General features: G+C 50.5%; 24 protein-coding genes across 24 annotated transcripts; 7 read left to right on the forward strand and 17 right to left on the reverse strand.

The window, feature by feature from the left end:
* Window positions 1-11,232: 11,232 nt before the first annotated feature.
* Window positions 11,233-15,748, reverse strand: CGGC5_v006745 (Bloom syndrome protein-like protein; the record flags this gene model as incomplete). Its single annotated transcript, XM_066151738.1, has 2 exons — window positions 11,233-11,550; window positions 11,900-15,748. 2 exons carry the CDS (start codon window positions 15,746-15,748, stop codon window positions 11,233-11,235), a joined length of 4,167 nt encoding a protein of 1,388 aa, XP_066008778.1.
* A 2,626-nt stretch (window positions 15,749-18,374) lies between these two features.
* Window positions 18,375-22,093, reverse strand: CGGC5_v006746 (uncharacterized protein; the record flags this gene model as incomplete). The annotated part of the gene is made up of 3 exons (XM_066151739.1): window positions 18,375-18,610; window positions 18,664-21,825; window positions 21,895-22,093. The coding sequence occupies 3 exons, from the start codon at window positions 22,091-22,093 to the stop codon at window positions 18,375-18,377; spliced, it is 3,597 nt and encodes a 1,198-aa protein (XP_066008776.1).
* A 516-nt stretch (window positions 22,094-22,609) lies between these two features.
* Window positions 22,610-24,879, reverse strand: CGGC5_v006747 (uncharacterized protein; the record flags this gene model as incomplete). Its single annotated transcript, XM_066151740.1, has 2 exons — window positions 22,610-24,168; window positions 24,291-24,879. The coding sequence occupies 2 exons, from the start codon at window positions 24,877-24,879 to the stop codon at window positions 22,610-22,612; spliced, it is 2,148 nt and encodes a 715-aa protein (XP_066008777.1).
* A 14,550-nt stretch (window positions 24,880-39,429) lies between these two features.
* CGGC5_v006748 (uncharacterized protein) lies at window positions 39,430-42,010 on the reverse strand (the record flags this gene model as incomplete). Its single annotated transcript, XM_066151741.1, has 4 exons — window positions 39,430-39,601; window positions 39,727-41,751; window positions 41,806-41,830; window positions 41,989-42,010. 4 exons carry the CDS (start codon window positions 42,008-42,010, stop codon window positions 39,430-39,432), a joined length of 2,244 nt encoding a protein of 747 aa, XP_066008849.1.
* Window positions 42,011-45,037: 3,027 nt separating this feature from the next.
* On the reverse strand, window positions 45,038-48,417 carry CGGC5_v006749 (uncharacterized protein; the record flags this gene model as incomplete). Its single annotated transcript, XM_066151742.1, has 2 exons — window positions 45,038-45,273; window positions 45,327-48,417. 2 exons carry the CDS (start codon window positions 48,415-48,417, stop codon window positions 45,038-45,040), a joined length of 3,327 nt encoding a protein of 1,108 aa, XP_066008850.1.
* A 1,027-nt stretch (window positions 48,418-49,444) lies between these two features.
* On the reverse strand, window positions 49,445-51,677 carry CGGC5_v006750 (uncharacterized protein; the record flags this gene model as incomplete). The annotated part of the gene is made up of 2 exons (XM_066151743.1): window positions 49,445-51,015; window positions 51,086-51,677. The coding sequence occupies 2 exons, from the start codon at window positions 51,675-51,677 to the stop codon at window positions 49,445-49,447; spliced, it is 2,163 nt and encodes a 720-aa protein (XP_066008643.1).
* A 3,347-nt stretch (window positions 51,678-55,024) lies between these two features.
* Window positions 55,025-59,876, reverse strand: Cht10 (putative chitinase 10; the record flags this gene model as incomplete). The annotated part of the gene is made up of 18 exons (XM_066151744.1): window positions 55,025-55,066; window positions 55,116-55,167; window positions 55,226-55,350; window positions 55,404-55,464; window positions 55,543-55,740; window positions 55,790-55,892; window positions 55,996-56,478; window positions 56,546-57,847; window positions 57,911-58,080; window positions 58,141-58,218; window positions 58,276-58,376; window positions 58,456-58,684; window positions 58,754-58,981; window positions 59,031-59,044; window positions 59,104-59,526; window positions 59,647-59,754; window positions 59,820-59,826; window positions 59,872-59,876. 18 exons carry the CDS (start codon window positions 59,874-59,876, stop codon window positions 55,025-55,027), a joined length of 3,729 nt encoding a protein of 1,242 aa, XP_066008641.1.
* Window positions 59,877-61,864: 1,988 nt separating this feature from the next.
* CGGC5_v006752 (LysM domain-containing protein) lies at window positions 61,865-63,086 on the forward strand (the record flags this gene model as incomplete). The annotated part of the gene is made up of 6 exons (XM_032019620.1): window positions 61,865-62,088; window positions 62,147-62,607; window positions 62,667-62,708; window positions 62,764-62,811; window positions 62,876-62,965; window positions 63,022-63,086. 6 exons carry the CDS (start codon window positions 61,865-61,867, stop codon window positions 63,084-63,086), a joined length of 930 nt encoding a protein of 309 aa, XP_031883144.1.
* A 765-nt stretch (window positions 63,087-63,851) lies between these two features.
* CGGC5_v006753 (uncharacterized protein) lies at window positions 63,852-65,204 on the reverse strand (the record flags this gene model as incomplete). The annotated part of the gene is made up of 2 exons (XM_032019621.1): window positions 63,852-64,822; window positions 64,883-65,204. The coding sequence occupies 2 exons, from the start codon at window positions 65,202-65,204 to the stop codon at window positions 63,852-63,854; spliced, it is 1,293 nt and encodes a 430-aa protein (XP_031883143.1).
* Window positions 65,205-66,013: 809 nt separating this feature from the next.
* Window positions 66,014-67,249, reverse strand: CGGC5_v006754 (uncharacterized protein; the record flags this gene model as incomplete). The annotated part of the gene is made up of 1 exon (XM_032019622.1): window positions 66,014-67,249. One exon carries the CDS (start codon window positions 67,247-67,249, stop codon window positions 66,014-66,016), a length of 1,236 nt encoding a protein of 411 aa, XP_031883147.1.
* Window positions 67,250-68,552: 1,303 nt separating this feature from the next.
* Window positions 68,553-70,171, forward strand: CGGC5_v006755 (LysM domain-containing protein; the record flags this gene model as incomplete). The annotated part of the gene is made up of 2 exons (XM_032019623.1): window positions 68,553-68,753; window positions 68,804-70,171. The coding sequence occupies 2 exons, from the start codon at window positions 68,553-68,555 to the stop codon at window positions 70,169-70,171; spliced, it is 1,569 nt and encodes a 522-aa protein (XP_031883146.1).
* A 6,166-nt stretch (window positions 70,172-76,337) lies between these two features.
* CGGC5_v006756 (Efflux pump FUS6) lies at window positions 76,338-78,063 on the reverse strand (the record flags this gene model as incomplete). The annotated part of the gene is made up of 5 exons (XM_066151745.1): window positions 76,338-76,387; window positions 76,603-77,293; window positions 77,360-77,770; window positions 77,851-77,879; window positions 77,940-78,063. The coding sequence occupies 5 exons, from the start codon at window positions 78,061-78,063 to the stop codon at window positions 76,338-76,340; spliced, it is 1,305 nt and encodes a 434-aa protein (XP_066008640.1).
* Window positions 78,064-79,556: 1,493 nt separating this feature from the next.
* tmem53-b-1 (Transmembrane protein 53-B) lies at window positions 79,557-80,465 on the forward strand (the record flags this gene model as incomplete). The annotated part of the gene is made up of 1 exon (XM_032019626.1): window positions 79,557-80,465. The coding sequence occupies one exon, from the start codon at window positions 79,557-79,559 to the stop codon at window positions 80,463-80,465; it is 909 nt and encodes a 302-aa protein (XP_031882989.1).
* Window positions 80,466-82,495: 2,030 nt separating this feature from the next.
* CGGC5_v006758 (uncharacterized protein) lies at window positions 82,496-83,689 on the reverse strand (the record flags this gene model as incomplete). Its single annotated transcript, XM_066151746.1, has 3 exons — window positions 82,496-83,323; window positions 83,515-83,596; window positions 83,685-83,689. 3 exons carry the CDS (start codon window positions 83,687-83,689, stop codon window positions 82,496-82,498), a joined length of 915 nt encoding a protein of 304 aa, XP_066008648.1.
* Window positions 83,690-84,852: 1,163 nt separating this feature from the next.
* On the reverse strand, window positions 84,853-86,178 carry yteT-0 (putative oxidoreductase YteT; the record flags this gene model as incomplete). Its single annotated transcript, XM_032019627.1, has 1 exon — window positions 84,853-86,178. One exon carries the CDS (start codon window positions 86,176-86,178, stop codon window positions 84,853-84,855), a length of 1,326 nt encoding a protein of 441 aa, XP_031882986.1.
* Window positions 86,179-86,651: 473 nt separating this feature from the next.
* CGGC5_v006760 (Transposon Tf2-9 polyprotein) lies at window positions 86,652-91,546 on the reverse strand (the record flags this gene model as incomplete). Its single annotated transcript, XM_066151747.1, has 2 exons — window positions 86,652-90,363; window positions 90,405-91,546. The coding sequence occupies 2 exons, from the start codon at window positions 91,544-91,546 to the stop codon at window positions 86,652-86,654; spliced, it is 4,854 nt and encodes a 1,617-aa protein (XP_066008861.1).
* Window positions 91,547-92,301: 755 nt separating this feature from the next.
* On the forward strand, window positions 92,302-93,255 carry CGGC5_v006761 (Ester hydrolase C11orf54-like protein; the record flags this gene model as incomplete). Its single annotated transcript, XM_032019628.1, has 1 exon — window positions 92,302-93,255. The coding sequence occupies one exon, from the start codon at window positions 92,302-92,304 to the stop codon at window positions 93,253-93,255; it is 954 nt and encodes a 317-aa protein (XP_031882987.1).
* A 1,069-nt stretch (window positions 93,256-94,324) lies between these two features.
* CGGC5_v006762 (Core trichothecene cluster (CTC) protein 14) lies at window positions 94,325-95,529 on the forward strand (the record flags this gene model as incomplete). Its single annotated transcript, XM_032019629.1, has 2 exons — window positions 94,325-94,512; window positions 94,587-95,529. The coding sequence occupies 2 exons, from the start codon at window positions 94,325-94,327 to the stop codon at window positions 95,527-95,529; spliced, it is 1,131 nt and encodes a 376-aa protein (XP_031882992.1).
* Window positions 95,530-97,069: 1,540 nt separating this feature from the next.
* On the forward strand, window positions 97,070-98,093 carry CGGC5_v006763 (uncharacterized protein; the record flags this gene model as incomplete). Its single annotated transcript, XM_032019630.1, has 2 exons — window positions 97,070-97,313; window positions 97,360-98,093. The coding sequence occupies 2 exons, from the start codon at window positions 97,070-97,072 to the stop codon at window positions 98,091-98,093; spliced, it is 978 nt and encodes a 325-aa protein (XP_031882993.1).
* A 516-nt stretch (window positions 98,094-98,609) lies between these two features.
* On the reverse strand, window positions 98,610-100,121 carry nirA-6 (Nitrogen assimilation transcription factor nirA; the record flags this gene model as incomplete). The annotated part of the gene is made up of 7 exons (XM_032019631.2): window positions 98,610-98,641; window positions 98,721-98,896; window positions 98,960-99,121; window positions 99,174-99,383; window positions 99,436-99,568; window positions 99,624-99,832; window positions 99,892-100,121. 7 exons carry the CDS (start codon window positions 100,119-100,121, stop codon window positions 98,610-98,612), a joined length of 1,152 nt encoding a protein of 383 aa, XP_031882990.2.
* A 1,623-nt stretch (window positions 100,122-101,744) lies between these two features.
* On the reverse strand, window positions 101,745-103,521 carry gabD-2 (Succinate-semialdehyde dehydrogenase [NADP(+)] GabD; the record flags this gene model as incomplete). The annotated part of the gene is made up of 5 exons (XM_032019632.1): window positions 101,745-102,339; window positions 102,419-103,022; window positions 103,088-103,264; window positions 103,314-103,395; window positions 103,459-103,521. The coding sequence occupies 5 exons, from the start codon at window positions 103,519-103,521 to the stop codon at window positions 101,745-101,747; spliced, it is 1,521 nt and encodes a 506-aa protein (XP_031882991.1).
* Window positions 103,522-104,295: 774 nt separating this feature from the next.
* Window positions 104,296-106,098, reverse strand: ktnD (FAD-binding monooxygenase ktnD; the record flags this gene model as incomplete). The annotated part of the gene is made up of 3 exons (XM_032019633.2): window positions 104,296-105,728; window positions 105,780-105,874; window positions 105,932-106,098. The coding sequence occupies 3 exons, from the start codon at window positions 106,096-106,098 to the stop codon at window positions 104,296-104,298; spliced, it is 1,695 nt and encodes a 564-aa protein (XP_031882984.2).
* An 884-nt stretch (window positions 106,099-106,982) lies between these two features.
* On the reverse strand, window positions 106,983-109,317 carry DAS (Dihydroxyacetone synthase; the record flags this gene model as incomplete). Its single annotated transcript, XM_032019634.1, has 3 exons — window positions 106,983-107,684; window positions 107,750-108,900; window positions 108,960-109,317. The coding sequence occupies 3 exons, from the start codon at window positions 109,315-109,317 to the stop codon at window positions 106,983-106,985; spliced, it is 2,211 nt and encodes a 736-aa protein (XP_031882985.1).
* Window positions 109,318-109,993: 676 nt separating this feature from the next.
* On the forward strand, window positions 109,994-111,030 carry lxr1-2 (NADP-dependent mannitol dehydrogenase; the record flags this gene model as incomplete). The annotated part of the gene is made up of 4 exons (XM_032019636.1): window positions 109,994-110,250; window positions 110,314-110,391; window positions 110,445-110,768; window positions 110,823-111,030. The coding sequence occupies 4 exons, from the start codon at window positions 109,994-109,996 to the stop codon at window positions 111,028-111,030; spliced, it is 867 nt and encodes a 288-aa protein (XP_031883136.1).
* Window positions 111,031-115,582: the final 4,552 nt, after the last annotated feature.

A 115,582-nucleotide genomic window follows, 5' to 3' on the forward strand; every position in this document is an offset into this window, starting at 1 on the left:
TACGGGGGTGGGGCCGCGTCCGTGCCGTCCCGCCGTCCCCCGTTCCACACCGCCTTTCACCCACCCGGTGGGGCCCGCCTCCGTGCCGCCCCGCCGTCCCGCCTCCGCCTTCGACCTTCGCCCCGTCCATCACACCCATGCGTCTAACGCGTTCCACACCGCCGTCGCCGGCACACGCCTACCCGCCCGTTCCACCCGTCACCCGCCCTCCGCCCTTTACACACCCACATACACCTTTGGTTCCACCACGTCCACCATATTCACCACCTTCACCATATTCACCACCTCCACCATCTTCACCACCTCCACCACCTTCACCACACCACGTCCACCACCTTCACCACACCACCTTCACCACACCACCTTCACCACACCACCTTCACCACACCACCTTCACCACCTTCACCACCTTCACCACCTTCACCACCTTCACCACCTTCACCACCTTCACCACCTTCACCACCTTCACCACCTTCACCACCTCCACTACATGGAACATGGCCGGCCATATACTACCCTCTACCCTGTTGACACTGCCCTCTTTCTCGCCCGTCTACACACCTCATCTACACATCCTCCGTCCCATACCCCATCTACCTATCACCCCTACACACCTGTCTACTGGCCTCTATCTGTCCCTAACCTTGTTCTTTTATTCTATTCCTAACCCTTTCCTTTCATCTATCCCTACCCTTTTTCTTAAATCTATCCCTACCCCTATCCTTTCATCTATCCCTACCCTTTTTCTTAAATCTATCCCTAACCTCTTGCTTGTCTTCCTTGAATATTCCCCTTAACCTTACCCCCGACTATCCCCTTCTGCTCTATATCTAATCTCTTTTCTTAAATCTATCCCTACCCCTCTACTCTTGCTGTAACCCTAACCAACCTTTACTTTCTCTCCATCTCTTCTGTCTATATCTGATCTGCACTTATCATTCGACACCTTTGCCTCGCTCTTTATTCATTTTCCTTACTTCCATCCTCCTCTTAACTCCTCTATCTCTTAACCTGTTTTTGCTTTTGTTTTTTCTTTTGTTTTTTCTTTCTTTTCCTTTCTTTTCCTTTTCTTCTTCTTTCTCTTTGACTGCTATTTCCATTTTCTATTGCTCTACTTGTTTTCAACTTTTGCCCTCCCCTTCATCCTCCTCTAACTAAACCTCCTCCTCACTCTTTCCCTTATATCTATTCTCAATCATCTTTCTCTAAATTCATGCTAAATCCTTCTGTTCTATCTATCACATTTTCTTCATTTTCAATCATCACTATTCCCTCTGCTCTATCTCTGACCCCTTTCTCCTATCTAACCCTGACCTTTTCTTTATTAAATCTATCCCTAACCCCTCTCCTCTTTCTTTTGAATTATAACTATTTCCTTCGGCTCTCTCCCTCTGCCCTATTCCTAACCTTTTTCTTCTCTCTGTCCCTTCCCTCTCACCCTACTTCTTTAATCTTTCTTATCTATCCCTAACCCTTTCCTCTTTTCTGTTCCTGACTACCTCCTCCTGCTCTAACCTTAACCCTTTTATTTTATTTATTTCTGCCTACTCCTCCTCTAGCAATTCTAACCTTCCCTTTGTCCCTTCTGTTTAACTCTTCTGTCCGTATTCAACGTGAACTTACTAATAAACAACTTAACCTGCTATATCACTTGTTTGTCTCCCTCACCTCCCCATCTTAACTTCTCTGTTTTTTCATCTTTTTACCACCTTCACCACACCACCTCCACCATATTCATCACCTTCACCACCTTCACCACATCTACCACATCTACCACCTCCACCACCTTCACCACCTCCACCACCTCTACCACGTCACCTTCACCACACCACATCCACCACCTTCACCACCTCCACCACATGTAACATGGCCGGGCATATACTACCCTCTCACCTATTTCCCACACGCCCTCTGTAAACTTCGCCCTCTGTAAACCCTCTCGACACTGCCCTCTCTCTCTCTCGCCGCTAACCCTACTCTTCACCTCGCCTCTGCATACCTATTTCCCACACTCCCTCTATAACCCCTGTTACCTATCCTTCTCTTCTCACTCTTCCCTCAACCTGTACCCCTAATACCCCTTATTCCCTCTTCTTGTTCCCTTTTCATCAACCCTAAAATCCTCTTCCTCACCCTTCTTATCCCCTTCTTATCACTCTCATTTTACCCTTTTCTTTCTCTATTCATTATAACTTTCACTCTCTCTCTGTTACTATCTTCATGCCCTTATTCTTTTTAAATCTAAATCACTTCAACTGTCTCTCTATCCTATCCCCCTTCCACTTCTTCTTCTTTTACCTTCCTTCGCCTGTTTTTATCTATACTTCATCTTAACCCTAACTCTGCTTTTCCTCTCTTCTTTTCTTCTCTATACCTACACTCTCGCCTCTATCTACTCCCATCTCTCTCTTTCTCTCTAACCCTCACCCTTTCCTTTACTCTGTCCCTCACCCATTCCTTTTCTCTATCCCTAACCTTTTCCTTTACTCTGTCCCTAACCCTTTCCTCTGCTCTGTCCCTAACCTTTTGCTTTCCCCTATCCCTCACCCTTTCCTTTTGCTTTTCCTTATCCCTCACCTTTTGCTTTCCCCTATCCCTCACCCTTTCCTTTTGCTTTTCCTTATCCCTCACCCTTTCCTATTCCCTGACCCTAAAAACCTAACCCTCTTCTCTATCCCTAACCCTTCCCCTTCCTTCTACTTCTATTCACCCTCTTAAATCTTATTGATTTCCTCCTTTCCTATTTCTTACCACTTCCTATCATTCTCTATATTCTTGTCCTCTCTTATCCTCTCTTATCCTCTCTTATACTTTCTCCCAATTACCTTTTCAACCTAACCCTAACTCTATCACCTGTTCAATGCTTCATTCCCCTCACTCCTAACTCCTGCACTTTTATCTAAAACTTCTCTCATCTCTTTCCTATCTTCTCTTTCATTTTCTATTCTTCCTCTCTCCATCCAACTTCAATCCTCTCATCACTCTCTTACCCTAACCCTAAATACTGTTCCTTCTATCTCTACCCTTCCTAACTCCTTCTATACCAACCCTCATTACATATCTTATGAAACCCCCCTACTATATCTATATGCCCCTTACCTTTTGGAATAATCATCTTTCTATTCTTTATTGTCTTTCTTATCATCTCTTTGTCTCTATTTCACTTCTACTGACTATCTGCTTCTTTTACCCTCTACTCTCCCCTTCTTACTTTTCTTCTTCTTTACCCTTTGTTCTTTTCTTTTCCCTACTTATTAACCCTAAAACTCTCTTCTGCCTGTTCTTAACCCTAATATTCTGACATCTGCTATTATTATCCATCTCTTTTCTATTCTATATCTATCCTCCTCCATTCATCCTCATCTATCCCGCCTATTCATCCTATTTCCATCTCTTGTTTTGCCGCCTTCTGCTCTATATATACTCAAATATTCTTCTTATTATATACTCTTTACTCTATACTCTCCTTTATCTGCTGATCGTAAATATCTGCTTGATCCTCTATGCTTCTTCAATCGAACCTCTCCTTCGCTTTACATAACCCTAAAATTCTAACCACTCTCAACGTCAATCTTTCTTTACTTTGGTCTTCTATAATGAAATCTTTGTCTTGATTTCTTTCCATCCATCTCCCTCTGTTTAAACCTTACCCTCTTCACTCTTGCTATCTCTGACCTCTGTTCTCTATCCATTTCTCGCTTTTTCTCTCTATTTATTTTTAACTAATAACCTCTTATTCACCTCCAATATTTCCCTTTTGTTTCATTCATCTCTTTCTCTCTTATCTCCTCTTTCTCTTCTTAACTATTCTTCTGTTTTCTTATCTAACTCTAACCCCCTCTTCTGTTATGATCTTCCTTTTCTTTATCTCTCTTGTCCGCCTGTAACCTGAACCTAACCCTAAAACCTTTGCCTCGCTCTCTCTTTATTTATTGTTCTATCTATCAATTGTTTTTTGCTTTCGTTTCGCGTCCTTCATTGAATGCGCCTTTCAATTTCCTAAATAATAAAAACGACTTTATGCTAAAAACGCGTTCTATGTATGCATTTCTATACTTGCTGTGTATCTTGATACCTCTCTCTCTCTCTTGCTTGTATACTATTCTCTTACTGCTGTATATATTATGGTCCCTGATCTTTAAATATGTCTTTAACCCTTTTCACTTCTTAATTTATATTCACTCTTAACTATCTTTGTCTGAAATAACCTTCAATCTTCCTCTTTTATCCTCAATATCTTCTTTATATCTACTTATGACGAATACCCTTCTGCCCTAACACTGACCTGTTTTCTTTAAATCTAACCCTCACCCTTGTCTTTTATCTATCCCTGACCCTTCTCTTTTATCTATCCCTGACCCTTCTCTTTCATCTATCCCTAACCTTTTTCTTCCATCTATCCCTAACCTTTTTCTTTCATCTGTCCCTAACCCTTTCCTTTGCTCTAACCCTGACCCTTTCCTTTTCTCTAACCCTCACCCTTTCCCTTCTTCTACTTCTATTTATTTTCTATCTTACTACCTGCTACTACTTTCCTCCATCTTCCATACTCCTCCACTCTCTTATACCTTCTCTCATTCACCCCTTTAACTATTTCCCCTTCTATTACCTGTTAAACCCTTCATTGCCTTCACTCTATACTCCCTCTTTTTCACCATCTTCCTCTCTACTTTCTCCTCCTTATTTCTCTATCTAACCTTAACTCTATACTCTTTCTATCTTTTTCTATCTCTTTATCACTTATCTTATACTTTCTCTCCTTCTATACCCTATTACACTGCTGACGTTATCTACATCTTCTTTACCTTTTGGAATAACTATTCTTCTATTCCCTATTATATCTAAAATTTCCTTTTATCTTGATTTTACTCTTACTTGCTATGTAACCCTGAATCCTATACTCTCTTTCCTTTTACTTTTACTTTCTCTACCTATTATCTCTGGCCTCTTCTATTTGGTCTTAACCCCAATATCCTGACCCTAACTAATTTCTCATTCTTCCTTTATTATGCCAACTACCCCCTACTATACTTCATATGCTTTTTATTATTATCTTCTCTATTCTATATCCCTCTTTTTCTCTGCTATTCGGCTTACGCTTACCTTTTGTATTTACTGTCTCATGATCCGCCCCTTTTATATCTTATATTTATACGTTTCTTTCAATACTTTTATATCTGACGTGGTAATCAACCCTGTTTATATTCTTTGTTTTGCGGTGTTTTTATCTATATGTACCTCAATCCTCCCTTAACTGTAATCTATTACTTTCATCTATGTGTACTAAAACATCCCCTTTACTATAAACTATCTACTTTACACTCTCTTTGATCTACTTATTTTGTACTTCTGTCTTATCCTCTTCCTCCTCTATGATGTGTACGAACTGAATGCTGTTTCACCTTGTGGAAATGCTTCTAACCTGACTGTTTACTGTATTACCCTGTTATGTATGTATACCTTGTTTTCCTGCTCTTTTGACTTGACCTCCCCGCCCTTTCCCTGCCCTTTTTCTTTTAACTGTTACTAATCTTTTCCCTCCATCTATCCCGAACCTGTTTGTTTGATTTTATCTCTAACCCTAACTCTGTCCGCCCCTGCCTATTTCATTCTATGTGTCCCTAACCTTTTATTTCTCATCTATCCCTTACCTGTATTTCTATCTTCTTTCTCTATCCCTAACCCTTTTCCTTTCTCTATCCCTAACCTTTTCCCTTCATCTGTCCCTAACCTTTTCCTTTCATCTGTCCCCAACCCTTTGCTTTTATCTACCCCTAACTATCTCCTTCTGCTCTATATCTTACCTTTTTCTTACATCTATCTCCACCCCTGTCCCCCCTGCCACCAACCTGACCTTTTATCTCTACTTTCTCCTCATCCCTCCTGCCTATATCGAACCTGAACTTGTCATTTAATCCCTTTTCCTCCTTCTTTGTTCCTTTTTTTGCTTATCCTTATCCCTTTCCCCCTCTCAACTCCTCCACCTATTAACCTGTTTTTCTTTCTTCTTTTCTTTTTGATTTTATTTTTCCCTTTTCCTTTTTTTTTGCTTTCCTTAACTCCTATCCCTATCTTCTAAACCATAAAACCGCCCCTCTCTCTGAAATATACTCCCTAACCCTAACACCTGCCTCTCTTGCTTCCATCCTATTCTCCTACTCTTATATGTCTTATGCGTTTTGCTGTGTAATTATGTCTGCGTATACTATACTATTTACTTTGTCATTTTAACCACTTTATTTCTTCTCAACCTTTGCCCTCTTCCTTACTCTTTCCCTTATGTTCATTCTAAACCATCTTTATCCCTCTGGATTGACGCTAAATACGTCTGTTCTATCCTTAACGTTTTCTTCATATCTAACCCTAACTATCCCCTCTGCTCTATCCCTAACCTTTTCCCTTCATCTGTCCCTAACCTTGTTCTTTTCTCCGTCCTTAACCCTGTCCCTCTATTATAACCCTGACCTTCTATCTCTTTCTTCTGCATCTATCCCTAACCCTTTGCTTTTATCTTTCTTGAACCTTTGTCTTATCTCTACTTTTTCTCTAACTCTTCTGTCCATATTTGACGTGAACTTATCATGTAATCACTTTGCTTCCTTCTTTGTTTATTATTTTGCTTCCTTCCTTCCTCCTCTTAACTCTTCTACCTGTTAACCTGTTTTCGTTCTGCTTTTGTTTCTTTCTTTTCCTCTTCCTTTTTGACTGCTATTTCTATTTTCTATTGCTTTGTTTGTTTTGAACTTTTGCCCTTCTCCTTATGCTCCTTTGACTGAACCTCTTCCTTACTCTTTCCCTTATATTTATTATGAATCACCTTTCTCTGAATGAACGCTAAATACTTCTGTTCTATCTTTACCATTTCCTTTGTACTTGATCACTACTATTTCCTCTGCTCTATTTTAACCTTTTCCTCTTTCTTTTTTCTATCTAACCCTAAACCTTTTCCCTCTACCTATCCCTAATCCCTCTTCTCTTTATATTTAATTATAACTCTTTCCTTCTGCTCTCTCCCTCTACGCTTATAACCCTAACCTTTTGTTTCCAATCTTTCTCGTCTATCCCTGACCTCTCCTCTTATCTGTTCCTGACGACCTCTATCTGGATTAACGCTAAATACTTCTCTTCCATCTGTAACGTTTTCTTTCCATTTCATTCTCACCGCTCCCTCCGCTCCATCTCTACCCTTTTCCTCCTATCTATCCCTAACCTTTCCCCCCTATTTATCTCCTCTCCTGTCCTCTTTATATTGAATTGTGACTGTTTCCTTCTGCTCTCACCCTTAACCCCAAAAAAACCCTAACCTTTTGTCTCTCATCTTTCTTATGAATCCCTATCCTTTCTCTCTGCCCTATCCCTAACCTTTCTTCCCCATCTGTCCCTTCCCTATACCCCTCTCCTCTTCATATTCAATTATAACCCTAACCCTTCTGCTCCCCCCCTCTATTTTTATAACCCCAACCTTTTTCTTTTCTCTATCCCCTCCCCAATCCCTCTACTTTTTTAACCCTAACCATTTGTTTCTAATTTTCCTTGTCTATCTCTAACCTTTTCCTCTTACCTATTCCGACTTGCTTCCTCCTGCCCCAACCTTAACCCTTTTCTTTTACCTATTTCTACCTACTCCTTCTATAACAACTCTAACCTTCCCTTTCTCCCTTTTGCTTAACTCTTCTGTCTGTATTCAAACGTGAACTTACGAATAAATAACCTAACCTGCTATATCACTTGCCTCTCTCACTCACCTCATCATCTTAACTTCTTTGTGAATTGATCTTTTTTGCTCCCTACCTCTCTCTACCTTATTTCCTCTCTTCTAAAATTCCTTCTGACCCGTATCTCTGAAACCTTCCCTTATCATCCCTTATTCTCTTCCCCCTCATCGCTATCTCTACTACTCCTGTATCATTATCGTCTTACCCCTAAACTCCGTTATCTTCCGACGCATTCTACATAACCTCTGTTGTCTTCATCCCTCTGTTCACCGTTGAATTTCCTTTCCTCTCTTAATATCTGCCTTCACCCTAAACTCTATTATTCCCCTCACTCCACTTGTCCTAAACTCTTTTGACTGGAACTCTTTGCCTACCCTTTCCCTTGTACTAACCCAAACCGACTCTCATCTGAATGAACCCTCCAAATTCGCCTCTTATCCTCGACCTTTTCTTCCCATCTATTCCCTACTATTCCCCTCTGCCCTGTCCACACCCTTTTTCCTTCATCTATCCCTTCCCTTTTTCTTTTATCTGACCCTGACCCTTTTCTCTCACCTATCCCTAACCTTTTCAACCCTCTGTCCCGACCCCTCTCCCTCGTCTGTTCCTGACCATCTCCTCTAACCCTAAACCCCCACCTTTGTCTCTCCTCCATCCCCGACTCGCTCCTCCTGCGATAACCCCTACCTCCCCTCCCCTCTTTCTCTAACCCCCCCTGTTTATGTTGGACTTGGACTTGTGAATAAATTACCTTACCCGCTGAATGAATCATTCCTCTCACTTACTTCCCCGTCTTACCTACCCTGGCAACTGAACCCTTTTGGTTTTTGTTTTTTCTGTTTCTTTGTTTTGGCTTTTTTTTCTTTTCCCCTACTAACCCTCTCCATCTCCACATCCTTTCCTCCATCCCAAAACTCCTTCTGCCTGGCGACCCTGACCCGAAAAATATCCTTCATTCTCTCCCTCCTCCTCCCCTTCTTCTCCTCCCACTCTATCCTTAACCCTCTGCCCTGTTTTTCCATCTCGTCCCTCAACCTCTACTCCTAATATCCTTGTTGGGCTGTTCAATGCCCTAACTTGCCCTTTCATCTGTCCCTAACTACCTTCTTTCGCCTGTCCCTAACCTTTTCTCTCATCTGTCCCTAACCTTTTCCCTCCATCTATCCCTAACCTTCTTTTTTATCTACCTCTAATTATCCCCTTCTGCCCTGCTCCTAACCTTTTTCTTTCATCTGCCCCTTCTCTCTCCCTCTACCGTCATAACCCTGACCTTCTGTTTCCTAATAACCTTAAAATCTATCCCTAACCCTTTCCTCTTATCTATCCCTGACTACCTCCTCCTGCTCTGACCTTGACCTGTTTCTTTTGTCCGTCTCTACCTGCCCCTCTTGCGATAATCCTACCCTTCTCTCTCTCTCCTCTTTCTTTAACTCTTCCGTCCATGTTGAACGTAAACTTACCAATATATAACGTGACCTGCTATATGTAACTTCTTTGTCTTGCTCATCTCCTCGTCTTAACTGCTCTGTGTTTATTCATGACCCTAAAAACCTCCCTCTCTCCACTTGATTTCCTCCGTTCTAAAATCACTTCTGACTGGCTACTCTGAAACCTTCCTTCGTAACCCAAATTCTCTTCCCCCTCCTCGCTATCCCTGCTACTCCTATGTCATTATGGTCTTCATCTGTGGACTCCCTTATCTGCGTCGTCTTTATCCCTTCATTCACTGTTGAAATTCCTTTCTTCTGATGCTACCTCCATCATCTCACTCCTTCTTTCTTAACTTTGTACCTGCTTCACCCTATTACTCTACCTTTTATTTAACCCTGGCTTATTATCCAACTGTGGAAATTGTGAACTGTACTTCCACCCTAACCCTAAAATCTTATACCGCTATTCTGGCTGTCCTGTATTATGTAACCTTGATATGTATCTCCTAACCCTTTTTACCTGCTTGGTCTCTCTTGCTCTGTTGGACCTCTTGCTCTCCCTCCTACTCTCTCCTTCTGCCTGCCTCTGGACTTTTCAACTCTCCCGTCAATCTTCTTTCTTCACCTCCTGTGTAACATTAAACCTTGTGATGTGGAAATGCCTTATACTTTGTTCTGCTTATCTTTCTACTGTTATTATATGCTGTGTGTCGTGGTATCATGAACCCTTCATCATATGTGGACTATATATTCTCTTTGCTGCCTGTGTTTTCTGATATAACCCTAACCTGCCTATCATTCTCTTAATAACTATCATAACCTTGAAATGCGCATCAAAAATCGACCTTTGAACTATACTATTATTATTCTATTTTGACGTCCTCTCTGGCTTGGTATTGCTTCTTCTGAACCTTATGTTAAATTATATATAAACTGATGTTGCTCTTTTCCTTTTGAATATCGCCTTACTGATGATTTTGTATACAACTGTGCATATTTTGATAATATCCTAACCTAAATTTCCTCTTATTACTCTGTTATATTCAATCTTCTTTTGGCATTATACTGATGTCCCTGTTGTATTTCCCGGATGATTATGATTATCTTGGCTTTTGTGCTTATACGCTTATCGTTATGTGATTGTATATATAACTATACAATCTGACGATCTTCAATGTATAACCCTGACTTGGATGGTTGTCTCCATCTATCCTACCTTAACTTACTTATACTACGTTCTATATATGTGTGGATGTTCTGTCTCTTTGCTCCTTCTTATTGGTATGCCTCTGCCCTCATTCTGTTTGATATATCGTCTGCATCTGCTCTCAACCTCCTATCCTCTACCTTTATGTCTTTCTCCTCTTTCCTTTCTCTTCTCCTTTTCATTTTGTTGTTTTTTCATATACTCTATATATCTGGTATATATATACTGTGTCATCTTCCTTCTTTGTGATGTGTACGAACTGAATGCTATTTAACCTTTGGAAAATGCTTTGAACCCGGCTGTGCACTTTATTGCCCTATTACGTACGTACACTACATTTTTCCGCTCTTTTGACTGACATCTCTGCGCTGTCCTTGACCCTTTTCTTCCATCTATCCCTAACCTTTTCCTTCGTCTATGACTCTGACCTTTTTCCCTTCTTTTAACCCTGCTCTATCTACTTACGCCTCATATATCTACTTATTGATAAATAAATCTCCCTCCTTCTTTACTAACTTGTTGTGTTTATTTCCGTTTCCTTAGTGATTTCCCCGTCTCTTTACTAACTCTGAATTTCCTTATCCACACTCTCTCCTCTCTGTGAATCCCCGTTCTGCCTTATTGACTGAAATCTTCCTTCATCGCCCTCCATCGACCTCCATCGACCTTCATCGATCCCTATCGTCCTCTGTTGTCCTCTATCTTCTTTTCAACTTACTATCTATTTCTGCCCTCACTTGTTATGCGAACTTATCCTGTGTGAAAACGTTTGATATTCCGTTTGCTATTCTGCTTCCCTGCTCTACTTCTCTACCCCTTACTGTCTAACTACAATACTCTTATATACTACCCTTACTCGCCGGCTTTACCCTGCCCCCTCTCATCCGTCTGCTACGCCCTCCACTGCCCTCTGCCACAACTGACTCGTCAAACGGCACAACTTGCTTGACTGCACCCCTCCCCATTGGATCATCTGCCCTAACCACTCGTACACCTCCTTCTCGCTTGACGCCCACTCCTCTAAACCGTCCGCCCTACGCATCGCCCTCACCGTCTCCTCGTACACCCTCGACCCTACACCGATTGTTGCGACGGCGAACATCGCAACCATCAACCCTTGGTACTGGCATGAACCGCCCTCGACCTCCCTGAACCGCCCGCCGTCCTCGCCCAACGGCTCCCATCGCTGACACCAACCCTGCGGCAACCCGCAATGGAAACAACTGCTGAAATTCTCCATCCTCCGTCCGTCGAACATGGCCTCCTCCATCTGCCTCCTGTACTGCGCCGTCCACCCCCACGCCTGTTCCCCGCGGCCTGGGCAATCGTCCAACGTGTGCCCGTCGCTCTCTCTCCGGCGTATCCCGCAATACGTGCACCGTCCCGCCCATCGCGCCAACTGCTGCTTGAACGTCTCCCCCGTCATCTGCCCACATCACCTCCGACGCCCTCTGCTGGCACATGTCGCATGCCTCTTCACCCTCCTCGCATCCTGAACGGTCCGTCCGCCCGTCCATGACCTCGTCCAACACGATCCGCCGGCATACCTCTCCCCTGATGTATATCCTCGTCGACACCTCCCATCCCCCTCCGGCTGCCCTCCCATCTTTCGCTGCCTCCCCTGCCTCCTTCTCTTTCTCCTCCTCCTCCACGGCTGCCCTACTGCATATAACAACCGACCGGCTTGGCTGGCCGTCTCGCCCGGCACGCCCGCTCTCCTGGACGAAATCCCGTAACCGCCGCGGCATGCCCGCGTGGACCACCAACCGCACGTCCGGCACGTCGATGCCTAACCCCAACGCGTTCGTCGCCACGATGACGCCCCCATCGGCGCCGTCGCCCCTCCTCCACGCCTCCAACCTCGACGCCTTGTCCTCCGTGCTGCCGATGCTGCTGTGGAACGCCGCGCACCCCAACGCCTCGGCCATCCGCTCGACGCCCTCGATCGTGCTGCTGTACACCACCGCCTTGCCGCGTGGCTGCTGCCGCAACCAATCCCTGACCTCCTGGCAACCGCGCTCCTCTACGGCGCTCAACTCGCCGTCCTCACCCTCCCGACCTGACCATAACCCTAACCCTGACTTTGCCCGGCGGCTGCGGCTTGCCGCCCCACGACCACGACCACGACCACGACCCCCTGACCCTGACGCAACGACGACAACCCCATACCCGATATTCCTCCGCGTCGTCGCCTCGCGGAACACCCGCACCCGCTCCGGCCGGATCCCCGTCACGGCGAAAAACTCCCGCTCCTCCGCCGGCGGCAACGTCGCCGTCAAACACACCAACTGCGCCCCGAACTCCTGCACCGTCCGCCCCAACGCCCGCAACGCCGGCCGGAACCCCCTCGACCCGTCCAACACGACGTGGCACTCGTCCAACACCACCCGGTCCAACTGCTGCCGCCGCTGCAACCGCCCGACGAAATCCCGGAATCCCTGCGTGACGGCCGACTCGGGCGTCACGAACACCACCGTTGCTGCCGCCGTGTTGGCCCGCCCGCCGCCGCGCCACGTCGTCGACGCCAACCCCGACCTCGAACACCGCGCGTCCATGTCGGTGCGCAACGCCACCAACGGCGTCACGACTATCGTCACCCCATCTGGCGCGCAATACGCCGGCAACATGAACGACAAACTCTTGCCGCCGCCCGTGCCCGTCACCTGCACGATCGGGTCGTCGCCGCGCATGATCGACCGGATCACCCGCTCCTGCTGGCCGCGGAACGCCGCCTGCGGGTCCCCCATCATCTGCCGCAACTGCCCGGCGGCGTTGGCCAACTGCAACCGCGTGAACCGCCGCCGCCGCTGCCCCTCGAACTCCTCGTCCGCCGCCGTCCGCCGCCGCTTGCTGGGTGCCCCGCCGCCCCGGTCCTCCGCCCCGAACCCCAACAAACGGTGCCACTGCCGGCTGACGGCCCGGAACCTGTCCCGCAATGCCGCCGTGCCGAACGGTGCCTCCTGGTACAACCGCCCGTATATCATCCCCGCCACGTGCGTGCCGTGCCCGGCCTGCAAATCCAATGCGCTGTCCTCAACCCCCACGTCGTCGTCGTCGTTGTCGTTGGTTTTGTCGTCTGCCCGCCCGAACGCCTCGTTCAAATACCGGTTGGCGATGGCGACGGCCATGTGCCGCCACCCGCTGATGTTGATCTTGCTGCCGACCAACCGCTCGCTGTGCTGCTGCATGATCCGCCTTGCCTTGTCTGACGTCCACAACCGTTCGTCCGTCCACGGCGCCCGGCCGGGGGTGGCGTTGGCGCTCTCGTCTGTGATGGTGTTGTCACGGGCGTCGTCTGTGATGGTGTTGTCACGGGCGTCGTCTGTGATGGTGTTGTCACGGGCGTCGTCTGTGATGGTGTTGTCACGGGCGTCGTCGTCCTCGGTGTTGTCACGGGCGTCGTCGTCCTCGGTGTTGTCACGGGCGTCGTTGTCCTTGGTGTTATTGCGGCGCTCGTCGCCCCTGGTGTTATCACGGCTCGCCTCGCCCGCCGCCCTGCCCCTTACAACCACGTCGTCCGCCCATAAAAATGCGCTCTTCCGGTCCGTCTGATGGATGATGCCTCCTACCTGCTGCCAAAACGGCAACACCAACCATAAATACCACACCAACAACTCGCCGACCTCGCGCGGCAAATACCGGTGTATCACCTTGGCCGTCCCCGTCTGGCGGTAATTCTTATGATACGACGTGACGAAACAAATCATGCTGTCGTGTGCAAACACGTTCCTGACCCCGCCGTTGGCCGTGTTGCTGTGTCTGATGCCTGCTAACTCGGGCGCCCGCGCCGGCTGCCCTGCCACCATGTGCATCAACATCCACAACCGCTCCCGGAACGATTCCAACGCCTGTCTGTATGCCTGCACCGTCCTCTCGCGATATGGGTGGTGACTATTGCTGCGGTTGGACGTGGCCTCCTCCGTCCTCTCGCGGTACGGGTGGTGACTATTGCTGTGGTTGGACGTGGCCTCCTCCGCCTCTCCTGCTGCTGCTGCTGCTGCTGCTGCTGCCGTCCCTCGCGTCGGGTCTAACCACGCCCGCCGCCGTGCCTCCGACTCTGCGATGCGCCGTGCGATCCACCCCTTCCCCTTGCCCACCCACGCCTCGTTGCGGTCGTCGTGTAAAAACGAATACCCCGGCCGGTCCTGGCTGTGGTCGTCGTGCATGCTGTCCCACCTGATGGCGGGCAACGCTGCTGCCAACGCTGATCGGCCTCCATACCCATCGCCATGCTCATCGCCGTGCTCATTATCCCTGTCCCCATGCCCATCCACCACCGCCAACTGCGCCAACAACGACCGCGCCTCCTGCGCTAACCCGTGGAACATCTCGGCCAACTCGCATACCCGCACCTGCACCCGTCGGAACGATATCCGGTCGCCGCTCCAATCCACCATCCCCGGCGCCACCGTGTTGAACCGGATGTGCATCCCGTACGTCCGCGCATCGTAAATCCAATTCATCACCCGGGGCTCGTCGTCCGGCCGCCCGGGCATCCGCGTCATGAACCGCCGCACCTTGTCGCGCACCAAATGGAACACGCTGCTGGCCTCCTCGTACGCCGCCTCGGCCCCTTTGGTCGCCGTCAACTCCGCCACCTCGTCCTGCCGCTCCAACCACGCCTGGTATACGACGAACATCTTGGCCACCTTGATCACGGCCGAATAATTCGTCGTGTACTCCGTCGCCTGGTGCCAACCGCCGTCCTCGCGGATGCCCAACACCGCCAACGCGCCGATCATCGCGCTCTCCTTCTGGCTCTGCTTGTACGGGTCCTCGATGATGGCGATAATGGCGTCTAAACACATCCTCTCGACCTCCTCCGCCTGCGCGGCCTCCCTGCTGCCGACGTCCGCCTCGACACGGCTGGTGAACGCATCCCACAATGACCCCTGCCGCATGGTGAACCGGTACGGCGGCCGCTCGCGCTCCGGCCACTCGTCCATGCGGAACAATATGCTCACCATCTTACGCCAAACCTCCTTGTACCGCTGCCACGTGTCGTCCTCCATGCGGTTGTCGAACGGCCGCACTGGCTTCTGGCTGATCTCCTTCCGCTCCGCCTCAAACAACACATCATGCCCGACCTTGTGCGGTGCTGCTGTTGCGCGTGCCTTGTCCGCGACGCTGTTGAACACGGCCCATATGGCCTCTAACGTCTCCTCGCCATCCTCAATTGGTCGCGTGGCCTCCTGTAACTGCGTCCTGTTCAACCCTTCCAAATCCCTCGTCCACCCGACGCGGTATAACCACCCGTTCGGCTCCAACTTTTCGTCTACTATACTAACCTCCTCGCGCGCGTCGGCCTCGAACCGCTTCTCTTGGTTCTCGTGCAACGCGACGAACCACGCCGTGTTATCCGTCCCCGGCTCTGGTGGCTCGCTTTGAACGGCCATCCCTAACCCCCGCCCGACCTCAAACCACCGGCTCCCGGCGCGCGATGGGAAAAACCGCTGGCACGGCACCCCCGTCGTCCACGGTAAATCCCTTGCTACCGTGGCCCTCTTACGCACATTGCCCCCCTTCTGCCAATCATTGTGCCATCCGTGCTCGGCCCGGCAATGCCTTTGGATGACTTGTGCTGGGGGATGAATAATGATGAATCTATTCTGCTGTTAATGGCTTGTTAAATGGCTTCCTCCTATGCTAAATACTAACATTACCTGCCTCCTGAAACTATTTACTTCTAACCTGTCTCTGCATCCTGCCCCCTTGAATCATCTTCTCCTGCTGGGTGGTGTGTTATCTGATTCGCTGGATGGCGCGCTCTTCCCAACTCGATGGGTCCGTGCGCGCCCAATCACCAACAACATCCCAATTTCCTCCTCATACGAAACCGACCTGTTCCTCCTTTTACATGCATCGAGTACCTTTGAAAATATACCTCTGACTGGATCTACATTATGGCTTTTGATGCATCCTATTTTCGTTTATTTTGGGGCTGAAAATCACTATGAACTCTACTACCCTATTTTCAATGAACCCTACCCTATGCCTTTGCGGACCCACTTTAATCTGGCTGGCCGTCTTGATGAACCCGACATCAGTTCATCGTGGACGTGATGTCAGGCGCAAAAAAAAAAGAATCACCAAAGAAGGGCGAAACATACAACACCGGGCATTCGCCGGTCGTCACCGACCCGACTACTACTCCAGCCCTCACTGGCTTGTCTATGGGAGAGCGGACGGGATCCCGAATTCTCCAGTAGGTATGGTCGTATGTGGCAGAAGGGCGGCCGGGCTGGCTCTTAATCCTAACACTACCCCATCCCGTCAACTAACTCCTCGCCTTAGGTCAAGGACTTTGAGAAATAGTTATGCGCTAGAATTACTTCAGTATGCAGTTGTAGTCGCTATAAGCCTTAGCATCTTTTTGCTTTTCTACATGCTCAAGCTCTACGACCAGTCCATCCAGCTCCTGAGGGTTCTCTATATACACAGAGCCAAGCAGCGTGGTGGTTATTTAGTGTTCTGCATCCTCGCGAAAACAAACCCCACGGTAGCTGTCAGCGCCTCCACTAACAGCTCGTGTCGTGGAAATCCTACCACCAATAACTAACTATCTAGCCCCTTTCCTATGAGATTGGCAGACTCAAGACTAAACTCAAAGCGTTAGTTTATGTCTCTAAAGGAGCGTAGTGAGATTGCTTATAGTATAGTCCAAAACCCCAAGTCGTAAGGTTAGCCCGTCCAGGAACGAGGAGGAGCTGTGATGGCTCTGGCAACTGGTGCCCTTCATCTCGACTCATCTGAGATTGCAGTGAACAAGCCGAACCTTGACCTGTACCCTAAGAGGCACCAGGGAAGGCGTTTAGGGTTAGGGTTAGGCAGGGGGTGATAGGTGGGACAGGACGAGTTAGACCAACAGTTATACACCGACAGTCGTAGAAGATCCAGGTGGGGTCGTTAGCTTTCCTTTTGTTTCCTTTTTTTCCCCCTTCCCTCTTTTGCGCTGTGCGGTGAGTGTGGTTGACGTCGTCCGCGACCGGCTGCCCCGCCCCGACCGGTCGTACCACCCCGCTCGGTGCCGCCGCCGCGGCCGCGTAATCTCGGCCATACCCACTTCGGAAGCATGCGACAACGTCGTCCATAAGCATGCGCTACACAATTGAGACGCGGTGCGCCTCGCTTGCTCTGTGACCCGCCGGGTCCCCTCGCCGAGCTGGACGTACGTCGAAAAGGCCAAGTATAACAACGGTGAGAGATAGAATCCCCAGTCGAGGGCCTATCAGCTTAATCGGTCGAGCACTCCTCTAGCTAAGGAGAAGATCCGGGTTCGAGTCCCGGGTGGGCCTCTTTTTTGCCCTGATCTCAAATATCCAATCCGTTTTGTCATAGGCCTCTCCGTTGGCAAGAAATCCCTTGTTTTAGGGTTTATTTCGTTTATACTCTCAGTTCTAAGCCATCAGAGTGCGATACCTTACGTATACTTGGGAACATGTTCATGAAATTTCCTCTCCTGCAAGGAACCGCCTAGCCTCACATTATATACTATATCTTGGTCTCTCGTATCTCCAATCCCCGTTTATACTCTCCTTCCTCAGGACAATGGTCCTGTTGGCGAGATACATAACCTTTCGACACGACAGTCGACGTGTCCCCCACGTGATAGCTCAGCAAGAGAGGCTGGTGGAGAAAACGCATCACCTGGACGAAGGTGAGGTGGTCTTCGCTGTGGTCCTGGTTGTATTCATGTGCCTACCCAGCATTGGTAATCCGATCTGACCCCAACGCCTGAGATGAGACGAAAGCCGAGGCTAGAGGTATAGGTGATGGCTATGAAAACCACTGCGGACCCTCCTCCCCTCCTAGACCTTCTCTCTTTATAATTTGTCCCAGTGATTAACTTGGGGCTATGCATCCTTAAGGCTTTAGGGTGTAACGCGCTTAAGCGTTCACCTGGCTCCCATCGGATTCGCCCACCGAAATTGGAAGAAAACCCAATGCATCTGCATCTCCTACTCAATTCCCATCATCTCCCTTCCCTTCCTTTATGCGCCTATTTATTGTATTTGTATAACCCTATCGATCCTTGATGATGCTCGCGCAACGCTCCGTCCAGATGCTGTCCTGGCTGTTGAAGACCACGCCGATAAAGTCGTCTGGCCGTTTCATGGCCGACCGTAGCTCTCGGAATGTCTGGAGGAGGTCCTCTTGAGGCCGCAGCTGCAGGTCTGTGTTTCGGGGGCTGTCGCGGTTGCTTTTTGAGGTGACCCAACCCAGCTCACGCAACATCCGGTTGCTGCACCCCTTATGCTCTACAGCGCCATTAGCATCATAAGCCTCACACCATCCCTGCGTTATACTGTACCAATCTTCTTCGTCATCTCGGCTACATCATAGGCCGTCCCACTTGAACCCTTCTTCCAGGGGAAAGAGGCGGGGTAGAGGAACCACATCATCCTCGTGACCATGACGAGGGCCAGCTGGGCCGGGTCCTTCCTCTTGGCTGCGGTCCCGAATTCGCGCGACCCAGGCGCAACCTCTGGCGTTTCCGATGAGGAGCAAACGGTCAATGTGATCATCAGCATCAGGCAACAGAGGGGGTCGTCGATGTTGTTAGAGAGGCAGTTTATCGCCAGCTGATAGTGGTCTAGAACCCGTAGGTCGCCCTTGTTAGAGAAGATCGCCTTAGCCTTGAGAAAACCGTCCGTGATGAGGCTGGGGACGTCGGTGAAGGGGAAGCCGCAGCCGAAGCTGATGGTTCTGCGCGTCTGCCTGAGCGCCCGGTCGTGCGCAGCTTTCTCGTGCTTGATTTGAGCTTCCTGCGCCGCGCGCCTCAGGGAGCCTGGCGGACCGGTTACTACTACGTGCGCGACCTCTCGACCGCGCAGGCTGACGACGGTGGTTGACGTTAAGCGGCCCTTGACGGCGTCAGGCACCCACTCAACACCGGCCGCGAGGAGTCGGCCAGCTATCACGGAGACCCACTCATCAGGCTTGAGTCCGTTGCTAGCCTGGTTGCCGCTAGTTATGGCCGCCTGCAGATGGTCCGGCCATGTCGCGTTGACTGGCGCGGATGCTGCCCGCCCCTTCTCGGTAGATATAACGCGGAGAAGCTCAGTAGCAAAGTCATGCCTGGTGCGCGTCCTCGACAAGGTTATTTTTATGCGCGAGCCGCCCGAGGTGAGACCGTCAGTTAGCCGCTGTAGCACGATATGGGTGAAGGCGTCTGGCGCCGCTTCCCACGCCTCAACAGCCGACTTACACGCCTCTTTCTGCTCCAAGGTGATAGGTATGCTACTAGTGTCGCTACTACCTTCTTGCAGCCTGCGCCGTAGTTGGTTGGCTATGAAGAGCTTCGTCTGGGGGATCCACATCTCCCGCAGGAGTTCCGTCACATATTCTGTCACAGCTGCATGGCTCTTGAATGCGTCCCGGCCTAGCTGGCTGAACCAGATCTCGGTCTCCCGGTGGGAGGCAAGGCGGTCGCCGTAGTGGTGCTGTAGCTCGCTAATATGGAGCAGTATAAGCCTTCCCGTCTTCGCGGAGCGGGGCCACCGGCTGGTGTCCATGAAGCAGGTCGCTGCCCCGGCTGGACCGAGGTCTAGTACGGCTGGGTCGATATAGGGCCACGCCCCAGCTAGAAGGCTGTCGATGGTGCCTAGCGGCCGGAGCACCGTCTTCGGCAGGTGGCGCTCATGCCCGGTGAAGATATACCCACCAAGCCGGTCAAGTACTGCAACAGCCTCAGAGTGTGCGAGGTCTAGGCCGCGCTCGCCGCCAGCAACGTAACGCCGTTCCATCTCACAGATAGCAAGCTCAAACAGGCGGCAGTAGGCCGACATGATACGGGGGAAGATTCCGACTGGTATAGACCGAAAGATATGGACATACGACTCATGCTCTGTGAGGAAGAAGCGCATGAGTTGGAAAATGGGGCGAATGACGTTCTCGAATGTGCGCTCAACGCTGTCCATATGTCGTATGTTGAGTGATACGACCTGCTCCATCCGGTATGCTACCTCATCCTTCTCGATAGCGATGTCCAGCTGCCTGCGCTCTCGCGCAAACGGCTTAGACTCTTCGGGCTGCTCAGGCGTGAGGTCGCCACGGATACGACGTAGTAGCCTCTCCCGCCTGTCTCTTGTGTACGACATGGCGGATGTGTGTGACGTTGGGGCTGTTAGCGCTGCTGTCGCGTACCCCTTTGTCGCGAGGAGGGCGCTGGCGCTATGGCGCACGCTTCTCTTGATGTTGGAGTAGCCCTGGAAGTAGCCGAACGAAAGCACGTCTGCGCCCTCATTGCGGTCGCTCATATTCCCCTGTAGAGCGGTGTAGAGCGAGTTAAGGAAGGCGGGCGGCTGGCTGGAAGAGAAGTTTCCATACGTGGGGTGGAAGGCCTGCGGGTAGAAGGTGTAGTCGCGGTTCCCAGGGTACTCTCGCGCCACCATGTTCCGGTCGGCGAGGAGGCAGCGCGTCTGTGAGCCGCCCGACTCGCTATTGATACAGACTGCGAGGGCGTAAGATATAGCACTGATACTGCTGAGATCAAAGCGGGCGTTGAGCTCCACGATCATGCTCTGTAGGTCCCTGCTCTCTCTGAGCATCTGCTGGTACTCCCGGCCTTCCACTGTATCGCTATGTGTACTTTGTCCCTCGTTAAGAGAGAGCTCTTCGACCTCCTGCCGAGAATTTCCATCTCTGAGGCCCTCCTCCTCGGCATCCTGCTCGGCGTCCTCCACCCCCTCCTCCTCCTCCTCCTCCTCCTCCTCCTCCTCCTCCTCATAGGGTATATGTCTCTCGCGCGGCAGGTCGTAGATAGTATCGCTGACCTGGATCTCGATATTCGCGCCGTAGTCATACGCGTGAAAGGCCGGCTCGTGGCGTCGCCAGAATGAATTGGGATTGTGGGTGCTAGCCCAGGCGGCCCAACCGTCCATGAACTGCTGCTGGAAGACCTGCCACTTAGCCGAGCTTATGCGCTGGGTACTCTTTGTCCCCAACCGCCAGCAGGCCTCAACCCCCTCGCCAAGCAGTTGCGGCGACTGGAAGACGCCCACGATGTATGCGGCCAGCTCGCGGGCTAACCCGGCCGGCATCCCGCTCTTGTCCAAGGCTGTTGGTCTCTCGCGTGGGGCCCCGCCCCTGGAGGTCGGCTCGTGCGCCACGGGGTGCATGACGACGAACCAGACCTCTCGGGTACCAGCCTTAGCGACCCTGAACGTGCGCCCGGTGATATCGAACGGGATGCCGCCGATATGCTTTGCGCTGTAGGGCGCTGCGTATGACTCGAGAGAGAACTCGATGTTGTCGAAGACGGGCCCGTCGCTTTTCGTGATGGGGCTGCGTGGCTTGCCGACGATGCTGAAGAAGTCAAGGAAGAACTGCGGGAAGAAGGCGTCCGTGGCCTTCGCTGGCGCGCTGCCTCCAGCGCGGGACCCGAAGTCAATCGTGTGCTTCTCCTGCAGCATCTTGATAGCATCGGCTGGCTCGAAATCGCTTCGGAGGACCTTTTCGATAAAGCGTCTGGCTGTGGATAGGTGTGAGAGGCGTCAGCGTTTTCTTCTCGCTCCTAGTTGAATTCCTTCTACATATATACCTCGGAACCTGTGGTGCCCTGAGGAGTGGTCCACCGCCCACCTGTGGCTGGTCCGCCCGTCGTTGCCTTCGTCCTCTTGCTGGTCGTCGACGAAGAACTCGTCGCCGTCCGGGTCGGAGGCAGCACCAACGTCAGAGAAGGCTTCACCATCCACTAGCAGCATCTCAGTAGCAACATCTCCCTCGTTAGCTGTAGACATCTTAGTATGGTTATAGCGTGATAGTGGTGTAGGCCTTGCTATCCACGGTCTTAGTTGTGTGTAATCTACACGTTGGCTGAGGGATTTCCTACAAAACGCCCTCTATTTGCTATACGAAACCACCTGTGCATCCTCCGCTGGGAGGAGACCACCTACTGACCACTTATTCAGCAGGTGGTGGACAGGTTGCTGCTGATCATACCCTATTCCCTCTATAGACCTCGCCCACTATAGGCGTAGGAGGCAGATGCACAGCAGCATCTATGCATGTACGTATGCCCTCCTGGCGTGCCCGGGAGGGCATGGGATAGCAAGAAGAAAAAGCAAGCTGATGGTCGCTTAGGAATGGGTTATCAAACTATATTTGCGAGACCCACTTTGCTGTGGGAAATGAGAAACCTGATTTGTATTTGCCCGGCGGGCGCACGCATCTGCTGAGACATTTTCCATTGGCGGAATTAACTTTCTCGCATTCATTATCTGGTATGCAGGGGAACCCAGAACGTGCCAACGCCCCTACTGCCGCGCGGCGCTGGCCGGTTTCCTGGCTCTAGGCCCTAGCTTCCAGCGTGGCCCTGGTTTCTGGCTGGCGGTAGTTGCTGGCGCTGGGGGCGACGGCAGAGGGCGCCGCTGTTGATGCGGCGGCGGCGGCGAGGAGGAAGGGGGGATGCTGCTGCGGCGGCTGGGTCGTGCTACGTGCTGAGCGCCATCTTCGTCGTCGACGTCGCCGCCGCCGCCGCTGCGTTGGCGCTGGCGGGAGGACTGCCTGGCGATGACGGGCGCGTCCTGCGGCGGCTGGCTAGGGTCGTCGGGGCGGTCCGGCGCCGCCGCTGGGGAGCTGTTGGGGAACGCAAGGTACAGATAGGCGTTGACGAGCTCCTCCGCCTTCTGCTGGGCGAGCCGCATCGCCGCGGCGTCCTGCTGGCCGGCGAGCTTGAACAGGCCGGCGCAGAACCCCTGCACGAGGGTGGAGGCCTTGGCCTGGCGCTCGCACCTCCTGGTCGCGCGCTCCGTCTGCCACGATGGCCGCAGTGTATGGCCCTCCCTATCGGTCGTCTGCCGCACCAGCTTCAGCAGGCGTGCCCACGCGACGTAGTTGAAGCGCTGCCCGTATGAGCCGCCGCCCTCGTCGCTGTCCTCTCCCTCGGCGGGCGCGTCGTCGTCCAGGAGCGGGAGCAGCTCCGGCGCCCGGAACTCGGCCAGGTTGTCCCGCACGTAGTCCAGGACGCGTCTCTGCAGCTGGACAGCCGCGATCGCAGGGAAGGCCCCGGGCGCCCAGCCCCTGCTTGAGGCGAGCTCGTCTAGCGCCATCGACAGGTGCTCCCGGAGGAGGGGCTTGTTCCTCACCTTAGGCCTGATGTCGTCGACGGCCTTGGCCTGCTCTGGGCTGATCCAGCGGATCACGTGATGGAGCACGCGGACGGCCGTCTGGATCTCTAGCTTCCTGCAATGGAGGACGCGCCTCAGGTCGGGGAACGTGAGCACAAGCGATTCCGCGATGTGGTCGTGGACGAGGCGGTAGGTGCTGTCATCCAGCGTCGCGAGGAACCCGTCGACCCGCGCGGTGCGCGGCGCTTGCCCCGCCTGCTGCTCCCCAGGCGCGTAGAACACGCTTGTGACGTTGGGGGCGGCTTGGCAGGTTGAGAGCCTCTCCCAGTCGGCAGGCGTGATGTTATCCCGCTCGTCCGCGGGCAGGTCGGCCAGGACGCCGAGGACCTCGCCCAAGGCATCGATCCAGTACTCATCGATGCGGAGGCTGGCGATCCACTCAAAGTATGAGATGTTGAAGGTGTCCAGCCCTAACCTCGTGCGGCACCACTGCGTCGTGGTGGGCCGCCACCTCCGGTGGTTCCATAACGTGATGAGCCTCCGCGTTGGGAAGTGCTTGTCGCCGCCGAGGCGGAGTGCCTCAATGACGTGCGGGGCGGCGTCCTCCCCGCCCAAGCCCTCGTCCTCCCGCCCTCCTGTGAAGGCGATGGACGCGAGCTGCATCCAGATCTGCCCGTGGTTGTCGGGCAGGCTTGGGTCCCGCCGGTTAACACGCAGCTTGACGTTCAGGTCGCGCGGCAGGCGGTCTTTAGTGTTCCATGTCGTCCGTTAGCCTCTCGTGAACCATCATCCTTATGCTTTTTGTGTGGTGAACCGGATGGGAATGGCGAGGGGGGAGGGGGGGAGGGGGGAGGGTGCGCCTTCCTACCTTTATCGTAGAGCTCGCACACCCACCACAGATTGGAACCCGGCGCGCCCGTCTCCTTGACGTACTCGCGGAGCGCCTGGATGCGGTGCTGGCCGGCCATCACCTCAGCCTTGGTCCCATTGACTTCGGCCCAGCGCAGGAAGCATAGCTCGCGAGGGCCGTCCTCGTCATCCTCGTCGTCCTCATCGTCCTCGTCGTCCTCGTCGCGCTCGTCGCCGCCGTCCTGTAGCATACGCCTGACTTCCTCGGCGCTGCAGAGGACGACGATACGGTTCTCCGGCGCCCGCCTTTCCAGCCCGCCGCTCCTGAATGCGTGTACCAGCTCCTGGACGTGGGCCGCGTTGATCGGCCGATTCTTTCCGACGCTCCAGGCTGTGCTGAGCATGTCAACGGGCATCCTAGCAACAGCGAGGAGGAAAGGTTGTGCCCGTTCTCGCGCGGACGAGGTCTCTGTGAAGGGTGCGCTGGCCTCGTCTTCTCGTCTGGCCCGCACCCGCCTCCTGGACCCTGACGGCGCTGCCGTAGCCGCTTTCTTATCGTCGCTCTCGTCACGCTTCCTCTTCCGCTGGTTGGCGGGCACTCTGGTCATTGCGGTGATGTGCACTTTCTGATGGAGGAAACTATCGGGTTTTCCTGTTTTTTCCCCCTTTGTTTCCAGGGTGGTGGTTTAGGACTGGGTGGTTGAGTGGTTAAGAGGGTGCGGGAGTGCTGTTGGTGAGATGAGATATGTGGGTGTGCGTAAAAGGGAACATGGTACTCAAAAAAGGGGTACGTATTCAGCATGACTGGATGTGATTGGCTGAGACTGCTGCTTTAGGCTGCCAGGCGAGGGCGGGCCAGCCGTGGCGGCGCGGCGCGGCCAGCAGCCAGCGGCCAGCGGCCAGCGGCACGGCGACAAGCCAGCCACAACGGCTCAGGGAATTAATATGCACTTACAACTGTGAATGCCGTGGATGCTTGTACCCGCTGTTCATCGCCCTTGAACGGATAGCCGTGTTGTCTCGTACGCTCTATGCTGAGGATTAACGCCCTCTACAGGCTGCGTCTCAGGTCCTGCGAGCTTGTAGTAGGGTTTCAGCGTGCCTCTAGCATGAGACGAGCGTGGGATGGTGAGTTGGAGCCCTGTCTGGCTATACTGTATATACTCTATCCTAGGCGGACGACTGTTCTAGTAGGGAGATGTCCAGCGTGAGGTCTGTTATGAGGAGCAATACACGCTCTTCTAGCTTAACCTGGGCTGACTATCACTACACATAAGGGTATGTGTAGCCCAGCTGGTCATCTGTTTATGACGATATAAAGATTCATCATGATACTAATACAGCATATCTGTTGGATGTGTATACTTATTGGGACTGGATGGCGGTTTTGTGTGGCACACACTTTTAGTGCATATCCAAATACATCTTGTGATAAAATGCAGAAAAAAAAGCGTCTCAGTGCTGCAATGAGCGATTTTGCCCGTTTCAACTCTAAATCACCTCTATATTATCTATATAAGCTATTCGATCTACTTTTTTACTAGCTACAGCATGACGCGTGGAACTATTCGCTATTTGCATCTTTTAACCCTGGGTTTCGAGGGGCGACTCGCCCAGTTGATGCTCAACAGGCTCTGACATAATCAACTACTGTGGGGCGGCCTCCGGCACGGGGTCGCAGTTGTTCCAGACTCTAAGAGCTGTCCGCTCCCGTCCAAGGGCTGTCCCCAGACCTCCCTCAGGGTCTACACCCCCCCCTCCTTCTATTTTTACATCACCCGACTATGCTACTTCGTGGACGCGTCTCCCCGTCTTTCTCATGCCTTTCTGCTGGCTATTACTCCTCTCACTTCCCTAGGCTGACCGACCAGGCCTCTCCACGCACATATAGCCCGGCCATTGCTCTATACTTGTCTCACCTGTCTAGAATAATGGACTTGATCATAGGAGCGGCTTGTCTTTCCTCTCCATACAGGGCTTGACGTGTTTATCTTGCTTCCTTCCGACGCGACGTTATGCACTAGTCCGCTTCCGGTAAGGCGCTTGCTGACTCATAGCCAAACACCCTTTCATTAAACGCGTGGATAACTCTGCTTCCTCCCCGGGGGGACGCGCTCCTGGTTTTCTCTTTCCTTCTTCATCCCATCTTCATCTCGCCATCTCTAGATGAAATACAGAGGAAAGTAACGGCGCTACGGATACATGCGTGCTGCTCAATAGCCACCTGCGGACGCTTTACTACATTATCCATCTTTCTCCCTCAATCTGAATACTCCCCGCGAAGGGAGAGAGAGGCCTGCGGCTCTCGAACAATCGACGTGATGTGCATCACCACGAAGCTCGACGGAAACCCTTACGTGGACCAGCTAGCTAGGCTTGAACATAACGTTCCTAAGGTAAGACAAGGTAAGTAGATGCGCGAACGTTAATGCGGCTTCTAGATGAAAGCTGTACGGCGGGGTTTGGTTGAGGCCTGCGAAGCCCCCAAACGCGTAAGTTGTTCTTTGGCCGCGAGGGCGTGAGTTGGACAATGTCCCCAGGCATGAGGCATCGGGCTTTTGACACTTGAAGCCCCCATACCCCCGCGGGCATACGTTGCTTCATGCCCCCAGGGGCGTCGAGCTTTCTATGCCCTCACGGGCATGCGTTGCTTCATGCCCCCAGGGGCGTCGAGCTTTCCATGCCCTCACGGGCATGCGTTGCTTCATGCCCCCAGGGGCGTCCAGCTTTCTATGCCCCCACGGGCATGCGTTGCTTCATGCCCCCAAGGGCGTGTCACTACAGCCTGCCTTACCCTGCCTAGCTAGCTACAAATAAATCTATACATCCATCTACCTATCTATCTACCTACCTACCTAGCTTAGCAGTATGCCTGCCTGCCTGTGCCTGCCTGTGCCCGCCTGTGATCCTATCCCTCTCTCTCCTCGTGCTCGTGACCTTGGATCTTGGACCTTGGACCTTTGACCTGCCTGCCCTGCCCCTGCCTGCCTGCCTGTTTTTGCTGCTTCCTAACCCTACCCTGCCCCGACCCGTGCCGTCGGGCCACGCTACTGTTCCTGACTACCTCCTCCTGCTCTAACCTTAACCCTTTTATTTTATTTATTTCTGCCTACTCCTCCTCTAACTATTCTAACCTTGCCTTTGTCCCTTCTGTTTAACTCTTCTGTCCCTATTCAACGTGAACTTACCAATAAATAACTTAACCTGCTATATCACTTGTTTGTCTCCCTCACCTCCCCATCTTAACTTCTCTGTTTTTTCATCTTTTTACCACCTTCACCACACCACCTCCACCATATTCATCACCTTCACCACCTTCACCACATCTACCACATCTACCACCTCCACCACCTTCACCACCTCCACCACCTCTACCACGTCACCTTCACCACACCACATCCACCACCTTCACCACCTCCACCACATGTAACATGGGGGGGCATATACTACCCTCTCACCTATTTCCCACACGCCCTCTGTAAACTTCGCCCTCTGTAAACCCTCTCGACACTGCCCTCTCTCTCTCTCGCCGCTAACCCTACTCTTCACCTCGCCTCTGCATACCTATTTCCCACACTCCCTCTATAACCCCTGTTACCTATCCTTCTCTTCTCACTCTTCCCTCAACCTGTACCCCTAATACCCCTTATTCCCTCTTCTTGTTCCCTTTTCATCAACCCTAAAATCCTCTTCCTCACCCTTCTTATCCCCTTCTTATCACTCTCATTTTACCCTTTTCTTTCTCTATTCATTATAACTTTCACTCTCTCTCTGTTACTATCTTCATGCCCTTATTCTTTTTAAATCTAAATCACTTCAACTGTCTCTCTATCCTATCCCCCTTCCACTTCTTCTTCTTTTACCTTCCTTCGCCTGTTTTTATCTATACTTCATCTTAACCCTAACTCTGCTTTTCCTCTCTTCTTTTCTTCTCTATACCTACACTCTCGCCTCTATCTACTCCTATCTCTCTTTTTCTCTCTAACCCTCACCCTTTCCTTTACTCTGTCCCTCACCCATTCCTTTTCTCTATCCCTAACCTTTTCCTTTACTCTGTCCCTAACCCTTTCCTCTGCTCTGTCCCTAACCTTTTGCTTTCCCCTATCCCTCACCCTTTCCTTTTGCTTTTCCTTATCCCTCACCTTTTGCTTTCCCCTATCCCTCACCCTTTCCTTTTGCTTTTCCTTATCCCTCACCCTTTCCTATTCCCTGACCCTAAAAACCTAACCCTTTTCTCTATCCCTAACCCTTCCCCTTCCTTCTACTTCTATTCACCCTCTTAAATCTTATTGATTTCCTCCTTTCCTATTTCTTACCACTTCCTATCATTCTCTATATCTTTGTCCTCTCTTATCCTCTCTTATACTTTCTCCCAATTACCTTTTCAACCTAACCCTAACTCTATCACCTGTTCAATGCTTCATTCCCCTCACTCCTAACTCCTGCACTTTTATCTAAAACTTCTCTCATCTCTTTCCTATCTTCTCTTTCATTTTCTATTCTTCCTCTCTCTATCCAACTTCAATCCTCTCATCACTCTCTTACCCTAACCCTAAATACTGTTCCTTCTATCTCTACCCTTCCTAACTCCTTCTATACCAACCCTCATTACATATCTTATGAAACCCCCCTACTATATCTATATGCCCCTTACCTTTTGGAATAATCATCTTTCTATTCTTTATTCTCTTTCTTATCATCTCTTTGTCTCTATTTCACTTCTACTGACTATCTGCTTCTTTTACCCTCTACTCTCCCCTTCTTACTTTTCTTCTTCTTTACCCTTTGTTCTTTTCTTTTCCCTACTTATTAACCCTAAAACTCTCTTCTGCCTGTTCTTAACCCTAATATTCTGACATCTGCTATTATTATCCATCTCTTTTCTATTCTATATCTATCCTCCTCCATTCATCCTCATCTATCCCGCCTATTCATCCTATTTCCATCTCTTGTTTTGCCGCCTTCTGCTCTATATATACTCAAATATTCTTCTTATTATATACTCTTTACTCTATACTCTCCTTTATCTGCTGATCGTAAATATCTGCTTGATCCTCTATGCTTCTTCCATCGAACCTCTCCTTCGCTTTATATAACCCTAAAATTCTAACCACTCTCAACGTCAATCTTTCTTTACTTTGGTCTTCTATAATGAAATCTTTGTCTTGATTTCTTTCCATCCATCTCCCTCTGTTTTAACCTTACCCTCTTCACTCTTGCTATCTCTGACCTCTGTTCTCTATCCATTTCTCGCTTTTTCTCTCTATTTATTTTTAACTAATAACCTCTTATTCACCTCCAATATTTCCCTTTTGTTTCATTCATCTCTTTCTCTCTTATCTCCTCTTTCTCTTCTTAACTATTCTTCTGTTTTCTTATCTAACTCTAACCCCCTCTTCTGTTATGATCTTCCTTTTCTTTATCTCTCTTGTCCGCCTGTAACCTGAACCTAACCCTAAAACCTTTGCCTCGCTCTCTCTTTATTTATTGTTCTATCTATCAATTGTTTTTTGCTTTCGTTTCGCGTCCTTCATTGAATGCGCCTTTCAATTTCCTAAATAATAAAAACGACTTTATGCTAAAAACGCGTTCTATGTATGCATTTCTATACTTGCTGTGTATCTTGATACCTCTCTCTCTCTCTTGCTTGTATACTATTCTCTTACTGCTGTATATATTATGGTCCCTGATCTTTAAATATGTCTTTAACCCTTTTCACTTCTTAATTTATATTCACTCTTAACTATCTTTGTCTGAAATAACCTTCAATCTTCCTCTTTTATCCTCAATATCTTCTTTATATCTACTTATGACGAATACCCTTCTGCCCTAACACTGACCTGTTTTCTTTAAATCTAACCCTCACCCTTGTCTTTTATCTATCCCTGACCCTTCTCTTTTATCTATCCCTGACCCTTCTCTTTCATCTATCCCTAACCTTTTTCTTCCATCTATCCCTAACCTTTTTCTTTCATCTGTCCCTAACCCTTTCCTTTGCTCTAACCCTGACCCTTTCCTTTTCTCTAACCCTCACCCTTTCCCTTCTTCTACTTCTATTTATTTTCTATCTTACTACCTGCTACTACTTTCCTCTATCTTCTATACTCCTCCACTCTCTTATACCTTCTCTCATTCACCCCTTTAACTATTTCTCCTTCTATTACCTGTTAAACCCTTCATTGCCTTCACTCTATACTCCCTCTTTTTCACCATCTTCCTCTCTACTTTCTCCTCCTTATTTCTCTATCTAACCTTAACTCTATACTCTTTCTATCTTTTTCTATCTCTTTATCACTTATCTTATACTTTCTCTCCTTCTATACCCTATTACACTGCTGACGTTATCTACATCTTCTTTACCTTTTGGAATAACTATTCTTCTATTCCCTATTATATCTAAAATTTCCTTTTATCTTGATTTTACTCTTACTTGCTATGTAACCCTGAATCCTATACTCTCTTTCCTTTTACTTCTTCTTTCTCTACCTATTATCTCTGGCCTCTTCTATTTGGTCTTAACCCCAATATCCTGACCCTAACTAATTTCTCATTCTTCCTTTATTATGCTAACTACCCCCTACTATACTTCATATGCTTTTTATTATTATCTTCTCTATTCTATATCCCTCTTTTTCTCTGCTATTCGGCTTACGCTTACCTTTTGTATTTACTGTCTCATGATCCGCCCCTTTTATATCTTATATTTATACGTTTCTTTCAATACTTTTATATCTGACGTGGTAATCAACCCTGTTTATATTCTTTGTTTTGCGGTGTTTTTATCTACATGTACCTCAATCCTCCCTTAACTGTAATCTATTACTTTCATCTATGTGTACTAAAACATCCCCTTTACTATAAACTATCTACTTTACACTCTCTTTGATCTACTTATTTTGTACTTCTGTCTTATCCTCTTCCTCCTCTATGATGTGTACGAACTGAATGCTGTTTCACCTTGTGGAAATGCTTCTAACCTGACTGTTTACTGTATTACCCTGTTATGTATGTATACCTTGTTTTCCTGCTCTTTTGACTTGACCTCCCCGCCCTTTCCCTGCCCTTTTTCTTTTAACTGTTACTAATCTTTTCCCTCCATCTATCCCGAACCTGTTTGTTTGATTTTATCTCTGACCCTAACTCTGTCCGCCCCTGCCTATTTCATTCTATGTGTCCCTAACCTTTTATTTCTCATCTATCCCTTACCTGTATTTCTATCTTCTTTCTCTGTCCCTAACCCTTTTCCCTTCATCTATCCCTAACCTTTTCCTTTTCTCTGTCCCTAACCCTTTTCCTTTCGTCTGTCCCTAACCCTTTTCCTTTCGTCTGTCCCTAACCTTTTCCCTTCATCTGTCCCTAACCTTTTCCTTTCATCTGTCCCTAACCCTTTGCTTTTATCTTTCTTGAACCTTTGTCTTATCTCTACTTTTTCTCTAACTCTTCTGTCCATATTTGACGTGAACTTATCATGTAATCACTTTGCTTCCTTCTTTGTTTATTATTTTGCTTCCTTCCTTCCTCCTCTTAACTCTTCTACCTGTTAACCTGTTTTCGTTCTGCTTTTGTTTCTTTCTTTTCCTCTTCCTTTTTGACTGCTATTTCTATTTTCTATTGCTTTGTTTGTTTTGAACTTTTGCCCTTCTCCTTATGCTCCTTTGACTGAACCTCTTCCTTACTCTTTCCCTTATATTTATTATGAATCACCTTTCTCTGAATGAACGCTAAATACTTCTGTTCTATCTTTACCATTTCCCTCGTACTTGATCACTACTATTTCCTCTGCTCTATTCTAACCTTTTTCTTTTTTCTGTTTTCTATCTAACCCTAACTAATATTTTCTTTATATTTAATTATCACTATTTCATCTGCTCTATCTTAACCGTTTCCTTTTTCTTTTTTCTATCTAACCCTAAACCTTTTCCCTCTACCTATCCCGAATCCCTCTTCTCTTTATATTTAATTATAACTCTTTCCTCCTGCTCCCTCCCTCTACGCTTATAACCCTAACCTTTTGTTTCCAATCTTTCTCGTCTATCCCTGACCTCTCCTCTTATCTGTTCCTGACGACCTCTATCTGGATTAACGCTAAATACTTCTCTTCCATCTGTAACGTTTTCTTTCCATTTCATTCTCACCGTTCCCTCCGCTCCATCTCTACCCTTTTCCTCCTATCTATCCCTAACCGTTCCCCCCTATTTATCTCCTCTCCTGTCCTCTTTATATTGAATTGTGACTGTTTCCTTCTGCTCTCACCCTTAACCCCAAAAAAACCCTAACCTTTTGTCTCTCATCTTTCTTATGAATCCCTATCCTTTCTCTCTGCCCTATCCCTAACCTTTCTTCCCCATCTGTCCCTTCCCTATACCCCTCTCCTCTTCATATTGAATTATAACCCTAACCCTTCTGCTCCCTCACTCTATTCTTATAACCCGGACCTTTTGTTTCTAATCTTCCTTGTCTATCCCTAACCCTCCCCTCTTATCTGTTCCTAACTACCTCCTCCTGCTCTGACCTTAACCCTTTTCTTTTATCTATTTCTACCTACTCCTCCAATAATAACTCTAACCTTCCCTTTCTGTCCGTGTTAAATGTGAACTTACGAATAAATAACTTAACCTGCTATATGACTTGTTTCTCTCGCTTACCTCCTCGTCTTAACTTCTCTGTTTATTCGTCTTACTTGTTCCCTACCTCTCTCTACTTTATTTCCTCTGTTCTAAAATTCCTTCTAAATGGTGACTATGAAACCTTCCTTTATCATCCTTCATTCTCTTCCCCCTCCTCGCCATTTCTGCTAACCCTATCTTATTATCGTCTTGATCTGCGGACTCCCTTATCTTCTGACTTATTCTACATAACCTCTATTGTCTTTATCCCTTCATTTCCTGTTGAATTCCCTTTCCTCTATTACTACCTCCCTTCTCTTACACTTTCTCTTTGACCTTTTGACCTACTTTACCCCATCACTCTAACCTTTCCTTTAACCCTGATTTATTATCTAATTATGGAAATTGCAAACTACACTTCTACTCCAACCCTAAATTAATATCTTTGCTCTTCTTCCCTGCTTGATCTCTCCTTTAACCCTAAACCTCTTGCCCTCCCTCTTCTTCTCTTTTTTCTTGCTGCTCTTCTACTCCTTATTCCCTCTGTGACTTTTCTTTCTTTGACTCTCTTTTCACATTGAACTATGTGATCTCAAAATGCCTTATACTTTGACCCGTCTATCCTACTACTCTGATTATACACTATATGCTATGCGATTGTGGGCACGTTTTAATATTTAAACTATGTTGTCTTTATCACCTGTATCTCTAATATAACCTGCTGCTTGCTTATTCTTCTTGTAATAACTATAATAATCTTGAAATATGCATGGAAAATCATCTTATATACTGCTATTGTCCTATCTTAACGTCCTCTCTGGATTGATATTGCTTCTACTGAACCGTATGTTGAATGATGTATAAACTGATTCTGTTCTTTCTCTTCTGAATATGGCCTTACTAATGAATGAAACATCTATGTATGTCTTATATAACTGCGAACCCTTTAACTATATCCTTCTTACTATCTCCTCTCCTTTCTCTATTATGCTACTCTGCTTTTGGCCATATATCGACGTTCCTTTTGCATTTCCTGAATGATTACCATTATCTTGGCGTCTGTACCCTCATTATGTTACAATTTTACGTATAACCCTAAAATCTAACTATTTTTAATGTATAACCCTAACTTCGGATGCTTATCTCTATTTATCTTACCTTAATCCTACTTATACTACGTTTTATATATGTGTGAATGTTTCCTCTCTTTGCTCCCTCTTTTTTATATGCCTCTGGCCTCGTGCTGTTTGATATATTGTCTGTATCTACTTTAAACCTCCCGTTCTTACTTTTATGTCTTTTTTCCTTTCTCTTTTTCTTTTTGTTTTGTTGTTTTTTCATCTTTTTAATTTTTATTTTGATACCTTATATATCTCCCCGTCCTCTTCAAAACTATCTGGTATACATGCTTTGTTTTCTCCCTTCTCTGTGATGTGTACGAACTGAACGCTACTTCACCTTGGGCAAATCCTTCGAACCTGACTATGCACTGTGTTGCCCTGTGGTGTATGTATACCTTATTCTCCTGCTGTTTTGGTTGACCTCTCTGCGCTGTCCCTGACCCTTTACTACCACCTGCCCCTGACCCTTTCCTCCTATCGATCCCTAACCTTTTTATTTTGTTTGGTTCCTAACCCTTCCCCTCCGTCTTCCCCCCCACCCATCTCTGCTTATCTATCCCTAACCCTTCCATTCTTCTCTTCCTCCCCCTTGCTTACCCTGGGTCCCCTCTATCACTCTTTGCTATCTCCTTTATCCCCTCTCTTGTTATATAAACCTTTCCTGTGTAAAAACGTCTCATACTCTGTTTTCTATTCTGCTTCCCTACTACACTTCTCTACTCCTTCCTCTCTAACTATAATACTCTCTTCTATCCTTTAACCTGTTTTGATTTCTTCTCTCTTCTTTTTCCTTTTCTTTTTCTGTTCCTGTTTTCTTTTTTTGCTCTTGAACTGCTGTTCCAATTTCGTAAATTTTCGTAAATAACAAAACCACCCCTATCTCTGTCCCTAACCCTTTCCTTTTCTCTATCCCCAACACTCTTCCTTTCTCTATCCCAAACACTCTTCCTTTCTCTATCCCCAACACTCTTCCTTTCTCTATCCCAAACACTCTTCCTTTCTCTATCCCAAACACTCTTCTTTTCTCTATCCCCAACACTCTTCTTTTCTCTATCCCAAACACTCTTCTTTTCTCTATCCCCAACACTCTTCCTTTCTCTATCCCTAACCCTTTCCTTTTCTCTATCCCTAACCCTTTCCTTTTCTCTGTCCATTGCCTCGCAATATTTACTCTCCTCTTCTATCTCTCCCTATCTATCCCCTTTAATCGTACTACTTCTCTGCTCTATTCTCTCCTGCTACTTATCTCTATCTTCCTTATACTTATACTTTTGCCGAACTATCTTCCTAACTATTTCTTATTTTATTACCTGCTAAACTCCTACTTACCTGAACCTTAAATACCTACCTCCTTCTCCCTAACCTCTCTCTCATCTTTATTCTCCTCTACCCTTGTTACTTACTTGTTCTAACCTGTCCTGTTCCTCTACTTCTTCTTAACCCTTATCTTACCTCTCTAAATCTAAACTCTTCTATCTCCTCCTCGATTTTTACTGGCTTTTGCTGTACTACTCCTCTATTTATAAACTTTGTGGAACGGCTTATCTTTATGTATATGCTTTTGGCCCTATCTAAATGATTGTCTTTTTGTTTCCTATTGTTTTTGTTGCTATCTTATTCTCTCTTGTCTACCTCTATTTGATATCTACTTCTTATATCTCTTACCCCTTTTTCTTTTGCCTTTCCTTCTCTTTCTTTTCTCTTCCTATCTTATGTCTCTTTTATCCAATCTTGACCTTAAACTTTGGACGTCTGCTTTAATTCTCTATTTTGCTTTATAATATAAACTATATGCTCCTATACTTAACCCTACAATTTGCTGTTATATCCTCCCTTTTATATCTCCCTCTTTTCTCTACTTTTTAACTTATGCCTATATTTGATTTTCGCCATGTTACTATGTACCTCTTCTATACGATGTATTTATGCTATTCTATTAATGCTTAACCCTTATCCCTAACTTATTTATCTTATTTATATCCTGTATTTCCTGGCGTTTTCGTTTATATGTACTGAAATATTTCTGTTGCTACTACTTGTTTACTTTGAACTCTCCTTCCTCTACTTATTTTAAACTTCTACTTTATCCCTATGCTTTATTAACTAAATCTCTTCCCTACTATATATATCCTTATAATTCTAAATACCTTTTATCTGAATTACGTCCTTATGGTGCTCCCCTATATTTAAACGTTTCCTCTAATCTATTCCTAATTTGCTTCTTTTACCTGTCCCTAACTTATTCCTCTATCTATCCCTATCCTTTTTTTCTTTTTACCCCTACTCTTTTCTCTTATTTATCCCTATTTCTAACTATCTATTCTTTTCTTTTATCTATCCTTAACCTTAAAATATTGATCCTCTTTAACTTTATATCTTCTTAACTTTGTAATTCTTTCCTTTATGCCTCTATAACTTACAACTTATACTGTCTTTTGATTATCTTCTAACCCTTTTCTTACTAATCTAACCCTCTCTTACTCTCTTTTCCTGTTTCTCCTTCTTATATGTATGCCTTCTTCTATCTAACTGCCTGGCTTGTTTTCTCTTGCCTTCTCCTCTTATAACCCCTCTGTTATCCTTATTATTCTCTACTCCTCTCCCTTTATTATCTTATCCTTCCTACTTATATTACCCCTCTTGTTATATAAACCCTTATAACTCCTCTTATATAATTGCTGGCTTATGCTGTATTGCCCCTTTATTACCTCTCCTACTAATACCTCTTTTCTTCCCTACTCTCTCTATTAAATTAATTCTTTCCTTATTATTATAACTTTTAACGCTCTGCTTTATCGACTATCTACTGCTATATTGTAAATCCTCTTCTAAATAACTAACTAATATATAAACTGATTCCCCTGTACTCCTGCCTACTGGTAAAATGTGTCCTGCTACCCCTTCTTGCCATGCCCCTGACCTTATGATAAAATGGTTGTCTTTGGAACCTTATTCGGCTTGTTCTGTGTTAATTTATCTGGTGCTTACTATTCTTCTATATCTTGGTGTTATTTAATCTGTATATATTATGAACTTGGAATTCTGTATAATGCTGCCTATCTACTTGTATTTGTCGTCCTGTTTACCCCCTTATCTTCATCTATATCCTTATATGCCTTTACAATTCTATTCGAATTGGAACTTTTGACTCTGGCTTTGGACTGGAATCTCTCTCTCTCTTACTTATGCCTGCTTACGCTGACTACCTTACTTTATTAATATAAACACCCCTCTTGTTTTTCCTTTACTTTATCATTAACTTTTATTCCTACTCTATTTTTAACTTTTTCTCCACTCTAACTCTTACTTTTATTTCTGCTCTGTTTCCAACTTTCTATTTCTACCCTATCCTTAACCCTTTTTCCTCTCACCTTTATTTCTACTCTATCCCAAACCCTTTTCTTTTAACCTATCCCTAACCCTTTTCTTTATTCTAACCCTCACCTTTATTTCTGCTTTATCTCTGACCCTTTTCTTTTAACCTATCCTTTATCCTTTTCTCTACTCTAATCCTGCCCTTTATTTCTGCTCTATCCCTAACTCTTATTCCTGCTCTATCCCTCACCCCTTTTTTTTACTCTATCCTAACTTCTAATCCTGCTCTATCTCTAACCCTTTCCCTATAATATATCCCAAACTTTACTTTTGACCTATCTCTAATACTTGCCTTTATTCTAACTCTCACTTTAATTCCTGCTTTATCCCTAACCCTTTCCTTTTGACCTATCCCTAACCTTAACTCTGTACGATCTCTGACTTGCTTATGCTCTCCCTCTGTGGGCTGCTATATGAACCTTCCTCCTTCTTTCTTACCTAACTCTGTTTACTTATTATTCCTCCTTGTTATCCTGTCTGTATATGTTTCCTTTCTCCCTCTAACTCCTTTCTTCCCTTTCCTACTCTATTATATACATTAACCATCTACCTTATGAATCTGCTATCTTTGGTTTGTTACTTATTAACTTCTCCTCTCTTACTTACTCTTCTAACCTTTTGGTTTATAACCTTTCTCGTCGTACTTTCTTGTTGTTTTGTGAATAACTTATAACTCTTTTTTACTATCTTACTCCCTTATCTCTTTCTCTCTATTTACTCTTTAATCTTCTTTATTATGACTCCTATACTCTTATGAACTCGCCTCTACGGACGAACACCTTACTACTCGGCCCTTTTGTTATACTATGCTACTATGCTATCTAATCTAAAACTGGTCCTGTTATCTTCAACTCTGTATCTGTCCATATTATGCTTATATTCCTATGTTCCCTTTTCGCTCCTATCCTTGCCCTCTTTACTTTTGTCTCTTTCTCTGCTCTTTATATTCCTCCCTTCTTCCCTATCCCTTCTCTCCTCTCTATGCTTTACCCTTCTTGCCTCTACTTTCCTCTGCTCCTTGGATCCCCCCTTTCTTGTTGCTTGCTAATTGTATATCCCCTCTATTATCTGTTTCTCTACTCTATCTCCTACGTTTTCTCTACTCTATCCCTCCTAAACTTTACTTTATTGCTGACTTCTATTTCTGCCCTATTCTTAACCCTTCTCTTTGCTGTATTCCTGACTTTGATTCCTACTCTGACCTTAATCCTTCTCTTTAACCTATCTCTGACCCTTACTGTGTACTATCCCTGGCTCCCCTATACTCTACCTCTATGGGCTGCTAAATGAATCTCCCTCCTTCTCTTTTACTGAAATCTGTTTCTTTACTCTTCCCCCCTTGGTCTTCTATCTGTTTGTATTTCTATTTCTCTCTGTCTACCTTCTTTCTACCTCCCTTTATCTTTAACTACTGTCTGCTGTATAATTCTGCTATCTTTGGTATGTGATTCTTTAATTCCCCCTCTCTTGCTGACCTTGCTACCCCTTCTTGGCTGTAATTTTTCTCGGCGTACTTTGCTTTCTTTCTATAATAAATCTTTTACTCTTTCCTATTATCTTAATACTATTCTCTTTCCCTCTGCTTGCCCCCTAATCTGCTTTATTATAACTCCTATACTCTTACTAATTCGCCTTTGTTAACTGACCTCTTACTGTTCTGCCCTTTTGTTCTGCTACGCTATCTAACCTAAAACTGGTCCTGAAATCTTTAACACTACATCTGTATTATATTTACGCTCTTACATCCCCTTTTTACTTCTGTTTTTTCCCTTCTCTCCGGCCCCTTTCTCTGCTCTTTCCATCCTTCCACTGTTGCCTATACCTTTTGCTGCTCCTTGTATTCCCCCCTTCTTGCTCCTTGCTTATTATTCATCCCCTCTGTTACTCTTTGTCATCTTCCACCTCCTGCTCTCTTGTGCTATTAAATCTTTCTGTGTGAAAAAACATCTGATGCTCTGTTTTCTATTATCCTTTACTACTATACTTCCCTACTCCCTACCCTAAACTGTCGTACTCCTATGTACGGCCCCTACTCGCCCCGCCTTGCCCTGCCTGATCACCCCTCTGCTACGCCCTCTACTGCCCTCTGCCACAACTGACTCGTCAACCGGCACAACTTGCTTGACTGCACCCCTCCCCATTGGATCATCTGCCCTAACCACTCGTCGTCGTCCTCGGTGTTGTCACGGGCGTCGTTGTCCTTGGTGTTATTGCGGCGCTCGTCGCCCCTGGTGTTATCACGGCTCGCCTCGCCCGCCGCCCTGCCCCTTACAACCACGTCGTCCGCCCATAAAAATGCGCTCTTCCGGTCCGGATGATGCCTCCTACCTGCTGCCAAAACGGCAACACCAACCATAAATACCACACCAACAACTCGCCGACCTCGCGTGGCAAATACCGGTGTATCACCTTGGCTGTCCCCGTCTGGCGGTAATTCTTATGATACGACGTGACGAAACCAATCATGCTGTCGTGTGCAAACACGTTCCTGACCCCGCCGTTGGCCGTGTTGCTGTGTCTGATGCCTGCTAACTCGGGCGCCCGCGCCGGCTGCCCTGCCACCATGTGCATCAACATCCACAACCGCTCCCGGAACGATTCCAACGCTTGTCTGTATGCCTGCACCGTCCTCTCGCGGTATGGGTGGTGACTATTGCTGCGGTTGGACGTGGCCTCCTCCGTCCTCTCGCGGTACGGGTGGTGACTATTGCTGTGGTTGGACGTGCCCTCCTCCGCCTCTCCTGCTGCCGCCGCCGCCGCCGCCGCCGCCGCCGCCGTCCCTCGCGTCGGGTCTAACCACGCCCGCCGCCGTGCCTCCGACTCTGCGATGCGCCGTGCGATCCACCCCTTCCCCTTGCCCACCCACGCCTCGTTGCGGTCGTCGTGTAAAAACGAATACCCCGGCCGGTCCTGGCTGTGGTCGTCGTGCATGCTCTCCCACCTGATGGCGGGCAACGCTGCTGCCAACGCTGATCGGCCTCCATACCCATCGCCATGCTCATCGCCGTGCTCATTATCCCTATCCCCATCCCCGTCCACCACCGCCAACTGCGCCAACAACGACCGCGCCTCCTGCGCTACCCCGTGGAACATCTCGGCCAACTCGCACACCCGCACCTGCACCCGTCGGAACGATATCCGGTCGCCGCTCCAATCCACCATCCCCGGCGCCACCGTGTTGAACCGGATGTGCATCCCGTACGTGCGCGCGTCGTAAATCCAATTCATCGCCCTGGTCTCGTCGTCCGGCCGCCCGGGCATCCGCGTCATGAACCGCCGCACCTTGTCGCGCACCAAATGGAACACGCTGCTGGCCTCTTCGTACGCCGCCTCGGCCCCTTTGGTCGCCGTCAACGCCGCCACCTCGTCCTGCCGCTCCAACCACGCCTGGTATACGACGAACATCTTGGCCACCTTGATCACGGCCGAATAATTCGTCGTGTACTCCGTCGCCTGGTGCCAACCGCCGTCCTCGCGGATGCCCAACACCGCCAACGCGCCGATCATCGCGCTCTCCTTCTGGCTCTGCTTGTACGGGTCCTCGATGATGGCGATGATGGCGTCCAAACACATCCTCTCAACCTCCTCGACCTCCTCCGCCTGCGCGGCCTGCCTGCTGCCGACGTCCGCCTCGACACGGCTGGTGAACGCATCCCACAACGACCCCTGCCGCATGGTGAACCGGTACGGCGGCCGCTCGCGCTCCGGCCACTCGTCCATGCGGAACCATATGCTCACCATCTTGCGCCAAACCTCCTTGTACCGCTGCCACGTGTCGTCCTCCATGCGTTTATCGAACGGCCGCACCGGCTTCTGGCCGATCTCCTTCCGCTCCGCCTCGAACAACGCGTCGTGCCCGACCTTGTGTGGTGCTGCTGTTGCGCGTGCCTTGTCCGCGACGCTGTTGAACACGGCCCATATGGCCTCTAACGTCTCCTCGCCATCCTCAATTGGTCGCGTGGCCTCCTGTAACTGCGTCTTGTTCAACCCTTCCAAATCCCTCGTCCACCCGACGCGGTACAACCACCCGTTCGGCTCCAACTTTTCGTCTACTATACTAACCTCCTCGCGCGCGTCGGCCTCGAACCGCTTCTCTTGGTTCTCGTGCAACGCGACGAACCACGCCGTGTTATCCGTCCCCGGCTCTGGTGGCTCGCTTTGAACGGCCATCCCTAACCCCCGCCCGACCTCAAACCACCGGCTCCCGGCGCGCGATGGGAAAAACCGCTGGCACGGCACCCCCGTCGTCCACGGTAAATCCCTTGCTACCGTGGCCCTCTTACGCACATTGCCCCCCTTCTGCCAATCATTGTGCCATCCGTGCTCGGCCCGGCAATGCCTTTGGATGACTTGTGCTGGGGGATGAATAATGATGAATCTATTCTGCTGTTAATGGCTTGTTAAATGGCTTCCTCCTATGCTAAATACTAACATTACCTGCCTCCTGAAACTATTTACTTCTAACCTGTCTCTGCATCCTGCCCCCTTGAATCATCTTCTCCTGCTGGGTGGTGTGTTATCTGATTCGCTGGATGGCGCGCTCTTCCCAACTCGATGGGTCCGTGCGCGCCCAATCACCAACAACATCCCAATTTCCTCCTCATACGAAACCGACCTGTTCCTCCTTTTACATGCATCGAGTACCTTTGAAAATATACCTCTGACTGGATCTACATTATGGCTTTTGATGCATCCTACTTTCGTTTATTTTGGGGCTGAAAATCACTATGAACTCTACTACCCTATTTTCAATGAACCCTACCCTATGCCTTTGCGGGCCCACTTTAATCTGGCTGGCCGTCTTGATGAACCCGACATCAGTTCATCGTGGACGTGATGTTAGGGTTAGGGTCAGGGTTCTCTTTCGGAACGCGTCGAGATTTCAATTGAAGGTGGAGACACTGAAGTCAATGCCGGCCAATCAGAGGACCCAGGGAACGCGTCGAGATTTCCAAGTCGGGCAGGGGGTGGCAAGCGGGGCTCCGGACAAGTCGGGCCAATGGCTGTACACGGATGTTACGACCGCTACAGTTGGTCACTGTAGGCTCGTAACTATATAGTGCAGAACAGGGGACAATGACAACGGATTTGTCATTATCGAAGCTTTTGCTTTGTGCCACAGTTGGTTGCCCTGACCCGCTCGTAACAACGGATGGCCGTATCTCGACGCGTTCCGGCATGAAATTAACTGAGTAGTATGTCTAATCGGCTTATGATGGAAATAACACTTTATGTTGTTGTTCTTTTCCTCAGCTTTATAACTAACTTTATTGATTCGCCTCCTGATTCGAGTGCTAAGTACACAGCTTACTTACTGCTCCTTTGCTTAGCCTCCTGCCAAAAACCTATGATAAACCCGCTAGCTAAATGACCCTCGCATCTTTAGATACAGAGACACTGCCACCTGCTGCGGCTCGAAGGCGCAAAAAAAAAAGAATCACCAAAGAAGGGCGAAACATACAACACCGGGCATTCGCCGGTCGTCACCGACCCGACTACTACTCCAGCCCTCACTGGCTTGTCTATGGGAGAGCGGACGGGATCCCGAATTCTCCAGTAGGTATGGTCGTATGTGGCAGAAGGGCGGCCGGGCTGGCTCTTAATCCTAACACTACCCCATCCCGTCAACTAACTCCTCGCCTTAGGTCAAGGACTTTGAGAAATAGTTATGCGCTAGAATTACTTCAGTATGCAGTTGTAGTCGCTATAAGCCTTAGCATCTTTTTGCTTTTCTACATGCTCAAGCTCTACGACCAGTCCATCCAGCTCCTGAGGGTTCTCTATATACACAGAGCCAAGCAGCGTGGTGGTTATTTAGTGTTCTGCATCCTCGCGAAAACAAACCCCACGGTAGCTGTCAGCGCCTCCACTAACAGCTCGTGTCGTGGAAATCCTACCACCAATAACTAACTATCTAGCCCCTTTCCTATGAGATTGGCAGACTCAAGACTAAACTCAAAGCGTTAGTTTATGTCTCTAAAGGAGCGTAGTGAGATTGCTTATAGTATAGTCCAAAACCCCAAGTCGTAAGGTTAGCCCGTCCAGGAACGAGGAGGAGCTGTGATGGCTCTGGCAACTGGTGTTACGGTCAGCTATCCGACAGTAGGGTCTGCTAACAGAAGCTGGGGATTGACACGTTATAACAGTACACTGAGGTCGTGGTCTGGGTAGTAGGTCGTAGGCTGATAGTAGATCGGTCGTCAGAGGCTAAGGTGATCAGTCTTAGGCTCAACAAGTAATTCGCAGTGAAGGTAAGCTGAGAGTATCCGTGAGGATGAATACTAAGTTGATTGCTGAAGAGCTATGGAAGTCTGACCATGAGCCAGGCTCAGGGTCATACTATATATATAAGTCTTATATGAACAGTTCTGCTTGTTCATGAGCGCTGTGCCCCTTGTCACTATGAGCGCTCATTCTAGAGTGGGATGAGCGCTCATTCTAGTCTCCACTGAGCGCTCATTGTGGGTCCCTTATCTATGCTCATTCCTTATCATCACGTGACCTGTACCATAGTTCTTCCGTTCCTGAGTGAGTCCCTGTTGTTCCCGTGATCCTGCATAGTACAAATGTCCTGTCCTAGCCGCCCGACGCCCGAGTGGGTCGGTTAACTGTTATCCATGCATAACGGGTCGTAACAACTGGTGCCCTTCATCTCGACTCATCTGAGATTGCAGTGAACAAGCCGAACCTTGACCTGTACCCTAAGAGGCACCAGGGAAGGCGTTTAGGGTTAGGGTTAGGCAGGGGGTGATAGGTGGGACAGGACGAGTTAGACCAACAGTTATACACCGACAGTCGTAGAAGATCCAGGTGGGGTCGTTAGCTTTCCTTTTGTTTCCTTTTTTTCCCTCCTCTTTTTTTTTTCCCCCTTCCCTCTTTTGCGCTGTGCGGTGAGTGTGGTTGACGTCGTCCGCGACCGGCTGCCCCGCCCCGACCGGTCGTACCACCCCGCTCGGTGCCGCCGCCGCGGCCGCGTAATCTCGGCCATACCCACTTCGGAAGCATGCGACAACGTCGTCCATAAGCATGCGCTACACAACTGAGACGCGGTGCGCCTCGCTTGCTCTGTGACCCGTCGGGCCCCCTCGCCGAGCTGGACGTACGTCGAAAAGGCCAAGTATAACAACGGTGAGAGATAGAATCCCCAGTCGAGGGCCTATCAGCTTAATCGGTCGAGCACTCCTCTAGCTAAGGAGAAGATCCGGGTTCGAGTCCCGGGTGGGCCTCTTTTTTGCCCTGATCTCAAATATCCAATCCGTTTTGTCGTAGGCCTCTCCGTTGGCAAGAAATCCCTTGTTTTAGGGTTTATTTCGTTTATACTCTCAGTTCTAAGCCATCAGAGTGCGATACCTTACGTATACTTGGGAACATGTTCATGAAATTTCCTCTCCTGCAAGGAACCGCCTAGCCTCACATTATATACTATATCTTGGTCTCTCGTATCTCCAATCCCCGTTTATACTCTCCTTCCTCAGGACAATAGTCCTGTTGGCAAGATACACAACCTTTCGACACGACAGTCGACGTGTCCCCCGCGTGATAGCTCAGCAAGAGAGGCTGGTGGAGAAACGCATCACCTGGCTCCTATCGGATTCGCCCACCGAAATTGGGAAAAACCCAAAGCATCTACATCTCCTACTCCAGTTTATTGTATTTGCATAACCCTATCGATCCTTGATGATGCTCGCGCAACGCTCCGTCCAGATGCTGTCCTGGCTGTTGAAGACCACGCTGATAAAGTCGTCTGGCCGTTTCATGGCCGACCGTAGCTCTCGGAATGTCTGGAGGAGGTCCTCTTGAGGCCGCAGCTGCAGGTCTGTGTTTCGGGGGCTGTCGCGGTTGCTTTTTGAGGTGACCCAACCCAGCTCACGCAACATCCGGTTGCTGCACCCCTTATGCTCTACAGCGCCATTAGCATCATAAGCCTCACACCATCCCTGCGTTATACTGTACCAATCTTCTTCGTCATCTCGGCTACATCATAGGCCGTCCCACTTGAACCCTTCTTCCAGGGGAAAGAGGCGGGGTAGAGGAACCACATCATCCTCGTGACCATGACGAGGGCCAGCTGGGCCGGGTCCTTCCTCTTGGCTGCGGTCCCGAATTCGCGCGACCCAGGCGCAACCTCTAGCGTTTCCGATGAGGAGCAAACGGTCAATGTGATCATCAGCATCAGGCAACAGAGGGGGTCGTCGATGTTGTTAGAGAGGCAGTTTATCGCCAGCTGATAGTGGTCTAGAACCCGTAGGTCGCCCTTGTTAGAGAAGATCGCCTTAGCCTTGAGAAAACCGTCCGTGATAAGGCTGGGGACGTTGGTGAAGGGGAAGCTGCAGCCGAAGCTGATGGTTCTGCGCGTCTGCCTGAGCGCCCGGTCGTGCGCAGCTTTCTCGTGCTTGATTTGAGCTTCCTGCGCCGCGCGCCTCAGGGAGCCTGGCGGACCGGTTACTACTACGTGCGCGACCTCTCGACCGCGCAGGCTGACGACGGTGGTTGACGTTAAGCGGCCCTTGACGGCGTCAGGCACCCACTCAACACCGGCCGCGAGGAGTCGGCCAGCTATCACGGAGACCCACTCATCAGGCTTGAGTCCGTTGCTAGCCTGGTTGCCGCTAGTTATGGCCGCCTGCAGATGGTCCGGCCATGTCGCGTTGACTGGCGCGGATGCTGCCCGCCCCTTCTCGGTAGAGATAACGCGGAGAAGCTCAGTAGCAAAGTCATGCCTGGTGCGCGTCCTCGACAAGGTTATTTTTATGCGCGAGCCGCCCGAGGTGAGACCGTCAGTTAGCCGCTGTAGCGCGATATGGGTGAAGGCGTCTGGCGCCGCTTCCCACGCCTCAACAGCCGACTTACACGCCTCTTTCTGCTCCAAGGTGATAGGTATGCTACTAGTGTCGCTACTACCTTCTTGCAGCCTGCGCCGTAGTTGGTTAGCTATGAAGAGCTTCGTCTGGGGGATCCACATCTCCCGCAGGAGTTCCGTCACATATTCTGTCACAGCTGCATGGCTCTTGAATGCGTCCCGGCCTAGCTGGCTGAACCAGATCTCGGTCTCCCGGTGGGAGGCAAGGCGGTCGCCGTAGTGGTGCTGTAGCTCGCTAATATGGAGCAGTATAAGCCTTCCCGTCTTCGCGGAGCGGGGCCACCGGCTGGTGTCCATGAAGCAGGTCGCTGCCCCGGCTGGACCGAGGTCTAGTACGGCTGGGTCGATATAGGGCCACGCCCCAGCTAGAAGGCTGTCGATGGTGCCTAGCGGCCGGAGCACCGTCTTCGGCAGGTGGCGCTCATGCCCGGTGAAGATATACCCACCAAGCCGGTCAAGTACTGCAACAGCCTCAGAGTGTGCGAGGTCTAGGCCGCGCTCGCCGCCAGCAACGTAACGCCGTTCCATCTCACAGATAGCAAGCTCAAACAGGCGGCAGTAGGCCGACATGATACGGGGGAAGATTCCGACTGGTATAGACCGAAAGATATGGACATACGACTCATGCTCTGTGAGGAAGAAGCGCATGAGTTGGAAAATGGGGCGAATGACGTTCTCGAATGTGCGCTCAACGCTGTCCATATGTCGTATGTTGAGTGATACGACCTGCTCCATCCGGTATGCTACCTCATCCTTCTCGATAGCGATGTCCAGCTGCCTGCGCTCTCGCGCAAACGGCTTAGACTCCTCAGGCTGCTCGGGCGTGAGGTCGCCACGGATGCGACGTAGCAGCCTCTCCCGCCTGTCTCTTGTGTATGACATGGCGGATGTGTGTGACGTTGGGGCTGTTAGCGCTGCTGTTGCGTACCCCTTCGTCGCGAGGAGGGCGCTGGCGCTGTGGCGCACGCTTCTCTTGATGTTGGAGTAGCCCTGGAAGTAGCCGAACGAAAGCACGTCTGCGCCCTCATTGCGGTCGCTCATATTCCCCTGTAGAGCGGTGTAGAGCGAGTTAAGGAAGGCGGGCGGCTGGCTGGAAGAGAAGTTTCCATACGTGGGGTGGAAGGCCTGCGGGTAGAAGGTGTAGTCGCGGTTCCCAGGGTACTCTCGCGCCACCATGTTCCGGTCGGCGAGGAGGCAGCGCGTCTGTGAGCCGCCCGACTCGCTATTGATACAGACTGCGAGGGCGTAAGATATAGCACTGATACTGCTGAGATCAAAGCGGGCGTTGAGCTCCACGATCATGCTCTGTAGGTCCCTGCTCTCTCTGAGCATCTGCTGGTACTCCCGGCCTTCCACTGTATCGCTATGTGTACTTTGTCCCTCGTTAAGAGAGAGCTCTTCGACCTCCTGCCGAGAATTTCCATCTCTGAGGCCCTCCTCCTCGGCATCCTGCTCGGCGTCCTCCACCCCTTCCTCCTCCTCCTCCTCCTCCTCCTCATAGGGTATATGTCTCTCGCGCGGCAGGTCGTAGATAGTATCGCTGACCTGGATCTCGATATTCGCGCCGTAGTCATACGCGTGAAAGGCCGGCTCGTGGCGTCGCCAGAATGAATTGGGATTGTGGGTGCTAGCCCAGGCGGCCCAACCGTCCATGAACTGCTGCTGGAAGACCTGCCACTTAGCCGAGCTTATGCGCTGGGTACTCTTTGTCCCCAACCGCCAGCAGGCCTCAACCCCCTCGCCAAGCAGTTGCGGCGACTGGAAGACGCCCACGATGTATGCGGCCAGCTCGCGGGCTAACCCGGCCGGCATCCCGCTCTTGTCCAAGGCTGTTGGTCTCTCGCGTGGGGCCCCGCCCCTGGAGGTCGGCTCGTGCGCCACGGGGTGCATGACGACGAACCAGACCTCTCGGGTACCAGCCTTAGCGACCCTGAACGTGCGCCCGGTGATATCGAACGGGATGCCGCCGATATGCTTTGCGCTGTAGGGCGCTGCGTATGACTCGAGAGAGAACTCGATGTTGTCGAAGACGGGCCCGTCGCTTTTCGTGATGGGGCTGCGTGGCTTGCCGACGATGCTGAAGAAGTCAAGGAAGAACTGCGGGAAGAAGGCGTCCGTGGCCTTCGCTGGCGCGCTACCTCCATCGCGAGACCCAAAGTCAATCGTGTGCTTCTCCTGTAGCATCTTGATAGCATCGGCTGGCTCGAAATCACTTCGGAGGACCTTTTCGATAAAGCGTCTGGCTGAGGAGAGGGGTGAGAGGCGTCAGCATATTCTTCTCACTCCTAGTTTAATTCCTTCCGTATATACACCTCGGAACCGGTGGTGCCCTGAGGAGTGGTCCACAGCCCAACGGTGGCCGTTCCGCCCATTATCGCCTTCATCCTCATGTTGGCGGGTTGAGTCCTGGTTGCGGGCGAAGGGACCGTTACCGTCCAGGCTAGAGGTATCCTCTGTATCGGCTAGGCCATCACTATCTACTAGCGACTCGGTGATAACATCTCCCTTATAGGTTAAAGACATCTTAGTGTAGCTGCGGTGGGATGCTAGGTGTTACTGTTCACGGTCTTGGGTGTGCGTAATGTATGTGTGTGCTAGGTGAGGTCTCTTGTACTATACTCTCTGGGGATTCTATGTAGGACTACCTATATATCCTCTACTAGGAGATTACTTACTAACCACTTATCCAGTAGGGTATTGAATACTGCTTGTTGTCCTGCTCCCCATGTAACTCTCCCCCACTATAAGTCCAGGAGGGCAGATATGCAGCATGGGCCGCCTGTGTTTTATCGGGGAGAGTGGAGGAATCCTCTTGCCCTCTTACGAGACGAAAGCCCTATTAAGACGGCTTAATATCCTGTCAATAAAAACAAAACCTCGAATTGGCCTGACAGTGGTCTGCCTAAGAATGTACGGTCTGCACAAATGCCCTCCCGGGCGTGAAGCTGATGATGACGACCTCAGTAAGGGATAGACTGGGGCACACCTAGAATTTGGGGGCCCACTTAGTGTGAAACTAGACAACCTTCTTTGTATGTGCCCGCCGGGCGCAGGTATTTGCTGAGGCACAGGTATTTGCTGAGGCATCTTCTATTGGCTACGTTTCAAACGGGCTGGCTTGCAGCGTTCTTCAGATCAACTTTCCCAAACGAATTGTCTATGTAAGGTATGCAAGGGATCCCCAGGCCTGCAGACGCGACCACGACTGCTACTATACTGCTCTGGCTGGTTTCCTAGCTCTAGGCCCCAGCTTCCAGCGTGGAACTGGTTTCTGGCTGGCGGTGGTCGCTGGCCCCTTGGGCGAAGGCAGAGGGCGCCACTGTTGATGTGACGGCGGCGGCGGCGAGGAAGGGGGGGAGGGGGAGGAGGGAATACTGTTGCGGCGCCTGGGCTGTGAAACATCTCGAGCATCGTCGTCGTCATCATCATCATTGTTATTGTTGTTGCTGCTGCTCTGTTGGCGCTGGCGCGCAGACTGCTTAGTGGTGATGGCGGGCGCGTCCTGTGTCGGCTGGTCCTCGTCGCCAGGGCAGTCCAGCGCTGCTGCAGATCCGTTGGAGGGCGTGAGGTAGGCGTTTACGAGCTCCTCCACCTTCTGCTGGGTAGCTTGTCTAGCGGCGACGTCCTGCTGGCCGGCGAGCTTGAACAGATTGGCGCAGAACCCCTGCACGAGGGTAGAGGCCTTGGCCTGGCGCTCGCTTCTCCTTGTTGCGCACTCCGTCGTCCACAACGGGCGTAGCGTGTAGCCCTCCCTGTCGGTTGACTGACGCACCATCTTCAGCAGACGCGCCCACGCCACGTGCTTGAAGCGCTGCCCGTATAAGCCGTCTTCGCTGTCCTGCCCCTCATCGCCTATCGCGTCATCATCCAGGAGTGGGAGCAGCTCCAGCGCCCGGAACTCGGCTAGGTTGTCCCGTACGAAGTCCAGAATACGTCTCTGGAGCTGTACTGCTGCGATCGCGGGGAAGGCCCCGGGAGCCCAGCCCCTACGGGAGGCGAGCTCGTCCAGCGCTATCGACAGGTGCTCCCGGAGGAGGGGCTTGTTCCTATCCTTGGGCCTGACGTTGTCGACGGCTGTAGCTTGCTCTGGACTGATCCAGCAGATCACGTGGCAGAGCACACGGACGGCCATCTGGATCTCCGTCTTCTTGCAGTGGAGGATACGCCTTAGGTCGGGGAACGTAAGCACCAGCGAGTTTGTGATGGCATCATGGACGAGGTGGTAGGTGTGATCGTCCATGTTCGCGAGGAACCCGTCGACCCGTGTACGTGCTTCAAGCCCCGCCTGCTGCTGTCCGGACGTGTAGAATACGCTCGTGATATTGGGGGCGGCTTGGCAAGTTGAGAGCCTGTCCCAGTCGGCGGGCGTGATGTAGACCTGCTCGTCCGCGGGTAGGTCGGCTAAAACGCTGAGAACCTCGTTGAGGGCATCAATCCAGTACTCGTCGATGCGGAGGCTGGCAATCCACTCAAAGTATGAGATATTGAAGGTGTCTAACCCCAGCCTTGTGCAGCACCACTGCGTTGTGACAGGCCGCCATCTCTGGTGGTTCCACAACGTAACGAGCCTCCGCGTTGGGAAATGCTTCTCGCCGCCGAGGCGGAGTGCCTCGACGACGTGCTGGTCTACGGCGGCGTCCTCCCCGCCTAGCTGTCCGTCTGCCTGCCCTCCTATGCAGGCGATGGACGCAAGCTGCGTCCAGATCTGCCCGTGATTGTCGGGCAGGCTTGGGTCGCGCCTGTTGACGCGGAGCTTGACGTTCAGGTCGCGCGGCAGGCGGTCTTTGGGTTTCCATGGCGTCCGTTAGCCTCTTGTGAACACGGGCTCATGCTTTGAGCTTGGGGGCTATACCTTTGTCGTACAGCTCGCACGCCCACCATAGGTCGGAGCCTGGTGCGCCCGTCTCCTTGACGTACTCGCGTAGCGCCTGGATACGGTGCTGGCCGGCCATGACCTCGGCCTTGCCCCCGCTCACTTCGGCCCAGTGTAAAAAGGAGAGCTCGCAAGGACTGTCGTTATCATCGTTGCCGTCCTCTCCGTCGTCCTCCTCTCGCCCCTCTATGCCGCCGCCGTCCTGCTGCATAAGGCTGACTGCCTCGGCGCTGCAGAGGACGGTGATCCGGTTCTCCGGCGCCCGCCGTTCCAGCCCGCCGCTCCTGAATGCGTGTAACAGCTCCTGGACGTGGGCTGCGTTAATAGGGCGGTTCCTGCCGACGCTCCAGGCTGTGTCCAGCACGTCGATGGGCATCCTGGCAACGGCGAGGAGGAAAGGTTGCGCCCGTTCTCGCGCGGACGATGTTTCTGTAAAGGGGGAGCTGATCTCATCTTCTCTCCTGGCCCGGACCCGCTTCCTCAGCCCTGATGCTGATGGCGCTGTTGCTGCTTTCTTATTATCGCCCTCATCACACTTCCTCTTCCGCTTCTCGCTGAGCACTCTGGCCATTGCGGTGATATGTATTTTTCAACTGCCGCCTGATAGCCTGTGCTGGCTGTTCCTGTTGTTTCTTCGTTAATTTTCTTGTCTTTCTTGCCCCTGGGGGCTTAGGGATAGGTGGTTAAAGGGGTGGGAGTGCTCCTGATCAGATGAGATGTGTGCACAAATGAGACGGGAAGATAGGATGATGGATGCTTGGAAGGGGTGTGTATTTGGCAGGGCGGCTGGATGCGATTGGTCTGAGGCTACTATAGTACACTAATCTTCTATGTTTTTATGTGCTGGGTGGGGGACGGCTATGCAACAGAGGGAGCTGACTCACCCCACCACAGCTAGCGTGTTCTCGTCCAGCAGCAGCAGCAGCAGCAGCGGCGGCATAACTATAGGTCATGCCGTAAGGTAATAAATAGATCAGGCGTCGAAATACACCCATGATAGGGGGTGCTATGAACACTTATACGCACTATTAGTCGCCCTCTGGATAAATAGCTGTCCTACCCCCATAATCGCACGTCTTTCATACTCAGGATTGGCGCCCTTAACTGGCTGGGTCACTGGCTGTGCTAGCTCCTGGGACGCCCTAGGTATCTGACGAGTGTAGGGCAGTAAGGACAAGCTATGCCTGTCTATACTGCGTGTGCTCCCTCCTGTTTTCTGGTTGAGGAACTAGTCTGGGGAGAGATGTTGAACATGGGGTCTGTTGTAAGGTTGGAAATACACTCCTTAGAGCTGAGGTATCATGGCCCAACCCATGCATGACTACAACTAGAAAGAGAAGTCGTAGTGATCCGGCTACTTGTTTATACATAATGATATGTAGATATATTTAACCTGCAGTATAGCGCGTCTTATGTTGACCTTTGCTCCGAGGTCTTGTCTAGGTGGCGGTGTTGATGATCGTGCTCTGCGGAACAATAACATCCTAACGTTGTGATAAAATTCCTTGGAAAAAATGTTGCCTGTTTATATGATGCTTGCCTGTTTGAGTTCTAGATCACTTTGATCGCTCCTATCTAAACTATCCCATCTGCCCTTATCCTAGGTAGAACGTTATGCGCAGGGCTATTTGCGATTTGCTTCCCCAAACTCATAATTTCAGAGTGATCTGCTCGGCCGGTTGGATACTCAACTGGCTATTACATAATCAACGGCTGTCGGGCCCTGGGTTATTCCGATGGAGTGGGTCGGGACCAACAGGGCCCCGGACCTACCTGAGGTCCTCCCTTGGCTCTCCCTTGCCCATTAACGATGAATTTGCGCTGTCTGAGTTGCACATCTTGCTGTATACCACAAGCAAACATGCTTCCTGTTACCCTTTACAAATGTCTATATACTGACTGAGGCTTTGCGCGCATGTCTGCTCACTGGTGCCCTGATATACTCTTTATCTGGGACGATGGAGTTTGTGATAGTTTGTCCTATGGTTAGCTGGCCTTCTTGTCTTGCCCCTCCTTGACGCGTTGGTCTCACTCTTAACGCGACATCATACACTAGTCCGCTTCCGGCCAGGGTCTTACTTCTCGCGGACAAACACGCCTAGACTAAACGCGTCGATAGCTAAGGCTATCCAACCCTCTTCTATCTCCTACGCGTCCCCCGTTTTCTCTACCCTCGATCTCCTCTTCCTCTATTCATGTGTTCATCTATCTATCGGTGAATATATTTATTCCTACTCCTACTGAGGCCGTATATATATGTATGGTGCTCCCTGTTGGCCAGCTCTATATGCTTATTGGGATTGTCGTTTTGTGCTCTATACTATCCTCCTCCTTCTAGGGATTTTGCTATCTTTCGAGCGATTGTATCCCTCCTTTTGAGATAGACAGGACCGGGCTAAGCAGCAACTCATACAGGCTCTGGGAGAGCTATGCAGGTGGGCACATCTATAACTTGAGCGTCTGCGAGGGCTAACGGTGGGACTGGCCTGCTAGGCGTCTGGATATCGATGCTAGGGAAGATGTAGGTCAGCAAAGGCACAGACTCTTTTACGCTTTCCAGGCGGAAGCTTTCGAACGGAGCTTTATGGGAGGCTATGAAGCTTCCTAACTTCGGCTGGTTATGCCCCCGAGGGCATGGCACTTTCTATGCCCCAGAGGGCATGAGCTGGTTGAACCCCCCGAGGGCGTGGCACTTTCTACCTGAGGGCATAGCACGTTCTATGCCCCCGAGGGCATGAGCTGGTTGATGCCCCCGAGGGCATGGCACTTTCTACCTGAGGGCGTGGCACTTTCTATGCCCCCGAGGGCATGAGCTGGTCGATGCCCCCGAGGGCATGGCATAGCACTAGTTCCTCTATCAACTTCGCTAGTCTAGCTCACTACTTCTACTACTACTACTATCTATTAATCTAACTATTCTATCTACATGTAACAGGCTAGGCCTGTCACATGGGATGCTCTCGGCTATGTTCGGCACTGGAGTAAGACATCAAGGGATAGGATATCAAGGGATAGGATATCAAGGGATAGGATATCAAGGGATAGGATATCAGGGTCGAAGATAAAAGGACATGTAGATGCAGCTGAGATGAACAAGAAACCTTCCTTCCTCATCTGAGGATTCTCATTTGAGAAAGGAAGTACGAGTTGCAACATTGCTCCTACTAACCCTTTGCACTACATGCCTTGTGTAGCTATATATATGTTATGCGCTGTCCCTTGCTTGTCCCCTCCCTACATGCTCCTGTAGCCCTGGTCTATATGCCACCTTCTGCCTGCCTGCCTGCCTGCCTGGCTAACCCTACCCTGCCCCGACCCGTCCCGTGGGCCCACGCTACCTCAGGTCATACTATATACAAGTTCTGCACAGTATCTCTTGTGGTGGCTATGTAGGATATCCGTGCTATCCAACATATCCATGGATAGCTGGGATAGCGGACATATCCAACATATCCATCTTTGCCCTGTATCCATGCTGTTCCCGAAGTCACGTGACCTGTACCATAGTTCCTCCTTTCCCGATGGTTCCTGGTTACACCTGTGTTACTGCTTACATATGTTCTGCGTTAGCCGCCGAGATGCCAGGCGGGGTTGTTCCAACGTGTCATGCCTGTCGGGTCGTAACACCGAACACCGGTCCATAGACCGTGACAAGAAGTTACTATTAGTTTAGTCTTTAAAAATATCAGTAAATACACTTAAGAATAAGTAATAAGAACTATTAAACCTGCTATAAGTATAAGTTATATCTAAGGACAACTAGTGAGTAAGACTTCAGCACCTTATTAATAAAATATTTACTCATAGTATATAAACAATAGTAGATAGTAAACAAATAGTATTTTATACCCTTAGATACAGCTAACTAGCAGCATAAAGAGTTCCACCTTTGTTAGTCCTCCACGATAGCGTGAAAGATTAGTCTTCTGAAGAACCGCACTGAGAAGGTATAATATCAATCTGTGAGACTGTAAGCGCCAGAATGTAGGAAGGAATCATGTTGCCTTACAGTATCAGAAGCTAGATCCCAGCGTCGACTCAGAGGAATGTTGAACAATGTCCTGCATTCCAATATCAGTTTTACGTGTTCCCTCACTCATTCTGTGTCATGGGACTTACGGTGCTGATGCCCTACCGAATACAGCCCAATGGGCCTCGGCTCCGTAGCAGTACTCCCAGGCAATGGTATCGCTGGTGCCGCCGCTGCCCCAGAGACGGGCAGAAGCCTCCACGCCCATATCAATCTATCTTGTTGTCAGTCACGGGATCTCGTGGTTCGGAGGGTGTAGCTTCGTACCGCTGCATTTGGAACACCCAGTTCGCTGTTGAAGACAATTCCGAAGGTAATCATGGGAGTACTGCGTCGTTTGTGGTTAGTCTATTGAAGACCGCAATGCCTTTGGTGTCGCTCATGGTAACGTGCTGGGGTCACTTACACGACGGCCTCTACCATGCCCTCCGCGTGCAGGTTGTATGAGAACTGCGGCTTCGTGCTGTTGGACTTTCCTCTCTGCTCGTTTTCGAGATCTGCCTTCTCCTTCTTGTCAGGATTGAAAGGGTCCGACCAATCCTCCTTGGGCGGATACTGCTGCATGAAGTCCCATTTCGCCACCTTGTAGGAGATTCGGGCGTTGCTGTGTATTGTTAGCCGGGGGACACGGTTCGAATGATTCTATGACTCACGCATCGATTGATGCCTTTCCGTTCAGTTCTCCGATCAAGCGGAATTGAGGACCGCAAGTCAATATTCCAGGGATCTGGAAGCTTGCACCTAGCGGGGCGAGTCCTGGGAAGCATATCGTTAGCATCACGATAATTCTCGGGTTACGATCCTTGCCCGAACGTCATGGCGCAGAAGTGCAAAGCGAATATGATGGGGCGGCTCTTACCAGCAAGCTCGGCAGGTCCAGTACTGAATCTCAACTCGGCGTTCGCCACGAAGTTGAAACTCGCCTCGACGTCTCCCTTGTTTCGGAACGTCGCGTGAGATTGGTCGAAGGACTTGAGATTAGACAAGTCGCCAATGAGACTAATGACGGCCGAAGTGTCGACGTTGACGGTCAACTCGGTCCAAATGTGTGCAGACGCGTCCAAATTCGGACACGACTTGCTGTCCCTGAAAAGATTCCAGACGAAGGTTTCCCGGACGCTGTGGCGGACGAGGTCGTAGTCAATATCGACGTCTTTCTGTTTGTTGATCCAGTCCACGAGCGCAAGGGAGAACCACCGCTCGTGAAGGAGATGCTTCTCGTGTTCGGGGGTGGAGCGCTTCTCGGTACGCCATCGGTGCTCCAGGTAGCTCTCCCATGAACCGCCGTGGTCTGAGTCGACTTCCATGGCAACATCTCGCTTCGTCTTGCCAGGAGGAGAGGCTTGGTTGCGGAATTAGCAACATGAATATCACAGGAAGGGGTTGAAAGGGCAGATCCAGTTACTTACCAACGATTTCGTTCCAATAACCCGGGTTGTCGCTGTAATCAACCCGCAGTCTGACCTTGTTGTCCTGGCGACCCTGAAGAACGGAGTAGTCATAGTCGAAAGTCAAGTTGTACACCTTCGGCCTCTCGAACTCCATCCCTCTCTTTTGGAGCTTCCTCTTCACCAGCTTGGGCAGGGCCACCGGAACGTCGTCGTTCACCAGGTCGATGTCGACCGCCAGAGCATACTTGCCAGGACCGCAATGCTCCGGCATCTCCAAGACCGTGTTGGGGACACCACCCTTGAAGAGAGTACCGCAGTTGCTGTCCTCCGACTCGTCGGTGCACACCAGTTTGGCATGCTGCCGACCGTCATGAAACTCCTCGTCACAGTCGAAGACCTCCCAGTGCGAGCCGTCGCGCTTGTCGATGCTGCTAATCTGCTCTTCGGGCCCTGACATGATGTGCCAGCCGAAGGAGTTGAGGTTGGGGTTGTCGTTGCTGCTCGAGGACTTCCGACCTCCCATGGTCTGGTCGACCTCGACACCGAAGGACTGGTCGTCGGATTCCGGGATTTTGTCGGCGTCCGGGAAAAGGTTCTCCAACGGCACTGGGAGGCTTTTAAGCTCCACCTTGAAAGCGTCGCGGTCGCAGCACAGGCCCGGCCAGACGATCTGCTTCTGCCCCTGCATGTTGTGGATCGACGCGGAGCCGGGGATGGTGTACTCGCAGTTGCGACCGCCACCTTCGGCGTGGGTGCCGAACTTGACCTCGTCTTGGTGGCACTCGGGGTTGCAATTGTCGTTCATGTCGTTCCGCCATCGGCAGGACGACGTGTCGATGTCGGTGTCGCAGCAGAGGGCCTCCCAGCGGTTCTTCTTGCACTTGCCCTTGCGGAACGTGGTAAACTTCTTCCCGGTGCCGCACGGATCGTTCCCCTTGGGTTTCGGTTTGAGGATCTGGCTCTGGTCGACCTCGATGCAGTTGCCCTCGTCCCACTCGCAGAGTTGCGTGCCGCCCTCCTGGATCTTGCAGCAGTAGTCCGCGAGACCCTCGAGGCAGGCATCGTTTTCACCCTTGTCGTTGATGTAGTACTGGCTGGAGGTGATGCGCTCCTCTCCAACGTCGCAGGAATTCGTCGACTCGCAGATCAAGCCCCAAAAAAGGTTAGGCGCGCTCCAGCGGCAGGTTTCTGGGTCCGGAGAGTTTGCCAGAGGACAGCACAGGTTGATCATGGGATTCTTGGTATTGGAGCCCTTCTTCTTTTGAGCGCAGCGAACGGTAGCGATTGTGTTCGTTCCGGTGGGACAAGGGTCCTCGCAGCCTGAAGGTGTGTGAGCTGTGATGTTCCGCAGTGCGGCATATCATGAGCTGGGCCATTGCTTACCTGACCAGAAACAACGTCCGTCCAGGTCAACCTTCTTCCAATCGGAGCCGTCTGCGCCAACTCCGTTTCTCTTCTTGAACTTCCCGAGGCCGTCCGGCTGCAAAACAGCGTTCAAAAGATCGTTGTCCAAATTATCCTGATCGATGGCCCAGATGAAAAGTCCACGAAGTCTGCGCGACACCGCTGTTAGCGCTACAAGAATGATGCGGTAAGGCTTGTTTTTTACTCACCCCAAGTCATTGGCAAATTCGACCTTTTCTCGAATGGTTTTCTCGTTGTCGTATGATACCCACTGATCGCCCCGATATCTGGATAAACGTCGTCAGAAATGCAACAAGAAAACAATTTCAGACGTTGATACTCACTTGAAGTACATGACCTTCTCTTTTTCATCATAGACAGGAGTCGGGTTGTTGCTGTCGATAGTGTACTCGATGTCTTGGTATGACATATAGCCTCCAGTCCCCTACAATGATGTGAGCCAACAGTTCGTACTTCACACGCAAAGATACATGAGTGTCCAGATACACGGAAGTGGCACTTACCGAGCATTGTCCCGCCGTTCCAGGGTCCGCGAAAGCACACCCTGGGGTATCACAGTCTGGGTCTTCTAGCTTGTAAGTTCGGCCGTAAAAGGCAAGGCCCAAGTTGACCTTGTTTGCCGGCACACCGTTCCTCCACAAGAGATCGAGACCATGCTTTATCTCAGTGAGGTTGGTGTGGGCATAGACATACGGCCCGATCCAGTCAGAGTCCTCGTCCCAACTTCCGTGACTGGATTTAGATCTCAATTAGCAGGCCGGTTTTCTAGTCGAGATCACCACGATTGAGATCGTGACTTACATATCATAGGTCATCAGGTTGACCCAATCAACATACGGCATGACGGCGCCAATGTCAAACCAACGCATATACCAGTAAGAGGTCGGCGCGGTGAAGGAGACCCCCAGTCCCTTACCATCTGCCTGGAAACGAAACCAGATATCCTTCATCAAGAGAACAAAGTTCTGAATATCTCTGGTCTGGCCACCGCGGTCGGGCGCACCAGGGTACTCCCAGTCAATGTCAACTCTGGGCGCGTGTTAACAGCGGAAATAATAGACGGCACAACGAAGCTCACCCATCAAATCCCCACTATGATCCGAGAGAAAATCGTCAGCATGTATCAATCAGACGTCGTCGAAGCTACGAACCTCTGTCATGAATCGGAGGAGCTTGTCGACAAAAATGCTTCGCTTGAGTGACGTGCTGGCAATGTCGCCGAATACTGGCTGCGTATCGGTACCGTTGTCGCTGAAGGTCCAGCCGCCTAGAGCAAGCCAGACTTTGAGACCGGGCGCGCGCTGCTTGAGGTTCGTGACGGTCTGGAAACCAGCGATGGTGGCGCCGCGAATAGGATGAATCTCGTAGGTGTCGGGTTTGATGAAGCCAAAGGCCACGTTGATGTGCGTCATAGAGTCGAAGCGCACGTGGCTTATGTCTCTCTGCGAGCAGCCTCTCCGAAGGAGAATCCAGCTTTCGAAGTAGCCGATGACGAGATCGCGGACATCACCATCATGGCCCGTGGTGACAGCGGGGACTTCGCAGTTGCTCTGGCATCCGTCACCGCAGAAAGACTACAGATGCGATCAGTATGTAAGTCAGAAGTGGAAAGAGCGAGCAGGAACTTTCTTGTCCTTGTTCATAATGGACATTACCTCGGTGGTGCCGCAGTTACCCCATTTGTTGCAACACACTCTCAGAGGACATTCTTTGCCAGGTGGATCAGCGTACGCGCCGCAGTCGGCTTTGGAGTCGCAATCAGAAACGCAATCGGGACCGCAGTGATCTTCCTCGTAGCCACACTAAAACATCATTAGTGAGGGCTCAGGAAGCGTTGTCTGACCCCGAGAGATCTCTTGCCACGTACAAAGCCACTACGTTGAGATTAGCCCGGTTCGACGGTGTGGACGCACATTCACTTCATGAAGAGACGCACCTTTTCCCATTACAGCATGCTGTGGGATTTCTGCAAGGGTTTTCATTAGAGCATCCGGTTTGACGTTCAGAAAGAAGGTGCCCAGAAACAGACGGATTTGGAGATACGGGCGTCAGGCTTGAGCCAAAAGCAGATTGCGCAAAGAATGACAAGAAGAGTATTACAGTCCACAAGGAAAGTAGCCTAGGTTGAGGCGGATCAGACAATGTAAACAGCCCCATGATGGAGGAGTTTAGATGGTCTGGTGGACGCAGAAGATCTCCTGAATTACTGGCATGAAGTGTGTCAAAGATTGAGAAAGGTTGCCTTGAAACGTGGGCGGTAGGATAGTATCCTTCCCTACCTGATGATTTCTATTGCAAGGACAACGGGAAAGCCTTAGGATGCAATAATCTGAGTCGGTGCCTGTACGTATTTGGTGGTCGGCGAGCTCATAGGCTGACTGACCCAAACAGGACATGAGCCGAGATCGCCACATTCTCGGCCTTCAGTGTGCGAACAAATTTACTGGGATCTCGTTCCCACGAGGGCAGACCGACTGAAATCCACGGTGAGCTAAAGAGATGTACCTCTACACGCGTGTCGTGGGTGGCACTTCTCGTCAATTCTCTGGGCGTAAGCTGCAATAATGCACGCTGCAGGGGACGCGGACGGACCCACAGAGGCAGGGGCCACTCGAATGCAACATCGAGAATTGCATCCATGCCCGGAATGTCAGATCCATCAGCAACTTGCCTGGAATACTTCGTGAGAAGGTGAATGAGGGGCCCGCTCGCTGGTCGCCATTTGAAGTCTGCTAACGGACTAAGCGATTGCACTCTTCCGAGTCCGTCTCTGAGATCCCGGCCATTTGAACACTAGAGATTGAGGACTCATCCGTTCCTAAGTCCTCGAGATTGACTCTTCTGTCTTCTGCCGTAGTTGTTCATTCTGGAGCAGAGATGGTGGTCCTTAGTATTTCTTTGGCCTTACTGGCTAGCCATATTCCCGGGGCATTGGGTCTTGTCTATCTTGCCAACATCACGAATACTCCCGATGGCCTTTCCAGCTCCTGCATTCAAGTACTGAACCAAGGCGTCAATTGCGATGCCGTGCTTCTGGATATTGATGCGGCCTTTTACGAGACTGATGCGGTGTTGATTTCATTGTGCACCACCGCTTGTACCACTGCTCTCACGACGTACCAGCGGAGAGTTGCCGGCGCATGCGGCAATAGCAGGTACACTGACCATGAAGGGTGGTCGTATCTAGCCACGTATGACTTTCAGGAGCGTTATGAGGCATACCAAGCTGTTTGTCTCCAGGACTCGTAAGTTCATGTTTTTCAAACTCTGCGGGTGGTATTTGGCTCGCTAACAACTTCATGTTCATCTTCAAGGTCTGGTCGAAGATGCAATGCTGCAATTCGCGACGCCCTTCACATGGACCCAGATGCGATGACAACATCGGCAGCCCCAGGTGCGTTTAATGTTTCAATGGGTTTAACGAAAGCCCATGGGTTGAAACTAACCAACATGAGTAAAGAGCCGACTCTTCCCTGCGACAATTGCTTCCTCTCAAGCATTGCGTTGCGCATCCAACAACCTCTTGCATCGGACGAGCTGATAGCATCGAAGTTTTCATCTTTGACATCGTCTTGCGGCAGCACCACCATAGCCATTACAACACCAGCAGAAACTACGTGGGCTATTCCGTCAGTCATTCTCACGGTCAAATTGAAGTTATCTGTGGAGATTCACGATCTTGACTGACACCAACGTAATTTTAGCCCAACTTCTGAACCTACATCGACCCCCGAGTGCGTTGGGACGACGTACACCATACAGTCCGGCGACACTTGCTTGAGCATTTCCAAGAGTCGTGGTGTTAGTACTTCACAGCTGCTCACCGCCAACCACCTTCCGGCGTTCTGTTCCAACTTCCCCAGTTCTGGAACGATCTGTATTCCCGACAGCATTTCTTGCAAAACGTACGAGATGGTCAAGGGTGATAAATGCCGGGACGTGGCGTCGAGGAACGACATCAGCTGGACGCAGGTCGTGACCTGGAACCCTGAGCTCGGTCAAGCTTGCGAATACATCGACAACTTTGCATCTAGGGGCTACATCCTCTGCGCCTCGAATCCCGGTGGTTCTTGGGTTCACCCGTTCCCCGAGGACGAGGTCGACATGCCTTCGCCCAAAACAACCGCGATCCACCCGTGAGTCTTGACAGAAGCCAAAACCTTTCTCAGAAACCAGCTAACATTCATCATAAAGCACGCCAACCGTGGAGTTTGAGACTTTTGAAGCCATGCCGAGCCCAACGCGGGTAGATTTACTTCCTAACTTGGGCGTGCTGAATCCCCTTGCGAAAGGAACACGTAAGGACTGCGCAAACTACGCAGAAGCGCCGATTGAGCTGAATGCTACGTTGACGTACGACTGCGAGGACGTTGCTGCGATCTACGATGTCAGCTTGGATGATCTCAAGGAGTGGAACCCGGATCTTGCGATCACCGCTGGCATTGACAGCGAGTGCGAGCTCCAGGGCGGATACCGCTACTGCGTGTCGCCCGACGAGCGACGATGGCCGGATATGACCGAGTACTGCGTACGAGAGACCGTTGCTGAGCCCGGCTGGAGTTGCGCGGACTATGCGTTCTGGTTTGGGGTCAATGTGACGCACCTCAACGAGTGGAATCCGGATATTGGGACAGAATGCGAGAACTTCCACACAGGTATGTCAAGTTAACTCGATAAATCCGCTCATCTGGCGTCGACTGACACGACAAACCAGGTTACACTTTCTGCACGGGTGTCAAACATTTCCGGCCCGCAGGTGAGGACTCTACCATCACCGGTTCTTGCTCAAGTATATGCTGATCAACTGCTAGGTCAAGTCTCAAGCTGCACCCGTTGGGTCATCGCAAACGCCACCGAAGGTGACATCGCTCTACATCCTTTCCCGCCCCAGAAAATTGCTAACCAGCGGATGCTTCATTGTAGCTGACACCAGTCCTTGCGATCAGTTTGTGAATAACATCAAGATCCCACAGGCTCGCTTTGTGGCGTGGAACCCCTCGGTAGGATCGGATTGTAAGTCTCAATCAAGGCCACTGGCTCCACAAGTCGCGGTTACTAACCCAGCGTAGGTTCCGGAGTCGTCAAGAACTACGACTATTGCGTTGCCATTCCCTCTTGGTCGCCGCCGGCGTAAGCAGTAGGGGTTGCCTGTGAGGAGCAACGAGGATAATCAAGCACAGGGCACATGATGTATGGTGGAGCTGGTTTGGTGGGCTGCTTTTCTGACTGTAACAATAATTTTACAACAAACTATCAATTTGGACTCATCTTATCCGCTCGTCACTCGCTTACCACTCGACTCATGTGTGCTCAAATGCAACGCAATCCTTAGACTTGGCAACTCTGCGCCGCTTTCGAACCCGGCAGCGGCGCGTCTTATGTCTCACGCCACTCAACAGGCGCAGTTGTTCGCATTTCAGTCCGACTGAACCCCTCAGGACTGTGTATTAGGTTACATCAGCAGACGAAGCCTGGATCACATTGAATGAGAGTCGCTGCCTGGCCTTGGCTTCGGCATAGAGTGGAGCCTCAAAAGAACTTCTGAAGGGCCAGCTCGATGATCCTTGTCAACGACCAGCCCTACCCTTCTCGGTCACTAAGATTAGATCGATTGATAAGAAGTTTTTGTCTCCTGACTGTCAACGATAATTTGGTAACAAGAAAGGAAGCGAATAGGCGTCCCGAGTGGCCAGGTCGAGTGGAGGATAGGCAAAATGATTAGCTCGTCTCCTGCTCTATTACCCTTGCCCGCTGAGCTCACAAAGGAGTTCGCCTCTCCCCGCCCTGCGATGTGGGTGCCGCAAATTAACGCGAACCATGCCAAGTGACAATATTTGGCACATATACTTCCGTCCACACACAGGCTTTCCTGAACCAACTGACGATCAAAGATTTGTTTCTACTCCCGAGATAAACCGTCAAGCCATTCAGCCAAACCCACATGCCCGCTCTTCCGCGCAAACCCTGCCGCATCCAACCCTGTTATGTACTCCACCGCATCAGCTCGGGCTCCGTACTGGACGAGAACCTCGGCAAGCTCTTGGTCCCCTTTGGAAGCTGCGACTTGTAGACCGGTCATGCGGGGCGTTGGCTTTCTCCCCGGCATGTCATCTTCCCATGGATTGGAGTTAAATGGGGCGTTGACGTCCACGCCCTCGACGCGACTAAGGGCGAGTCTCATGATATCCGTCCGCAACTTCCCATCCAGGTTTGAAGAACTGGCAATGCTACCCACCAGGCCTCCAGACTCCCATTCGTACAAGTCGCGACCCGGCGGCCTGACCTTGTCGCCGGGGAATATCGTGAGGAAGTCCAGAGCTTGGTCGAGTGATTTGCAGCTCGCCAGATAGTCACCAAGCGATGACACACTACAGTAAAGTCCCCTTGAGGCTAACGCAAGGTGAAGGTTCCTCAGCTTCTGGCTCCCAAATTCGACGCTGTCGTCCCTTGCAACACCAGGATCTTGGCTGCGTATTCCATGCTGCAGGAACCGCTCTGTCTCTGAGTTCACTGGATCATGCACCCAGCCAAAGTTGAGGATATCAGTCCACATGCTTATTTCGTCTGCCGAGTTGCTCTGTTGTTTTGGTGAATGCTGGTATATTGCGGTCCAATAGGCGGTTCGCGGCTGTAGCAGCATCTCGTTCAGGAGGTCAAAGGTAGACCTATCGGGAGGTCCCGGTAACACACCAATAAGGTATCTGAACAGAAGTGTGTGTCGCCTTACGTAGCAGATGACTAGCAAAAGATCGGCAATTTCCGGTAACAAAGCTGAGAGGTCGGTCTGGTCCTCTCGGCCGAGCTGGTCAAACTCGTCTGGATCATTTGTGATCCATAATCTAGAAGCGAGACTTTTCATCCTAGAGTAGTCTTGACGTGGCAAAATTCGAGTCAGCTGGAGCAGGAAGAAATTGCGCGTGAGAAACTCACCATGTTCTCCCAAAGGTACGAAGGCCGGATCGAGATACCGTGATTTAACAGCCCCCGCGAAGAGGTCCAGCTCTAGGAAGTCACTGATGTCTTCTGGTGGTACATCCCACTTGTGCTTCGTCGCTCCTTTCCTCAAGTGAGACAACACGCCATCCAGGTAATCGCTCAACGACAGATACTTTGCAGCATACTGGGTGGCAAGCCGAACGAAGCAAGTTTCCGTAGGGTCGGCAAATTCGTTCTTAATCTCGTGGTTCCAATCTCGGGAAGAGCGCAAGGAAACTCTCAACCCCGATCCTTCGGGATTCCTGTAAACTTCCATGTCGCGTGTCGATGATTCGTGGGAAAGCGGAAATTAGACTGATCCTCGGGCTGGAATCAATCTTAAATACTAGTATAAGGCTGTTTGCCTGATCCGTCTCCGCTCGAGTACACCGGTCAACATATATGGGAATTGGGGGGCAGAAATGTGGCCCGATAACGGACGGGACTCGCATGAGCGCTTACCGCTAACCCGCGATTGGTTTGCTTCCAGCACGAAGGAAGCGGGGAGCTGGAGGAACGTGGGGGCCGTGCATCCGTTCGTCTTTCCGCGATCTTGGCGTTGCTCAAGGTTCGGACCGAGGGGCGGCAACGTCCCGGCTACATTTCCGAATCCGTCTGTAATCTCCATCCACGGCTTTTTAAGGCTTGGTGGCGGACGGCGCTCCGGGGCCGCCAGTGGGGCAGCGGGTCGCGAAGGATCGGACCCCAACCTGCTTGGCACGAAGCTGAACTCATCACCTCACGTCGATGCGGCCAAGAGGCACAGATTGTCATGGTTCGTGCGATGGATGCGTAGAGCATAGCTTCGACTTTGAATGAAGAGGAAACTGCCACTCCCCGCCTTCTGACTGTGAAAATATCCTGTTGATTCGTGATGACATCGACAATGGGACGATGAACGAAAACCTTCCGTCTTAAAACAGATTATGTCGGCTCATGCAAAGTGATATCATGCAAAGTGATAAGATTAAGAAATATTGTCAAGGAGAGTATGAAGATGTAAGTAAGTGAACCTAGAAAGACCCAAGCCCACAAGTCTGGAAATCAGCTGTCGACGATTGAACTCGTCCTTGTAACCTTTCCCATCTACCACCCATTGCTTCCGTAAGATCCAAACCAGTCTTGGCCTAGTCCCTGAGAGCCAAGTCCGTTGCTCTGGCACATGTTGGCCCGGGCCTGCAACTTGGACCGTCCAAAGGCATTAGACGCCTCGTTGACCGATTGCAGACCTCGCCTGAACTTTATCGGGGAGCCAAGCTCGAACGTGTTGATGTTTTTTACTTCCCAGGCTTCTTTGGTGGTTGAGTCCAGTGCATAGAGTTTTGCCTGTCCCGCTTTCACCTTTCGCTGGAGGACGGGCCGCTCGTGAGACCAGAAGATGTTGTTCAATTCTTTGATCTGGTACTTCTTGCCTGGCTCGTAGAGGGCGAGTTCTGACGGCGTCTCCGTCATGATGATGATGTCTCCGTAGCATGCTTCAGCCATGGCCGCCGACATTTGTTGGAAATAACGGATGGTCGGTGGCACTGTTCCGGGAGGTTTCGTTGCCTCGAACTCTAACTGCTTTTTCCTGACAGGATCCAGCCAGCTTCCGGGCGTAAACATGGCGTAAAAGTCTCGGACGCCCGAGTGACTAGAAGCGTCAAGGCTGTTGGGGAACAGATTCTGTACGGGATCATTCGTCAGTTCCATCACTTCAAGGACCTTCAATGGCTTCCCAAAGACGTGTGAAATGCATACCCAGATTGTGTACCGGGCCTTCTGGGACTCTCCGCATGCCCATTCTGTGGCAGCAACGGACAGACCCGTTGCTGCTCCAGCAGTTGTGACACCTTTGGAATAGAAGACACACGTATCGGTAAGGGCCGCCTTGTCTCCTTTGATGTACCGAAGGAAGGTTTGCCAAGTCATGTGCTTGAGAATAGCCTCCGAATCCGTTTCGTCGAGGGCAGTTCCATCGTTCTGGGTAGGACAGAACACGCAGTTTGAAAGATCGAACGCAGGGCCCAGATTCATGTACAACATGTCCGGCTCCTCGACCATAACAGACCATGAGTCATCATCTTTGCTAGACGGAATGACGGGCGCAGGGTAACGAGGCACAGGAGAGCGCTTCCTGGGTTGTCGTCGGAACAGAGGCTTTGCCTGGCTCGGCTGAGGCTGCGTGCCTACATCGCCGCTATACTTGAGTTGGGTGCCACGTTTGAACCCACCACTCAGGTGTATCGCAGTGTCGTCAAATTTGAAACAAGAAACCGTAGAGACTGACAAGAAGAACAGGAAAAGAATGGCACGAAGCCGCAAGGACAGAACGTTGGCCATGGTTTCGGGATGACTGATTGTGAAGACGCGCCAGACACCGCGCCAAGCAGCTTTTGCGTGAAGAACGTGAGGCGGAACGAACGAAGGGTGTAACGAGTGGCAGTGGTAAAGAGGGAGTGTCGTCAAAGACCGACAGTGGAGGGGCACATCCACAACACGATGACGGAGCGACTTGCACCAGAGATGAAGGCAATACCGACCAAAGTCCGTAAGCCGGGCGACGGATGCTTGGGGGTGCTTTAGAATGGACAAAAGTCTTAGATTAAGCCAAGATAACAAACTACAGTCAGCGCATTCTCATCACGATACTCCATAGCACATTGCCCAAGCTGCTGCAACTTAGATTGAGGCGTAGCAAAAGGATTCACAGGGGCAAGGGTTGTTGAGGACTAGAAGTTCACGCAAACTCAACTTTTAAGGAGGTCATGTGCTAACTTGATTTTGACAAAAGCTCCGCGGATAGATGCGGAAATAACAAGCGCAATATACATAAAGGAACTCAACTGATCACCCACGGCGAGGCAGAGCAGTGTCCTTGTCACAGTACATGATCGTAAAATGCCTGCCTCGCATGGGTTCGTGTGGTGATGATGCAGTGTAAGACCAACCCTGCCTGATGCAGGGGCAACGATGTTCTCATTGGGTACACCTAGGGTCCTGACTGTCCCGCTCTCAGCTTGCATAAGCCTCGGGCGAGCCGTCTCGTCCGAGGTTTGCTTGGCAAGGTGACAGACCATGTGCCCTCTCATGTCCAGAATCCTAAAGTCCGGCTTGGCGCTTCGAGCTGTGAGAATTGCTACTCTATTTGGGGGGCATCAGGTGCTTCGGGAGATCACCTGGGCCGCGATAGATCACAGGCAGTGAGAATACATGGCGGATTGAAGGAGCGAGGGCAAGCTAACGGAAGTTCAACTAGCAGGATGGAGATGAAGGGTGGAACTATTGATGCATCCGTCAGGCGCATGATTATTGTCAGCTATGCATGTTCGAGATTACCTGTTGCCTCTCCAAGTGAGTGCGGACCAGAATTATCTTACCATGGGTTTTCAAAAACTGTTGCCTAGAGGCGACGTTCTGTATCTTCACGATGAACTGACAGTACAATAGGGAATACAAAAAGAAGATCTTCTCAACCACGACTGCTTCTTGATTTGTAGCAGCATCACATTCTATTGGAATTGTGCTCTCGTTGTCGCACGCCTAATTTGGCCTTACACTCGTTTTTCAACTGATCCCAACTATCTTTTCCATATTCAACTCATCAATCACTTAATCTGAATATCTCAGTCTGGTATTTTCCACAATGAGACTCCAATCTTTTGCGGTCCTTGTGGCCCAGATTTCGTGGTCCGTCGTCGCCCAGTCATGGGATGTCGAGCCGCCTTCTACCGCCGATCCGAATACGCCATCAGACTGCACTTGGTGGCACGTTGCCGAGTCCTCTGAGACTTGCGACGCGATTGCAACTTCCTACGGTCTTGAAGTCTCTGATTTCACCTCATACGTGAGTGCTGCCCGTTCCATTGTCGCGTGTCATCCAGACTGACAAGACAGAACCCCTCTCTCGCTACGGCTTGCGAGCTTGTTACCGGAAACTCTTATTGCATTGAGAGAAACTGGGGCATTCCTCCTGAAGTGCCAGTTACTACCACCACCAGTGCTGCCTCGACGCCGACCAGCGACCCTGGTAATGGAGTCGTGACGCCAACTCCGATCCAGGACGGAATGACCAAGGACTGCAACAAGTTTTATTTCGTCAAGACGGGAGACGGGTGTGCAAATATCGCCAACAACAATGGCATTGCCCTTACAGACTTCTATAGCTGGAACCCAGCAGTTGGGAACACTTGCAGCGGTCTGTGGGCTGAGGTGTACGTCTGTGTCGGTATTGTTAGCGGTGGAACAGTCACATCCCAGCCGCCGGCAACGACAACTGCTCCGAGTAACGGTATCTCTACCCCGACCCCCATCCAGGAGGGCATGACGACTAGCTGCAATAAGTTCTACTTTGTCAAGACGGGAGACGGCTGCGCTGCTATCGCCAGCAGCAACAGCATCGCGTTATCCGACTTCTACGCCTGGAACCCCGCCGTCGGGGATACATGCGCAGGACTCTGGGCTAATGTCTACGTCTGCGTAGGCGTCATTGGCAGCAGTGCTCCTACTACCACGACTGTACCAGCATCGACCACAACGGCTGGTAACGGCATCTCCACCCCTACTCCTATCCAAGAGGGCATGGTTGACAACTGTAACCGCTTCTACATGGTTAAGACTGGGGACGGCTGCGCGTCTATAGCTTCCGCTAACAGTATCCTGCTGTCTGACTTTTATGAATGGAATCCTGCTGTGGGTAACACTTGCGCCGGCCTCTGGGCTAATGTCTACGTCTGCGTTCGCGTGATCGGATACACAGCCCCGGTCACCACAACGACAGCTCCCCCAACGACGACCACGGCGCCGGGGAACGGCATCAGCACTCCTACGCCGATTCAAGAAGGCATGGTTGGTAACTGTAACAAGTTCTATAAGGTTAAGAGCGGAGATGGTTGCGCGGCGATTGCGTCCAGCAACGGCATTGCCCTCGCTGACCTGTATAAGTGGAACCCGGCTGTTGGAAACACGTGCGCCAGCTTGTGGCTGGACACTTACATCTGTGTCGGCGTCGTCGGCTCGACACCCACTACTACTCTGGTTACGACCACTAAAGCTGGCAATGGTGTCGCGACGCCCACACCAATTCAGGAAGGCATGACTAAAAGCTGCAAGACCTTCCATCTGGTTGTAGGTGGTGACACGTGCTACGATATTGCGGCTAAGTCGGGTATTACTCTGAATAACTTCTACGCCTGGAACCCGGCGGTCGGAAGCAACTGCGCAAGCCTTTGGGGCCAGTACTACGTCTGCATTGCCGTTCTCTAATTGTCTGGTGTCAAGGATAGCAATACCTAAGTTGTTGTAATGGTAGACCAGAATTTTAACAGCGGGCCGAAAGAGTGCCTAGTATTATATGTTTAGAGATCCCTTGCTGGATAGGCGTAACACAACTAAAGCCATACCATCTGTACGCACTTAGATATAGGAATTTTACGCGATCCCTAAAGGCTATGTCAACTCGTGCTCGCCAGCCTGACGTTGAGATATTGGCTTCAAAGAGAATGAATAGCATGTCATGTAATGAGTCTGTGTTGTTGTTGTTGTTGTTGTTGTTATATTTAACGCCGTGGCGGCAAGGGCGCAGCCGCCCTTGCGGCCGACCTCCCGAGGGGTATACGGCGTGGAGGGTCGCCGGCTCAAGCTATATACTCTACAGTACACGCCTCTTCCTAACGTCCTCCAAATCTTGCCCGTGGGCTACTATGTGTTCTATTCGTCCCTAGTTCCCGCTGGTTCCCTAGTTCCGTTGTGGTCTTCCGATCCTCTACGAGGAGGGGGTTGTTACTAAGGTCTAGGTCAAGACCTAGTCCCTAGTACCGCGGGCAGATCTTCTGGAAGAAGTCTGTCACAGAGAGAAAGGCCTGGAAGCCTTCATGATCAGTAATTAGCCCCTTATAGTACTGCTCAAGAGATCCTATAGGCCCTATAGGCTCCTGTGAACTAGAAGGGTGGAGGGTGGGCCACTGAAGCCGCCTCACTAAGGTCTTTCGGCAGTAGACTAGGTGGTCTACTGCCTTTGCCTCCCCGCAGGAGCAGGTAAGTAGTGCTTCTGTATGGTTGAAGCGTTGGTGATATTGCTCGAAGTCTCCATGCCCTGAACGGGCTGCCAGGAGATGGTGAAGGATCGCCCGTGGCAGGGTCAGTTCAGGAGGGCAGGCGAGGGAAGCCTTAAGCCCTAGTTGGGTGTGGCAGGACGTTGCCTCTTGCTTCCACCATCTTCTATGCTGGCGGTATATACGCTCTCTAGCAAGCCGTTTGATCCCTGATAGGGTAGCTAGTTGGCCCCTAGGGGCTGGCAGAGTTGTGCCCTCCTTAGCTAGGATGTCTGCTTCCTCGTTTCCTTTGATGCCCTGGTGCCCTGGGGACCAGTGGGTTTGTATGTTGTATATCCTAACTGCCTCTTGGATCTCAAGGAAGGCAGCTTGTGAGGAGTCTGGGGCCATGCCTCGGATCCCCTGGATAACGCTGGTATTGTCGATACAGATATGTATAGGCTGGCCCTGGGAGGTAAGGAGGGCCCGTCGGAGCCCTGCCCTCGCCCCTTCGGCCTCGCCATCAAATACTTCTGCTATGCCGAGGCGTCCGCAGCCCTGGGCTATGCGTTTATTCTTACGGTAGATGACAAAGCCAAATCCTGTAGCGCCATCAGGGGCTTTAGAGCCATCTGAGTAGATGATAGTATGCTCTTTTGGCACCGTCTTGAGCCAGGCCTGGAAGATCCTGGCTGCTACTTCCTTCGTCTGTGTAACTATAAGGTTATAGGACCCTGGGAGGTATTGCGGCTGTAGAAGTGCTGGCCTTGGGCACTTAGGTAAGAGGCCAGCTGTCCTTTGGAGCCTGGTCTGCTGCCGCCCTGGCTGTAGAAGCCTTGGGACCAAGGGATGTTGTTGGTCAACCTTCTGTAGGCGTGTAGCGAAGCGTAGTCGCGCTGCCTCGAGGGCTACCTCTACTGTAGGTAGGCCAGCATCTCGGATGAGGGCACTGGTTGGTGTGGTCCTCCAGACAGGTAGGATAGCCCTTGCTGCTGCTGTAATAACTCTTCCGACTCTACAGGCTAGACCCTTCTGCCCTGTGCCAACTGTAGCTATCTGTGAAGCAGTACTGCTACTAGTACTGTTGTTGCTGCTTAGAGCTGGCTTAGTCAGGCCTGCATACCAGGTTTCCGCTCCATATAAGGCTATCGGGAGGGCGCAAGCAATAGCTGCTTTTCGATCTGTGTCACAGCAGGAGCATGTACTTTATTAGACTGCGTGCATGTAAGAACGAAAGACGAGCCTTGTCCTCGAGACAGTACGTGTTAATGCTGATAAATCTTTTACTTGCTCTTCAGCAGTCTTGCTTCTGCTATTAACCATACACGAACCTCCAAGCTCCAATATGCAGGTGGTTCCGAGTTTGGACCGCGTTGCGGTTTTCTAAAAGTTAGCTGTCACGTATTGCTCCCCGCGTCCCGAAATCTCTTTCAGAAGGATGGGAAACTTGTATCATCTCCTTCTTGTGTTGATTGGAAGTACGGCATCTTCACGCCAGTATGGTTCCACGAACCCTACTCTTTGGCGACATCAATAATCTTCAGATGTAAGCTGCTCCATGATTCCATTGACCGGAACTTCACATGGAAGCCCAGCGATGGACGCCGACAATTGGCAGTTGCCGTAATATGCTTCCCCTCATTACTGTTCATAAGTCGTCTGCCCTTCCTCGTTCTTTTAGTCCAGATTATCTGCTCTTCTCCAAGTCTTCCACCACCAGCGTCCTAGCCCTCATCGATTCCGACCTGCGACCCATCAGCGGTACCATGTCCTAAGGAAAATGGGTGTACCGCTATCGACAATCGTCCTGTAGCGAAGGAGGTGCTGAGCACATCGGCAACTACTGCGCCGATCAGATGTGGAATATCAACCACAACGGAAAGCAAGTTCCCGACGGCGTCATTATCTTCGTTTGGACGAACTGTCTCACGCGGGAGGCTGCCCATGGATAAGCAGGATCCTGCTTACCGTGTGCCCGGCGTTGCCCTCGATGTAAAGACGTCACAGAGTCTCCAGCAAGGCTGAGTCTGGAACACTTGCTATCTTTGGGACATAGACATGGACGGGAAAAGGAGACTCTTCATGCGCGGCTCGAAGTTTCGCGATGACATGATCGGCACCAACGGGGAAAAGCTTTTCGAGGGCGTCAAGAAAACAAGATGGAGAACGCGAGCTTTGACCGGTACTACAACGGCTACCCGAATGATTCTCCCAAGGTTCAGGGCGCTACTTGGCTTTTCAAGGCAGATGTCCTAGAGAAGAGTGACCCAGATTGTTTCGGAAGACATCTGATGCTTATGAGCGCTGTCACACAAGATAAATGTCAATAAGCTTCCTCCTTTGATCATGGCAATACCAGTTTCACCGGCCAAGTAAGGGCACACAAGTTGAACGATGGAGCCTCTGGTCAAGAACTCAAGATGTTCATAGGATTATGAGGCAAGGTTCTAATGAACACCAAGGCTTCGAATTATGCATACCCGGACGAGGTTGCAAGCTACGATGAGCCGTGGTGCCATTACTGAAGCCGTTCCACAATCCCTGAGTGTGTGTCTGTACTAGCCCATCTCCTGCTCTATTCGTACGACTACCTCCGATCTCAAATGACCACTGACATCGGCAGGCCGGTGGGCTTGAACTTTAAATTACGAACCAACTATGCAACAAAACTGGGTAAGAAACCGGGGATATAAAAGGATTCAGTTTAACAGCTTTCGATGCTCCCCTCAGCAAATACTTTGTTTAGCTCCATAAGCGCCGCAGACTTGCCAGTACACTGCCAACGGCCCGCGCCAAAGACAAGCTCAGTCTATTTCTTCCAAGATTGGACGGTGTCCGGATCATCTTTCAACCATCGTTGAGGTCGGAAGTCTTCAGCATCCTCGCTAAAAATATGTTTGTCGTGGGTCACGGACCAAATGTCGTGGCCAACTCTCGTCCCGGCAGACAACGACATTCCTCATATATATCTCCTTCTGGTCTAACCTGTTTCATAACCAGGCCTGTGAAAGGGGGCTGGACACGAAGACACTCCCAGATGACGGCCTTTGTTTCTTCGTCAGCAGGAGCGTATCACGCGAATGGCCGTTCTCTTCTCGAAATTTACTTGAAGAAACGGCAGACTTCGGGCTTCCTGGTAGCTTATGGGATCCGAAATTCCTTCCTCTGCAATTCCATTCTCAATCTCTTGTGTGAGAGCCTCGAGTACAGAGAGATTGGCGAAAAGGTGATGCATTGTCCATTTGATGGCTTTTGCTGCCGTTTGCTGCCGTATTGGATCCGGCAACCTTCAGAAACATAACCTCGGACTGTGCTGAACGACGGTCAGGACCACGGCGGAGGAATGAAACCTGTTCAGGCTGTGACTCTAAATGAAAACATTCGGGGACAGAGAATTGCTCACAAGTAAGTCTGGCTCGTCCTTCGCATCGGGCCCAAAGCGAGCGTCGACATGCTCTTTAGCAAGTCTATCCAAGTCAGCATTTCTATTCATCAGTTCAATGCGCGGAGGGACATGATGCATGTTCACTCACCCCACAATCTTCCCGAAACCACTCTTATCAGTTGGCTTAGGCCCCCATTTAAGATCGTATATGAGTTACTGATGAATTGGAGGGTTGGTATGTCAGTGAAGAATTGGATATAGTCTATTGCCAAATTCGACATGTTGATCAGTCCAAAGACATCTTGATCCTTTTGAAGGGGGTCAAGGGGTTGCCCGAATGACATGGTCGATCGAGCATCCATACCGTAGTAGTCTGCAAGTCGACCAAAGTTTACTATCATCTGCTCTGCGATTTCTGGGTATACTTTGTTCAGCGGCCTTGAGGTATACTTTAAGCGAATTAACCCGACTAGATCGATTATTCCGGATTTGATACTGGCTTCTAATCTGGGGATGTCCTTCCTAAGGTATCTAGGTTGTAGCTTCGTTCTCAGGGAATAATGAGCTGACTTATTAAGTATACTGCCTGTTATGTCGTCATATAGGTGTAGCTGGGTGCCCGGCTTTATACTAGCTGCTTCATCTATAAGTCGACTTAACTGCTAATATGCGCTTGATGAGGTCTAAATCAAACGTAATTAAGTCGTTTGGACTTATGCGAATGACTTTGCTGTATTTCGCTGAGAGTTGAACGTATTTGAAGTATGCGCGAGAAACCTGAGCGCGGATCTGGAACATGGACCAATATGACTATGAACAAAGGAAGGGGCCGGGAATGTGTGAAAGGCGAGTCCATGATATGACAGCCGCGGTCAGTAGGTACACCGCGCCTGCCACACCGAGAAGCAGGATCGGGAACATAATCACTCAAGAAAAACCAGCTAATGAAATGTGGGAAAGATCATGGCCCAGCCCGAAGTCTGAGGTTGGAGGGAGCGGTGAGACATTGTAAAGTTAATCGAGAGATAAGAAGTCTGAATAAGTGACAGGAAGGACTTTGATTGCTCTGGATGTCTAAAGACTGCAGACCTTGGCTTTCTTCAACGCCCCAATTGGCTATAGTATCTCTTGTCATCCGGCCTTTAAGGATCAGTTTAGGCTATATCCTATTCTCATGTCGACTGATATCGTCTGCAGGTTCGTTGTGTCCTACGCAGTGAGGGCTGAAAACTTCGCCTGCTGAAAATTTCATTCTCTTTTGGGTGGAGAGGAGCCACCACAAAACCGACTATGCCGTTCTGAACTGAAACCTACAAACGACTTGACTTGAGAAACAGGGGCGCAAATGATGATTATTTGATAAACGAACAGGGGTGATATTGTTGATTTGCCCAACAGATTGAGAGCATATTTGCGATAGCATCTTTATCGAATGTACATATAGTCTTTAGCTACAAGCACAGTCGATCCCTAGTTAATGGAGATCACGGTGAAAATCCGAGCAAGGCCTTCGTTTTAGAGGCAGAAATGGGTCAAGAAGGTACGGAACTGTTTATTCAAGGAAGTAGGATTGGCAAAGATTGAAAAGAATATGATAGTTGCTTTGGTACTATGAACGATCATCTTTTTGCTTTCAATGGAATCAGAGTGGTTCTAGCTGGGTTTTTCATTCCGGGTAAGGGACTCCTGATAAGTGACGGAATACTACTTGAAAAGGTGAAGAAGTCAAGATTTACAATTGCTAGCCTCCTGATGGGAGGCTCAGATTTATGACCTAAAGCATAGTCGCAGTCGCCACGAAAGGCTGCCGTGCGAGGTTTCCATGACTTCCGTCTCTCTCTACAGCACGCATTAAGACTCTTTTCGTCATACAAGTGTGTGAAAAACTTGTCATCAAACCACTTCACTCACGTAGCTCCCAACCGACGGGACCTCTGACTTCCTATTTCGTGTCCCCTCCAGCGTAAACCTAGACTCAAGCGTTTTGTCCATACTATGCTTGCGAATCACCAAGCTAGTGATGAATCCAGAAGCAGCCGTTGCCGTCATTACCCAGAACACGCCCTGGAACCCTTTCACGTAAGCGGACAAAGCTCCAAGCCGTACCGGATCCCAAGAGGCCATGCCAGCCAACTCGGTTGCAAATGCTTCGGCATTCTGAGCAATAGTCTCAGGCAGCCCGAGCTCGCGCAATCGATTGACCATGACATTCTGGAATGCGGTGCCTCCGACCGCGACGCCAACGCTCATTCCTAGCGTGCGCATAAAGGCGTACATACATGCAGCTCGACCGCAGTCTTCGATGCGGCTGATGGCCTGGGTACCGACGTTGACGCTCGTGAGTACCATGCCATTTCCGATGCCGAAAATGGCGAAGTAGATGGCCCACAATGCGGTCGTCGTATTCTCGTCCAACAAGACAAGCAAGCCGCATCCTACCGTCGCAAGAGCCCAGCCTGACCAGATCGCCCAGCGGAAGCGGCCAAGCCGTGAGGTCAGCACGGACACGACAATAGAGCCCGGAAGAAGGAGGCAGGTTACAGGAAAGAGGTTGAGACCTGACTGAGTGGGCGTAACAAAGCGGACTGAGATGAAGTAAAACGGGATGTAGTATAGCCCGCAGAAGAGGAGGAATCCTTGGCAGAAGGCTCCGAAGTAGACGGCCACCGCGGACCAGGAGTAGAAAAGAGAAGGGCGGAAGAAAGGCTCTGTTGCGCCGTATTTCTCCCAGAACAGGCAGGCGGATACTGCTACAGCGCCAACAATGATGGGAGCAATGGTAGCTGCGGAGGACCATGTGAACTGGACACCGGCCCAGGAGATGCCAATGAGAAAGCTCGTCATGCCACCAATGAAAAGGAGACCGCCTATTCCATCAACTCGGAGGAGCTTAGAGCCAAATGAAGCCTTTTCCGCGGAAAGACGGACAAATAGAGGCACCATAATGAACCCAAGAGCGCAGAATGGCAACTGTGAGGTACCAACGATGTCAGAGAAATGACGGATCTCACATTGAGAATCAAGAATCTCACTCACATTTATGTAAAAGCACCATTTCCATGTCGCTTTCTGCACAAATAGCCCGCCGACCAGTGGTCCTAGCACACTCCCAAGAGCCCAGGCACCCAGTACAAAACTGAAGTACTTGGGTCTCAATCTCAATGGGACGATATCTGCGAAGATCATCTGGCCCATTGTTATGATGCCACCACCACCTATCCCCTGCAGGGAGCGTCCAGCCAGTAAGATAGTAAAGTCGCGTGCGAAAGGGGCACAGAGAAGGGTGCCAAGGGTAAAGAATGCGAGGGAAACAAGAAGCAGCTCTTTGCGGCCGAAGATGTCAGAGAGAGAGCCGATAAATGGCTGGAAAACGGCGCAAGGTAGTAGATAGGATGTGCCAGCCCAGAAGGCATCGGTCGCGGAGCCGTGAAGGTCGAGGGCAAGGTCCTGACGCACAGATTTGGTGTCAGTATGGTAGTTCAGAGAGAAAAGATAATCGCGGAACGAAAGGAAAGGCAGCCTCCTACAGATAGGACTGGAACTAAGATTGTAGCATCTAGAGCTACCATTAGAGAAATGACAGATATGGTGGCCATGACAGCGTATTCTGCCCGACCTGGCTTCCACTCTAGCTCTTGTTCTTGGTGTTCATTCGCGGTTAAGGTCGTTGTTGTGGACGTGTCTAGCGACGTGACGTGCTCTCTTGGTGATCCTGAGTTTTTGGAAATGATAGACAACATCACGATAATGAAGAAAGAGTAACTGGGGAATAATGTTTCTCAATGGTGCTTGAACGGAGGGGGGCAAGTTTCGGTGATGTTATAAAGATCTGGGGAACCGGATTCACGAGCCTCAAGGGGAACTGATCAAAAGATCTCAAGAATAGCCTGTAGACACATAACATTTAACTTCAACACATCTCATATGAAATTAGACATTAGAAGGAGTCTCAAGACTGGGCCTTTGTTTCGTTATTGTCTCGATATCACAGGCTGATACGGCTGTTCGCGGTATAATTTGAAGAAACCCATAGCAGCCACACTGATACCAAACAAAGCTGAAGATGCCGATCTTGGCACCATCTCCGTGAGCCCTGAGACATGCCCATATTACTTTCGATATGGATGTTTCCTCCCTTGAAAGTCGCACCCGAAAGCAGCCGCTCAACCATTGAAAATATGAGCTGTATCCTCCTCGTGGCGGGCGCTAAGGTAAGCCAGTCTCAGTGCTTAAAGAGATCAGGGTTAGACACATCGTGCCACGACCCAAACGAGTGGGAAATCTAGATGTCCTTCGAGAAAAGAAGATGCAGTTCTAGATTCAAGGCTTCTTCGCAATCGATCAACTGAGAGCTTACGAGTCTTCATTTTGTTCACCAATCACCAGTTCAATGCCATAATATTTTGACATTTACTTTGCCCTGTTCCATAGGTAGCCGTATCCCGGAAGCAGTGTTGTGACCCGGTAGATTGGGTCGTGCTCCACCAGATAGAGTTAACGACCGCACCCGTAAGACATTGTCCGATTTTCTTACCAGCAAGGCGGGCCTGCCCCAAGCCACGCAGCGCCTAGGCCCACTGAGCATTCTCACACTTCCAAGCGCCTGCCAAGCGCCTCTGCCGTGGCTGGCTGGCTCGTCCGGCTCGCAGACCTGGCTGACGCCTCATCCAGGAGCTGGATAACAGCGCCTGCCACCATCCGTCCTTTATCTGGCTCCCATGCCAGCCGCTCATTGGTCAAGTTCCGAGAGCTGCATCTTGGATGCTCTTCTCAATGGCGATAGCTGAGCTCAGTGCCATGGCACTCTATGTGTTGAACTCGACGCGATAAGCGCGAATTGTAAGCGTTGTGCCCCAGCTTGTTCTGGAAGAGGCTGGCGCGGCACAATCTCCCAATTTCGAAGAATTTGAAGAATGTTTGCAGTGTCGGCAGTGCCACCATAAGCCTTCCGTGCTCCTCTAAGCGACTGACTGCATGTTGATATCGGCTGTTGCAGGTGAATTCAATGGCTGTACAAGCCGTGAGTAATGTTGTAAAGCTCACTACAGTCCAATTCCTTCCATTTTAACTTAAAGTGTGAAGCGACCTTCCTTCAGTCACGGATATTTCATGACGAGCGTCGGACACAAAAGTACTGCACCAAGAGTTACATAACCGAGGGTTGTTCTCTATCTGCCTTGCTTTCCTCTCATCCCTGTTTCTATTATTCTCTCTTAAAGCAATCTTTATCCTCATGGGCAGATCTTCAACTTCCTGGGCCCTGTTAGGCTTCAAAGCCCTCGCACCATCAATATTCATCCAAGAAGCTCCTCGGTGTTCCTCATCTGTATCCTCAACATCTTCAGACCTCAGCTCTATCTCTTTGGAAAGCACCAATGAAGAAAGTCCTACGCTTATCGTCCTCACCTCCTGGACGGGTGCAGACCCGGGAAACGTTGCCAAGTACACGAAGAGATATAACGAGATCTATCCGAAGACCACGATCATGGTCATTACGACGGTAATACATGATCTTGTATTTCGCTCAACCAAAGAGAAGGTTGCTACGCTAGAGCCGGCTGTCGAGTTCCTCCGAAGTCATGTCAGCACACAGTCTAAGCGACCTACCATGTTACTACATGCATTCTCAGAGGGAGGATCGAACAAGGCCGTCTGCCTTGCCCGAGCATACCTGGGTGCTACGGGTTGTCGATTACCCGTGGGCGCTTTCATTTTTGATAGCACACCAGGCAGGCCACGGTTCTCGTGTAATGTGGCCGCCTTCAAGAGGTCACTGCCTCGCAACAAGGTTGTCCGTGCTGTAGGCTTCCCCGCTGGCGCTGTTGTGTTGGGCATGGTGTATGGAACGTATCATGTGCTGAAGGGGCCTGAGAATAACGTGATCTCTCAGACGCGCCAGGCACTGAATGATGAGTCGCTGTGGCCTGTTACGAGTGCACCCCGGACGTATGTCTTTTCTGAGGCGGATGATCTGATTGGATGGGAAGATATCGAGGACCATGCATGGGAGAGTGCTGAGCTTCTAGGGCTTGACAGCATGCTGCTTCGATTCAGAGAGACTGGGCATTGCAATCATGCTCGAGGGAATGAGGATGAGTACTGGACTGCCGTGATGAAGACTTGGGAAGCGCGTGATTTGTAGGAACGTACTTTCATTATATACAATCTTCATTTGTACTAAGAAACATTCAACCCCTTCTCAACACTTACCGCCGGTTTTGATGCTAGGAACCGACCAGATTTACACTCCAGTGTGTCAACATGCGTCAAGTCTGGACAACCGTCCCCCTCCAACCGTCCTCCTCTGCAATCATAAGCAGACGTCTTTGAAGCGTGGACTATTCCAGTGTTGGGTGCTGGACATGCAGTGAATATCTGAATCGGTTTAAAATCAAGCTTTTTTCGATGCATATACTTGCTCTAACAAGACAAATTACATCGTTGCTCTTCGCAGCTACGCTATAATGCGGATATATCTCACGAGAGGCTTCATCTGGAACTGTGGCACTCACGCTGCCAGATCAACGGCGGTACTGGCATTGATGTTATACTTTAATCAGTCTAGAACACGTTTTGCGATATTCATAGTAAGATAGCAGATGCATCTTCTGGAGCCGTTGCCTGCGATTTCTATGAACGCATGACCGACGACATCGCTTTTCTCAAGGAGCATGGAGCCAACGCTTATCCGTTCCACGCAGACAATAGGTCAGAGCGTGCCGTATGTCACCGTTTCATAGAAAGGTTCGTAGACTCGATCTACTATAGATGTTATCCCGCTACTATGAAGTAGCAGCTAGGCAGTCACCTTCCAACTTAGCAACCAGAAGGTATCAAACTTCACAAGGGCGGTAAGAATATTTGCACCTTTAATGACTACTCGACTCGAGTTATGAAGCACAAGGGAGTGCCACCTTCCCTGTATGACTGCATGAGAAATGTCGAAGTCTCTTGACATAACGTTAGAGGCGAGCAAGTCGATCCTGAATCTGGCCTGTGTTCCACGCGTTCAAACCCGGAGTGGTTGCATTATTCGATGAACTGTATCGCCGACTGATACTGAACCAAGATCCACATTGTCTAGTATGGCCCTAGCATCAAGGGTGAGGAATGCCACGCCCATCAGCAAGGTACTTGACGATTGATTTACATGCGACTTCTATTGCGATCACATTGAAGCCGTGATCAAAGGCCATGTAGAATGCAGGATGATTGTGATGATGTATATTGCTCGGAGGCTTTTGGATAACTTCAATTGGGCGGATGGCTGCGACACACGCATCGATGTACTTGGGTCGACTTCGGAGACAATCAGAGACGGCATTCAAAGAATATCGCTCAAGTGATACGAGATTTCGTCACGGCGATCTTGGAGCAAGGTTGGCCATGGGTGACTGGATCAACACATGGGAGCGATGTCGATAATTGAACATGAGATCATTTACCATGTTCCTGTACGTCCTGCTGCCTGCGTGGGGGTTGCAACAGGCTGTTGATCGATTGGAACATCAGGAACGTTTCTTTGCCTTAACCCGAGCGACCATCTAAGTGGTTGAATTAGTAATGGTACCCGACGTTATTGTAACATGGCAATATCAAGCATATTGCACAACCCAAATGTCAAAACCTTAATCGCCATTTTCATAACGTATTTCTGCTTCTGAATGTTGGCTCGAATACGGGTGCTGTAATACGCGTGCTGTCTTTCTCTTCTTGCAATAAAGTCTTTCTGGACGATGATTTCTATGTTCCCGACCGTCATAGCGTGTCTCTCCAAATACTAATGCCACAGATCGGAGGCTCCAGCATCCTTGACATCTCCAGTAGAGGCAATTCAAGGGCCATGTCTTTAACCTTCCAGCCAATGCGACTAGAGTTGACAAACGGGCGCCACTCGCATCCAGGATGATCAAGTAGTTGGAGACCAATTTCAAGCCACCCGAACAAAATATTTACTGCTCGATCGATAATTCTCTTCCTCAGCCAGGTTATTATGGGACTTCCGCTTGAACTCAGTCTAAGTGATAATCAACAGACTATCTGCACGTCACCTCGATCAGAACAGCAAAGTGCGAACCTTGCGCATTCATAAGAATCTGGATTAACCTTTTCCCCAATAGCTATATCAGAGACCTCAGGTCGATAGCCCCCTTCGACTTTGGTCCCTATCCTTCAAACCCCACACTTTTCACTCAACCACCGCGCAAACTTCACAGAGTTCCTATCGACGAGCCTCCATTGCACATCACCAAGCCAGATGCAGAATGTCATGGCAAGGCCGAAGCCGATACCCCATGATAGCCCCTGGCTGTGTCCAGCGGCGAGTAAGCTCAACTTCACACCCCAGGCCATGAAGCTGCTGCTCACAGTCCAGTGGACCAAGTACAGACCATAACTGATCTCCCCCAAGTACAAGATCCATCGGGCATTCAGGCCGCGTCGCGGAATAGACAACCCTTCGAGTGAGGCTACCAGTCCAATGGCTGATATTGTTGCGAAGAAACGTGTTGGATCGTAGCCGCCAGTCGGCACCCACTTAAACCATGAGTATCCCGCAGCGGAGTAACCATCGCCTAGCATGGGCCAGCCGCCTAAGAACAGCGAAAGAAAAAAGAGCGACCAGCAGATGAAAGCAGTGGTCCAACGCGCCGGTCCCGTTAGTTCCGGAAAGTTCTGTCGCACATGGCGAAAGTCGGCAAGCAGCATTCCCGCAAGGAACAAGGTATGTTGCCAAAATCCCAGATTGAATAGAAATGCAAGTAGCGTGGTAAGCAGCGGCAGGCGTACTCGAGACGACGTCCGGGCGAATGCCATGCAGCACAGAAACACGAGCAGAGAGCCTTGGTATTCAGCCGAAAGCGTCCACGCCTGGGGTAGTATGGTGTTGGTGGTGCTTTGCGTAACAATAATGACCATTGTGCGCCAGATGAACACCGCTTGCCCCCAAACACTGCCAGGAATTGGCGGGATAAGACCATTTCCGTTGTACAAGCCCTGAAGCTGAATCATAATAACAACCATAATTAGGACTGGGACGACAGGGAGAAAAAGTCGAATCGGTCGGCGGAATATGCTAGATGGTAGAGAGCCTATGGCTGCTTCACTCTGGCCATGATGCGATTTCTTCAGTGGCCCATACGTGAGGGCAAACCCGCTGATGACGAAAAAGACGGAGACGCTGAAATACCCACCATAGATGAGTCGGATAAATGGCAGTTGAATTGGGTGGCGATATTCTTCAGCTTCTCCCCAGCCATGATACATGAAAGAGTACTACCAAAGATCTTGTTAGTGACTGAGAGATCTTAAGATTCCAATTTGGAACTCCGAGCAACGCCCATGTGCCTCGAGTGCCACTCACATCATTGGTGTTGTGATAGATAACAACAAACAGCGCCGCTAATCCGCGAAGCCCATTGAGATATGAGGTGTCGTTAGCCGGCGGAATTACTGAGCTATCATCATCGTGGCCCAGAGCGCGTGCAACGAATGATGGGAGTACCGCCCAGAATATTTGAAGTGCGTCTTTGGGTCTCCATCCAGAGCAGTAGCGTTGCTTGTGATGCCTTTGCTTGATCTCGTTTATTGGCAAGTCGGTGGAGGAATTTGTCTCCCCATCTTCGAGCAAAATGTACGAGTCACCGGACTGGCTTGACGAGAACCATCCGCGAATGGTTTCCAGTGAAGTCTTGTACATTGTTCGGTTGGCAATCCGAGGCAAGAAAGCTGTGAATGGTTGATTGCTGCGTGATACTTCGAATCGTTGCCAGTTCTCTCTGCAGTATTTTTCTCGTCAATGGCCTGCTGTCAATTCTGTTTGTCGCAAAGGTCGCCGCTTGCCTAGGCAATGTTCTCCGATGCAGCTGCGCTGCGGTTCCAAAAAGGGCGAGGTGAATAGAGCAAGCCCGTGGCTGGAAAATCGCTCGGGATCCCGCCGACCTTGCCGGTACTTATTATCCATGCATCGGTCCGAGAAGAAATCCATCGGACACTATTTCTTCCTTCCAATCGTACCAAATAATCTTGATCGCGGAGGCTAGGTCCACGCGAATGTCTCAGCCGCTTTCGTTGGTCGCCGTCGCCGAATCAGGCAACGCTGCTAAGGATGTCCACCGAAGACGGTGATAGAATACTAACATGATGTCACGAAATCTATATTCATCACTTATTTTAGATCGGAAAAGTCCGAAAACAGTAAGATCAATTCTTTGCGTACAATGCTTCTGCGTTGGGTGGTCCGGTCTAAAGCGGGGGCATTCCAGCACCGCTCATCGGCGGAAAACGGTCAGGAAACCATAAATCCTGCACCCCTAAGAACGATTATTTGCCCGTAGCTTGCAAGTAGATAAGCTGGGGGCAGCAAATGTGATATTACTATACGATACTGTCATTTGTTTTACCCAATACGCCATTGGACTTCCCAGCCCTGCATTTCAAACCGACTTAATTGGCGTGTTGAAGTAATGCATTCGGGATGCGAGATTCCCAGACACGCGGTCAGACAAACACCCAAGGATCTGACCAAACGACTACCACCTTATCAGATCCTGGACCATGACAGGCAGCCCCGACTTTATCGAGTGATTTGCTCCAACGCCGACAAGGACAGCATTTCCGCCGTCGCGGATGTAAGCAGCGCGCTTGAACACGTCCCCCTGATTCCCGATCAGCACATCCTGCAGCAAGACAGGATCGCCTCCGCCATGGCCACCGTCACGCTTCTCAACGTCAACCACGTACGGCTCCTCGAACAGAGGATAAACAACAATCTTGGTCTGCTCTACACCTCCTTGAATGTAGTTCTTCTCCAAGTCTCCCAGACCCTTCTCCGTCACAGGCTCCCCTCCTGCTGAATAGCCACTCTCGACTACGTTAATCTCAATACGGCCTTTGCTACCGTTGAAAACGCAGCGATAGCCCTCCCATGGAGCGTAGGCGTACGTGTTGTATGTCATGACCGCGCGATTCTTGTACTTGATGATCATTGAGAGATTGTCCTCAATAGTGATGCCGTCCGCAAAGCAGTTGCGGTCCCGGATGTATCCATCCTCATGTTCGGCCTCCAGGTAGAGCTTCTTCAGCTGTGCGTTTTCGTCGATGTGAATAGCGAACGGGTCATTCTTGGCTTGCTCGTTATTGAGGTACCGTTCCTCGAGGTTTGTAACCCCTCGTCGCTGAGCGTTCTCCTTGCCGTAGAAGCGCAGATCACCGAGACAGTAGACGAGTTCGGGCTCAGTATTGAGCCAAAAGTGAACTAAGTCAAAATGGTGAATGGACTTGTGCATCTGAATGCCGCCGCTGGTTTCTTTGTTGCGATGCCAACGTCGCATGAAGTCTGATCCATGGGCACAATCCAGAATCCAGTCCATGTGGACTGTAGCGATCTCTCCTATGACGCCCGACTGGATCAATTCGCGAACCTTGGTATGGTGTGGGGCGTAGCGATAGTTGAAAAGAACCCTGATCTGCTTCCCGGTCCTTTTCTCGGCATCAATCATGAGTTGGAGTTTGTCTTCGTCAATTGTCATCGGCTTTTCCGTGATTGCATCGCAGCCGAGCTCCATGGCCCTGATACAGTACACGTGATGATAAAGGTCGATAGTAGTGACAATCACCACGTCCGGCTTCTGTTCAGTAATCATCTTGTCGAAATCCTCGGCTTTATATGTAGGCAGCTTCTCACCGCCAAGCTCGATGATTCGTTCATTGGCAGCGTTGAGCCTGGTTTGGTTTGTGTCGCACAGTCCAACAAGTGTCGCAACATCGGCGAAGTCTTGAAGAATGCTCCCATAGTAGAATGCCGACCGTACTCCCATGCCCACAATGGCGTAACGCTTGACCTGTCCTGGAGCCATGACAAAGAGTGGCTTGTAGAATGATAATTGACTAATTCCGGTTCGGGGAAGCAGAATGATGTGTGTTGATGAGTTTTTGGTATCTCAGACGGAGGTCCGACACAGAAAGGCCTTTAATACCTGACGGCGAGACACCAGACGTACCTCGATCCCATGGTCATTTGATACATCACCAACACACATACCATTTTGGGGTCGGCATTTCACGTGAACCATTCAACTCGCATGTCCAGAAGCCGCCGTTTAGGCTGTAAGGGGCTGGCCCCTAGGCTTGTTCAACGTAGAGGTGCCGTCGATTGACTATTCTAAGCTGAAGAAGGAGGAAAGGACTTTACAGGGATAGGCGCCTAGCAGCAGTGATGCAGACCGGGGCTAGGCGGTGTGCTACAGCAGAATAGTGGATCCGGCGGAGCCGGATCTCGGTAGCTGCTCCGGCAAAGCCGGAGATCTCGGCCGGGCTCTAGCCCGTTACATTACCTCCCCGCTCCCCTCCGGCGGCGCGTCCGTGGCGCTAGAGCTGGGTCTCCGTCGTGCTTCATCGCAGGGCCGTAACGTTGTTCGTAAGCCTCCATCGCTTCCGTCCCCTGGAGCGTCTCGATAGGCTCCCAGGTTCTCTCTGCGTATCCTTCCCACTTAACCAGCACTTCACGGCGTCTCCCACGCCCTCGACGCTTCCAGGCGGCGGCGTCGATACTCTCTACATTCCAGGTCTCCTCGCCTTCGTCATCTATAATTGGGGGCGGCTGCTCGTCGTCTAGCGTTTGCCCAGGTAAAGGGTCGTTACCTGCACGCTTCAGGGTATCCACGTGGAAGCGTGGGTATATAGCCGTTGGCACGTTAAGCTCTACCACGTATGGTGAGATAACCTTCGTAACGGTATACTTATGGTGCAACCAATCCAGTTTCTTGCATGGCCTAGGAGACCTGTAGTGGCCCATGTGAAGCCAGACTTTGTCGCCTGCTTCTAGTCTCTCCGTAGGCTGGCGCTTCCTGTTAGCCAGCTCCTCATAGCGTTGCTGCGTTGAGGCAAGGGTCGACCGTGCCATATCCATCACGTCCTGGAGCCTTGTTACCAACTTGCGTGCCAGGTCCTCGCGACGGCCCCCATGGTCTTCTGGGTCTGCCTCTTGAACCCGGACAGGCTCTGGGTGGTATCCGTGTTCTAAGAAGAAGCTGCTCATGCCTATAGCGCTGCTATCGCGGCTGCAGAGCGCTAGTTGAGCTGCTGGGAGGTTATTCGCCCAATCCTTCTGCGAGTAGGTAATGTAATTGCGTAGGTAGGCCTGGATCTCTTGGTTCATCCTTTCTGGGCCGCCATCAGTCTGTGGGTGATAGGCAGTACTGAGCCGCTGTTCTATTCCTAAAAGCTTGCAGAATTGCCGCCAGAAGCGGCTCGTCCAGTTGCTTCCTCTGTCGCTCACGATTGAAGTAGGGACGCCGTGGAAGCGGAAGTGGCAGCTCAGGAATCGTTCAGCGCAGGCTTCAGCTTCCATACTTTCCATAGCTTCAAGGGTTACGCCTTTTCCTAGCCGGTCGATAATTACCCAAAGGTATCGCTCACCCTTATCCGTAAGGGGAAGGTCGGTAATGAAATCCATAGCGAGGTCGCTTCGTATACGCTGCGGTATTGGTAGAGGTTTCAGAAGTCCTTTTCGATGCTCTCTCCAGATGTGGCTTCGCCCGCAGCCATCGCAATTGCGGCAGAAGCGTCGTACTAGCTGTGACTGGCCAGGCCAGTAGAAGCGCCTACTGACTAACGCGAGGGTATTATCTCTACCAGGGTGGCCACTAAGTACTGAGTCGTGGCTGCTTTGAACGATACGAGTACGTAGTGTGTTCGCCTCGCTATCTAGGTCTTCGCTACCTGGTACCCAGATCCGGTCTCTGAATAGTAGTCGGTTGCCATTATCGATCTCACACTCAGCAATCTGGACCTTTAGCTTGAGGCTAGGAGGGAAGCTTCTTTCTCGTTGTTTCACAGCATTATATGCCTGCTGGTAGACTTGGTCTTGCCCTTGGGTCTGGTCCCAGAGTTGCTGTAGTTCCTTATCGTCGGTGAACACAAGCACTGATGGGGCTGCCTCTACGCGTCGTGTACGCGTTGAGGTAAGGGCTACTTCGGGAAGAAGCTGGAGAATCCGGCCTTGTTCGCGCTCGTCCTCTAGAGACGTAGGTACGTCTTGTTCGCGTCTAGAGAGTGCGTCTGGCACTACTGCTTCACTTCCTGGCCGGTACTGTATCTCGAAGTTGTACTGAGACAGCTCCTCTGCCCATCGGCTTTGTCGTTCTGTGAGCCTCTGCTTTGTCATGAAGTACTTCAGGTTCTTATGATCAGATAGAACCTTGAACTTATTGACGCTCTGCAGTTCCGCTCTCCATGCTCGTAGGCAGCTAATAATAGCTAGCATCTCCTTATCGTGGATTGGGTAGTTGAACTGGGCGGCATTCAGCCGCTGCGAGTGGTATGCTACTGCGTGACGTCTCCCATGCTCATCTTCTTGTGACAGTACTCCTCCAAGGGCGAAGCCTGAGCAGTCAGCCTCAACGTAGGTTGTACGCTCAGGGTCTAGTTGATGTAGGATAGGCTTGGCTGCAAAGATCCTCTTAAGCTCCTGGAATGCTACTTCCTGCTCTTTACCCCAGTGGAATAGGACGCCCTTCTTTGTAAGAGATATAAGGGGTCCAGCAATCTCTGAGTATGCTGGGATGAAGATCCGATAGTAGTTTGCAAACCCTAGGAAGCTTCTAACTCCCTTAACCGTCTTTGGCGCAGCCCATTCCTTGATTGCCTTCAGCTTCTCAGGATCGCAGGAGATGCCTACTCCTGCGGTGATAATGAACCCTAGGTACTTGACTGTCTTCACAGAGAACGCACACTTATGAGGGTCTAGCCGGAGCCCTGCAAGAGCAAGCTTCCGTAGTACTAGCTTAACCTTTGCTTCGTGGTCTTGCCGTGAGCCGTTTGAGTAGATCAGTACGTCGTCCATATATGCCGTAGCGAAATCGTCTAGGTACTCTCGAAGCACTCCGTTGATATATCGTTGAAATGTAGCGGGGGCTCCTGTAAGCCCAAAGGGTACAACTAGCCATTCGAATAGCCCATATCTTGTCCTGAAGGCCGTCTTATGCTCCTCTCCTTCAGCAATTCGTATCTTATGGAACGCTGCAACCACATCCAGTTTCGTGAACCACTTAGCAGCACTAACAGTGCGTAGTGTCTCTTGGATTAAGGGGAGAGGGTATCGGTCGCGCTTAGTGAGTTCATTAAGGGCGCGGTAGTCAACACAAAAGCGTATCCCTCCCCCTGGTTTACGTACGAACAGTACTGGTGCTGATGCCTCTGAGCTGCTGGCGCGGATAAAGCCTTTATCCAGTAGGTCTCGTAGGGTCTTACGGAGGACGAGGAGTTCTTCTCGTGACATGCTATAGAGCGGCCCCCATGGTAGTACAGTCTCATTACCACTACTATCCTGTTTGATAGGGATCTTATGGTCGACCCCAGGACGATGTGGTGGAAGGTTGGCGGCTTCGTCAGGTTGGAACAGCTTGTGGAACTCAGCTAGTATAGCTGGCGGAAGGAGGGCCTTTAGATCTGCCTTCTCAGTCTTCTTCGTAAGGGCCTTCTGTATATCTGCTAGGCTGATGGCTCGGACTTCGTATCCTGCAGTTCGTTTGGTGTCTCGTTGTGCTCTCCTATAGAGTGCAGTGAAAGGAGCTCCTGGAAGGAGACGCGCGGCTCTGATCTCCCTTACTCGATCTGGTTCTTCTTCGCCTTTTAAGCGTAGGTCTACGCCACCCCTCCTATGCCGTATCCGTTGTGCAGCGGCATCGTATAGAATACGGTTCCTCTCCATCCAAGGCTTCCCTAGGAACAGGTCGTCACCAAGGCTACGTACGGTATATGCAAAGATCTTCTCATCATAACCACACAGCTCTAGGTTGAAGACAACTACACCTGTTGCTTTTGTAGCGCCTGTAGCGTCGCTAAAGCTGCCTAGCAGCCGCTCAGAGCGGTCTACTACCGGTAGGCGGAGCTTACGGGCGAGGTCGTGGTCGATAAGGGAGTATAGATCGCACCCAGTGTCTACTAGGGCGTCTGCTTGAGTGCCCTTGTGTATGCGGGTAGTGATCACTGCTGATTTGCTGCTCATGTGATGCTTGAACTGCTTCCATTCTGTAATGTCACTAGGCTTGGCCTCTAACGCCCGACTTCGCGTTAGAGTTACTCTTTTCCCGAGCTCTCTTCAGCTTCAGAGCTTCCTAGCTCCTCTATAGCATTACTATCGCTGCTCTCCTCTCGCCTCTTAGCTTTCTCAACCTTCTTGACCTTCTTAGGCCCTGAACGTCTTGGCTTAGGGCACCGTGTAGCAATATGGCCGATCTTATTGCAGTTATAGCATTTACGGTTATCTTTCTGGGGCCTTATGTTGTCTTCTGATGAGGAAGAGTCGCTGCGGTAGCGCTGTGACTTTGCGGCTCTTCTGGGCTCCTTAGTCCGGCTGACTCCAGCCATGAGGGTGTCCCCATCGGCATCTCGGTATCGTCGTCGTTCGTGACGTTCCTGGTAGGTCCTACTATCTAGCCCTGACCCTATTATCATAAGGACCCGGGCGTATTCTGGGTAGGTTTTCGGGGGATCGATTACACTAATTAGACGGTCCCGCAGAGTGGAGTTCAGGGCTCCTTTCAGATAGTTGATTCTGACTGCGTCTGCCCAGTGTCCTCCTCCACCTTCTGCTAACTCCTTCTCAAACTTTGGGAGGAATGTAGCAAAGCTTTCGTTTTCCTTCTGTCGGATAGTACGTAGCCTATCCAGTGCCCTGGCTTCTGCATTGGGATCTCCATAGCGAGTCTCAAGGTATTGCATAAACTGATCGGAGGATTCCGCTCCATCTGCTCCGCCTTGAGCGTAGTAGGGTGACGCCATGGTTTGAGCTGTGCCTTCCAGCCTTGCGTAGATGTATGCGAATATATCGGCATCACAGTCGAAAGCTTCCCTATCTCTTCGTATCTTTCCCTTCATCTCTAGGAACCAACGTTGGAAATCTTTACGTATGCCGCTAAACTTTGGTGGGTTTGGTATTTGATGTTTCCTCCGCCCTCTAGCTGCCATCGTTATACCGTCGCTCGTTGCCTGTATAGTTGTATCGGCTGTGGACGGGGTCGTTACGCTGCTCGCAAGCGGCGTAGGGGTTGCTCTATCCGTTGACATAAGCCCATTCAGAGCTGTCAAGAGCTGCGTCATCTGGGCCGTCTGCTGGGCCATCTGGTCCTGAAGAGGACGGACGCTTGCGTTGACCGCTTCGTTGATCCGGCGATCAATCTCAGCATTCATCGCGTCGTTTACGCTACCCTCTGGCGGATCCATCGTGCCGCTCTCGTGAGGTTCCATATAGCGTCTTCTCGTTGCGCTACCCTCTAGCGAATCGTCGTGTCGCTCTCGTGAGGTTCCGTATAGCGTCTTCTCGTTTGCACTACCCTCTAGCGAATCGTCATATCGCTCTCGTGAGGTTTCGTATAGCGTCTTTTGTTGTCGAGCTTAGAATATGTAAGGGGCTGGCCCCTAGGCTTGTTCAACGTAGAGGTGCCGTCGATTGACTATTCTAAGCTGAAGAAGGAGGAAAGGACTTTACAGGGATAGGCGCCTAGCAGCAGTGATGCAGACCGGGGCTAGGCGGTGTGCTACAGCAGAATAGTGGATCCGGCGGAGCCGGATCTCGGTAGCTGCTCCGGCAAAGCCGGAGATCTCGGCCGGGCTCTAGCCCGTTACATAGGCAAATGATTCAGCAACAATATTAGTGAGTTTCACAACCAACTCAATAATTTTGCAGATCTGCGGCCCTGCATTGGCATTTGGTCATCTTGAAGGTAACACGAGAGCGGAAACTTCCGGATTGGGGTCGGAACGGTATTCAGATGTGCCCAGAATGAAAATGTCATTGGATGCAGTCGCACTCGTCGGCGTAACGGCATAACGCCGAATTGCGGGGTTTCGGGCGCGGGGTGGGCGGCCGTGCATCACGTCACAAGCCTCCGGTGGTGCCGGGTGAGTTGCTTCTCTCCCCTCCAGTGGGCGGCTGTGGCTGTTTGTAAACATGCACATATCGCCTGCAATTCACCAACATGCAAATCAAAAAGTTTCAACTGTCGCCGCCCAGTCTCGAGGAGCTGGCTGAGAGGCTCCGATCTCCACTGGCGGCCAACTTTCACTTTTCGTCCGTCACAGTTGAAGCTTGCCCTGACCTTCGCCAAGCTCCATTCCACCTAGCTACGCGGGGTTTGTCTGGGGATGAAAGGGTGGCCGATATTGGCGGGCAGCCTAATCTGTTTCCTCGCCCGCGGCTCGACAGCTTTTGGGCTATGGATGAACTCGCTGCAGCAATGGATATGAACAGTGGCAGTGGCAGTGGCAGCTTGATCGGCGCTGGCGCTGGCCCGTTTCACATCATTGGTCAGAATAGCGAGCTTGCTCCCAATCTCAGCTGGGAAGATGGGTTACAGACAATCAACAACCAGACCCGAATCATCAAAATTATGAAGACCACAGGTGGCGTAGGCGTTGAGAAGAGTTCTTCGTTGGACTGTGGATTGATGGCAAACCTTTTCGGCTGCTCCGGCGAACCTGGGCCTGTTCTTAGGGTTGTTGCCCGAGGACGAAAGGGTGTCGAGAAGAGCTTCACCGAATGCATTCGCAAGGCACTGTACTCTGCATATGGCGACGATCATGCCGTGAGTTTGGGGGGAGCATTCGTGGTCAAGTCTGGGAAGGCGGTTTATCACATCATGCCCGACTTCCCTCCAGAACGCGATCTTCCTTTCAAAGACCGTGGCCAAGTCGACGCGTGGCTCACTTGGCATGAATTCCAGGCTCCAATGGTGTGCTTGTCAGTTCTTCACTCTGCAGATCCCGACAAACTTGGTCTGCGGATGGAGCATACACATTGTTTCTCATCGGAAGGGAATGCTGGAGGTCACTATCACTACGAAGCGGATGATTCCGCAGAGGACGTTGAGTATGAGGGCTACTTCAACACAGCAAAAGTAATCTACAGGATAGACAATCCGGCGGCCGCTTAATCGTTATACCTATCGCCAGTCTGGAAGCAGGCGGCGCGGTAGCTAAGGATCGGAAATATACCCCTACATTGCCATTGCAGGAGACTTTAGATGAACTGAAAATTTTAAGCTTCGCTCATCGGTTCCCGACACCCTGGTCAGAAGCTACCTACCTATCTTAACCAGCTTGTAACTGCAGGCTGGACCCGAAGTAGCTTATCAACTAGTGTAAACCACTTGACCCAAGTTGTCGAACATCGGAGCCATTGTCATATTCATTTGTGTGTTTTCTTCGACAAGTATAATGTTTCTAGAATTCGCCACCGTGAGGGAGGATCGGAGTCAATATCATTACACACCAACGCATTGAACCCCTTAGCAAATACGAATCGCAGCCGAGGCACTATCCGGGGTACTGGTATTCTCGCAGCAACGGACCACGCCCGACTTGAATGCAACATCGATTACAGAGTAACGCTTGTTGATTAACTCTGTCAAGGGTTGAGCCGTACTAACCGATGTCCTTGCGGCCCCCGCGCTACTCTTTGGTCACGGGATGTGGGAATGGCGCGCGGTGACGCCGTCAGAAAACATAAAGCACAGAAAGCCTTGCTGAAGGCTCGTGGCGAAGCAACTGACTCGTTACTAAGCTTCAATTAGGTCATTGTCCGCTTCATTTCGCTGGGCCTCCTTTTAGGCCCACTCTCGGGTCGGAATGTGGGGGACGAGATCCCGAGTAGGAAATAGAGCCTTCGATCCCGCGCGGCACCAAGTAAAGCTTCTTCACAGTAAGCTCTTATAGGTGGAGTGATGGGTCTTCCTAGGATTCAAGTCGGAGTGTCTCTTTGAAGTGGATCGCAACTTAACGGGCATCCCACTACGCAGTGGGCTGATGGGCTCAACATAAGGGTGCTGGTCAGGCCGATCCAGGGGACGACGCGAAGAACTTATTTTCAGGAGGATAATATAAATCTCGACTGAGACCCAACTCCAAAAGCTTTTCAGTTCCTCGACCTCGTGCAAAGATCGCAACTGTTGCGGCTGTTTTCTACCTGTCGTTCGTTCACTGATATTCGAAACAAGACGAGCCATGCCTTCCACTCTTTCACTGTTGGCAGCTAGCCTAGTGGCCGCAACCTCCGTTGTCTCGGCGTTCCCTTTCCACCTCAAGGAGACCGAGAACTGTTCTGAAGTCAATGGTACCTTCTCTATTGACAACTACAAACTTTACCCAGAGAATCTTGACTGGGATCCCGTTCACTGCAAGCTTTACATCAGGTACTGTGACCTAAACCACTTACACATCCCCCTGTCTAGATGTTTCGTGCTCATACTCACATTACTCACTACAGTGCCAACTTCAACTCCACTGTACTCGTCTACGATCCTTACGCAACAACATACGACATTCTCACATTTGATGGAATTACCGGTGTTGACCCGTATCATGTCTCCGGCATTGACTACGACGCGACCACTGAGTCAATTCTGATCTCCGCCAACAGCGGCAACCCGTTTGTAACCTCCGGAAAAAACATGACTGGAGCCAATAAGGTTATTCGCTGGGATACCAACACAAACTCGGCCGCCTACACAGCCGACCTGGCTGATTTTACCGCTAAGTTGGCCATCAGCAACATGACTGGCGGCGGATACCAGGACTTTGCTGAGGACAAGGAAGGCAACACGTACGTTCCTGTCGTCTTCCATGTCCCTGCTATTGCCAAAATCACCAAGTCGGGAGAGGTGTCATCTTGGTACATTGGTGAAGCAAGTACTTCAAGCAAGTACATCTATCTCGGCATCGTCTTCCACGAGAGCACCAATAAGCTACTCATCACGGCGCCTTACCTTGGTACTTTTGTTTCCTTCGACGTTTCCTCGTCCTCTCCCACCCCTACGAACATTACCATGAATTGGCCGGCAGATGGGTCGTACACCGCTAGTGACCTAGAGTGCGATGGTCTTCTCAACCCGGCAAGGTACAACCGCAACGTTCTGCTCTGCTCTGAGAACGGACTGCAGGCCATCACGCTCTGGGCTTCGAAGGACGGTTTCGCTACTGTTGATTATATCGGTCAGGTTGCGGATAACTTTACCACCGATATCGCAACGTGGGCGTCGCCAACTGCTACGGTGCAAATTGGTAACAGCATCTACATTTCGCATGAGTACTTCCATGATCTCAACGAGTTTGATGTCGCCGGCAATCGGTCGACCTTCCCCTTCGTGGATGCTACAGCAGATTTTGACAAGCTCGTTCTTGCGGCCGGGTACACCATCTCCGATGCTTGACAGCTTCAATGGGTGAAATAGACTAAAGGGTGCGGGAATGAGTTATATAGATATTTGAGCAATCAAGAAAAAGCACTGTTTCATATTGATGTTATACCTTTGTCGTCTAGTCTGTGATCAAAAGAGATTTCTGGGATTAATATTTACGAACAACACTCATAGTATGATCCGTTCTTCGCCGTCTTCGGCCTTATTACTGTTTGCCGACTCGGCCGATCACCCCGCATTTTCCCCGTGCGGGGTCGCAGTGGTGGTGTTGTGGCATTGTGGGGCACTGTTGATCCAGCGGAAGGTTTCCTGTTCCGGGGCGCGTTCGACGAAGAAACTCTCCCTGGTGAAACCTGAGCGGACTATTATCGTTTGTTCCAAATTAGGGGTATTCCCGACAAACTCGCATCGTTATTGATCACACTCCACAAGCCAAAGGAGTCTCTACAGCTGCCCAACTCCTCACAGTGCCGTCCGCAGGGGTGAAGCCTCGGCTACCAGACGGCGGAAAGAAACGGCGGGACGTTAGCCTCATGGAGATTGTGTGGCAAGCATCAAACGGCACTGCTAGGAAGCGCACTTCTCAAGATGAGTGATGTTTACATACCGCCAGGCATCTTCTGGTTAGCTAACATACGTTCCGCTCTCACCGTGTCAAACATGTCGCACTCGGAAAAAAAGGTGCTACCACACCGAGACACTGCGTGACATAGATTCAAAGGTCCCACCTACTTCTTCGCAGGACGACGTTCTGGCTTCCTCCTCCACCACACGCGAATCAAGCTCGAGTCCGAGCAAAGTCAGCCCATACAATCCCGAGTCTGTTCTGGAAGACTTGTCCGAGAATCCAAAGTCGACCTCATCTCCCCAGCAATTCTACGCGTGCCTCAGACACCCGCAACCCGGCCAAGAAACTGCCTCATATGTCGAAACAGACCCCGAAACAGCAGAGAGGACGAGACGACAAATCTTTTGGTACCGCAGGCAAAGACGTAAGGCATCTCCGCCCAAACTGTCCGAGCACCACCGCCGGTATTTGGAGGACATCGGTGCCCTCCTCGTACTACCAAAATCAACGACGGAAGCCTTGCTACCAATCTACACTACGGTCTTAAATGACCTGATTCCCATACTTGATGGTAACTGTGTGCTTCGAAATCACAGCAACGGACAAGCTTCAAACTACTTGATTAGAGGAATCTGTCTCGTCGCATGCAAGAGTAAACAAGCCGCTCCCTTTTTGCAATTAGTGGAGGATGGCGAGGTTTTGAACCCTTTGGAATTCGCTTCCAAGTTGCTTACGGGTCTGGACGCTGCTATGAAGGCAAATCTTGAGCCGGACCGTATCACGAAGATCCAAATTCTGGCTTTGATGCACTTGCACAATGATGGATTAGGTGGTGTAGACCGGTCGTCAAGCTATTTATCGCAAGCTATCTGCGAGACATGGTCCATATCACTCCATCTCAAGGTTCCGGGAAGCCCAGGTCGTAAACAGGGCGACTTCCTCTGGTGGGCACTCCGAAACTTTGACCGACTAAATAAGCCAATCATGGGGGCAGCGCCTTTCATGATCGATGATACCGACATCGCGCTTGACCGTATCCCCTTAACGGAGGGAGATTATAGATCACAACTGATGTCAGTCTCACTCACACTTGGGGATCTTATGATCGCCGCTACACGGGTCTACAAAGCGAGCTCTAAGGCCACTGTTGATGACTGTGGCGAATTTCCGTCATTCATACAACTTACATCAAGCACGTCTTTCGACAGCTTCCACCGGTCACATGCATGTGAGTAAGCAATCTTCGCCGATTTGGGCTTTTTCTGATGTAGCAGCCTATCTCGAGATCTGGTACCACGTTGCTGCTATGCTGTCTTGTCGATACAGTGGCCCAGGCAGTCTCCAATACAACCGCCGTCTTGCATCGGCTGGAGGGGTACTTGAAATCATATCAAAAGAAGGCTCTGATCGACTCCCGCCATTGCCTCTGGTGCCATATGCTGTGTCGATGGCTACAACAGTCATTTACCGTGCGTTGCGAGATGGCCAGCGAGATCCCGAGACTGCCTGTGAGGACCTAAGTCTTTGCTGCAAGGCACTGGATGTCCTATCGGAAAGATGGACTACGGTCAAAGGTGTCGCAAGACTGGCCAAGCGCTTATTGAGATTCATCCAGAGAAGTCTTCGTGAAGAGCAGCCCCAATGTACATGTCTAGGCCCTGCGGTCCCTGACAGAGGTACATTGGCAGTTGCTTCAAGAAATGGTCTGTCCAACTCAGCGCCTGACGGTGGGAATGCACCTAGCAGTGCCAGAAGTCAGCTGAACGCTGCACCTGACTCGTTACATAGGAATCAATCCATCGACAAAGACCTGGGTGGCATATCCGAAGCGCAGCTGCAGACGTCAACTGGCGACCTTTGGGACCAGGGCGATGTCTCATATCTTCAATTGGACCGGGCGTTTTATGACATGTTCGATGATGGAATGCCTGATATCTTTCGGGATCCTGCGACTTGGGACTTTATGCATGTACCTGAGGGGTACTATGATCATTCACCAATGGAGTGATAAGAGTTTGAGACACAATGAGAATGAATTGTAGTCGTGGCACCTGCAACATTAAAAGTTAAGGCGAATGATCATGTACTCAAAAGACGTGTCTTGCAGTCCTTGCAAGGAAGTTATCAATGCGCTATGATATGCCATATGATTTCGATAGCCCCCATGTTCCCAAAAAGGCCTCTGGGCCTGCGCTATTATCCACTGCAAATATCCAATCAAGATCGATACCTAGTTCGGCTCCCATGGCGTCCGCATTTGCTTGAGCCTGGGGTGAGTGATGCTGCTGCCGTTTGCTCGGTTGGGTGGTTGATGCCGGGGAGTAATCACGAGGTGAAGAATTAGACACTGAGTCTTTTCTTAGTCTCTTTCTTGGAGTCGAAGATGTTGCTGAAGACTGCCGACGCAACCGATTCGACCTGGCTCGAATTTCCCATTGCCTTTGTAGCATTATGAGGAAGTCATGAGCTCTTTTGGCGTTTTCCCAAGAAGATGAGAACTCATCCAAGGCTCTGAAGCATGCACTCAGCTGTACTCCCAGGTCGTCACATCCCGGCCTTTGGATGTGAGATACAGTCGCGAATATCAACAGCAGTGCAGCCGAGCAGGTGATCGTTACTCCCTGTATGTTCATACGCTTCAGAGTATATCTCTCTTCGTACAACTGAAGGATCTTGGCAATTGCCACAGCAGAGTCGACGCATGCTTTGCGGGCGTGAATGTGACCTGGACCTTGAGGTGGTTGGGGCTGGATGTAATGCTTTGACATCCAAGGTCGGTGAGCATGTATTATTGCTTGATGATAATGCATGCTATACTATATCAGCATACAATCCGCGATTGACTGGATAAGTTTTCTACTTGTTGAAACCTACTGCAATAATAATACGTGAGGCAAGTACGGCGTTTTCGTATCTTTCTCGTCGGTTTGGACCTGAAGTACTGAAGGCAAACAGTCTTTCCACTCCTTGAGTTCTTTCACTGTCTTCTGGTTCATCTCCTGCAGCACGCTTGGTGGAATTCTTTGGCTTCCATATCTGCAGCAAATTAGGTCAACAATCAGGGTTCATGAAAGCGACCAATACTCACAAAGCATGGCCGAGAGGCGCCATGATGTCGCAAAGAAGTGCCCTCTGGCTGCAAAGCAGTTCAGCATGGTCTGGCTGGGTTATTCCGCAGGAATCAGGGGAGACATAGGCAGACCAATGCCCTGATATGCTACCGTCTATGCCAGGCTTTGCGACAGTTACGTCTTCCATGTTAATTCGGAAGGGGCGGCCAAGGTGCAATCCCCAAAGGCTGTCAATTGATGAGCTCGACATTTGCCTTGGTGGACGAGGAACATGCTTACTGATCAACGGTGTATGCCCCCCAAAATACAGTTTTGCGCAGGTCTGCTTCCTCTTGACTGATTGAGCCCGTTCTAACATAGGGCGTCATGTCAACATGCAGTGCCAGATCAAACGCAAGCCTCATGGCCATCCCTATCCATATCATTAGCTCATAATCTCGCGACTTTTTGCAGGTACATGAAAATACCGCTGTAGAGCCATCCGCGAGCATCCCGCTTGCACCCAATGTCATGGCCACTTAGAATGACCATGGCCTGAACTGTAGCAACAGAAGGGCAGTCAAGCTCAATATCTAATAGTGCTTTGGCCCTATCAGCGAAGAAGTCCGCTAAAGACTTCGGAAATGTAACGAATGTTGGGTGGTGACGCGATTCAAACGCAGCCCCCAAGGCGCATCTAGGACACACATTAGTATCAGTGCCGACTCTGAAATCTCGGTTGAAGAACAAACTCACATGGAGTTACGCAGAGCTTCTGAATAATATGGGTTATCAACCATGTGATCACACCACTGCACCTTGGCCTTTTGGTACATTTCCCGCTGCACGACGTGTGAGGCAGGATCTTGCCATGTGAAATAAAGGTTCACCAAGTGATCCTCAATGTCGTTCGGTACGTCCTTTCCTATTTCCAGACGATCCAGATATTCCTGGCCATCATTTCTCACTGTTCGGTGCACCGTCATGTTGTCAGGGGCAGGCATCTGTACCAAATTGAAATTTGATGTAGGGCCATAGTACCGTATTTGACCGTCCGATCCGATCTGCAGAGACCCAACACGCTCCGACAAGCGATCTACGAGCTCCTCTGTGCTTTCAGCGTCGCTATCGTCGCCACTAATTATTGTTGGAAACGAGATTGAGGGTCCGAGGGTACGTTCGGGTTTGTCTGGAACGGCATGGACGTCATTTGGTACAGAGAGTCCTTCAACGGTCATATTTGTTGTTGCTCTGGTATGCACAATGTCAACGAGATCATCTGAGCTGTGCCAATCCCAATCAAGCTCAAGGCTGTCAGTCTGTTCATTCGATACGATCTTTCGGCCCTCCCGCCATTCCAGTGGCAAATTTGAGATCAGGCTCTCAACCTGCGGAGTGTCAAATGTTGTAACGTTTTCGTTGACGGTCGTCGTTGGAATACAAAGCCGATCTGTGTCGTTAAGTCGAGCTACCGGACTGGAAGCACAATCTGGACCGACGCTTGTTGAGTTTGCCTTATCTGGCTCTGTACTCATACTCCCACTGTTCTCTCCTCGTGGATAAGCGTGTATCAGGCCAACGTTTTTCAATACTCTCAGCAGTACGGTCTCGTCATCCTCTTGCATGGGAGGTGGCAGCAGGTCGCTTTTCTCGATGAAGTGAGTTAGTTGGTCAACTCTGGCGCAGAGTAGTTCGATCGCTACTCGGAGAGATAATCTATTGATGTTCATTCGGGTCAGAAGTGGTACTTGTCTGCATGCATGATTGACCTACTTCCGTTTATCCTCATTTGCCTGGAACTGGCAATTCTTGCCTTTACGCTTGCAGTTTGAACAGCATGGGGTCTGACCATCACACTAAGATTCGTCAATTGATTTTTTTCTGCTTGGGTGTAGCACTCCAATGGGCAAAGGTCTTCAGGAATTGGAACTGACTGTCGCTTCTGGCGCGTACCTTTACTTTACTTTCGCGGCACGGCACACACGCTGTCGTGACATGCTTCCTCTTGTTTGTCGACTGCGTTGCTGAGGCCATATTGGTGCGGTAATCGTCTCAATCTCCCGCCAGCATTCATCTGATGAAGTGCTTCAATCTCGGTGCAGAATGTCAGGTATGGAAGAGCAGGAGTCGAGAGGCTCAGCGTTGTGTTTCCCCGCGCTTGACATGGATGCAGTGTTCGGAATTCAACCCCCGTTGACCCACAAACTAGGGGGCACCCGGGTACCCCACACTTGTCTCCAACCTCCCCGCACTCCGAGCTGGGGCACATGGAGAAGAAGTTGGGGATAACCGTGAGCTTTTTCTTCTGCTGGTTCTCTCCTCCTGAGTTGCTCATCGGTGGTCAAAGGACCTATCCTCTGTGCGTATCAAATCTGAGTTGCCAGTCCTCTATATCTGTTCTTCACAAAGTCGCCCCATACGAAAGAATCGCTTCCTATTTTCATTGCATGCAGCAATTCTGAACTCTGGGTCCCATCAGATACTTGATCACTAGAGCTGCGTCCTACATAAATGTTAATTAGGAGCAGTCACAGGCAGATCTGTGCGGTAGGGGGCATTTGATGGTAATCTCAGTATTGAATAGGTGTTTACTTTGAGTAGCCATTCGTTCATAGTGCTGTCGCATCTTGATTTCCAATCGTAATGCTCTTGATGTTTTGATACTCTTCCAGTCCGTACAGACTACCTTCGCGACCGTATCCACTCTCCTTGACGCCTCCAAATGGAGCCTCGGGGGCACTAATCTTGCCAGTGTTCACACCCACCATGCCTACCTGCAATTTCTGGGCCACGCGCATTGCTCTGCTGATATCTCGCGAGAAGAAATAGCCAGCAAGACCGAATTCGGTGTCGTTCGCCAGACGCAACACATCTTCCTCCGTTTCGAACTCAAAAACGGGGGCAAGTGGGCCAAATGTCTCGTCCTTGCTCACGATCATGTCTTGGGTGACTCCCGAGAGTACTGTGGGCTGAAAGAAGAAACCTGGAGACTGGAAAGGCTGTCCTCCTACTTCGACTTTGGCTCCTTTGGAGGTTGCATCATGGATGTGCTCTCTAACCTTCTCAATGGCAGCTTTGTTGACCAACGGACCCTGTGTGGTCAAGGGATCCAGTCCTTGACCGACTTGCAAATCAGAGACCTTTTTCACCAGCTTTGAAGTGAAATCCTTTGCTACCCTCTTCTGGACGTAAAGTCGGTTCGCACTGAAATGATATGGGTCAGAACCAATTTCAATCGAAGCAGCGCATCTGAGGAAGACCCAGAAAAAGACGGCCCACTAACCACACACAGGTCTGGCCGGAGCAGCGAAATTTGCAGAACATTGCGCCTTCCACTGCCAGGTCCAGATCGGCATCATCAAAGACGATGAATGGAGCGTTTCCACCAAGCTCAAGGCTGACCTTCTTGAGGGTCCCGGATGCCAGTTTCGCCAGCATTTTGCCAACGCCGGTTGACCCTGTGAAACTGATCTTTCGAACCAAGGAGTTCGTAGCAAGCTCTGTCGCTGCTTGACGGTTCTTGGTAGGGCAGACCTGGATCAAATTCGAAGGGATACCAGCCTCGACTGCTAATTTTGTCAAGGCTAGACATGTGTACGGCGTTTCGCTCGGGGGTTTAATGACAACAGAGCAGCCGGCGGCAAGAGCTGGTCCCACCTTTCGGGTGATCATCGCAGCTGGGAAATTCCATGGGGTAATAATCCCGCAAACACCTACCGGCTCCCGGATCGTAAGCAGTGTGGTATGAGGCGTAGATGAGGGAATCGTCACGCCATATGCCCTTGTCGCTTCTTCGGCAAACCAGGATATGAAATTCGCTGCATATACGACTTCTCCCTTGGCTTCACCAATCGTTTTTCCGTTTTCGAGACTGAGAATTGTCGCCACTGCAACGTCCATCAGCGTTCGGTACTGAGTGGGATGGCAATTGTGCCGATGCCGATATGCTTACGATCATCTTGATTGGCAAGAATGAGATCATACCATCTTCGCAAGAGCGCTCCTCTCGAAGTACCAGTCGTCCCTTCGAAGAAATTTGCTTGCGCTTGATGGGCACTTTCAATGGCGTTCCGAAAGTCCTCCACATCACAGTCGGATACCTGCCCAAGCTTCGTGCCCGACGCCGGCTCTTGACTTAGGTCAGCTCCAAGTCCTGAAGGCCTTCGCAGAGCACATACCGAAGACGTCGAATTTCTTAGTTTTCGAAACCCACTTCCCGCCAATGAATGCATCTGAGATGAAGAGTTCATTGTTGTTGAGCTGAATGTCGAAACGCGGTTTAGTCGACATCCTTCTGTTTTCCGACCTGGCACGTTCACATACCTTTGCTAAAGCATCGCGGTGGTAAGTAGCATTGGTGTCTTGACTGTTGGCGGTAGAATGCATGTTGACGCTTGTAAGATTGACCGGAGTATAGAGACAAGGATAATAGAACGAGTGAAGACGTCGATAATTAGCAATTCAAGTACGCTCATTATCAATATCAAGTTGCACAAGCGACTGTTTATCAACTTATGGATCCTATCACTGTGCCGAGCGGGATTGATACTTTTGGCACTATTCCTACGCATTGGTAAAATTGAGCAGCATTCTGCTGGTGGTATGCAATTCCGTCAACACGTCATTTTCTGGATACGGAATTGTTGATGCCCCCTTTCCCCCCGCGATCTCTCATATCGCCAAGACAAGGTTGTTCCTTTGATTTGCGGCCGGGAAAGAAACCCGACCCCGCATTCGTGCACACAGTGATTCAACACGACAGCCCTTCGGAGCATAATTCCGATCACAGCCAAATTTCCAGAGTATCACCCAACACACATGCGGCTATTCCTGAATCAGTCGCTACTACTTTAGCCCTCGACCAAAAATAGAACGCACAACCACACACTAATTTGGCAACCACAAAACAAAAGACGAGGTTCCGCGCGTTCTTATTAAAAGCATCGTTCTTCTGTCCAGCCAACCAACATCTTTTAGTGACATGGTTTGTTTCGGGGCTGATAGTCAGGCATAGGGACGGAGAACATCACGCGATGTCAGTAGAAATTTGGCGTAATTATCTCGTGGTACAAGACATTCTTCAACAATGTTTAAAATCTATTGATCTAATTCTGCGTCTGCACCGCCTTCTTTAGACCTCCACCCTTCTTAGTTCGTCGATCACTGTGCAAACTTCGAAACAGTCGAGATTCCTGCACGCAGGGCTGTCTCCAAGTATCCCATAATGGCAACACCTTCGACCAGCCCACGGTAGCGGCTAACGGCTGCCGCGAGGCTCACTAGAGCAAAGGCTGTCGAAATGGGTGACATTGTGCTCAGCCAGCGACGGATTGTAAGTAAAGGCCAAATGGCACTTCCTCCACTCATGTTGAATGCAGACCAGTCGGGGAAGTAAGTCTTGAACCAGAATGACCTTGCCAATCCAGGCCATGACGCCGCGTTCCTTCCATAGTCTCCAATGTACCAGTTGGAGCAATCTCCAGAAAAGACTGTATCACGCAGAGATTTGTGAATTGCATTCGTTTCTCTGTCCTCTGCGGATTGCTTGACCTCAATGACAGCAGCCTTGTGATCAATGAGGGGTGTGAATAGGGACTTGATCGCGTAGTCAACCTGGGTCTCGCAAGCGAACAGGGCTGAATTATTCGCAGGGAAGGTGTTGGGGCCAAACAGAATGGCGAGATTGGGAAAGTTGTGCACGTGTGTCCCAAGATAGGCCTGGGCTCCGCGGCACTGTTTCCATTGGTCGTGTAAGGAGATGCCAGTCGAGCCGACAATGTGCATCGGCGTCAAGAATTGGGAAACCTGGAATCCTGTTGCCAACACAATGATATCGAAGTCATCTTCGATTCCAGAAGAGCTGATAATTCCGGTCTCGGTGATATCTTTGATTCCCTCGGGAAGAAGCTCGACATTGGAGAGATTGAGACTTTCAAGGTAGCCGGGGTCGAAAATGCGACGCTTGCAACCGAGGGGAAAGTTGGGAATAATGTGATCCCAGTATTTCTTTGGCGCAACGGACTTGATGTACTTCTTTGATTCTGCCTCGGCCTCCGCGCGAGCCTTCAGTCCCTTGGGAGTTGGGAAATATGTCGTTGTCTCCTCGTCGGCATCGAGAAAGATCTGTAACCGCAACCATCGCATCCACAAAGGCACCCACCGAAACATGAACCTTTCTGTCTCCGAGTATTGCTTGTTCGGGCGGGCATGAAACCATTGTCCACTTCTGGCGTACTGCTTGACGAGAGCTGCGTGTTTTGCTACGGCCGGCACCACTTGCGCAGCACTGCAGCCATTGCCGATAACCGCGATCCTTTTGTCCTTGTAGTCGACGCCATGATCCCATCGCGCTGTGTGAAACATATGCCCCTTGAACTTTTCCATCCCAGAGAATTTGACATCTCGGGGAAAGGAGATTGCGCCCACAGCAGAAACCAGGACCGAGGCATACCGAGAATACTCAATGCCCGTCTGGAGATCCTTTAGATTGACCTCCCACTTCGAGATATCGGTGTGCCATCTTGCTCCCATACACTCAACTGAGGTGTGAATGTGCTTGTGAAGATCAAACTTCGAACAGGTATCTTCCATATCTGGGTAGCATTAGTCAGGGAATATTTAGCGATCGGTCGAAGGAGTCTCACATTGAAGAATTTCGGGTTGCTCGCAAAGCTCCTTCGACCAGTTCGGATTCATATTGAAGCTGAAGGAGTAAAGATGTGACTTCAAGTCACAGCCGCTGTACACATCTGTTAGAGTATTCTTCTTTGGAAACATCTAGTCCGCCAACGCTTACCATCCTGGATACGTGTTCGTTCTCCAAGTTCCACCGACACCATCAAGCTTTTCGTAAATCGTGAAGTCGTCAAAATGCAACTCATGCTTTAACCTATACGCCATGGCAATGCCGGCAGGGCCAGCACCAATGATGATGGCATTGAGCTCCTTCGCATATTGTGACATTCTGGTTTCGGGCCTGGGCGGATGGGCGAACAGATTGTAGCTATTGTGTCGAATGAACGATTGCAGTGACTGCGCGAAAACAAGACGCAGTCAGGTTTCGTAGAACACGGGCGGTTCGTCAAAGGGTAGGCTTCTCTTGCTTCTTTTAGGAATATCGCTTACCATACGGACATGGGCCCGGTGCCAGAGCCGGCGAAATTGGCTGCCGAATCATTGCGTCGCCGCCTCGGGAATCAAATTTCGAAGTTGTGCTGATGGCGGCGTCTATCGTGATCAGAATTCCACCAAAATCTTCGATCCTGGCCAGAAGGGGTATTACAGGCATTACTTTCGATTTCCGTCACATGCCTACAGGTTCTGATGGTTCGGAATTCTCGTTCCGACAGCGGTGCCTCCATGAAATCCGACCGACAGTGTCTGGACAAGCCCCACAACGTACGCAATCCTAGCCCCGAGACTCACGTCACTCGCATGGTGGATCTTGGATAAGTTGATCTTATTGAGCCGCAAGAAAACGTAGCCCAGCGAATCACCTCCCGCTACTTCTGGACCCCACGTCTGATGCATCTTTTGGCACACTCCTCGTCAAATCGTAGTTTGCACGATGATCTTTGGCTTTGGTTACATCTTCAATGAACAATCTAGAATGATGAGATTATCTTACCGATGGATTTTCACCATAGATTTAATATGCTATCTCTGTTTCCCGTGTTGTGTTATTGCTTGTCAGAAAATACGTGATTGCAGTCTTCTTCGCAGAACCAGATACGTTCCATCTTGATAGTTCATGTGTCATGAAAGTTTGATTTTGAAGGCCTAATCGTAACCGCGGGTCTATGTACGTCTATTGAAGAACGGTACAAGTTCAACTACATTTGTCTACTTCAGATTTGCCTCCATCCTGCCATTCTCGCATTTTCCTCCCCCAGATCATCCAAGTATCTTCGCACACGCTTCACAATGCCCTTGGAATCCAGTTCGAAACGATCATAGTTGCTGGGGTTAGAGGCGGAGTACCCGTAAGAAACCATGCTGATACTCGCTGTGACGTATCTTGCCCATGTCGTTGCAACGTATTCTTCCACACTCACAATCGGAGTACCGTCCGTAGGGAAAACGCTGCGGCGATACTGCTTACTCTGTTGATCAAAGTGGGTGAAGCTGGGACAGCTGACAACACGAGTTGGAACGCCACAAGTAGATAGCGTTTTCGCGGCCTCGACGGCATAATGGAGATTTGTACCGCAACTGGCCAGAGTGAGCTTGGCTCCAGCCACATCTTCGATGACATATGCCCCTTTCGCGACCTTAAATCGATCAGTCGACGGCACTGCGCCAGTCGGATCTCTTCCTAGGGATAACATCGTTGGGCCCTCGCGGTTGTTCAATGCGAGCATCCAAGACCCGATTGTTTCCTCCGCATCGCAAGGCCTGATGTACGCAAGATTAGGCATCGCGCGATACAAGGAATCGATCTCAACTGGTTGATGGGTTGGGCCGTTTTGTCCCTCGGCGAATGAATCGTGAGTGGCGATGTGAATGACCGGTAAATGGCTCAAGGCCCCCATGCGGACGCCAGGCGCGGCCTGGCGATGTTGTGTCAGCTCTTCGCCATGTCGAACAAATAACGAAAGGACAGTCAGGAGCTTACATAGAGATAAAACATGAAGAATGTTGCAGTAATTGGCAAAAGCGTGCCAGGCCCATATGCAGCCAGTCCGTTGGAGATTGCTGCCATTGCATGCTCGCGAATTCCGTATCGAATGTAACGCCCTGCATAGCTGACAGACGGGTGGCATACATCGGCTTCGAGGTAAGGGACCTTGTTTGAGTTGACGAGATCGGCGCCCCCGCCAAATAAAGTCGGGCAGGATTTCCAGAGCTTTTCCAGAAGAACACCGTTGACCTCACGAGTTGCTAGCCCCTCGAATTGGCCTGCCCCGATTTCACTGAGCATTTGAGGTGCTTCAGTCCCGCGGTCGCCATTTCTGGCTCCATGGAACTCCAATGACTTCTCCGGGTACGCCGATGCATACTTCTGTAACATGCTGTTCCACTCTTCTTCAAGCTCCTTTCCGCGCGTCTTTCGCTCGCGAAAGTAGTCCAGAGACGGTTGTGGGACTTGGTGCGTAGCTGTTGGGTCTTGTCCAGCTAAGCGCTTCGACAAGGCCACACTTTCGGCATCAAATGCACCATGATGAGCCTTGAAAGTACCAGCGACATTGGTACCCAGGCCGATGACTGTCCGTATGTTGATAAAGACGGGCTTGCCTTTCAACGACTTTGCGAATCTGAGCGCTGAGACCACTGCACTAACATCGTGGTTGCCATCGGCGATCTCCAAAACATGCCATCCCGAGGCGCGCATCTTTGCATTGACATCCTCAGTGTTGATCCAGTCAAGCGGTCCGTCGCAGGTTACTTGGTTATTGTCGTAAATCAGTACCAAGTTGTCGAGCTGCATACTACCAGCAAGGGAGATAGCCTCGAGAGCAACCCCCTCCATGAGGCACCCGTCACCAGTCATGCAGTATATTCTCGATTGCACGACATCAAGTCCTGGTTGATTGTAGCGCGCCGCGAGATGTTTAGATGCGATGGCGAGGCCGACAGCATTGGCGATGCCTTGGCCCAAGGGGCCTGTCGTGACTTCCACTCCAGGAACTTCGATTTCAGGGTGCGCGTGGCAAATTGTCTTGTAGCCGTTTGTTTTGGCACTTCCATATCCTCTGATCTCGTCCATGGAAAAGTTGTCATATCCAACCAAATAATTGAGTGCATAAAGAAACATGGCGGTGTGGCCTTGACTGTTTTGTCAGCTCCAGTACAGCTATAGACGCCAAATAATTCCAATTCCTTACCGTTTGAAAGCACAAATCGGTCTCTGTCAAACCAGCTGGGGTTGTTGGGGTTGTAACGCATGACATGTTTGTACAGGGCTACCCCGATGGCCGCCATGCCAATGGCTGATCCCCCGTGGCCGCCTCCATTTTGATTGCAGATATCGAAGATCAAGTTTCGCAGAGCAAGCACGGCAAAGTCGTCGTCGTTCAAAGTCTCTCTCCAGCCTTTCAATTGGCCATCGATATGTCCGTTGAGGCCGAGGGCAGGTGGCGGTGGCACAAAGCTTGGTTTGTCTCCGTTAAGGAATGGCTGCTGCCCTGAGCCTGAGGAGACACTCTCGATGTGAAAGCTGCACTGATTCTCTGATGGAGGCATATTTGGGCGTGTTGTACAATGTTGCGCGATATCTACCTCGATTGAACTGAAACGGCGACGCGGTGAGGTGTTTTTCTCGTTCAACCAGTGAAGGGAGGATTTTCGACAAACAGAGCTGCGCGTGTGGCAGTCAATTTTCTTTGAGGCTTTGTTATAGTCAATGTCATCACCCCATTTTGCCGCCGAGGTGCTTCCCGTTTGTCGGGTTGATGATGGCTAGTCCTCGGCCGGCACCCGGCTTTTGTGGGGCGCTCGGCCATCAAATCCGTGGCTGTGAGCATCGGGACTCAATGTCCGGCCACAACCTGGAATGAAGAATTTCCATGCGGAAATCGGATCAAGCGCTATTACTCTGTATGATCCCATTTTTATTCGATGCCAATCATTGCACTTCCGATCACAGAACGGCTCAATAATGCCGGATGGAATTGATCATATGTCTTGTGAAAATGATTGCGGGATTCGGGTCCGGAGGGTGCCATGTCAGCCCACTATTCAAGCACATGGTTTGAGCTCCTAAACTGATCCTTCCATTAAGATTGAAATGAAAACTTAACGTACGTGTTCTCTCCTACATAGTCGCAGCATTCCTCTTGACTCAGAAGCCAACATCGACTTCGACCCGTTGTCTCGACCTCGCAACCAACTTGTATAACTTCTCTCCCGATACTAGAATATGGCTTCTAGCATCGTTAATGCGCCTCAGCCTAAGGCGGATGTCAACCGGTACTTGAGCAACTCGGTGCACGATCTTCTGTCTCTCAAAGGGCGAACCGTTGTAATCACAGGCGGCGCTCGCGGACTCGGGCTAGCGTTTGCGTTAGCAGTCGCCGAAGTAGGAGGTAACATCGCCATTCTTGATGCAGCCCAAGAGCCCCATGATCACTTTTATCGAATCGAGCAAGAGCACGAAGTCAAGATCAAGTACTACAGGTAGGCATCACTTGCGACTTGTGGCGCAAATTTACGTGGCTGACTAGGCCTCTCTACCACAAGGAGCGACGTCACAAATTACGATATTTTGAAAGAGACATTCAGCAATATTGTCAAAGACTTCGGTCGAATCGATGGGCTGTGAGTCATCCTTGGTCCATTATTTGAGCTTCTCTGGGTCTAACGCATCGCAGTGTCACTGCCGCTGGCATTTGTCCCGACGAGCCGTTCTTGCAAAGAAGCCCCGAGTCCGTGGCCAAATGCATGAACATCAATGTCCTCGGCACTTACTATGCCGCGCAGCTAGCAGCTGCACAGATGGCTAGCCAAGAGCCAACTGATTTCAACCCCCGCGGAGGCTCCATCGTCATGATAGCATCAATTGCTGCGTACGTCGCTAGCAAAGGCCAGACAACCAGTGACTACTGCTGCAGTAAGGGTGCAGTGGTTGCCTTGGCCAAAGCTCTCGGTGTCGAGCTTGCTGCGAGCGGTATCCGTGTCAACAGCATCTCTCCAGGGTCTGTTATATATTAGTCTGAGTTTTCAGAAGTTAACACTAACATGGTGCATAGATACATGGCGACTGACATGACGCTGGACTTGTGTAATCGTTATCCCCATCTTGGAGAAATCATGAACACAGAGCCACCCATGCGGCGAATGGGTGATCGCACTGATCTAAAGGTTCCTGTGGTGTACCTACTGTCAAACGCGAGCGCCTATCACACCTCAGATGATATTTTGATAACCGGAGGCATCCATGCTGGCAGGCTGATGTAGAGTAGAGTTAATAATATGGGCCAAGATGGCATCAACGATCAGCATCTCAGCTTCGTACCAAGTTCAGATCAATTGCCATGTGTCCTTTTTTTTCTTTTGGTGAGATGACAGGTCCAAAACTGATCTACTTATTTTCATTCATGTTAAAGTGCCTGTTTTGATATCTCTGTAGTAGTTCATGGGATGCGCAGCGACCGAAACAATGGCATTCCGCACGTTATCCATCTCTTGTGTCAAGTATTCAGCCGTTTTGCGTGCTGCGCCAAGGCCTCGTTCACTTATTTCACTGAGTTGAATTGGCTGTCGAGATTGGAATAATTGGTGCGATTGGGCTGTGCTAAAAATTGCGACTCTATGCTGCCGACATGAGTACTTGCGTAAACGGAATCCGCCTTTGTCTTGAACTTCATTATTGCCAAATCGACATGCCTTTGCTTCAATTCCCGACCGTTGTTGAAACAAAAGGTGCTCGGCACCTCCTGCTCGTATGCGGAACTGACCTTTCGAACGCAATCATGTTAAAAGCTGTGGACCCCTTTCTTAACTTCAATCTACTCCAAAACATTTCTCCCACATTTTCCCGCACCCTTTAGTACTGATTTTACCTACCATAGATAGCAGACGCCTATTCTCTACGGTCATGGCTCTGCTTATACACACGTCTTTGGACCAGGCTTACAGCTGCCGACTCATCTCTAGTCGTCTGCTCAGTAATTCCACAGGCATAGATTGACCTTGGAGGGGCTTCAATTCAGAGAACAAAGCTTCATCCTACCAGGAAAGAGCTGAGCACAAGAAAACTAGTCTCGTTATTACGCGCCCGGCTATTCATTGAAGTATCACCAATAGGTAAAACCCCTTGTGGGAGGATGAAAACCTAACACCGTATGAGGTCAGACAATCCTGATAAATCAGTTTCCGTTGCGTTACTAACTTCTTGAGGTTTGGAATGAACCTTTGCTGTGAAGTTCTTCATTATCTACGCTGCATTGCTAAACTCATGATTATCTCCTCCTTCTTGGATTGGGGGCCGATTCTACAGACAATGTCGGCTGAGATCTTCCCTTCTTCGCTTCATGCGAAGGGCGTGGCCTACACAACCATGCCAAACTAGCTAAAAGACCACGTCGTCACTTCACCGCTCTAATTCATGACACGGGTTTTGGAGATTATCTCTGCTTTTTTGCGTCTTCTGCTTGCCGGTCATGGTCTCGGTCCGGCTTACAGTCTCGGAGACGTGTGGCCCCGCCTTTGAATAGATGGATCAGACTTCGTCGACGATAGCTAAGTGAAAAATAATCGCCCGCGCCCTGATTAGAAGTGCGATGTCCACTCGGGTCTGCCGGAATGCAGCCAGGGGCTGGAGAACAACACTTGATTCAACCAGGCTTGGCCGCGCTAGGGGTTGGCGGCCAAACCGAGAAGCCAGCCTGGAACCCAAAGAATGTTGGCAATGGCAGGTTGCCGACGGTCTCCTACGTTTAGCTTCGAACAGTTTTGGTGGGTCATGATGTTGCCGAGTCACGGTGATACCAAGTGGTGGTGTGCAAGTCATCGGGTCGGTCTTTGCAACTCCGTATGATTAGTGTGTGGCAGCAAAGACGAGAAATCAACGAGCCATCTCCGATGCTTAGGCTTTAAGTCACCAGTCATGCACAAGATAGCTTTTTGTTAGTATCATGAAGGCCCCTTAACAAGCGAAGGATGACCAGGGCAGTCGGACAGGGACCGCTTCCGTCGTCAGCGTATTTGGAATATGCCATGTCCGATTGGACGTGTTGTTGTGATAAACCCCAGATTTCCTGGAACATAGACCGGCCGGGTTGTGTCAGAGTCCGGTGTGAGAACTGATGTGCTGTTGCCCATGTGAATTATCCGTAGCATCCATACTTTAGCTACTATCATCAAGCTTTCTTGACAGCGCCTGGAGGGCTGTTTACTGTCGGACTTGGCTCCGTACTCCGACCACGTGACTCTTTTATCAGGAAGGCAGCTGTCAGATCGGTCGGCATAGCACGCCGTGAAAGCCGACCTTTGGCGCACGGCAGCAAAAGAGACTTCGGACGGCCCCACAACTGATAATGTCCCCCAAATTCGGGCCTGGGCCATTCCCAGATATGTATTCTTCAACTTTTGCATGCTACTCTCCAGAACAACGAAGATATTGATTCTTTACGTAAAATAAACCAGCTGCTCCTTGACTACTGACGTCATTGATAGATTTCCCCAGACTATTGTGCTGCGCTAGTGCATGTTGTAGCCAGGCTGGTCAGCATGTTTGTACTCTACATCCGGCTTCCCCACCCCTTCCCGCGTTTTCAGCTCCACGCTCAGCATCGACAGGTGGAGGCACAGTTATGAGAAGAGGATTAGCGGGGGTGGAGGTCAGGCGTGAGGACGTTGAAACGATGCATTGTTCCTGTTTGCCAGCGGCTTCTTCAAGGTGCGCGGTCTACACAGGCAGTTTCTTACGGGACGGACAGCTCCCAATTTTCGCGTGAGGCAGATTCCATAACAGGCATTCCGTATCAATGATTCTCAGTGCATACGGTCGCCGCGCTGGCGCACAGGTTTCACTGTCTCATTCCTTCGCTGCAGGTGGCGACCCAAGACCATCATCGCATGTACGTCGCGTGACTTTGATTGCGCCGCAGCTGAACGAGGCTTTGGAGGTAATTGAATGTCTTGCCGGAGAGACAGCACCTGTCTGGGGTCTTGGTCCGCCTTGAGCTGCCTCGCTAGCTACTGCCGTCATCAAAGGCCAATCCGAAGTGCAGGGGGCCAACGGAGTCACCCTATCAGCACACACAGGCAAGACAAGCAAACAAGGAGTGGCAGCACTCGTCGCACTAGATTACAGGGAGGAATCAGGACTTGTGGTGTCGATGCTCCATCCATGAGGTGTATTTGTTTTGGGAAGTTGGAAGTTCAGGGAATTATCGACAAGAATAGGAAAAGAGATACCGCGGCATCATGGGCCGGAAAGAATCACTCGGATTGTTAGTCCGACACGGCGCCTGCATGTACCTAGAAGGGTAAGGCGCCTGTATTCATCGTTTCGGCTTCGGGAGGCGCTGCCATGTGCTCCGAGCCGCAATGCATGTACTCACCAGCTTATCGAATAACGCATGCTCGTCGGCTGTTAGAACTACAGAAGCTCGCACTTATCTCGGGCTCTCAGGCGATCCTAGCCTCATCTTTATCTCAACTTCGGAGACGACTATCAGACTACACGCGTCTACTCTTGACATGCTATCTTATCTTTGTTTTTTTTTTCGCCAATTCCTCGCCAACTCTCAAGAGCTGAAAGCAGTCTTTGTGGAGTACAATTTCAGGCTGGTTGGCTGGCCACATACACACACACACTACGGAGACGGCGGTCCCCCACTTACGGCAGCACGGCATGGATCTCGGCGTGAGCAAGGCTGCAGACAGGCAGGCGAGGATTGCAACATATTTTGATGGGATACCTCTACGACCAGTCGCTGCAAACGAGGACTAGGCAGCGGGATGCCGAGTTCAATGTCAACAAATGCACTTCCCTCGATTGTGCGGATACAGACGCAGAGTTTGTACCTTCATCCATTATCAGCGGGTTGCGACCGGTAGCACACCGCTCAGACATCGCCACACCATCCCTAAACATGGGATCAGTAGAGGTTCATCAGCTTGCCTCCACCCCCGTGCGTGTCATCCAATCCGGTGGCCCGTGTAGAAAGTCGCGCAGTCGAGACCTATTCATGAATGTTGGCGCGTTGAGCAGGTCGTCTCGCCTGCCCGCGCGTCAGTCCGGTCCAACGAACAGTGATGTGGCACCTATTTGGAGGCACAGTGGCTGTGTAGTTCATGACATCTACACCAGATACCGCGATTGGGCTTCTTGCCAACGTTCAACATCGCATTGTCGATACTCACAACTAGATCTGAATGGGAGATTCCCAAAGGCGATCAACTTTCACTGGCTATTCAGGGCCCCGCTGATACCTCGCATGAAACAAGCGGGCGAACTCAGTATTACTACCCGACGGCTATTCGCTTTAGTACCTACCACACGTGAAGCCTGGAGAAGCCCGCCAGCCAAATGGAGCAAAGTCCAATGGTCGCAACGGCAAATGACACCGCCGACTCCAGACCTGAGATTGTGCAATCACGTCGCTTGTAGCGCCTGTTGGAAACGCCAGGCAACCCTGGAAGATGACGATGTGGTGTGGGGTAGGTGAAACTCTACGGCGCACTCCAGTCTACAGGAAGAGAAACGGGTTGGTGCGAATGAATCGGGTACAGGGTCAAAGGCACGTCAGCCCACATATCTTTAATGGTTGGAATTGTGCCTGCGTATCCAGAGCGGTCCATTACAAGCTGGACTTGGCATATTCCGCCTGCCCGCGCTTTCGCCAATGGCGCAGCTAAATGCGACCCATCATCCCTCGTCCCTCATCCCTCCTTGCGTGTCCTTGTCAACCCCCGACGCTCGCTACCCATGCCCGTGTTATCAAGCTATTCCCAGCTTAGCTCACTGTCCCCGCTGGCTGAAAGGGCTGGGTGTCCGTAG

This window comes from Colletotrichum fructicola (assembly GCF_000319635.2).
Source record: "Colletotrichum fructicola Nara gc5 chromosome Unknown KSG_Nara_v1_contig04, whole genome shotgun sequence".
Taxonomy (NCBI): domain Eukaryota; kingdom Fungi; phylum Ascomycota; class Sordariomycetes; order Glomerellales; family Glomerellaceae; genus Colletotrichum; species Colletotrichum fructicola.